Source organism: Dendrobates tinctorius, unplaced genomic scaffold (assembly GCF_039654945.1).
Source record: "Dendrobates tinctorius isolate UK_male_01 unplaced genomic scaffold, ASM3965494v1 ptg000265l, whole genome shotgun sequence".
Classification (NCBI taxonomy): Eukaryota; Metazoa; Chordata; class Amphibia; order Anura; family Dendrobatidae; genus Dendrobates; species Dendrobates tinctorius.
In genome coordinates, this window is record NW_027361932.1 from 1 (window position 1) to 144,179 (window position 144,179).

Below are 144,179 nucleotides of genomic sequence, written 5' to 3' on the forward strand. Positions count from 1 at the left end.
TCTTCCTTCTTCCTCCTTCTTCTTCCTCCTTCTTCCTTCTTCCTTCTTCTTCTTCTTCCTTCTTCCTCCTTCTTCTTCTTCCTTCTTCTTCTTCTTCTTCTTCCTCCTTCTTCTTCTTCTTCTTCCTCCTTCTTCTTCTTCTTCTTCCTCCTTCTTCTTCCTCCTTCTTCTTCTTCTTCTTCCTCCTTCTTCTTCCTCCTTCTTCTTCTTCTTCTTCCTCCTTCTTCTTCTTCCTCCTTCTTCTTCTTCTTCCTCCTTCTTCTTCTTCTTCCTCCTTCTTCTTCTTCCTCCTTCTCCTTCTTCCTCCTTCTTCTTCTTCCTCCTTCTCCTTCCTCCTTCTCCTTCTTCTTCTTCTTCCTCTTCTTCTTCTTCTTCCTCCTTCTTCCTTCTTCCTTCTTCTTCCTTCTTCCTCCTTCTTCTTCTTCCTCCTTCTTCTTCTTCTTCCTCCTTCTTCTTCTTCTTCCTCCTTCTTCTTCTTCTTCCTTCTTCTCCTTCTTCTTCTTCCTCCTTCTTCTTCTTCTTCCTCCTTCTTCTTCTTCTTCCTCCTTCTTCTTCTTCTTCCTCCTTCTTCTTCTTCTTCCTCCTTCTTCTTCTTCTTCCTCCTTCTTCTTCTTCTTCCTCCTTCTTCTTCTTCTTCCTCCTTCTTCTTCTTCTTCCTCCTTCTTCTTCTTCTTCCTCCTTCTTCTTCTTCTTCCTCCTTCTTCTTCTTCCTCTTTTTCTTTCTTCTACTTCTTCCTCAAATCTCATTCTTGGTTTACTAACATTGATTTCTATTTGTGACAATCATAACTAGATATTTTCTCTTCCAGCAAACTATTCATGAGCTATTTGAGCTTTATTCACCCCTGGAGGACTCAGGATTTGGAGTAAAGGCTGAGGAATTTGTAATGCTTTCCCAGGAGCCACCTCCAGCAGAGACAATAGCCACAAAATTTGCCAAACCATTTATAGAGGTTAGGAGAAATTGCATCGCTGTTCACAATACCCATGAGATATTTTTGGACCAATATAACATATTTCCTGTACTTGTTAAATTCTAAGGCTTTGAAGAGCATTGAACATGGACCTGAGATAGATATGGAGCTATCTGTGCCTGAGACAAGAAGCGAGCAAGACAATAAGGTGAAAGAAACAGGAAACTGTTCTGAAGACACCTCCGAATTGAAGGAGCTGGCTGCTGTGGTGGAGCAGGTAAAATACATCATATATTATTATAAATAATTGATTTTTGTAACTAACATAATACAGCAATAAAATTAGCAGCTATTTGGGAATACAGGTCCTTCACATTTTCCTCCAGCCTTGGTTCATCTTTTACATTAACCGAAGCCATGAGATAGTAGTTGGCTGCAACCATATCATACTGTAGGCATGCATGCTCAGATAGGCTGCGAGTGTGTATATATATATATATATATATATATATATATATATATATATATATATATATATATATATATATATATATATATATATATACACTGTGTATGTATATGTGTGTGCATATATATATATATATATAATCTGAGTGTATGTATGGGTATGTGTGTATCGACGATCAAGCCCCACCCCTCATTATGATGTCATAATGGTTGCTATGGTGACGCTGCTCTCATAATGGGTTGCCATGGTGACTGTTATGTCATAATGGTTACCATGATGATGATGTCATAATTAGAGATGAGCGACTTTGCCTTTTTTAGGGTCGAGTCGTGTTTCATGAAACTCGACTTTCGCAAAAGTCGGGTCGAACGAAATCGGCCGACTATAGCGAACAGTCGGAGGCCACTGACTGAAACACGAAACCCAATGCAAGTCAATGGGGAAGCAAAGTCGGCAGGTAGTGGAGGACAGTAAACACACCTACAGTGCCCATTTCAATGCCAAAAACATCAATTCTTATTACTGAAGCTTGTCAACCTTAATTTACTTCATAATAATAGTTACGCATTGAAAACTGGGGGTTATTTGGCTAAAGTTGTGGGGGGGGTAGGGCTGGCTCCAGGTTTTCGTGTGCCCTGGGCCAAAGAGTGTCAGTGCGCCCCTTTAACACATACCACAACTCATGATGCTCCGATACAGCACAGAAATATAGGTATAGTACAATGACAAATACTTCACTGCTTGCATAACATGACTGATCTATTTTAAATTGTACAATAGCTCAAAAAAAGGACAGTATATTACTCCATACAGTATTATGGCCACCACATTGTGCGCCATACAGAATAATGAGCCCCATATATTTCTCCATACAGACGAATTGGCCACATATAATGTTCCATACAGTATATGATGAGCTTCACATAATGCTACAGTATATGATGGTCCCCATGGACGATGCTCCAGTGTGTTATGGGCCCAAATAATGCTCCATATATAATGGGCCCAATTTGTAATGCTCCAGTGTATAATGTGCCCCATAGATGCTGCTCCAGCGTCTGATCTGCCCCATTTGGAATGCTCCAGTATATGAAGAGCCCCATGGATGATGCCCCAGTGTCTTATGGGCCCAAATAATGCTCCATATATAATCGGCCCCATTTGTAATGCTCCAGTGTATAATGTGCCCCATAGATGCTGCTCCACTGTCTGATCTGCCCCATTTAGAATGCTCCTGTATATGATGGGCCCCATAGATTATGCTCCAGTGTCTTATGGGCCCAAATAATGCTCCATATATAATGGGCCCCATTTGTAATGCTCCAGTGTATAATGAGCCCCGTAAATGCTGCTCCAGTGTCTGATGTCCCCCATTTGGAATGCTCCAGTATATGATGGGCCCCATTTTTAATTAACCCAGGCATGGTATGTGAAAAGAGTTCCATGGAGTAATCTGAAGTGTGTGCTGCCGCATCCTTCACTTTTGGTGTGGGTGAAGGACACAAGGAAAGGGGTTGCTCCTGACCAGAAGCCTGCACTGACGACTCACTGCTTGCATTTTTTTAAACTTCAGAAGAGGAGGCGATAGAGCTGGAGGCTGTTTCAGCAATGTATGCCAAAAACAGTTCCTGATGCTCCGGCTTTAAAAGCAGTCTACCTACTCCCAGAAAAGGGAGCCTTACAGGCCTTCCATAGCTACACCATGACGCAGGCTCAACGCCTCCTGCCTTAGCTGCTATTGTGTTTTTGGCACTACCAGCAGATGCACCACCACCACCATCAGTACCAGATGGCCCCCCACGCCCATGTCCGCGTCCTCTTCCACCATACTTCCTCATGTTTTGGAAAATGGACCCAAAATACCAGCATATATATGGTACTGTATCAGAAGCGTGCAGCTCTATACAGTCTAGGGATAACAGTAAATCTCCGTATATATTTCATGAGTCATACGCAGACGCTCACAGGCTCAGTATGGAGTACACAATAAAATAAAAAGTTGAAAAAGGGTACACTATCACCAGATACAAGGTATATATAGTATAGTGTAAACATTAGGAATCTCCGTATATATTTCAGGAGGCAGACACAAACGCTCTCAGGCCCAGTATGGATTACACAAGAATATGAAAAGCTGTAAATGGGTAATGTAACATAAGCGTTCAGCTGTATACAGTGTTGGGGTAATCTTAAATCTCCAAATATATTTCTGGAGTAACAGACAGACGTTCACAGGCTCATTATGGATTACACCAGAATCTAAATAGCAAAAAAGGTTACTGTATCAGAAGCGTACAGCTGTATACAGTGTTGGCCAAATTTGAAATCTCGGTATATATTTCCGGAGTCACCCTCAGACGCTCACTCAGTCTGGGTTTGACCAAAATAAAAAATGTTGTAAAAAAGGTACTGGATAATAAGATAGCAAGTATATATATTATAGGGTACAATTGAAATCTCCATATACATAGTCCCGTAGTCACTCTAAGACGCTTACTCAGTTTGGATTTAACCTAATACTAAATGTCGAACAAAGGTACTGTATAACAAGATACAAGCTGTATCGAGTATAGGGTAAAAATTGGTACTGTATCTCCGATTTACCGTATATATAGAAGGCGTAAACCACACCCGCTCATTCCCAATGGATGATACCGTAATAACAAATTTTTAACAAAGGTACTGTATCAGCACATACCAGGTGTATCCAGTCTAGGGGTAATTGTAAATTTCCGTCTATATTTCCGGAGTCAGACACAGACACTCACAGGCTCACTATGTATTACACCAGAATTTAAAAAGTAGAAAAAGGGAAAGGTATTCGAAGCGTACAACAGTATACGGTATTGTGGTACTTTTAAGGCTGAGTGCAGACGTACTTTTTGGTCCTGCGGATTCTTCCGCGCAGAATGGAAGAAATCCGCAGGTCAAATGACCTGCATTTTTCCTGTGGATTTCTTCCATTTTTCCTGCAGTTTTCATGCGTTTTTTGTGCGGTTTTCCATCGCGGTTTTCCCCCTGCGGATTTGGTGACAGGGGAGATGGAAAACCGCACAAAAGAAGTAACATGCTGCGGATTTTGTACCGTGGGAAAACCGCACGGAAATATCCGCAGCGTCTGCACAGCGGTTTTTTTTTTTTACATTGATTTTAAGGCTACTGTACATCACAATGCAGAAATGCAACGTTTCTGCACGGTAAAATCCGCTGCGGATCTGCTGCAAATCTGCATCGTGTGCACACAGCCTTAATCTTCGTTTATATTTCAATCTCAGTAAGCCAGTCCAGACTCTCCGCTACTGGAAACTACATGGATACAAGTACAGACGGAAAGTCGAGTGTTAGCAGAAATTTGGGAATTACTAATCGCGGGAAAACCTTCCCGGTAGATGTTGCAGAGGCGATGCAGACCCTCAATTACTGTGTCTGTGGAGACAGCGAAAACGGTTTTGTGAAGAAAGGATTGCTTTATCGCAGTAGCGTGGATCACATCACCGTTACTCATCTCCATCAAATTGTGATCACAGAAAATATGGGAAGCAAGGTGTGCCACAGTCCGCGCTGCTGAGTCCACAAAATCACCTGGGATGCAAGATGTTGTAACAAAGTACTTCTTTATTTGTTACAACATCTTGCATCCCAGGTGATTTTGTGGACTCAGCAGCGCGGACTGTGGCACACCTTGCTTCCCATATTTTCTGGCAGTTTTTCCACGTTGGAGTGGTCGGTGGAGGTCCTGCAGCAGCTGATACTGTGTTATGTCTTCAAGCCAGTTGTGGGTCACACAACTGGAATAGGTGAGTGGAACTGCATTACACCACTCACATTGTAGTGTCACTAGTGATAGGGCACTATTGCGCCTCTTGTTCCCCCACCCTTTTTGTATTAAATTGTGATCACAGGGAGAGATGTAGACATGGTCCTCACTGCCTATCATGATGTGTCTGGTCATTTTGGAGTGCAAAAGACAGAAGCCACAGGCCGTAGGCGATTCTATTGGATTGGCATGACAGGAGAAATTGACAAATGGTGGCTGGAATGTCACACGTCTGTGACTATCACAACTGTGAAAGGTGATAATAAAGTACCACTGCATCCGCTTGTAAGTTGACGTCCATTACAAATGGTAGCCATTGATCATCTGAAGGTAGAGGCCAGCAGGACAGACCATAGCTACATCTTAACCATCATCAATCAATACACCAAATTTCTAGTGGCCGTCCCTGTGAAGGATTTAACTGCCCAGACTACGCAGCGGTGGAGCAGGGAGAGTTAAGTATTGCAACTTGCTAGTGCTGTGGCCATGACCAAGCAGGGGGGCCACATTCGTGGTCGACGGTACTGGCACAGGGCCCCTCATAATACACTGGTGTGTCTGACGGCGAGTGGGCCCCCCCACCATCAGAGACACTGTATTGTAATATGAGGGGCCCTGTGCCAGTGCCGTCGGCCATCAGTGGGCCCATCCACCTGTTCAGAGCAACGACACTTGCCCGGGTGTGCCAGGTGTTGACCCCAGCCCTTTGGGGGGGGGGGGCAGCCCAGTTAGGGAGGTTTAAAAAATGGCATATGTTGATGTGTAGGCTGGACATTCAGCTGCTGCAAATGGTGGAATTGGGCAAGTCCGAGGAAGAGGAGGACAAAAGCGAGGCAGTTTTCTGGCAACCTGTGTGTCATCAGGGGAAGGTGGGACAAAATCCTTTGAAACCCATGCATGGTTCATTTTAATGAAGGTAAGATCATCAACATTTTGGGTCGACAGACGGGTCTTTTTTTCTGTCAGGATTGATCCAGCAGCACTGAAGACTCTTTCAGATAACACACTAGCAGCAGGGCAAGCGAGCTCCTGTAAGACATAGTGTGCCAATTCAGGCCAGGTGTCCAGTTTAGAGGCCCAATAGTCAAAGGGGAATGACCTGTGAGGGAGAACATCGATATGGGAGGAAAAGTAGTTTGTAACCATAGTTGACAACTGCTGTCTTCTGTCACTTTTAGTCGATGCAGTATTAGCAGTCGTGTGAGCGGTACTTGAGAAATCATTCCACAACATGGTCATTAAACCCCTGTCTCCAACGCCACTTCGGCTGTGTGCACCACGAACACCTCTTCCATTGTGCCCACTACGGAGAACCAGCACCGCTGCTGTGTGCTGGGAAAGCCTCAAACAAACGGTTTACCAGAGTTGCTTGTTTGTTAGCCACTATTATCTCTAGGTTCTCCTGTGGCATGATGTTGTGTAATTTGCCTTTTTAGCGTGGATCGAGGTTGCTGGCCAGCCAGTAGTCGTCATCCTTCATCATTTTGGCAATGCGGGGGTCCCTTTTTAGGATCCTCAAGGCATAATTGCACATGTGGGCCAATGTTCCAGGTGTCAATAATGCACTGCCACTGCTGGGTGGAGGAGCACTTTCTGGCAAATCCACATCCCTACAGTCATGCACAAACACTGTACCTGACCTTGGAACACCAACATTTTCTCTTTCCCCCCTGAGAAGCATCCTCCTGCCCAAAATAATCATCCCCCTCATCCTCCTCTTCCTCTTCTTCCTCCACCTCGTCCAGGACAGTTCCCTGACCAGACAATGGCTGACTGTCAGCAAGGCTTCCCCCCTCCTCCTCCTGTTCCTCCTCTGCTGCAGACGCCAGATCCTTAATGTGCGTCAAACTTTGCATGACAAGAAGCATAAGTGGGATGCTCATGCTTTGATGGCGTCATCTGCGCTTACCAGCCGTGTGCATTCCTCAAAACACTGAAGGACTTTATAGAGGTCTTTCAGCTTTGACCACTGCACACCCGACAATTCCATGTCTTCCCTCAAACTGCCTGCCCGTGTATCCTCCCACAAATGCATTACAGCCTGCCTCTGTTTGCACAGCCTCTCAACCATGTGCAGGGTGGAGTTCCACCTTGTTGCAACATCCTATGACTAGGCAGTGCTTGGGGAGGTGGATCAATCGCTGCAGCTTCTGCATACGACTGGAGTGTACGGCCGAGCGACGGATGTGCGAGCACAGTCTTCGCACCTTATGGAGCAGTGATGTTAACTCCGGATAATTAAGGAAGCACTGCACCAACAGGTTCAAAGTGTGAACCAGGCAAGGTATGTGTGTGAGTTTTGCACGGGCTATGGCTGCCACAAAATTACGGCCGTTATCACTGACTCCCTTGCCTGCCTCAAGATGTGGACTGCCCAGCCATGACTCAGTTTGTCGCTGCAAGTAGTCGGCCAGTACCTCAGCGGTGTGTCTGTTGGCGCCCAAAGACATCATCTTTAACACAGCCTACTGACGCTTACTTTTAGCTGTTCGATAGTGGGACACCTTGTGTGCAACACTGCCAGCTGCTGATGGAGTGCTCGTGCGACTGCACTCTGTGGACAAGCTTTCGCTTATGGAGGAGGAGGGTCGAAAGCCTACAGCCAACTGTTTCCTATCCCGTGGGCTAGGCAGCACTGTTCGGCCGCCGCTGTCCCCTTTGGAGCCTGCATCCACCACATTAACCCAGTGCGCAGTGATGGACACGTAACGGCCCTGGCCATGCCTACTGGTCCATGCATCTGTTGTGAGGTGCGCCTTTCCACTCACTGATTGAGTGCATGGACAATGTGGCCTTTCACATAGAGGGCAGGGATGGCTTTTCGAGAAAAGAAGTGCCGACTGGGTAGGTCATAGCGTGGGACAGCGTAGGCCATGAGCTCACGGAAAGCTTCACTTTCAACCAAACGGTAGGGCATCATCTCTAATGAGATTAGTTTGGCAATGTAGGTGTTCAAACACAGTGTACGCCAATGAGAGGATGAGTACTTTCTTGTCCTCCTCAGAGTGTCTGGTAGGGTGAGCTGGACTGGAGAGCTACATATGGGGGAAGTAGTGGTGTACCGGACGGAGTGAGAGGGGGTTGGTGATGGTATTGGTGGTGATTGCCTAGATTCAGTGTTGTGTTGCAAAACCATTGTGATTCCCTGAGTGCTTTGGCCTTGCGACGACACCTCCACATTTAGTGCTGGTGGTGTGCTTAACGGTGGCGGTGGTCTTACAGTGGGGGAAACGATGGAGCATTGCTGGCTACCTTCAGTCGCAGCAGGTGCACGTGTGGTACCTGAGGTTTTGTGGTCCGTACACGCTTGCAAGTGCATGTTGATTAAATGTCTAAGCAGGCAACTGGTATTCAAATTTCTGAGTTGTTTACCTTGGCTAAAGGTCCTTCCGCACTTCTTACAGGTAACCTTTGCCTCATCAGTAGGATTTTGGACAAAGAAGTGCCAAACTGCACTCTTCCTACTATGGTATACATTTTCTGGCCTTGCACGCTGTGCTAAGTTGACTGTCTGGCCAAGCTGTCCTGCAACTCTTTTAGTTTATAGTCCTCGTTTTTGGGCAGCTACGGGCCTGCCAGATAACCGCTGCTGCGATGTCAATGCCTGCTGCGGATCCTTCTCCTTATCTGAACTATTGCCAGCGCCACCCTCCTCCCCCAATGGATGCCAATCCGGGTCAAGAACTGGGTCATCCATAACCTCTTCTTCAAAGTCATCTGCACTTTCCTCTTTACCTTCCACTGTGTCACCGTGTAAGGTGGTATTGTATGCGGGAGGGGGCACCTGAGTTTCCTCATTGTCAGATTTTGGCTCAGTAGACTGCGAGGGCAATGTAGTGCTTTGGGTCAGTGTACCAGCAGAATCATCTAGCGGTGGCTGTGCATCAGTGCACTCCATGTCAGATTTATCTTGGACTGGGGAATTCAGGATTTGACTATATAACCCAGGCATGGTATGTGAAAAGAGCTCCATAGAGTAATCTCAAGTGTGGGCTGCCGCATCCTTAACTTTTGGGGGGGTGAAGGACACAAGGAAATATATTTTTCCTGACCAGAACCCTGCACTGACGACTCCATGCTTGCAGGTTTCGAACGTTCAGAAGAGGAGGCAATAGAGCTGGTGGCTGTTTCGGCAATGTATGCCAAAACCTGTTCCTGATGCTCCGGCTTTAAAAGCGGTTTTCCTACTCCTAGAAAAGGAAAACTTACAGGCCTTCTTGGGCCAGACGATGACACAGGCTCAACACCTCCTGCCTTAGCTGCTATTGTGCTTTTTCCAGAACCAGCCGATGCACCACCACCATCAGTACCAGCTGCGCCCCCTGCCCACGTCCGCGGACTCTTCCACCATACTTCCTCATGTTTGGGAAAATGTGCCAAAAATACCAGTAGAGAGATGGTACTGTATGCGGAGCGTCCAGCTATGTAAGGTGTATTAAAAAAATTAAATCTACGTATATATTTTGTTAGTCACAGACGCTCTCCCAGTATGTATTTGACCGTAATCCAACAAGCAGATATACGGAACTGTATCAGAAGTGTACAGCTGTGTGTGTTTTTTGTGTAACTAACAATCTCCGTATATGCATTTACGGAGTGTCTCACACACGCTGACGCTGTATAGATGTGACTGTAATGCGAACGGCAGATATACAATACTGTTTGAGAATCGGACAGCTCTATACGGTGTCTATATGGAAAATTGTCAATCTCTGTCTTTGTATACGGAGTGACACACGCTGTCTCTGTCTATTATTGACCGTACAAAACACAAGCCGCGGAGACATGGTATCTATCCACAGACAGCTGTTTCTCTGGGTATTGCCCCTCATCAGTGTGGAGTAGGAAACTGGCTGTAGGAGCAATGCCTAGTAAAAGACTGTGAAATATGAGGATGAATGAACTCATGGAGATCAACATCCAACACTGCGGAGACACCATCACATGTTTCTCAACGCAGTGATTCTAGAGCAATGCCCCCATCCCTTATGGGAAATATGTAAAAACATGCAAAACACAAGCCGCGGAGACACCATCACATGTTTCTCAACGCAAGCAATGACTAGCCAGGTCTTTCCCCGGGAAGGAACAACCACGGGAAATGCAGTCTCCAATGAAGGAAACCACCTATGCCAAAACACAGTCTTTTACTAGGCATTGCTCCTAGTAGCCAGTTTCCTACTCCACACTGATGAGGGGCAATACCCCGAAACAGCTGTCTGTGGATGGATACCATGTTTTGGCATAGGTGGTTTCCTTCATTGGAGACTGCCCTTCCCGTGGTTGTTCCTTCCCGGGGAAAGACCTGGCTAGTCATTGCATGCGTTGAGAAACATGTGATGGTGTCTCCGCAGTGTTGGATGTTGATCTCCGTGAGTTCATTCATCCTCATTTTTCACATATTTTTGACCGTCATCAAACAGCAGATATACGAAACTGTTTGAAAAGCGGACAGCTCTCTAAGGTGTAGGTCTGGAAAAATGGAAAATCTCCTCGGCTTGTTTTTCCAGAGTCGCACCCAGATAGCTTCTATTTGTCCGTGATACCAGCCGGTACACGGTAGTGTGTGAGGAGCGTACACTGCTATACGGTGTCTGTATGGAAATTTGTCAATCTCCGTCTATTTGTATACAGACTGACATACGCTGTCTCTGTCTAGTTTTGACCGTCATCAAACAGCAGATATACAAAACTGTTTGAAAAGCGGACAGCTCTATAAGGTGTAGGTCTGGAAAAATGGAAAATCTCCTCGGCTTGTTTTTCCAGAGTCACACCCAGATAGCTTCTTTTTGTCCGTGATACCAGCCGGTACATGGTAGTGTGTGAGGAGCATACACCGCTATACGGTGTGTGAAAAAATGAACGCTCGGTAACTCGCCAGAACAAAATAATAAAAGTTGGAGTGCTTTGAAAAAAGCAGTTTCAACAGCAGTGTGCACACAGCAATGCAGCTAGAAGGTAGCCTTAAAAGGCAGCCTAATCACCATCAGCGCTGCTGCACACAACAAAAATCCTCCCCTTTCACTGCACACTAACTGTACAGTGAAAAGCGCTATCAGCAGAAGCAATTTTTTTTTCTTCTTCCCTGTCTAACGCTCTCCCTATTCAGAATCAGCAGCAGCACCTCTCCCTATTCTAAGATCGGCAGAAGTAAGATGGCGGTCGCAGCCTTTTATACCCACTGTGACACCACACAAAGCCAGCCAATCACTTCAGTGCCCTTCTCTAAGATGGTGGTGGCTGCTGCCCATGTCATCGCGTTGCCCACAGTGTGTGTCCACCTTCATTGGCTGAGAAAAGGCGCTGGAAGCATTATTTGAAACGCGACATTGGCGCTCGGCGACCTCATGGCCGACCTCACGCTATAGTCGGGTTTCAATTGGCGGAACCCAAATTTGGCTAAAGTCGGCGGTTTTTGAATTTGACCAACCCGTTTCGCTCTACTCTAGTCATAATGAGTATATGGGCACAGGATTATTAGATGGAGGATGTGTGATGGGTATATGGGCACAGGATTATGAAATGGAGGATGTGTGATGGGTATATGGGCACTGGACTATGGGATTGAGGATATTCATGATGGGTAAATGGACACGGGACTATGGGATGGCGGATATGTATGATGGGTATATGGGCACGGGACTATGGGATGGCAGATATGTATGATGAGTATATGGGCACGGGACTATGGGATGGCGGATATGTATGATGGATATATGGTAACGGGACTATGAGATGGAGGATATGTATAATGGGTATATGGGCACGGGAATATGGGATGGAGGATATGTATGATGGGTATATGGGCACGGGACTATGGGATGGTGGATATGTATGATGGGTATATGGGCACGGGGATCTGCGATGGAGGATAATCATTATAATTTGTTATAACTAACCAACAGTTACTATGCCGTGGCAATGCCGGGCTCTTCAGCTAGAATATAGAGGGATGTAAATAAACGTATCCCACATAAGTCAAAGATGCCGACCTTTGTCCCCCCCCCCCCCAAGCTGCAGACATTTTGGGACAATGGGGCTGCCTCCACACTTGCTTCAGTCCAAAGCTATTCTGCCAATAAGGGGTATGTAGCCCACATGGAAGACATTATCTTACTTCATAACCCATAGTGGTAAAGCCCAAAAAATGAAATATCAACCATATTTAAAAAAAAAAAAGAAAAGTTTTTTCATTGAAATGTACTAGATTTTCTGCAGCTGTAATCTCTTACTGATAAACGTATGCATACTCTACATATACGTATGCATTTACACATACATACACCTGGATATGCTTTTAGGTAATTGATGTATGAGGCAAAATTAGGACATTTTCTTTTAGAATAATGTGAAAATCTGAAACCCTTTGCTAGTAGATCACAGTATTGTGAAACAACAAAGCGCTGTAAAAGCAGAGTTAAAAGAAAAAAAATGAAAACCTTTCCTGTGATAAGGAATGATCCCTGGCTAATGTAATGTAAGAGAAAACATGCGGGCTTAAATATACAGTACATATATCGGATAAACATCAGATGATACCCAAAAAAAAATGATAGTAAAAGAGCCCAATAGCCTGTAGCGTAAGGAAAAAATAATATACCTCAAAAATTTACAATTTTTGAAGAATGCAAAAATAAAAGTAGCCAAGCATGTGTACACAACAGGGAGGAGGAATAGGAGGAACAGGATGCATCTGACAGCGGTTCATTACTACAGGAACAAAGGACAAAATGAAATCCAGCATACCCAAATGTGACTTCTGCTGATACCTGCTGTTCGAGTCGGATTGAGTCGATAATTTAATATGTATGGGCACCTTAAAGCTGGCGTCACACATAGCGACTTACCAGCGATCCCGACAACGATATCAACGTGTCAGGATCGCTGGTAAGTCGCTATGTGATTGCTGGTGAGCTGTCAAACAGACAGCTTCACCAGCGATCAGCACAGCGATGCCAAGCGCCCGGCATTGCTGTGTTCGTTAGCGCTGATGCCATATCCCTGTAAAAAAAATAGAATTAAAATAAAAAATATTGTTATTTGCACCTTCCGACGTCCCGTTCAGCCATCCTGCCTCTCTCCAGGCTCCGGTCCCAGTAATCCTTTGCGAGAATGACCGCGAGAATGTCATTCATACAAAGGATCACTGGGACCGGGAGCGTGGAGAGAGACGGGATGGCTGCGCGGGACGTCGGAAGGTGAGAATAAAAATATATTTTTTTTTTTTTAATTATTTTTTACAGCTGATCGCTGGTCTCCCGCCTGTCACACGCGGCGATGCGTGCTGGCCAGCGGGAGACCAGCGACGAAAAATATGTTGTGACTCAGCAGCGATCTCGCTAGCGAGATTGCTATGTGTGACTCCCGCTTAAGACTAGCTCACGGCATATTCTAGTCAGTCCATATGCAAATCAATGCTTACAGCAGCTTTCTCGGGGTTTTTTTTTTTTTTTTTTACAAATGTGTTCATAAAATGCCATAGTGTTTAAAAGAATGGCTACTTTTTTTTAAGAAATTCAGATATCATTTAACCATGACTCCTGCTGTGTCTTTCAGCTAACCCCCATTGAGAAATACGCCTTGAACTACCTGGAGGAATTCTATACATCAAGTGCACCTGAAAAGACAGAGAAAACAGAGGTTACCCTTTTGCTTGTTGTAATAAAAATAGTTGCAAGTTAGCGTCTTCTGTATCTTGATGTTTGCTAAACTAAGATTTGTAGTTCTCTTCCCCTCAAGAGTACGGTGTACTGCTATAGCCCTGTATGTAATTCACCTGTCTAAACCAAAGAGGCGCCCCCCAGTCATCAGCATTCAGTGCACATGACCTAGTTCCCTGCTACAAAACTTTTTTCATAGACTGTACAATATCTTCAGAAATTAATGGAAATGTACCAAAGTTATGTCCTCAGGATTTTTTAATTAGTTGTCCAGAGTAATACAACTTGCATGTTGCAATTTCAAAGAAGAAACAGAATGAACAGTATGTGCAGCAACAAAGGCACCCCTATTTAATACTTAGTTGCACACCCTTTGGCATTGATGACAGCCTCCAAACGTTTCTTATAGGCATCCTTAAGCTGCTTGCACTTCTTAGCTGGAATTTCTCTCTCGCTTCATTGGGGGGACACAGGAAACCATGGGTGTATGCTGCTGCCACTAGGAGGTTGACACTATGCAAAAAAAGAGTTATTTCTTCCCCAGCAGTATATACCCACCAATTGGCTGAAGGCTACTCAGTTTTGGCTTAGTGTCAGTACGATGTGGACACGGGCTCCTCTCAGCCCTGTTTCTACCTTTTAGGTTTAGTTGTGTTTTATTAATGATCTCTCTTTTTCAGATTCAGCTTGTGATTTGGGCGATGGAGTGTAACTGGTCACTCTGCTCTCCCCCCTAGAGACCGAGAGCACAGTGTGGGAATGTGTCACTACTGTACCCTCTTGTGTCTACCAGGCAAGACCCCATGCCTCCTAACACTTTAAGCGTGTTTGGGGCATCCACAAGAGAGAAGATGCGGACTGGTCCTTGCCACTACCCCCCCTGCGTCGCCCGCCCTCCAGAGCCGGTCGTTCAGGGGAGGAAGACGGAATCGTTACCCGACGGCCACTGGAGACGCCCAGTAGTGGCCCAGAGGTCTGCATGCAAATTCGTCTTCCAGCGCCACTTCTGCGAAGAGGGATGCGGGATCTTCAGGACAGATATCATGCGGCAGTGCAAGGGGCTCCAGAAAAAAAAATAGTATGATTTCCCTTAAAGGTCTCTAGACCAGGGGGTAAAATAGGGAAATAGCGGCAGCACCCTCCCAGTACTGTCTTGGCTCTCTCGGCAGTCCATGGCGCCTACCGCACCATCCCCCTCCCTCCTGTGGCTTCCTGGCCCAAATTTAGCCCCGACTTCTGCTACGACCTACTACAGGGCTAGGCCACACCCCTGCAGGCCACCCAATCACACGCGTTGCAGCTCCGTTTTAGCTCCGCCCACTCCTGCCGACCAATTTATACGGCCCTTTCTCCTGGACTCGGCTTCACCTCCCTCGGCCTCCTTCCCTCCATGCCTCACAGAGCGGGAAATTTACGCGTGCCACAGGCTCCATCCACTAACCGACGCCATCTTCACGTCTGTAGCCTCACACCCGCAGCTTCTGCGGCTCTGCCTAACTGTTTTCCAGTCAGTGTTCAGGTCTGTAAGCGAACGGTCACAGGGGGGTCAGCTCTCATCTCCAGCAGCGCTGCCCTGGCTCAGTCTCTTCCTATAGCTCATCTGTGTCTAACCCTAGGGAGTCTCCCCATCCTCCCGTAACAAGAAGTTACCCTCTGGTCAGACGACATCTCCCTGCCATAATTACAGGCCATCTAATATGTCTTCCCCGGAGCACCCCACTGCTCGCAACGAGAGTGCGCCCCCTCCTGAGCGGGTGACATCCCTATCTCAGTCGGTAGCTGACCTAACCAAAGTATCTCACACATTGGTCTCGATTTTGGAATGACTTCCCAATCCTACCCCTGCCAGTGGGTCACAATTTCCCCCCTCGGATGTGTCGGCTGTTAACCCCTCGCATACCCAAAGGGATTCCCCTCACAGGAAGTCCAGAAGTTCCAAACGGCGAGCCCGCATTAGTTCACCGGCATCATCTCCGTCAGACGCTCCTGAGGCGCTAGAGTCAGACCCATGTTCTGAGTTACATTCAGATCTCAACTCAGCACAGGTCTCCAAACTGCGTGACACGGTGGATAGTTTAATCGTCACCGTTAATGAGACTCTTAACATAAAATACTCAGAGATCTCTAACTCTGAGCAAACTGTGTTTTCAGGGAAATGAAGCACCCTTCCCGTGCCTTTGCCAACCACGACGAGTTCAACAGGAGTTTCACGGTGGAATGGCAGCACTCAGACAAGCGGTCTCAGAGGAAAAAACGCATGAGCGTTCTGTTTCCTTTTGAACCTGACCTGCTTAACAAGTGGGTGGGCAGCGTCTTCCTCTGTGGACCCCCGGTCTCCCGGCTGGCTACAAATACTATATCCCTCTGTCTGATGGTTCCTCCTTAAAGGAACCCTCCGACAGACACATTGAATCTCTGGCCAAGTCCGCCTTTGAGGCCGCGGGTTCTATCCTCTGCCCGTCCCTCAAGGCTTCTTGGGTAGCCAAGGCTGTCTCCGCCTAGAGAAACATCTCCGCTAGGGTATAGTCTCTGGTGCCCCCTGCAGATGAGCTGGCAGACCTAGCGGACGAGATCGGCCACGAAGGAAGATACCTCTTGTCTGCATGCCTCGATGCAGTCGCCTGTTCGGCCATAGCAGCCGGCAACATCAGCCGTTAGGGTCCTTTGGCTAACGGCCAGGAATGCGTACTCCGCTTCAAGAGGTCCCTTACAGGTCTTCCTTTCCACTGCTCTCGACTACTTGGAGTGTGGATACTATGGGTAAGACCTCCTGGATATAATTGGACTGTTATTTCTAAATGTGATTACTGGTGCCTGTTGTAATTATGTGACTCTCCTCTGTAAATTGATCACTATTATTGTTGGATGTATTATGAATCAGGTGGAAATGGACAGTAAAGTTAATACAGGATACGGGCACTTGATTTTTGGTCCGGATTTCTAGCACTAGCACTTTATATGGTATATCTTATCATCTTAGGAGGTCCCCCATCCACTTAATTATTCATAGTGGGTTTGGTGACACCTTTTTTGCATCTTGTTTCCACATTATTCATTTTTTGTTTAGATTTTCCTGATATGTGTATCCATAAATTAGAGTTTTTCTAATAAAGGGAATTATATTTTATTGGACTGTTTTGGTCTCTCAATTTTTTTTCTTCTTTAATTGTCAGGTAGAGAGCATCCTGCAGACCTGACCCAGAGTACCACTTGGTGCTGGGTTCATTATGCATAGAATGGGTTTTGTTCTTTGGATTGTGTTTTCTTTCTTTTATTCAAACCTGTTTGTGGTCCCCAAGAAAGACCGTTCAGTTCGCCCATTCGGGACCTCAAATTAACCAAATATGTGCACCTGCATCACTTCAAGATGGAGTCCCTTCAATCTGTGATATCCTCCATGGAGACAGACGGAAGAATTCTGCTCGATGGACATTCAACAAGGACTTCACTTCCGATTCACAGCGCTGCCCTTCGGCCTAGCCACCGCCTCCAGAGTGTTTACGAAAATAGTGGCGACAGCGATGGCCATTCTACGCAGCAGGGGCATCCTCGTGATTCCTTATCTAGACTACATACTCATCAAGGCCGCAACACCCTTTGCGTGCCAGAAAAGTGTACTGATCACCCAACACACTCTTTCCCATCTGGGCTGGATCTTCTATACCGCAAGGTCGTCTCTGATCCCGGTACAACGTCTTGTTTTATACTGGAAGGCCTTCTTTCGGTGGAGCGAGGTCAACGATTTGGCCTTATGTCTTTTTCCCTTCCTTCCATCCTGGGTTTTCTACAAACGGGTCTTGACTCTGGTCTGTCACTCAGTACTCTTAAGGGCCAAGTTTCCTCTCTGTCAATTCTTTTCCAACGAAATCTGGCTTCTCATCCCCAGGTAAAGACCTTTCATCAAGGAGTCGCCCACCTGGCACCTCCTTATCATCCTCCGATAGATCCATGGGGTCTTAACCTTGTACTTGGCGCACTCCAGCATGCTCCGTTTGAGCCTATTCAAGACATTCCATCCTCTCTCCGGTCATGGAAAGTTGCCTTTTTAGTTGCCATTACGGCCATGAGAAGAGTCTCTGAGTTGGCGGCATTATCCTGCTGTTCTCCGTTCCTGATTTTTCATTAGGACAAAGTAGTTCTCAGACCCGTTCCTTCCTTCTTGCCCAATGTGGTTTCTGCATTTCACATTAATGAAGAAATTGTCCTTCCCTATCTATGTCCCTCTCCGGTTCATCCCCTTGAGAAGTCCCTCCACAAGATGGATCTGGTCAGAGCTCTGATTTTACTTTTCAAGGACTGCTTCCTTTTGTCAATCCGGTGCCCTGTTTGTCTATTCGTCATATCTGAAGGTCGTCGTAAGAAGCTCCCAGCTTCTAAATCCACCATTGCCCATTGGATTTGTTCGACAATATTGGAGGCATACCGCGTTCAGGACAAACAGCCTCCTCAGGGGGTGAAGGCTCACTCCACTCGGGCGGTGGGGGCTTCCTGGGCAGTTCATCACCAGGCCTTGGCTCTGCAGACAGATTTGTGAGGCCGCAAGCTGGTCATCTTTGCACACCTTTGCGAGGTTTTACAGGGTTCATACTCATGCCTACGTCTGATGCAGACCTGGAAAGGAAGGTGCTGCAGGTGGCGATTACGCAACGGCCTACCGAAGTCTGTTTTTTCTTTGCATTGTTTCTGTTCCCACCCTAGCGATTGCTTTGGGACGTCCCATGGTTACCTGTGTCCCCCAATGAAGCGATAAAGAAAGAGTGATTTTTGGTACTCACCGTAAAATCTTTCTTGGAGCCTTCATTGGGGGACACAGCACCTCCCTAACTGTTGGTACTATTGGGCCTATGCGCCTTTGTTGTTAGTTTGGTACATATGTTGAGTTTGGTAGCTTTTTCTACTGCTTTAACACTAACTGAGGTACTTTGTGCCTGTCAGTGGATGTATACTGCTGAGGAGGAGCTGTTTTCCTTTTTTTGCCTTGTGATAACCTCCTAGCAACAGCAGTATGCACCCATGGTTACCTGTGTCCCACAATGAAGGCTCCAAGAAAGAGATTTTACGGTGAGCACCAAAAATCCCTCTTTATACTGTGTTGCTGCCTTCTCATGATTGGACAGCATCATACTGGGAGAAGTACCCGACCCTAGTGAGAACTGTCTGATAACTTTTGATTAGTCTATGTGGGTGTTAGCTCAGTAGGTGCCAAATGGTTGATTGCATATATGTCCGCCATAGGTGAAATCTAAAGCAAAAAAACAACAACTTTTTATTCTGCTCTGCAGCCACTATAACATTGTGTGTGAATAGAAGTTGGAACTCAAATATAAAATATCAATGTGTAGTCATGTCCAAAAGTGTGGGCACCCTTGAAATTGTTCCAGAAAATGAAGTATTTTTCCGAGAAAATTATTGCAAATACACATGTTTTGTTATGCACATGTTTTTTCTTTTGTGTGCATTGGAACAACACAAAAAAAAGACCCAAATTGGACATCATTTCACACAAAACTTCCAAAATGGGCTGGACAAAATTGTTAGCACCTTTCCAAAGTTGTGGGTAAACAACTTTGAAACAAGCATTTGATGGTCATTCAAGTTCACCTGTTGCAAGTAACAGGTGAGGGCAATATGAAAATCACACCTGAAACCAGATAAAAAGGGGAAAAGTTGACTCAATCTTTGCATTGTGCGTCTGGGTGCCGCACTAAGCATGAAGACCAGAACGGAGAGGCCATGTTGTTTTGCAACAGGGATAGAATCTCCATCTGGCATAAAAGCTCCCTGTTCTGCCGATTAGTAGGTGTCTCAGCAGTGAGACATTGACAGATCAGCAAGTTCTCACCTATGCTGTAGAGAGGTGATAACTTGTTTTCACAAGATAACACCTTTAACTCACAAGTAGTGATGGGTGAATCCCTGGATGTGTAGGTTAGGCAGAACAGTTAAAAAAAAAAAAAAAAAAAGTTTTGTTTGGGCTCCAAAACAGAACCTGGACCTCATTCACTTGAATAGGGGGCCCAAACATATCCAATGTTTACGACGCTGTCATGTGCATGCCTCTGATCAGCGGTAAAATTATAATTGCTGGTCATAAAACACGGTTCCCACACTGTTAGATGACAGCGTGAGCCCGCAGCTGTAATCGGAGGTAAAAAGTTTACCGCCGGTCACTGGCGATAGCTGATGGGACTTCTACTCCCATCAGCCTACACCTGCTGCCACTTATAACAGTGAGAGCAGGCGGTGGTTGGGTAGGCTGGGTGACTGCCCATTGCTATTTTTAGGCTGAGGGGGGCCAATATCCTTGGCCCCTTTCCAGCCTGAGAATACCAACCCCCAGCTGCCTTTACCTTAGATAGTTGTCAAAAATAGGGGAAACCCACTCCGATTTTTTTTAAATTATTTAAATAACGCCGTGGGAACCTTTCTATTCTTCATAATCAACCTTGCTAAAGCTAACAGCTGAAGGTTGCAGACCACAACTGTCAGTTTTGCCTAGCTGGTTATCAAAAATTCAGGGGGACACACACCACTTTTTTTTTTTTTTTATTATTTAGTTCCATCAGCCGTCGCCTGTGACCGGAGGTAAACTTTGTACCTCTGGTCACAGCTGCGGGCTCAACGCGGTCATTTGACAGCGTAAGAGCCTCAGCGTTCTAACCAGTGGTATTATTATTACGCCGATCAGAGCCAGGGGGTGACAGCATGAGAAGCACTCAGTGTTTGGGGTGCCGAACCCGAACATTGTTTCGGTACGGACCCTGAACTTTACTGTTTGGGTTCACCCATCTCTACTCCCAAGCAAAAAGGTAATATGATTCATGACAATTCTCTTTAATGTTATTTCTTCCTTTTTGACTAGGGTCTAAGGGGTAGCTTTTCTCCTTATAGAGAGTGACATGCCACCCTGAAACACTTGTCTGTAAATTGAGATTCTAGTTTGGCTTTTATCCTAAGTCATATGGCTAGGCTCGTTAGAGGGTCAATATTAACTTTTAGGATTCCTACTTCCAATAATATATAGAAAATAGTACATAGCAATCAGCTCACCTAGTAAGCGGATTTCTCCATGTCCACAATTGCACGGAAATAGGCGGAGCAGCCGGTTGACTAATACGGCTAGTTTCACACTAGCGTTCTCAGGCGCAGGGCCGCCGCTAAGCCCCGCCCCCGGCCACGCCCCCTCCGGTCAGTTCCTCCTCTGATCGCATGATGCTGCATGCGATCAGTTTACCCTATATTTAGCGTTGGGTACGCTGGTCGTTCGCTGGTATGATTTTGATGGCGCTGCACTCTTGGCGCTGCGCCCACCGCACAAAAACGCGCTGTGTTGCATTTTTGTGCGCTGGTCGCAGCGCCAGCAAAATCATACCAGCGCACGATCAGCGTACCCAACGCTAAATATAGGGTACACTGATCGCATGCAGCATCATGCGATCAGAGGAGGAACTGACCGGAGGGGGCGCGGCCAGGGGCGGGGCTTAGCTGCGGCCCCGCACTGCGCCCCAGAACGCTAGTGTGAAACTAGCCTAAGAAGCAGGTGTAATCCAGCGAGAAATTGTATCTTTTAAAATAAATTATAGCTTTTAATGAGCCATTAAAATAGAAAAATAATATCTCTGATTGTGTACCACAAAAATATACAATTTCTCGCTGGATTACACCGGCTTCTTGTTATCCTACTTCCAATAGGTGGAACTAGAGTTCAAGTCTTCCTCTCTGAAGGAGCAATTCACATAGTCTCTTTTTGACATAATATCTCTGTTTTCTAAAAGGACCTAAACATGGCAAAGAAAAAATGGGAGGTGCAGAAGTTAAAAGAAGACAAGGAACGGGAAGACAAAATGGACTTGGAAGAAGCAAATGAAGAGCTACTGACCTACACCAGGGAAGATGCATATAATAAGGTACGTAATAATGTTTTTTTCTGTTCCTTAATGTTTATGCACTGGCATATTAATCAGGATTGTCAGTTAGTTATGGCTTATGATGGCTGGCGGTATAATCAGAAATATTAGTCCATCCATCAAAAAATTAATAAGCTTTCTGTTTCCACCAGGAATTTATCTATGACAATCCGGAGGGGCAGACGGAGGTGATGCCAGTAAGTGTCATAGACTATAGGGTCGCATCTCACTAGGATATTGTAATACTATGAAGATGTGCATTTAACACATTGTTTGCCATATACTGCTTAGATCTGGACACCACCTACTCCGCCACAAGATGAGAATGACATTTATATTGACTCTGTGATGTGCCTGATGTATGATACCAACCCTATCCCAGAATCAAAACTGCCCCCGGTCTATGTGAGGAAGGAGCACAAGAGACATAAGACAGATCCTGCAGGTTGGTTTGTGATAATTATATACAACTAATATAGTACTAACCATTACTCTGACATTATTTTTGTAGACCAGTGTCTAAAGGGATATGCCACCTTTATTTCATTAGCATTCACAGTATATAATCCATGGCCTTGCTCAGGAGAACTAAATCAGAATTACCTAGTAGAGTTGTATGTATAGCACAGGCTTAACACTCCTCAAGGATGATGAGGAAAGGAACCTAGTAAGATCCCTCTGTAAACGTGGACCAATGGAAGTTATTGTCAAAATCTTATTCCAAAGAGGAAGGTAAGGAAACCAGAGAATCATACTTCCCACATGCCCTATATTAACCCCTTCCCGAAAAGCTGTGCCAATACGACCCATGACGCCTACGTAAGCGTCATGATATAAATCACCCTCCTGCGGGTCGGGTGACCGGGGTCACTGAAAGGTCACCCGACCCGCACACACAGGAGGCTTTACGCTTCACCACAGGGGGTGGCTTAGCCCCCACGTGGCTACGATCGCTCTGATTGGCTGTTAAAAGTGAAACAGCCAATCAGAGCGATAGTAATATTTCATCAATGAAATCTGATGAAATATTACAATCCAGCCATGGCTGATGCTGCAGTAGCATCGGACATGGCTGGAGACACAAACCTAACCCCCCCACACCGGCTGGCGGGGGCGATCGGCCCCCGCCACTGACTGACGGCTGCGATTGGCCGCTGCCGTCACGATCTGCTCCCCCTCTCCTTCCCTCCTCTCCCCCCCAGCAGTCCGATCCCCCACCCCCACCCCGGTACCTAGTATGTCCCGCTCTGACTCCCGGTGTCCTGTCGTCCCGGATCATGAGTGCCGCCATCTTGGAAAATGGCGGGCACATGCGCAGTGCGCCCACCGGAATCTGCAGCGCTGCAGATTCATTCATTTATTTTGATCACTGTGGTAAACCCCCTTTATCACCCCCATAGGTAGGGACAAATAATAAAATAAAGAAAATATTTTTATTTTTCCGTTAGGGTTGGAATTAGGGTTAGGGTTAGAAATAGGGTTAGGGTTGGAATTAGGGTTAATATTAGGGTTAGGGGTGTGTTGGGGTTGGGATTAGGGTTAGGCTTGTGGTTAGGGTTAGAATTGGGATTAGGGTTATGGGTGTGTTGGGGCTAGGGTTATGATTAGGGTTGGGGTTAGGGGTGTGTTGGGGTTAGGATTGGAGTTTTTATTGAGGGGTTTTCACTGTTTAGGCACATCACGGGGTCTCCAAACGCGACATGGCGCCACCATTTATTCCAGCCAATTTTGTGTTCAAAAGTCAAACAGTGCTCCCTCCATTCCGAGCCCCAATGTGTGCCCAAACAGTGGTTTACCCCCACATATGGAGTATCAGCATACTCCGGAAGAATTGCACAACAACTTTGGGGGTCTAATTTCTTCTGTAACCCTTGGGAAAATAAAAAATTGGGGGCTAAAAAATTATTCTTGTGGAAAAAAAATGATTTCTTATTTTCACGGCTCTGCGTTATAAAGTTCTGTGAAGCACTTGGGGGTTCAAAGTGCTCACCAGACATCTATATAAGTTCCTTGGGAGGTCTAGTTTCCAAAATGGGGTCACTTGTGGGGGGTTTCAACTGTTTAGGCACCTCAGGGGCTCTGCAAACGTAACATGACGCCCGCAGACCATTCCATCAAGTCGGCATTTCAAAACGTCACTACTTCCCTTCCAAGCCCCGACGTGTGCCCAAACAGTGGTCCCCCCCACATATGGGGTACCAGCGTACTCAAGACAAACTGGACAACAACTTTTGGGGTCCAATTTATCCTGATATCCTTGTGAAAATAAAAAATAGCGGGCTAAAAAACCATTTTTTGAGGAAAATTTTTTTTTTTTATTTTCACGGCTCTATAAACTTCTGTGAAGCACCTGGGGGTAGAAAAGGGCTCACCACACATCTAGACTAGATAAGTTCCATAGGGGGTCTAGTTTCCAAAATGGGGTCATTTGTGGGGGAGCTCCAAAGTTTAGGCACACAGGGGCTCTCCAAACACGACATGGTGTCCGCTAACGATTGGAGCTAATTTTCCATTCAAAAAATCAAATGACGCTCCTTCCCTTCTGAGCCCTGCCGTGCGCCCAAACAGTGGTTTCCCCACACATATGGGGTACCAGCGTACTCGCGACAAACTGGACAACAACTTTTGGGGTCCAATTTATCATGTTACCCTTGGGAAAATAAAAAATAACGGGCTAAAAAATCATTTTTGAGGAAAAAAAAATGATTTTTTATTTTCATGGCTCTTCGGGGGGTTTAAAGTGCTCACTACACACCTAGATAAGCTCCCTGAGGGTTATAGTTTCCAAAATGGGGTCACTTGTGGGGGATTTCCACTGTTTAGTCACATCAGGGGCTCTGCAAACACAACACGACGCCCGCAGAACATTCCATCAATGTCTGCATTCCAAAATGGCGCTCCTTCCCTTCTGAGCTCTCCCATGCTCCCAAACAGTGGTCCCCCCCCCCACATATGGGGTATCGGTGTACTCAGGACAAATTGCACAACAACTTTTGTGGTTCTTCAATTTTTCCTGTTAGCCTTGTGAAAATAAAAATAAAAAATAGCGGGCTAAAAAAATCATTTTTGAGGAAAAAAAATGATTTTTTTTATTTTCACTGCTCTGTTATAAACTTCTGTGAAGCACTTGGGGGTTCAAAGTGCTCCCCACACATCTAGATATGTTCCTTCAGGGGTCTACTTTCCAAAATGGGGGTCACTTGTGGGGGGAGCTCCAATGTTTAGGCACACAGTACCTCTCCAAACGCGACATGGTGTCAGCTAAGGATTGGAGCTAATTTTCCATTCAAAAAGTCAAATGGCGCTCCTTCCCTTCCAGGCCCTGCCATACGCCCAAACAGTGGTTTATGACCACATATGATGTATCGGTGTACTCAGGAGAAATTGCCCAACAAATTTTAGGATCCATTTTATCCTGTTACCCATGTGAAAATGAAAAATTGATGCTAAAAGAAAATTTTTGTTGGAAAAATTAACATGTCCATTTTTTCCCTTCACCCATGACAGCACACCTGAGAGAGGGATCCGCCCTGCCAGGACAGAACCCTACTGAAATATAAGGGGCGGCACCTCTCCCCCCGCTTCAGTTGGGTTCCTGTCCTAGGAAGAAAAATATTTAGAATTGAGAGTCCTCAGTGGTTGATATCTTTTAATGGCTAACTGAAAAGATGGTAACACATTGCAAGCTTTCGAGACTACTCAGGTCTCTTCATCAGGCATAGACTAATACAAAATCTGAAGAGTCACATATTTATGCACAATACAGCACAGAAAAAATGCAATAGATGAGACAAGTGACGTGAAGCAGAATTATGATTAAGGGAGAGGGAAAAACATAAATATTGGACCAGTTCATAGATAAGGAGTCCGGATGTTTTATTGTCCTCTGATTGGGGTCTCCTAATGTGTTGTGATGCCCCCACAAGGTCTTAGGAGCAAATTCCTTAATTGATGTAAAAAGACATAAATCCATGGGACACATTCATTCCAGCATTGAGAGTGTCAAAGGTCGTCATAAATTTATACTCACAGACTCTTCTCTCTCTCTGATATTTGAAGTTACTTTTCAATACCAGTAATTTCATATCCCTGGTGTTGTGGTCTATCACACAAAAATGTTTTGCCACAGGTAGATCCATTCTTTTTTCTCTTATTGTGTGACGATGAGCATTCATCCTTGTTCTAAGCTTTTGCCCTGTCTCCCCCACATACAGACCCCCAGTTGGACATTTAGTACAAATAATTAAGTACACCACATTAGATGTAATGCAGCTGAAAGTACCTGGGATCTTGTAGTCCTGATGTGAATTGGGGATCTTTACCTTGTCCGTGGTCATTATAGATGGACAGGTTTTACATTTTTTCTGGTTGCAAGGAAAGGTTCCTCCAGCTGTTGGAGAGGACAGGGAGCGTCTGACAATAATGCTTCTTAGATTTTGGGGCTGCCTAAAGCACAGTAGTGGGGGGTCTGGAAAAATGTATTGTAATCGGGCATCTTTTTGTAGTAAAGGTTGTAATTTCCGTGCAGCTCCCCTTAGCACTTCCAGATTTGGGTTGTAGGTGATTACTAGAGGCACCCGGTTATTTTCTTCTTTAGCTTTGTAATGTAGCAGGTGATTCCTTGACATTCTGGTGGCTCTTGTAATTTGGTTTTCAATTGTTTTTGGATGGTAGGCCCTGATTCAAAAAGGTCTTTTTGAGGCGACCAAGGTGTTTGTCTCTATCCATGGGGTTGGAACATATACGATTGTATCTGATGGCTTGGCTATAGATAATAGAGTTCTTTATGTGTTTTGGATGGAAACTGTCCCATTTAAGGTATGTTGGACGGTCGATTAGCTTCTGATACAGGGATGTCTCTATTTCATTGTTTTTTAGCTTAATGATGGTGTCCAAAAAGTTAATCTCAGTGCTGGAGTAGTTGAGTGTTAAATTGATGGTGGGATGAAATTGATTAAACTGTTCGTGGAACGTCTTTAGCTGTTGCTCAGACTCTGTCCAGATGATTAAAATATCATCAATGAAGCGGTAGTAGGCCAGGGGCCTGATGGGACATGTGGACAAAAAGTCGCTTTCAAGCTTGGCCATGAAAATATTTGCATACTATGTCTCCGAGTCCAGTACCCTACTAGAAATTCTGTCAGCACAAAAATCGCTGAGAGGGCGTTTAGAAGGAAGGCTGGAGCTTTCCTTCGAGGTCAAAAACTCTCTCAGATGGTGGTCAGACTGGACAAACCTGACGTCAGGGATACTATGGGACAGACCAGTGACCGACATAATTCTGACAGATGCGAATTCCGCAGGCTTGGGAGCGCACCTAAGGGGTCAGGCGGCCCAGGAACCCTGGGGGCCTCAAGAGCAAAACGCATCCTCCAACTTGAGAGAACTATGGGCAGTAAAGATGGATTTTTGGTTCTTACCGTAAAATCTCTTTCTTGGAGCCTTCATTGGGGGACACAGAATACCATGGGTGTATGCTGCTGCTGCTCGGAGGCTGACACTATGCAAAACAGGAAAATTAGCTCCTCCCCGGCAGTATACACCCACCGACAGGCACTAGGCACCTCAGTTGGTGAAAAAGCAGTAGGAGAAGCAACGGAACACTCTAAACATATGTACCAACCCAACAGGGGACTCAAAGACCCAACACGTTACAATTTAAAACAGGGAGGGTGCTGTGTCCCCCAATGAAGGCTCCAAGAAAGAGATTTTACGGTAAGAACCAAAAATCCATCTTTCTTAATCGCCTTATTGGGGGACAAAGAATACCATGGGACGTTCCAAAGCAGTCCCAAGGGTGGGAACAGCAATAAGGAACGAAAGAACAGGAAGGGCTTAGGTCGGCCGATGCACCACCGCCGCCTGCAGAACCTTCCTACCAACAACTGCATCAGACGAGGCCTGGGTATGAACCCTGTAGAACCTCGCAAAAGTGTGCAAAGACGACCAGGTCGCGGCCCTGCAAAGTTGCAGAGCCGAAGCCTGGTGTCGAACGGCCCACGAAGCTGCCACAGCCCGGGTGGAGTGAGCTCTCACTCCCGGAGGAGGCCGTTTGTCCTGAAGTCGGTATGCTTCCTGAATGGTAGAACGAATCCAGCGAGCGATCGTGGATTTGGATGCCGGAAGCCCTTTCCTCCGACCTTCAGAAATGACAAGCAATGAATCGGATTGACGAAGTGAAGCGGTCCTAGCGAGGTAGACACGCAAGGATCTAACAACATCCAGCTTGTGGAGTGACTTCTCAAGAGGGTGAGAAGGAGCCGGACAAAACGATGGAAGAACGATATCCTCGTTGATGTGAAAGGAGGAAACCACCTTTGGCAGGAAGGAAGGAACGGGCCTGAGGACGACTTTATCCTGATGGAGCACCAGATAAGGAGAACGGCATGATAAGGCCGCTAACTCAGAAACTCTTCTGATGGATTTAATGGCAATCAAAAAGGTTACCTTCCATGAAAGACGTGACAAAGGAATGTCCTGGATGGGCTCAAACGGCGCCTTTTGGAGAGCGCCAAGAACGAGATTGAGATCCCACGGTTCTATTGGTGAATGATGAGGAGGAGCCACATGAGCGACTCCTTGGAGGAACGTCTTAACCTGCGGTAAGGAAGCGAGCTCTCTGAAAGAGGATAGACAAGGCAGAAACCTGGCCCTTCAGGGTACTGAGAGACAGATCCGAATCTAAGCCAGACTGGAGAAAACCCAGTATGGACGGAATGGAAAAGGCCATTGGAAAAACTTCTTTATCGTCGCACCAACGGAAAAAAGCCTTCCAACACCTGTGGTAAATGCGGGAAGAGGCTGGCTTCCTGGCTTTGATCATCGTCTGAATCACTTGGCTGGACAAACCTGATTCTCTTAGGATTGCGGCCTCAACGGCCATGCCGTTAAATTCAGAGACCGAGAATTCTCGTGGTAAAGGGGGCCTTGGGAGAGAAGATCCGGACGGTCCGGAAGTCTCCAGGGAACGTCCGCGAGCATGTTCACCAGTTCCGCATACCAAGGCCGTCTCGGCCAGTCTGGAGCCACAAGAATTACCGGAACGCCTTCCGATTTTATCTTCTTGACCACTCTTGGGATCAAGGCAAGAGGTGGAAAAAGATAAGGGAGTTGGAACTGGGACCACGGGATTACTAGGGCGTCGCAAGCGATGGCTAGAGGATCTCTGGACCTGGCTACGAAGCGCGGAACTTTGTGGTTCATCCGAGATGCCATGAGGTCGACGTCCGGAGAACCCCAGCGCTTGCATATCTGATCGAAGACTGAGGGATGGAGAGACCATTCGCCTGATGCTAGGCCTTGACGACTCAGAAAGTCGGCTGCCCAGTTTTCCACCCCTGGAATGTGAACGGCGGAGATTGCTGGGACGTAACGTTCCGCCCAGCGCAGAATCCTGGCCACTTTTGACATGACTTGATGGCTGCGCGTGCCGCCCTGATGGTTTATGTACGCCACAGCCGTGGCGTTGTCCGACTGAATGCGGATCGGCTTGCCGACGAGAAGGGATTGCCAGCGAAGAAGGGCCAGAAAGATCGCTCTGATCTCGAGCAGATTGATAGGAAGAAGAGCTTCCTGTGGGTTCCAGTGTCCTTGAGCCGTCTTCTGATGAAAAACCGCTCCCCAACCCAGGAGGCTGGCATCGGTGGTGATGACTTGCCACCGAAGCGGGAGGAAGGACCTCCCTTGGAGGAGTGATGTAGACATCGTCCACCAAGTGAGGGATTGCCTCACTTTGAGAGGTAGGAGAATGGGCCGGTCTAAGGACCTCGTCGTCTTGTCCCAGACTGATAAGGAGGGACAGCTGAAGAGGACGAAGGTGAAACTGTGCAAAGGGCACTGCTTCCAAGGAAGCTACCATCATTCCCCATAACTTTCATGCAGAATCGAAGGGGAATGGGCGTAGGCCGTTTGAGGGTTCGAATCCCTTTGAACAGAGCCGCAAATTTTTCCCTCGGAAGAAACACCCGGCCCAGGTTCGTGTCGAACTCCATGCCTAAAAAGGTCAGACGCTGAGTGGGGCTGAGCACGGACTTTTCTCTGTTGACTAACCATCCGAGACGGACGAGAGTATCCAGGGTTATCTGAAGACTTAGGAGACAGTCTTGACGGGACGAGCCCTTGATTAAGAGGTCGTCCAGATAAGGAATGATGAGAATCCCTCTGGATCGAAGGATGGCCATGACCGTCGCCATCACTTTCGTGAAAACACGGGGGGCAGAGGCTAGGCCAAAGGGAAGAGCCGTGAACTGGTAATGATTTTCCTGAATCGCAAACCTGAGATATTTCTGATGCTGCAAGCAAACAGGGATGTGAAGGTAGGCATCCCGTATGTCCACAGAACAGAGAAATTCTCCGGGCTCCATTGAGGCTATCACCGATCGAAGAGACTCCATTTTGAAGTGAAGAATCTTCACGTGGCGATTGAGCAATTTGAGGTCCAGGATTGGCCGCAGGGAGCCGTCTTTCTTCGGGACTACGAAGAGATTTGAGTAGAACCCTGAAAACCGTTCGTCTGAGGGAACGGGAACAATTACTCCGGCGGAAAGAAGGGATGAGACGGCCTGAAAGAATCCTGGAATGTGGGACCGTTGTCTTGGAGGTCGCGACAGGAAAAAACGCCTGCCTGGCGGGCAAGAAAATTCGATCTTGTAACCGGAAGCGATGATTTCCCTGACCCAAGCGTCGTCGCCAAGCGTCCACGAAAAAGGAAAGTCTGCCTCCCACCCTGGAAACACTTCCAGGTGGGGGTGCCCCGTCACTTGGAAGCAAACCTACCGGAACGGGCACCTGACGACCTGGAGTATTGTCCTCTAGATCTCCATCGGGGAGCGGGTTGTAAGAAGGTTTCTTCTGCTCACGCTCCCTGGAAGCGGACGGACGCTCTTGCTTGGCCGATCTCTCTGTGGACGAGAACGGACGAAAGGGCCTAAAGGGCCGAAAACCCTTTCTATTAAAAAAACGTCGTGGTCGAGACTGGGGGAGTGAAGTACTTTTTCCCCCCTTGGCATCCGAAATTATTTGATCCAGCTTGGCCCCAAAGAGCCGAGAACCATGGAAGGGCAGATTGGTGAGCGACTTCTTAGAGGTGGTATCCGCATTCCAAGATTTTAACCAAAGAACTCGGCGTACAGCCACTATATTGCTGTTAGCCCTTGCTACGCACCCGGCCGCATCTAAGGAGGCGGCTAAGAGGTATTTACCTGCATGATTAATCTGATCTGCTAGGTCTGCCAGCTCATCCTTGGGAGCTGCTGCTAAGATGCCCCTGCGAAGAATTTTTGCCCAAGCCGAAATGACTGTAGCCACCCAGGAGGAGGCGAAAATAGGGCAGAGGGAAGCGCCGGAGGCCTCAAAAATAGACTTCGCCAAAGATTCTAGCTGCCTGTCTGTTGGGTCCTTAAGCGATGCCCCGTCTGGAAGGGACAGAACCGTCTTAGAGGCTATGCGAGAAACGGGAGGGTCCACCTCAGGGGCTTTGGTCCATTTTGAAAGCAAATCAGCCTCAAATGGGTACAGGACATCCAAATACCTGCGGCCCGAAAAGCGTTGCTCGGGGTGCTCCCAATGTTTGGCTAGAGTCGTATCAAACTCCTGGTGGTTTGGGAAAGTCTTGGGTGGCGGCCTAGATCGTTTAAATGGTATAGAACATTCCTGAGTAATGGGCCTGTCCTGCTTAATCTCCAGGGTTTGGAAGATAGCTGAAAGAACACTATCGACCATATTTCGAGTCTTAGACATGTCGTCTGCTTCTGAGCTAGACCCTGATTGTCGATCGTCGTCTGACCTAAGGTCATCCTCAGAAAGAGAAGGACGCCTGGGTGAAGCAGATGGGCCTAACGAACTGGAGGACGAGCCCGATAGAAGACGCTTCCTAGAAATCCTACTCGGCCTGTCCCTCTGAAGGTCGCGGTCACCTTGAGAGGTGGTCGGCGCAGCGGTGGCTGTAGAAAGCTGAGGCAAACGTTCTAGGACCTGGACCAGGGACTGAGAGACTTTGGTCAGATCGGAAACCGACTGGGACATAGCCACGGCCCAGTCTGGGAGAGAGGACGTACCCTCATCACGGGAATCTGTGTGCTCCTGAGAGGCCGACATAGCCGAAGGACTGCAGGACGGGCAGAAAGGAGATGGCTGACCCGAAGCCCACTTCTTTTTACAGCGCGCACAGGCGTAATGAATAGCGGTGGGCCTGAACAAGAGTACCCCTGCAGGGTTGGGCATAAGGAAAAGACTGCGCTGAATGGCCTGCGAAAATTGGGGAATAACTGTGGAGGAGGGCTAATATTTTTGCACGGAGCAGAGCCTACCTAGTTCCGGCGAGCAGCAGAAATGCTGAAGTGTCCCCCAAGCTGCGCAGAAAACCTGGACCGAACAACCAGGAAATGTCCGATGAGGTGGGCGGGGGGCGGAGCTTAGCGGCTGAGCCGCAATTGGATCTAACCCCAGCAGCAGTGAAGAGGAGCCCTGTGATGGGCTAAAAACGGCGCGAGAACAGCGCGCTCAGAGAGAGAGGAGGCGCTCTGAAAGCGGGGCCGAAAGTGAAAGCACAAAAAAACGGCACCGCAGCCCCGTGAAGAATAGACCTGAATGTAGGTACTGTGCGCAGACGTTGTGGAACAAAAACCTGCCCAGCTGTGAGGACAGGGATAGAAAACCCTGTCCTAAGCACTTGGGATCTATGGAGAGCCGCGCGGCTGATGAGAGCGGCGCCCGTCAGGCAGGGGGGAAGGGCGGGAAATTTAAAAATGAGATCTGCTGTTCCTCCATCGATGAGCCTCAGGAGATGCTGCGGGCTGAAGGGGTCATACAGGGACTTACCTGCTGTCCCTGAAGAGGGTGATCACAGGGGCCCCACAAGGGTAGTGGCAAGCCGCTGTCCTCTGTACCCGCATCCTGCAGAAGACGGCGTGAACCTCTTGATGACGAGGGGAATCCTGCGATCGCCGTCTTCCTCTCAGCCCTGTCCCGAGAAAGGGGTGAGGAGGAGGATTTTTGGCAAGGACCAGCCACCTGTCCACATCCCATAGCACCAAGAGGTGATATGGGAAACAGTCCTGCCAGCGTACTGAGAGTTGCGATGTGGGATCAGCCACACTGCTCGCTCAGCCGCCTGATATGGGAAAGCAGGGTGAACTTCCACCCTGTTTCCCGACTTGAATCTGCAAAAGAAAAGACAAAAAAATTAAAAAGTTCCACTAGAACACCTAAAGGAAAGAAAGGTTAATTGCGGATCTGGGAAGATCCCGGTCCGCCTCCTACAGACACTAAGCACAAACTGAGGTGCCTAGTGCCTGTCGGTGGGTGTATACTGCCGGGGAGGAGCTAATTTTCTTGTTTTGCATAGTGTCAGCCTCCTAGCAGCAGCAGCATACACCCATGGTATTCTGTGTCCCCCAATAAGGCGATAAAGAAACAAAGCCTTAAAAAAACTTTATCCCCATTCTAAATGGCCGCAATGTCCTGATCATGTCGGATAACGGAGTAACAGTGGCGTACATCAATCACCAGGGGGGAACAAGGTCACATTCCCTAATTAAGGCGGCCAGCGACATTTTTCACAGAGCAGAGCGACACCTACTCTCCCTGACGGCACTACATATAAGAGGGATAGAAAACGTAGAAGCCGACTTCCTGAGCCGCAATATACTAAAGCAAGGGGAATGGACCCTAAATCAGTTAGTTTTTCAGAAGATAGTACAACTTTGGGGAGAACCGGTAGTAGACCTCTTTGCCAACAAAAGCAACAGGCAAGTAGAGAGGTTTTGTTCATTAAACCCAAAAGAAAAACCATGGGCGGTGGACTCATTGCAAATCCCGTGGAATTTAAAACTAGCTTATGCGTTTCCTCCAGTGGCTCTGATCCCAATAGTTGTGAGGAAAATCAGAAAAGATCAAGCCAGAGTGATCTTAATAGCCCCATTCTGGCCAAAAAGGCCCTGGTTTTCGCTGCTGCAGATGATGTCCCTCTTGGATCCATGGGTACTACCAGAGATCCCAGACCTGCTAACTCAGGGTCCAATATTCCATGCGCAGGTCAAGGGATTCCATCTGACGGAGTGGAATTCGAAAGGTCACTTTTAATGCATAGAGGGTTCTCTCCGGGGTTGGTGGCTACACTGTTGAAAAGTAGAAAGCCAGTAACGACTAACATATATGGCAGAACATGGAATAAGTTCCTACAGTTCCTGGGGAAGCCGTTAGACCAAAAGCCCCCGATTAAGGCCATCTTGGAATTCTTACAAGCAGGATTACAGTAAATACTCTTAAAGTTCAGGTGTCCGCATTGGGCGCACTATACAACTGCAACTTTGCAGCAAACAGATGGGTAGCAAGATTCATTAAATCCTGCCATAGGTCCAGACCTATCCCATTACCAAGAATAGCCCCGTGGGATTTAAACCTGGTGTTGGAAGCCCTTACAAAAGCCATTTGAACCAATTCAACAACTGCCTATAAAATATCTTGCCCTAAAGACCATTATATTAGTGGCCTTTACATTGGCCCGTAGAGTAAGTGACTTGCAGGCCCTCTCAGTGAATCCACCTTATACCCAGGTGTACCAGGACAGGGTTGTGTTAAAAACAGACCCCACATATCTACCTAAAGTAGTAGCAGATTTCCATCGGAGCCAGGAAATTGTCCTCCCCTCCTTTTGTGAGAATCCAAATAACCCAGGGGAGGAGAAATTCCACAAATTGGATGTTAAAAGGGACCTGCTAAAATATATGTCAGTGACTAGCCAGTGGAGGAGGTCCCAGTCCCTATTTGTAGCCTTCCAGGGTGCCAGAAAAGGTTACGGAGTGTCAAAGGGGACCATTGCCAGATGGATTAGGGAGGCCATTAGTGTAGCCTACTCAGCTAGTGGCATTCCGATTCCTGAAGGCATCAAGGCTCATTCCACTAGAGCCGTGGCGACCTCCTGGGCCGAAAAGGCAGAGGGATCAATAGACCAAATTTGTAAGGCCGCTACCTGGGCCTCATCATCAACCTTCTTTAGACAATGCAGATTAAATTTATCCTCCTCTGCTGACTTAACGTTTGGTAGAAGGGTGCTGCAAGCGGTGGTCCCTCACTAAGGTGTTGTGAAGTCTCCAAAAATCTCTCAGGTGTGCTGTCATGGGTGAAGAGAAAACCACCATGGTTACTTACCGGTAGCCGTTTTTTCCGGAAATCATGACACCCCCCCTTTTTCACCGTATGGGTATGCTCGTTAGTAGGGTGTATTTGTGTGATGTGGTGTTGGATAAACATGTAACTAACCGGGAAGTCCTCTCATGCTCTGTAACCAACTGAAGCGGGGAAGAAGTGCCGCCCCTTATATTTCAGTAGGTTCCTGTCCTGGCGGAGCGAATCCCTCTCTCGGGTGTGCTGTCATGGGTTCTGGAAAAACCGGCTCCCGGTACGTAACCATGGTGGTTTTCCTTCCACGTTGCTTTAGTTCCTGTGAAGCACCTGAAGGGTTAATAATCTTCTTGAATGTAGTTTTGAGTAGCTTGAGGGGTGCAGTTTTTAGAATGGTGTCACTTTTGGGTATTTTCTGCCATATAGACCCCTCAAAGTGACTTAAAATGTGAGGTGGTCCCTAAAAAAATGGTTTTGTAAATTTTGTTGTAAAAATGAGAAATCGCTGGTCAACTTTTAACCCTTATAACTTCCTAACAAAAAAAAAAATGTTGTTTCCAAAAATGTGCTGATGTAAAGTAGACATGTGGGAAATGTTATTTATTAACTATTTTGTGTCACATAACTCTCTGGTTTCAATCTCCGAATCTCTAGGATGCGTTGAAGCATTCCTGAGTTATTACCTCATAAAGGGACACTGGTCAGAATTGCAAAAAATGGCTAGGTCATTAAGGTCAAAATAGGCTGGGTCATGAAGGGCTTAAGATGAAGAGGTATGTGTCACTAGTCAAAGTGTTGCTGTTTACTAATTGTGAAGGCTTTATCACTAAGAGATTAGTGTAATCCAGCAACACTCCCTCCCCCTGTGATAAGCAGCCCACTGTCTATGGACATTGTATATACAGAGCGTGGTGTGGGTGGAGTTAGCTTCCTCAGCTCTGCTCTATTGCTAAATCTAAAAGCTTTGATTGTATCAGAATGGCTGCACCCAAGTAATCCAAGTGATACACATTTCGATTCAGCTTCTCTTTGACTACATTACGCTGCTCTCAGATGAGATGGAAAAAAAACGGTGACAGATTCTCTTTAACCCCTTCACAACCAATGACATATATTTACGTCTTCGGCAGTGTCCCTTCCTTTGATGTGGGCTCACGCTGAGCCCGCATTATTCCCCACAGTTGATGACTGATTTATCAGCTATCAAATGCCTCCAACAGCTGCATCTGGATCCGAGATTTAACATGTGCAGACAAGAAGTGTCATTGAGCCCAACCATCACTTGATCGTGGGGTCCCAGTGGGTTATCAGGACAACTGGGGGTCTGCAGAAGACCACTGTGCCTGTCATCACAATCCTCCATGGGCCGACGTTCATAGGAGATCGTGATTTTTGGTATACATATGTATAGCACAGGTGATCGGACAATTGTAGCTTCAAGTTTCTTAAGGGGACTTTTAATGAAAGTAAAAAGTGTTAAAAAAAAAAAAAATAAAAAATAACGGAAAAAAATAAAAAAAAAACACCAGTTCAAATCACCCCCCTTTTGCTCCATTAAAATGAAACAATAAAAAAAAAATACACATATTTGGTATCGGTGTGTTCAGAAATGTCCAACCTATCGAAATCTGAAATAAATTAATGTGATTGGTAAATGGTGTAATTAGGAAAAAAAAAATCAAGCCTCCAGAATTACAGTTTTTGGTCGTCACAACATTGCAATAATATGAAATAAAAGGCGATCAAAACATGGTATCTACCCCAAAGTGGTATCAGTAATAATGTCAGCTCAAGGTACAAACCATAAGTCCTCACACATTATTATTATTATTATTATTTATATAGCGCCATTAATTCCATGGTGCTATACATGAGAAGGGGTTACATACAAAGTTATAGAAATCGTTAACAGTAAACAAATTTACAATGACAGACTGGTACAGAGGGGAGAGGACCCTGTCCTTGCGGACTTACATTCTATGGGAGCGAAAGTAGACGACTGCCTACTTTGTCGGTGTCCGCCGGACATGTCAATAGCCCGAAAAAATTAGCCGTTAGGGTCTTGGAAAATGGTGACCTAAGCAAAATTGTTTTTTTGACAAATTTCTCAATTTATTTTTCACAACTTAAGAAAAACAAAACAAAAAAAAACTATACAAGTTCGGTATCTGCATACTCATACTGACCTGAGGAATTATATTACCAGCTAAGTGTTACTATATTGAACTTGGTTAATAAAATAAGCCAAAAAAATTTGGATTTTTTCTGTGTTCTAGTACACTCTGTGGCAGAATGGGTTGTGTCATTCAAAAGTACAACTCGACACGCAAAAAGCAAGTCCTCATACGGTTATATGGCTGGAAAACTAAAAAAAAAAAAAAAGTTATTTCTCTTCGAAGAAAGGGAGAAAAAAATGAAAGGTGGAAAATCGCCAGGGAGTGAAGGGGTTAAGGCCAGAACATTACTAGTTAACACCGTAAGCAGCCCTGGTGCTAAGCCTTCAGCTATTGCTTTAAAAGAGAAATTACTTCAAAAAACAAAACCAAAAAATCCTGAGAAGCTTGAATCAATGTATGGCGGTACTCTGAGGACATAAGTTGGGGGACACCGGTGACACTTGGATGCCATATTGTGGATGTGGTGGTGATTCCATCTCTTAATCCAGGAAATAAGGAACAAGTAGACCCAGTTCGGTGCAGAAGGTAGCGAGGTCGGACAAAGATATCCGCGTATAAGTACAACCTTCCGTTCTACTACATATCGTGCCCTAGCTGCGGAGGGCTCCGTTAGAAGTCCTAATGTAGAATCTACAGCCCCATTACTTGGAAAGAATCGTATCATATGCTTCGTATGTGTTTAGCTGCAGGTCGAAAGAAGAAGCAGAGGCATGGAGAATCAGTGGTTCCCCCTCGTTCCCTGTTTGATAGAGCGACCCCTGGTATGCTGAAAGTGAAGAGGGAAGGCAAAGAGCAAAAGAAGAACATCCTTCTCAAACAGCAAACACAGTTTGCCAAACCACTGCCAACCCTGGCGAAACCAGCAAATGAATCCGGACCCGACAATCCAGAGTGGCTGATCAGTGAGGACTGGGCCTTGCTGCAGGTGCATGATTGATGGCTCATAGTGACTGTAATATTGCTTATGCCCTTATGCTAAACATTAGATGTCAACACCACTATAATGTAATCTACTATATTATAATTCACAGAAAATGTGGCCTAGCTGGATATGCACAAAGGAGATTAGGCTGTACTCTTGCCTTAATTGCAGATACCTGTGTTACCTAGCCATTCAGATAGTTTTATCTACAAAATGATAAAAGGGAATCTGTCACTAGCTGTTTGCCACCTAATCTGAGAGCAGCATAATATAAAGACAGAGACCCTGATTCCAATGATGTGTCAGTTACTGAGCTGTTTAGTGTAGTTTTGATAAAATAACTGATTTACTAGCAGGAGGACTGGTAAACCTGCTGCCAGGTAGTCAAGCATATTCATGAGCTCTGTACGAATCCGCCCCCTCCACTGATTGGCATCATTCTGTGTACAGTTCACACTACATGGGCAGAAAGCTGCCAACCAGGGTTATGGGCGAGGTTATAGAGCTCCACATTCAGAGAACTGCTAGATCTGCAGCAGAGAAAACAGTGATCTTATCAAAATGACAGCAAGCAGCCCAGTAAGTGACACATCGTAGGAATCAGGGCCTCTGTCACTACATCTTGCTGCTCTTAGATTACATGGTAAAGACCTTGTGACAGATTCCATTGATTCATAAGCCTAATATATTTCATATATTGGTGGGATTTCAGCTGATGACTATGCCTATCTAAAGCATCATTCTGTCGTCCATTTTTTATGTACGTGTTTTATCCGACCATTGTAGTCTATGGGGATGTCCACATGTCTGTGGTTTTTAGCGGACCATTTGTCCACAAAAATTCACAGAGGCATGTGCATTTTTTTGCCAGCATCACAGATGAAAATCACCCATACAAGTCTGTGCATGAAAATGACGTACAACAGATGTATAGCATCAGTGCACAATTCTTCCTTGTGACAGAACTCATTGCCATCTTTTGTAGATGGTACCAACATACCCTTCTTTCTGGGATATGGCACAGAGAGATTTTAATAGCCCTTTCTATCTGCATAAAAATGTATATTGTCAAAAATGGTATTATTAGACATTGCTGTTTTGTCACTTGTCATTTTAGGCTGTTAAACATCTCCTGGAGCTACCACTAAATCTAACGGTGGTGTCACCAGCTCACACCTCAAACTGGGATCTGGTCAGCGATGTGGTGAACTCCTGCAGCAGAATCTATCGATCCTCTAAACAGTGCCGCACTCGGTATGAAAATGTCATCATCCCAAGAGAAGAAGGGAAGGTAAGCCACAGTTACCAGATAAAAAAAATCTAATCTTTCTTTGGTGGATAGAGTTGTGCTCAAAAGTTTACATACCTCGGCAGAATTTTTACTTTCTTGGCCTTTTTTCAGAGAAGATGAATGATAACCCCAAAACTTTTTCTCCACTCATGGTTAGTGGTTGGGTGAAGCCATTTATTGTCAAACTACTGTGTTTTCTCTCTTAATCATAATGACAACTCAAAATATCCAAATGTCCCTGATCAAAAGTTCACATACCCAATTTCTTAATACCATGTATTGCTCCCTCTAACATCAATGACCGCTTGAAATCTTTTGCGGTAGTTGTGAATGAGGTTCTTTATTTTTTCAGATGGTAACGCTACCCATTCTTCTTGGCAAAAAGCCTCCAGTTCCTGTAAATTCCTGGGATGTCTAGTATGAACTGCGCGCTTGAGATCTCCCCAGAGTGGCTCAATGATATTCAGGTCAGGAGACTGAGATGACCACGCCAGAACCTTCACTTTGTTCTGCTGAAGCCAATGACAGGTCGACTTGGACTTGTGTTTTGGATTGTTGTCATGTTGGAACGTCCAAGTATGTCCCATACGCAGTTTCCGGGCTGATGATTGCAATTTTGCCTCCAGTATTTGCTGATAACATGCTGCATTCATCTTTCCTTCAACTTTACCCAAGTTTACTGTGCCTTGGTAGCTCACACATCCCCAAAACATCAGCAATCCATCTCCATGCTTTACAGTAGGAATGGTGTTACTTTCATCATAGGCCTTGTTGACCTTTCGCCAAATGTAACGTTTATTGTTGTGGCCAGAAAGTTCAATTTTGGTCTCATCACTCCAAATTACCTTGTTCCAGAAGTTTTGAAGCTTGTCTCTGTGCTGTTTTCCGTATTGTAGGCGAGATACTTTGTGGTATTTGCATAGCAATGGCTTTCTTCTGGTGATTTGACCATGCAGCCCATTTTTCAAGTGCCTCCTTATTATACATCTTGAAACAGCCACACCGCTAGTTTTCAGAGAGTCCAGTATTTCAGCTGATGTTATTTGTTTGTTTTTCTTTGCATCCTGAACAATTTTCCTGGCAGTTGTGGACTAAATTCTTGTTGGTCTACCTGACCGTGGTTTTGTTTTTACAGAGCCCCTGATTTTGAATTTGTTAATCACAATTTGAACGCTGCTGACTGGCATTATCAATTCCTTGGATATCTTTTGATATCCCTTTCCTTTTCTGTAGATCCGTTGACAATTCTTTTGTTTTCCTCATTAGTCACAATTCAGAAACGTCAGTGGCTAATAATTAGATTAGGGTTTGTGTGTAAAATTTGGGACGTCTAGGTGTTTTAAGGGGTTAATTCATTGGGAAAAAAATCCGTGGGCCCCCATGTCAAAATCGCAACCAGAGAGGTAAAGCAGGTGAGTGAGGGCAGATTTTAATAGCCTCGAGAGACACCATTGTTTTTGCCCCCCCCCCCCCGGCTACAAAAATCTGCCGCCAGACACCCCAGAAAAGGTGCATCTTATCTTTTCCGGCACTTATCCTCTCTATTCCCATTGCCCTGTAGCGGTGGCTAATCGGTTAATATGAATGGATTAATGTCACCTTGCAATTGGAAAGTGACATTAAGCCGACTAATAATGGAGACGCGTGTGTGTGTGTAACCTGTCATAGGGATCCATTATATGTCCATTTTGCAAGCCTGCGAGAAAATCTCGGCATACGGATGCCATACGGATTACATACGGATGCTTACATGCGCAAAATACGCGGCCACATTTTGACAACGGATGACATACTGATCACTATTTAGGGAACATTTCTCCGTATTACGCATGTAAAATACAGACTGTATTTATCGTCGGTTAGTGTGACCCCAGCCTAAATGGCTTCACCCAACCACTAACCATGAGTGGAGAAAAAGATTTGGTGTTATCATTCATATAAAAGGCCAAGAAAGCAAAAATTCTGCTGGGGTATGTAAACTTTTGACACAACTGTATGTACTAAGCATATTACTCTAAACTAGTCATCTTCAGCTCAGCCATAACCATACCTGTTTCAATAGGGGTGATAAGATGAGCAGCAGGCAGACATGGGGTGCTGCTGATTTCCCAGAGATTGCTTGCTTCTTGATGACGGGGAACAGTAAATCTGACCTTATACACATTAGCTTGTATACAGGCAGTATCAGCCAGCAGCTGTCTAATGTGCGCCACTGTCTCTGGGTTGAGTACGTCTGTCATTGTGTGTACAGTGTGGTCTTAGATCCACCTGTCAGCCCCCTGATAGTGCAGGGACTAACGTGGGAATGGAAAAGTGTTAGGCTATGTACCCACGTTGCAGAAATGCTGCAAAAAGATCCGCAACATTTTTGCACTCTTCGCATGCGTTTTTCCCGTGGAAAACAAGTGTTTTGCAAGTGTTTTTCACTTGCGAAATGCTTGCGCATAGCGATTAGCATGGCTTGGAATGTGATAGGTAAAATGTTACAATAATAAAAAAAATTAAAATTATTGTTATTCTCACCTTCTGACAGCCCCCGATCTGCTCTGCGGTGCTCCTGGCATCTTCCGGTCCCAGTAATGCTTTGCACGAAGGACCTGAGATGACGTCACTCTCGCGCAAAGCATTACTGGGACCGGAAGATGCCGGAAGCGTGGTGAATGGCAGGAAGGACTCCGGGGGCCGCCGGAGGGTGAGTATATGACTATTTTTTATTTTTATTCTATTTTTTACAGGATTATGGTACCCAGGGACTGGAGGACAGTCTCCTCTCCTCCAGGCCCTGGGTACTCTCCGCACATGATCGCTTACTTTGCGCACGGTGGGCACAGCCACATGCGGAAAGTAGGCGGATCAATGCATTCCTATATGGGTGCGGAATCGCCGCGATTCCGCAAAAAGAATGGGCATGCTGCAGGTTTTTCCGTTATGCAATTCCGCAGCGGAAAAATCCGCAGCATCAGCACAACATTGCGGAATCCCATAAGCGATTCCGCAGCAGAAGAACGCCGTGAAAATGCATAAAAAAAAAAAAACACAGCCTTATAGTGTAGTAAGTACAGCGGAATACCCCAATAAAATAGATTTAATATATGGAGCTGAAAACTTGTGGGAAAATGTTATGTTCTTTAAAGGGATATTCCAGACTAAGACATGTATCATCTATCCACTAGATAAGTGTTAACTGTCAGATCGCTATGGGTCCCGTGGCTAGAACCCCAATATTTGCAAAAACAGGGTAATTGTATCCCCTATGTACCTCTGGGTCTCCTCTTGCCTCGAGCATGCTGCCAGGAGTTGGCTATGGCACAGAAGAGATGAAGATAGCCCAGCGCTGGACTCGTCTACCGTAGTCAATGCCAGACCCTTGAATTTAGCCATGGGGTGGGTGTTTGACCTGACGCGCCCTGTATCTCCTCCTGGTAGAAGTTTTCTGTCCCATGCAGTGGTTATAACCGGGTGATGACATGCTCGATATCGGTAGCTGTGAATTAAAGATAACCAGTGTCCCTTTTTGTTTAATAGCTTATGTTTGAGGCTAACCCTAAGAAGAAAACGAAGAGTATATACAAGGTTTGTATGCATTTTCCTTCTATGCAATGTAACTATTTTACCATAGCGCTATCTAATGATTGGAACACTTGGGTTGTCAGATACACTTCACTTCAGCCATGATCCCACATAGCACAGCAATTCTGCTGGAAGCAAATCCACAACGTTCCCCTCATCGTGGAGTACTGATGAATTCCAATCATTTCCCAATTATGGCTTAGCCACTGTTGTCAAGGATTAAATTAGAAATATCGCTCACTTCTACGTAAATTTAATTTATGGAGAGAAATAATATTGGCTGTTATACATATTTCAGGGAGAATGAATTTTGCTCAATTATATCAGTATGATATGATTTATTAATAGAAGCCTTGCACTCAGTTTGTTGAGCTTTAATACCGTGCCTCAGAATAATATTGTACCGTATTACTTAAATGCGTTAATGTAACAACTGCTTCAAATGTGGATATTTGGAGGAAAGGAGCCATTATCTGCAGCAAGCGTGCAATACTATGGATTCTCTCCATAACCGGTAGCTGCATTATGACTGTGTATGAAAGGAGTGGAAAAAAGAATTGGGTTTGTAGGGGTAAACTTCTCTATTATAGAAGCTCTCTCATTAACATTGTTTTTGTTTAAATGTGTGTATGTGCATGTAGTGTAGTGTGAGTATGTCAATATACTCGCCTACCGCTGCTCTGTCCGGTGTCCAGCACCTTTCTTCTGAATGACGTCAGCAGTTTGCAGAGTCTCCAGGTCACGCCGCGTGGTTCAGAAGCGTCTTTTACCTTGTAAGTCTATGGAGCATCAGAAAGATACTCCATAGACTTTCACTCTAACAGCGACTTCTGGCTCATGAATAGAGTATAGAGTGAGATGTGAAAATCGGATTGTCGTCAGATGTCATCCGAGTGCAGTCCATTTCCACTAACTCACTTACTTACATGGTTGAGTGCGATCCAAATATCAGATCTTGGGCATGCAGCGATTCTTATTTTATTTTTTTTCCCCTTGGACCTGGCAGATACTGTGTTACACAGCAAGCATCTGCCTGTAACAGCAGCGACCAGAGCTTGCAGATTCAAGGTCTCAAATGGGACTAAAAAGTTAAGTAAAAAATAAAAATTGAAAAATTTGACACAACTCACTTTTCCCCCTGTAAAAAAAAATAAGTAAAAAAAAATATGTACGGTATCGCTCAATTTATGAGTCCAAACTATCAAAATATTAAATTAATCAACCTATATGGTATAAATGCCATAAAGAGAAAGAAAATCGAAACATGCACCCATTCAAGACTGTGGGTACGTGTTAAATATGGTTTCCGCGGACACTGATAATGGAGAAGATGCGAGTGAATCGGATCACAGTAAGCTGATACTCGGATTAAACTCTGATCAGAGTTTGAGCCGAGTGTCATTACCATAATTAATCCGATTCTCTCAGAAGAAAGAATCATTGCTCATGTGAGTGAACCCTTAAACTCAGTTTCCGCCTTCCTGCCCTGATTGACAGTTCTTCAGTGTTCTCCTGCTGCTGAGATCTCACACTGCTCAGTACAAGCTGCATGTGTCAATCAGTACAACCTACGTCTTTCAATCAAACTGGGTGGGCAGAAATCAGATAAAGTTGGACTCATGAGCTGTTTCAGGCTTTAGCTAAACTCATAAACCGATCATTTTTTTATCAGGATAAGTAAGTACACCAGGTCAAGTTCATCAAAGATCTGTTTACTAACTGGTGACATTTTCCCCTTTAAAGATTTTTTAAATACTATATAGATATACTTTTATACTTTTTCAGTGGCACAATTTGATACATAAAAATGAAGAGCTGTGCGTGTTCAATCACATTATGCAAAACATTGCGATAATGTAAGACAAGCAAAGTTAACTGCCAATTCTCAATTACCAGCTCATAGAAAATTCTATTATAACAGATGTGCAATTATCTGCGGGTGCGATGGGAACGTTCTCTCGCTTCCAGCATCCCTTGTATTTTACAGCAGTCGGGTATATTATTTCCCGATTATAATATAACAGTTACTGTATCTTATTTATGACAAGACGGCATTGGGAAACAAACACCGGATGTGATTAAAACCTATAAAAGATATTTACACTCTTTTTGTATGAAAAGAATTATGTGTTTCTCATTAAAAGAGTTCTCTGGAGAAAACTTTTATTGCCTAACCCATTCTAAATATGTGTGTAGTGTAGTGTAGTGTAGTGTAGTGTTGTACTAAAATACTTAGTGATCACCGTCTTGCCGGGTTCCGGCTCCGCTCCGTTTCTCTACTGACTCATGTGACTTCAATTCCGACTGGCAGCCTCTCAAAGGGGATTATGTGGGGACTGGATGTCTTCTTTACAATGTAAATCTATGGAGAGTCAGAATGAGAAACTATAGTTAAAACCTAGAGACGAAACTAGTCTAATGCGTTGGCCTCTTACCTTCAGACTAAGAACAGTCGCCCTCTCCGGACGAGTCAGATCTACGCCCAGGATGAAGGCGTAGCGCACACACAACTATTCACCAACCGCTTTGACCTGATGAAAATGACGGCGGGGAAGAGGAGCCCACCCATTAAACCTCTGTAAGTTTGGAAGTATTTCTTAATGATCTTCAAGATCACAGTATTCATGCAGTACTGGTATTTATGGCAGGTGGTCTTCAAACTATTTGACCACTCGTCTTAAAGTGGACCTCCTACCTTAAACTTAAGTGATTTTTTTAAAGTTCAGAATAATTGTAAATGTTGTTTTTCTGATACAGTGTGCCATGTTCTATGTAGAGCCATGAAATTAAATATTAAACCCACTTGGCGCAGCTGTCAGGATCACCGCACTGCACTTGCTCAAAAGCCAATGCGCGTGTCCTGAGTAAAACAAACTGTGCCCAAAGATACCTGTGGAGTAGGGCAGCAGGGGTGAAGATGCGTGCTTCAGACAAACAGGACCTGAAGCACGTGACTGCTGGGGGTGTGGCCTAAGCTCCGGAGAGCTAGGAGCTGAAGGAATACTCCTAGAAAGGTAACTATGGGACAAAGTTACCAAGGGGCATAGACAGGGACATAAACCAGAACAGGCCGGGGTCAAAGCACGAGATAGCACGACAGTACCAAAGGATTAGACAGAGCGGACAGTCAGGACATAGCCAAGGGGTCATACACAGGGCAGGGCAGTACAAGAGTAGCAGGCAGAGGGTAGTCAGGACGTAGCCAAGGAGTCATACACAGAGAGGGCAGCAAAGTACATACGGGGCAGGCAAAACTAGTAACAGGGACACAGCCAAATCAGAACCAGACAGACGAAACGTAGCTCAGGCACAAAGCACTGGCACAGGCACAACAGGGTCAAACACACTCGGCCAAAGGTCAGAGTATAAGCGACAGGGAATGGCCCCACAATGAGGCTATAAGAAGCCTGCCAGAATCCTAGAGTGAGGCAGTCTAGGTTAACCCTAAAACCACCTAATCCCAGAAACTCAGCAGACCATGACAGCATCCTTCTGCATACAGATTTTTACAACTTTTATTAAATTCAATAGGTAATTCATCTTCGATAAGTTTCTAAAATCGTGCTCCACAGTGGTGACTCTAGACAGAGGTAATTATATAATTTTAAGGGTATATGCCCATGGAGTTTGTTGAGGAGTTTTTTGGAGCAGTTTTAAAGATGCCTGAAAAATTGCTGAAAAAAATGCTTGAAAAACGCAAAATACATCTCCTACAGCGCCCCAAGGAAGAAGCGTTTTCTGAAGCGTTTTTCAGTAGAAAACGTGCCATTTTTAACCACCTCCAAAAAGCCTCTGTGTGCACAGAACCAAACTGCCTTTCTCCTAATGTACTATTAGCTGAATTCTTGATAGTATAAATTCCTGGAAGGTGTCAAAATCACAGCATGTGGTGTAATATTAATATCTAATATATTCAGTTTAATATTTTTTTCATATTTTACGTTTTCAGATTGGGAATGAACCCATTTCAGAAAAATCCAAAGCATGCCTCTGTACTTGCTGAAAGGTAATTATCTGAAGGGAACCCTCTACGCACCATAGAAAGCGTACAGATGCTAGTGTACCATTATTCCATTTGTAACTTGGCTATATCTGATATTGCTCACCTAAGCCCTTGGGTGCGAGGGGGATGCTAGGAGAACATGATCTGTGTCCGCCCAGCCTTCCTCTGTGTACAGATCCCAGCTAATAGCAATCTATTACCTGGCAGCCATTAAACCATTATTGTGCGTCATTTGCATATAAAGAATCTGAAGTCCAAAGAAAATGTAAGAGGAAAAAAAACTATAAAGCAAAAAAAAAAAAATGTTTGAAAAAATGTGTGAAAGTGAAAAAAAAATTCTAAATCAATAAGCGAAAAACAGCTATGGAATGAAAACCTGTAATAACTCTTTATAAATGCATAAATACCATATATTAATGCATCCATATTACATAAATGTTACCCCAAATGTAGAAATGTTGCATGTTTCACTATTTTATAGCTATGATAACATTATTGTGTGCCGGTGCCCTTTCACAGATCCAACATACCACATAGAATTAGTATTTATAGTAACCATGCCTGTTGGGCAGAGCACGAATATCTGGGATCCTTGTACATGGGAGAGGATTATACTGTTGTAGAAAGTAATTATTTTTAATTATAAATGGAACACTCATATTCTTGCCGATTTTCCCCATTTATACTAGTTGGGTTTTGTTACTGAATGTTAAAGTCCCATCTGTAAAAAATAAAAAAAAATGCGTTTGACTAATGCACAGACACATGGTGCACACTTTGGCTAAGGGTCTCCGATCCCGAACTTGAGAGCCTCATAGACACATTCACATGGGTGTGTAAATGCGGCATAAAACATTTAGAAAACATCCTCCTTACGATATATTGTTCTATATGGGGCAATTTTGCTGTAGACATTTAGGCTTCGGAAAGGCCATGGTCCTGGAAGTTTTTTCTTTTTGTTTTAAAGAAATTGTTCTCTTCCTTTTTCTTAGTAATGTGTGCAGTTTTTAATACTTTGGTCATAACAGAATTAATTTAGGGCACTTCTTTTATTTCCAGTGGAATAAATTATGATAAACCTCTACCACCTATTCAAGTGGCCTCTCTAAAAGCTGAGCGCATTGCCAAGGAAAAAAAGGTATGTATACCCTAGTGGTTTTGGAGAATAAACCTTTACGCAGAAAATTATCATATAGCTCACAGTTTCCCAAGTTCCAGTCCTCAAGGCCCCCACTGATCACATTTTCTTTAGTGTTGCACAGGTGACAGAATTCCTGATGCCTTGATGATACTTCCACCACCTGTGCAATACTAAGGAAATCCTGATGATATGCTGGGGGCTGTGAGGACTGGAGTTTGGGAAACACTAATATAGCCAGATAACAACTAGTGATAATTTGTGCCTATAAAGCCTTCTTTCATAACTTGCATCATATTTGTGTTTTAGACGCTTTCTGCTCCTTCTCCGACTATGGCTTAGTAAAAGTGGAAGTGGCATCATTGAAAGGAGTGTTGTCTGCAAATCACATACAGTCATGGCTGAAAGTGTTGGCACCCTTGAAAATGTTCCATAAAGCAGAGTATTTCTCCCAGAAAAATATTGCCATTACTCATGTTTAGATATAAACGTGTTTTTGGAACAACACAAATAAACAGAGAAAAAAAGGCAAATTGGAGATATTTTCACAAAAATCACAGGACAAAATTGTTGGCACCTTTCTAAAATTTGTTTAACTTTTCCTTATGGCTTTATAACAAGTAACTATCGTTGTATCCTGCTGTCGCTAGGAGACTGACACTAGCCAAAAAAAAGAGTTAGCTCCTCCTCAGCAGGGTACACCCACTGACTGGCACAAAGCTTGTCTGTTTTAGCTTAGTGTCAGTAGGAGGCAGACTTGGATCTGATCCCAGATCCGTTTTCATCCTTGGGTCACCTTGTTATGTGTAATTAATCTTTTCCCTTTGTTTTTCACATTCTTCTCTTCAGGGTAACAGGGTGCAACTTCTCACCCTGATTTGGCAAGTAAAGTGACCGAGAGACTCTTCAATCGTCTCAGGGCGGTTTGTGACGGAAGTTCCTTGTCTGTTCCCCAGCCCACTCCTTGGAGCGGTGCAGGGAGAAACTCGGTTGTCACTCCTCAGTGATCCCTCTCCCCACTGGGGTCGACAGCATCTTCTGCACCGTCTGGGACCACGACAGGCTACAGGAAGGAGGACTCCTTTTCCAGTGACCCCCTCCTCACCTGGGGTCTCCTGATGCCGTCCTCTGGTTTGAGAAGAGGGAGTGTAGGGACCTTGGACAGATAGGTACTGTGGCTGGGGATGAGATCACACCCTTTCCACCCCTAGTGGGCTGTTGCCACTTCTCAGTCTGTATCTGACCTAACCAAGGTATCCCAGTCCCTGGTACAGGTCCCAGAGTGTTTATTTAACCTTCCAACACTGCTCCGACCGTTTCTCAGGACGAATCGATCACAGACTTCCACCTGCCACCCTCAGCATGGCAGATCAAAGATAAGGTCCAAGAAGCAACCTCATTCTAGCTCCTCGTTTGGTACTCATTCCACATCCTCCAGGATACCCTTGGTATCCCACTCCTCCTCTTCTGAGCTGGCCCTAGGGTCCGAACTTGCTTCCGATTTAGGCTACTTTCACACATCAGGTTTTCGGCGTCAGGCGCGATCCGGCGTCGTGCCGGAGCGCCGGATCCGGCAAATATTTCGTAAAACCGGATGTGACGGATCCGTCTTGTTCTTGACAGACAAAACCGGATCCGTCTCATCCGGTTAATCCGGTTTTTGTTCTGTTTTTTGACGGATTACGCCGGATCCGGTTTTTAAAATTGACCCTTGTGGCCTTCCGAACGGGATTGGCTACTGAAAAACTATATTATAGCGTGTTCCTACAGCCCTTCTTTGACAGGTTGTAGAGGAGAAAGTGCAGGTTGGAGAGAAGAGCAAGTTACTGGCGAAGATGGATGTTGTGATTGGAAATATTTTGAAGAATTTGGCGGATTTTACAGCGGAGGCGAATCGTTTGAGGGTGATTGTTCTGGAGAAGGAGAGAGCGAGACAGCAGCGCATCAGGCATCGTAGACGACGTTTGTGGATCCACCCCATCACAGCCAAGAGAATGACGCGTGGGGTCTATTCTACACTCTGCATGGACCTTAGACGAAACCCGGATAAATTTTTTGGATATGTTCGGATGAATGTGGAGAATTTTGATTACGTGGTGGAGCGCATTGCACACCTCATAAGAAAAGCGGACACCTATTGCCGCTTCTCCGTTTCACCCACAGAGCGTCTGATGGTGACTTTAAGGTAAAGCCACATTTATTGGATGTGCTCGCATCAGAGCACACTTTCACTGCAATCTTGTTGGTGGTAGTTTGTATCTCCAAGTGTTATAGCTGAGTTTTGGTATGTAATGCTGTGATTTTAAACTAATTGATTGTTTTTTAATTCCCCACAGATTTCTTGCAACTGGAGAATCCCTTTCGTCACTGCATTTCCAGTACAGACTCGGGATTTCCACCATATCTGGAATAGTGAAGTACACATGCCGTGCACTGTGGGACTCCTTAGCTGAAGAGTTTTTACCAGAGCCCACAACAGAGAGGTGGATTGAAATTTCTGAAAAGTTTCTACAGATATGTCAGTTTCCGAACTGCTTGGGCGCTGTTGACGGGAAACATATCCGCATTGTAAAGCCAGCCGGATCGGGATCGGAATATTTCAATTACAAGAAATATTTTTCCATTGTCCTCATGGCCATCGCTGACGCGGAATACAAATTTATTGCTGTTGATATTGGGGCCTATGGTCGGTCCAATGACTCTCAAGTTTTCAAACTGTCTGCCATGGGGCGTAAACTGTATGGAAACACCTTCCAGTTCCCACCCCCTAGACCGCTGCCGCAAACATCTGGTCCACCTATGCCATTTGTCTGTGTAGGGGATGAAGCCTTCCAGCTGTCAGAACACCTTTTGAAACCGTACTCTAGCAGAGGATTGACAAGAACAAAACGCATTTTTAATTACCGCCTCACAAGAGCAAGAAGAATGGTTGAATGTACCTTTGGTATTCTGACAGCCAAATGGCGGGTCCTATTGACTGCGATCAACCTCAAGACAGAAACTGTGGACGAGGTGATCAAAGCTTGCGTGGTACTCCACAATTTTGTTATCTGCAAGGAACCCATTTCCATTGAGGACACCTCTGAAGAAACCACCTTGCAAGATTACCATGACATTACCACTAGAAGTTCTGTGACGGTTTCAGTAATGAGGGACAATTTTGCACTATACTTTGTCACCTCAAGGCAGAGTACACTGGCAGGATGACAGAGTGTGAAAGATTTGTGCCCTTAACCAAACTTGTGTACCTTCTGTACCAACAGTATATACCTTTGCCAACCAAAGTTGGCTATCTTGTCATGGTCTTACTATTTTTACCTTTAGGCCACAGGTGTGTACCTGGTTGTGTTTTATGCAAAGTATTTCACCTTGTAACAAAAGTTGTGTACATTGTTAGGAAATCACCAACAATAAACACAACTTTTTAGGTGAAATACTTTGCTTTAAACACAACCAGGAACACAACTGTGGCAAAAAGGTAAAATGTACCCACAGTTATATACCTGGTTTTGAATACCTTTTTACCTTTGAAATACCCTGTATTTAACCTTTTTTTTAAACATAGTTTGCCGCAGAAAGAAATGACAGACAACCATTGTGAAACGATAATTTAACTTTTATTTAAAATATTTTTTTTTTGTAAAATGTTTTTAATGTGCAAAAAACTTTTTTAATAAAGGTTTTAAAAACAATAGGCATTTTTATTAAAAAACACATTACAAATCTGTGTAGTGTGGGGTGGAAATACTGCTGGAGGGGCTGCGGGACACTTCGACACTGGGAGTGTGGAGAGATGACTGGGATCATGGTGGGGAAGGAACAGTTAGAGGTGAAGGTGTGGAAAAAGCTACAGAATGGGTGGACATGTGGGAGGCAGAAGAGGTGGTGGGCGGTGCAGTGGAGGGTTGGGCAGGGACTGTACGAGCAGATGATGTTGATGGCAAGTTGTATGGGGAAGGAGTTTGGTAGGGGGAAGGAGTTTGGTACTGGGGAGGTTGCTGGTACTGGGGAGGTTGCTGGTACTGGGGAGGTTGCTGGTACTGGGGAGGTTGCTGGTACTGGGGAGGTTGCTGGTACTGGGGAGGTTGCTGGTACTGGGGAGGTGGCTGGTGCTGGGGAGGTGGATGGTATGTAATAGGAGGGGGAGGATGGAAAGTGGCTGGAGGGGGTGCAGGTGGAGGAACTACTGTGGTGGGAGGAGGAGGTTGGGAGGTAACGTGCTGGAGAGCACCGTGGCATGAATGCATTACATGCATCTGCTGGGTAGGAGAGAGCGTTTCCATGCGCTCCACAACAGACCTGAAAAAGGTGTGGTTTGGCGAAGATCTTGCTTCTGAATGCATGGTTTGCAGAAGTGTCTTCACCTCCAGAATGCTGGAGTTAATCTGCTGAAAGCCTGCGGAGATTTGCTCGGACAAGACTTTTAGACAGTTCTGGAAAGATGCATTCAGATGCAAGAACTCTGGCGCATAAGTCTTTTCCTGACCCCTCTGCCGCTGCCGCCCAGTACCCGCAGGTGTACTAGAGGTGGCAGGGGCAGAAGGGTGGGGTAAAGGGAAAGCGATCTCCTCACCAGCAGCTTCATGTAATGTAGGCGGCCACGATGCTCCTGTGCTGGTGGATGGGACAGATGGGTCGAATGTGTGGGAAGGCTGGGAAGGTGCAGATGTACCGGGGCGGTCGAAGTGTCCCTCGGTGCCGGTCTCCTCAGGGATCGCCTCAGAAGGGTCCAATCGTGCAGGCTCCCGAGTGCTGCTCACCGTGCTGTGGAATAAAGAGAAAAAAAAACAATTAAAATAGTGACATGGTATGGCCCTGGCTGAAAAAAAAAAGTTACATAGAAACATTTTTTTTCACATGTGCTGTGTAATATTTACCTTCTGGTGACCATTGTTTCCCGGAGGAACGACAGGGCTTGTGCGTACTTGTACTTGCTCCTGCGTCCTCCAGATCCACTCGGGGCCCGCATCTCTTTATTGAACTCCTTCTTGAAACGATCCCTCACAGACCGCCACCGCTTCACAATTCTGTCCCCTGAAACGAGAAAGGAGTGGTTAGTATACAACATCAGTGTTTCCCAAACTCCAGTCCTCATGGTCCCCAGGGGTCATGTTTTCAGGATTTCCATAGTAAATGGAAATCCTGAACACATGATCCGTGGGGACCACGAGGACTGGAGTTCGGGAAACACTGGTTTACATCAAGCAACCGGTACTGTATATACTGTACTTACGCTCTTTAATCTGGGCCCGAGCATCGAGGTCCTCCCAGCGGTCCACAAGGAGCGAACAGATTTCCTCCCAGAGTCGTCGGGTAACGATCAGGTCAGCATGGCGGCGGTCAGCCATATTCCATAGCGGCTCCCTTTCTCTGACGAGATCGATGAGGTGGTCCACATCAATCCCTCCATCCTCACCGTCAGAGTCGGGAGCACGCTGTGAAGGCTGTTAAAGAAAAAGACAAAAATAACATAATTAGCCTCCACAAAAAAAATGAAATAAAAAGTGCAAAAAAACAAAGCAAAAATATTTATACTTACACGCTGGTGACCGCCGCGTTGCTGTCGCCGACGACCCTGGGAGGCACTGCGAGGACCTCTTGGCCGAGCACCAGATTGGGAAGGCTAGAGAAGAAAACAAAAAATGTTATGTCTTTGGATGTAGGCATTTGTTTGCTGTGTGTGATCTGCAGAACATTGTTTTCTATGTGTTGTGTGTAGTGTGATGTTGTGTTTCTGCGTTTGATGCAAAAAACTTACCAATTGTGAGCCCACTCCAGGTGTCTGTCCACCCCTTCCTTCTTCTTCTGGGAGCTCCTCTTCATCTTGTGATTCCTGTTTTGAAATAAAAGGCAATGAATAGACATATATTACAGAGATGATGGATTTTGGAAATAAAAACTTACCGTCAAACGCTGACGATGCGAGGGAGGGCTCCCAGAAGATGATGTGCTGTCTTCCTGCTGGCCACACTCCATGCCTGTGGGTGGTGTTACTGCTGCTGCCAGTGCTGCCACTGTTGCTGCTGCTGCATCTCTTGGGCGGCTGTTGAATAAAGAGAAACAAAGGGCCAATGAATATCTTGATATTCCATGGCCCTAGTTTGTAGGAATGGGGGATTTGATAATTACCATCTCTCATCTGCTGCTGGACTCCCCTCCTGTTGTTCAGCATGCTGCTCCATTTGGGGTGGTGGTGGTGGTGCTGATGGTGCTGCTGCAGTGGTCTCCTGCCTTCTCCTGCGCCTGGTTCCTGTCTTGGGTGGCATGTTAGAATCATAGAATCGTAGAGTTGGAAGGGACCTCCTGGGCCATCTGGTCCAACCCCCTGCTCAAAGCAGGATTCGCTAAATCATCCCAGTCAGATGTCTGTCCAGCCTCTGTTTGAAGACTTCCATTGAAGGAGAACTCACCACTTCTCGTGGCAGCCTGTTCCACTCATTGATCACTCTAACTGTCAAAAAGTTTTTTCTAATATCTAATCTGTGTCTCCTCCCATTCAGTTTCATCCCATTGCTTCTAGTCTTTCCTTTTGCAAATGAGAATAAAGTTGATCCTTCTACAATGTGACAGCCCTTGAGATATTTGTATACAGCTATTAAGTCTCCTCTCAGTCGTCTCTTTTGCAAACTAAACATTCCCAAATCCTGCAACCTTTCCTCATAAGACAGGGTTTGCAGACCGGTCACCATTCTGGTCGCTCTTTTCTGAACTTGCTCCAGTTTGTTGATGTCTTTTTTTAAAATGTGGTGCCCAAAACTGGACACAATATTCCAGATGAGGTCTGACCAAAGAGGAGTAGAGGGAAATAATGACTTCACGTGATCTAGACTGTATGCTTCTGTTAATACATCCTAGAATTGCATTTGCCTTTTTTGCTGCTGCATCACACTGTTGACTCATATTCAGTCTGTGATCTATTAGTATACCCAAGTCTTTTTCACATGTGCTGTCACTTAGCCCTATTCCTCCCATTCTATATATGCTTTTTTCATTTTTATTGCCCAGATGTAGTACTTTGCATTTCTCCCTGTTAAAAACCATTCTGTTAGTTGCTGCTCTCTTCTCTAGTATTAGCTATCCCTCCTAGCTTTGTGTCATCAGCAAATTTAATCAGTTTACCCTCAATTCCTTCATCTAAATCGTTGATAAAGATGATGAACAATACAGGGCCCAGGACAGAGCCCTGTGGTACCCCACTTGAGACATTCTTCCAACTGGATGTGCAGCCATTTACGACTCCTCTTTGGGTCCGATCACTAAGCCAGTTATGAATCCACCTAACAGTTGCCTTGTCCATTCCATACTTAGTCATTTTTTCAATAAGGATTGTATGAGAGACTTTGTCAAATGCTTTGCTGAAGTCAAGATATACTATATCTACAGCATTACCTTCATCCACCCAATCAGTGATACCATCATAGAAGGAAATTAAGTTAGTCTGACATGACTTATTAGTTACAAACCCATGCTGACTCTGTTTAATCACTTCATTCTTATCCAGGTATTGACATACATGTTGCTTAATAATTTGTTCAAAGATCTTTCCTGGTATAGAAGTCAGACTCACCGGCCTATAGTTGCCTGGGTCCACCTTCTTCCCCTTTTTGAAGATAGGAACAACATTTGCTCTTCTCCAGTCTTCTGGCACTTCTCCTGTTCTCCAAGAATTTTCAAAGATTATGGAGAGGGGTTCAAAAATTTCTTCTGCTATCTCCTTCAGTACTCTGGGGTGTAATTCATCTGGACCTGGAGACTTGAATTCATTTAGGTTAGCTAAGTGTTTCCTCACTATCTTTCTGTTTATAGATATCCTGGATTCTTCTATTCCCTTAATAGGACAGTGAATAACAGTTGATGTTACATTTCCTTTCTGAGAGAAAACAGATGCAAAATAGGAATTTAAAAGTTCAGCCTTCTCAACATCCTGTCTTACCATTTCATCATTTTCATCCTGTAAAAATCCTATAGCATCTTTGACTTTTCTTTTACTTTTAACATATCCCCAAAATCCTTTATTATTGCTTTTGACATCTCTTGCAAGCCTCAATTCATTTTCAGCTTTAGCTAATCTGATTTGTGCCCTGCAGGTTCTGCAGACCGCATTATATTCTTCTTTAGATATGCCTCCCTCTTTCCATTTTATAAACATTTTTTTCTTCGTTTTTAGCATGTGCTTAAGTTCTGTGTTCATCTATCTTGGTTTCCTTAAATGCTTCCTATTCTTCCCTCTTTTCGGAATTGTTAACAACTGTGCTTTGAGAATTTCATTTTTCAAGATTTCCCATCCTTCCTGGACATTTTTGTCTTTAAGGACATCCAGCCATTGGATCCCTCCAATTCTCTTTCTGAATCCCTTAAAATCTGCCTTTCTGAAATCTAACCTTGATGTCTGAGTCTTCACAGGTCTTCCGCCTCTAGTTATCCAAAATTCTAAAATAGCATGGTCGCTACCTCCTAGGGTCCCAGCCACTTTTACCACCTCAACCATTTCCTCCCTGTTTATAAGGATTAGATCCAAGGTAGCAGTTCCCCTTGTTTTCTCCCCTACCTTTTGGAAGATAAAGTTGTCAGCAAGAGAGGATAAGAATTTCCTTGACCTGTTCGTTTTGCCTGAGAGAGATTCCCAACAAATGTCTGGATAGTTGAAATCTCCCATGACAACTATGTCAAATTTTTTGGAGAACTTGGCCATTTGATGCATAAAGAGTATATCCATATCTTCAGCTTGCACAGGCGGCCTGTAGTAAATGCCTACAATGGTGTCCTTTCCATTGTTCTGTCCTTGTATTCTTACCCAAACAGTTTCCACAGAACTCCCAGTCTCTGAAGCTTCAATCTCTGTGCAGATATACGCGGTTCTAACATACAATGCGACACCCCCTCCTCGTTTATCAAGTCTGTTTCTTGCAAATAAGTTGTATCCTTCTAGTCTTGTATTCCAATCATGTGTATTGTCCCACCAAGTTTGTGATTCCAATGACATCATATTTCTTTTCCTGTGTTAGTAGTTCCAATTCTCCTTGTTTGTTGCCCATGCTTTGTGCATTAGTATAGAAACATTTTAGTTTGTGATTGGTTTCTCTTTCTCCAATATTTTTATTAATTAGATTCTTTCGTCTTTGTTCTTCCTTTCCACTTCTAATAGCAGAGTTCTCAATAGCATTTGTCAGGTGTATGGCTTTTTCTGGTCTTTTGCTTCCCTTCCCATGTTGTTCTAGTTTAAAGCTCTCCTTACAAGTGTAGCAAGGCGACTTCCAAATACATGCTTTCCAGTCTTCGTAAGGTGCACCCCATCTCTAGCAAGTAGTCCATCGTAAAAGTAATTCACTCCATGATCCAGAAATCCAAATCGTTGCTGACGGCACCATCGACGCAGCCAGTTGTTCACCTGCAGAATCTTATTCCACCTCCTTGTTCCATGGCCATCCACTGGGAGGATGGAAGAGAAGACCACCTGCGCTCCCAGTTCTTTCACTTTCTTGCCTAAGTCTTCAAAGTCTCTGCAGATGTTTTCCAGGTCGTTTCTTGCTGTGTCATTTGTCCCCACATGTAGTAGCAGGAATGGGTAGTCATCTGTAGGTCTGAAGAGTCCTGATATCCTGTCAGACACATCTTTAATTTTTGCACCGGGAAGACAGCACATTTCGCTTGAAGTTATAGCCGGTCTGCAGATAGCAGCCTCTGTTCCTCTCAACAGGGAATCCCCCATGACCACCACTCTCCGTTTCTTCTTCACAACATTTTTCTTTCTCCATCCAGGAGGACTCTGAAGGTGTACAAGGTTGCTGTTTGTGGGCAAAGTCTTATCCTGATGTATTTCTTCATCGTTTTCCTGCGTGAGAGCCTGGTACTGGTTTCTGAGCAGTATGGGTGCTGACTGCCTCCTGATCCTCCTGCTTCTCTGGGTCACATGTCTCCATTCCTCTGTTTCTTCAGGTGCACTTCGAATTTCTTCTCTTTCTGTAACATGAAGAGATAATTCTGCTCTGTCCAAGAACTCTTCACCTTCCTTAATGATCTTCAACGTAGGTAACCTCTCTTCGAGATTTTGCAACTTTTCCTCCAACAGGGAACAAGCTTGCATTTGTGGCATGTGAAGTTTGGCTTTTCCACTGGTAAATCTGTGAACATGTAGCAAGAAATGCAGCTCACCAAATGGCTCCTGGCCTCTTCCATCTTGAGATTTCTTAAAAACGATGAAAGATGAGCCAAAATTCGGCGCGCGGTTTTTCCGATTTCCTCTTTTCAGCTGCAACGGTCAAAACCCAGTGATCGTTGAGCTCGCGGAGACTCTTCACTTATCCCAGAAGGCACAGGGAATATGCAAATGATCTCCTCAAGACTCTTCCCCTAGTTTTCAGGAAGGGGTGTGGCTGAGGGTCCCACTGTCATGCTTTTATATATGTGTCTTGTGGGCAGAGCTACTGAGCATGCTCAGACCAAAAAACCGGATCCAGCGCATTGCGGCGCTCATAGGCTTTGATTGTGTGAAAAAGCCGGACGCGCCGGATCCGGCGTGTCCAGCTTTTTCGCCGGAGACAAAAAACGTTACAGTAGCCGTTTTTTCCAGACGCCGGATTGCGACACATTGCCGGATCCGGCGAAAAGCGGATGAAACGCATGGCCATCCGGCGCGATCTGGCGCAAATGCAAGTCAATGGGGGGGAAACCGGATCCGACATTGCATTTCGCCGGATCCGGTTTTTGTCAAAAGCGCCGGATCGCGCCTGACAGCGAAAACCTGATGTGAGAGAGAGGCCTTAGACTCCCAACCTGACACGGACTAAGCTTCCAAGCTTCAGGACATGGTCGACAGCCTCATGTCCACCATCAATCAGACGCTCAATATTAAGGAGGAAGAGTGTTCTCTCCGGATCACTAAGTCTCATTCAAAAAGGCAAAACGCCATCCCCAGGAGTTTTCCAACCACAAGCAATACGAGGGAATCTTTACCAAAACAGTGTGAGCACCTGGAAAAGCACTTAGCTTAGATGTCTTACATTTTTTTGGGTCTGATCTATTCACTAAATGGGCAGATTCCCCGGCCGTGATCGAAGCCCTAGCCAAGTCTGCCTTGAGGCTGTGGGCGCCTCTCTGTCTGTCTTCACTTCCACATTGGTAGCGAAGTCGATCTCTGCCTGGGATAAACTCCTTTGTCAGTGCATCTTATCAGCAGCCTTGTGGGGCGAACTGGCTGATCTTACTGACCAGATTGTGCACGCTGGAAAATATTTGCTTGTTGCGCCTCTTGACGCTTCCAAATTTCCGCCCGCATCATTAGAAATATTGTAGCTATGCGCAGAATACTCTGGCTCAAGGCCTGTAGTGCGGTCCTGTTATTTACAAAGACTACATTCCCTTCCAGAGATCATGACCCTTTGAATCTAAGCTGGATCAGATCATCTTGGTTGCCACCGAGGGTAATAGTACCGCTCTTCCCCAGCCTAGGACTAAATGTCCACCTCTCAGGAGACGTCCTCTTCAATTTGGCTCCTTTCGGCGGTTTTCCTCCCCTAAGACCGATCTCCTGCCCAGAGAGAGTAGGAAGCCATCCTTCAAACCCACCCCAGCTTGGCGCCCAAAAGTTTGCTCTGCTAAGCCGTCAGGATCCCGATCTAATACATTCTTTTCTGTATGACGGGTCACCCCCCCACCTTGGAATCCTCTCGGTGAGTTGGCCGTCTTCTCTTCCGGGATGTTTGGCTCTCTGTAGTCGACGATGCCTGGGTCAGGGAGATCATTGCCACTGGCTACAAGATGGAATCTTTTTCTCTCCCATGCAGACTTTTCTTCATATCCCTCTCTCCAAGGGTCCCAGCCCAAGTCCCTGGATTCTTTCAGGCTATCTCCTATATCCTCCGGGCAGGGGTCCTCGTACCCATTCCCTCTCAAGGATGCTTCTCCGATTTCCAACCTGATTCCAAAGAAGGATGGCTCACTCCTCCTGATCCTGGATCTCAAATTATTAAACCAGCGGATGCGCCTCACTTGTTTCAGAATGGACTTTCTACGCTTGGTGATTGCTTCCATGGAACCCAAAGAATTCCTCTGCTCTGTGGACAGCCAGGATGCCCATCTCCATATTCCGATTTGAATGGCGCATCAGAGGTTTCTCCTCTTTGTGGTCCAGGGAGCCCACTACCAGTTCACAGCACTCCTCTTCAGACTGGCCTCTGCTCCCAGAGTGTTTCCGAAGGTCGTGGCGGCTGCCATGGCCATTCTTCGTTCTAGAGGGATAGTAGTCATCCCCTACCTCGACAACCTCCTGATCAGGGGCCGTCTTTCTGAGATTGTTGCGAAACTCTTCAGATCACCCTAGACACTCTGATCCCGGCCCAAGGCCTTGTTTTCCTTGACATACTGTTCGATAACGCCCATGCCAGAGAGAAAAATTGGGGGACACAGAACCCTCCCTTGTTTTTGCCTCCGTTGGGCCTGTGTGTAGTTATTTGTTGTTTCTTCTTCTACTGCTTTTTCACTAACTGACGAGTTTTATGCCAGTTGGTGGGTGTACCCTGCTGAGGAGCAGCTAACTCTTTTTTTTGCGTAGTGTCCGCCTCCTAGAGACAGCAGCATACACCCATGGTTACCTGTGTTCCCCAATGAAGGTGCCAAGAAAGAGGTTTTACGGTAAGTACCAAAAATCCTTCTTTTTTTCAATAATGTGATGCTCGTTCAAGTTCACCTGTTGCAAGTAATAGGTGTGGACAATATGAAAATCACACCTGAAACCAGATAAAAAGGGGAGAAGTTGACTCAGTCTTTGCATTGTGTGTCTGTGTGTACCACACCAAGCATGAAGAACTGAACGAGGAGAAGAGAACTGAGAACTTGAAAACCAAAACTGTTCAAAAATATCAGCAATCTCAAAGTTACACGTCCATCTCCAGAGATCTTGATGTTCCTTTATCCACGGTGCACAACATAATAAAGAAGATGACAACCCATGGCACTGTAGCGAATCTTCTTGGACATGGATGGCAGAGAAATATTGATAAAAGGTTGGAACGTAGGATAGTCCAGATGATGGATAAGCAGCCCCAATCAAGTTCCAGAGAAATTCAAGCTTTCCTCCAGACTCGGGGTGCATTAGTGTCAGCGCAAACGATCTGTTTCCATTTGAATGAAATGAAACGCTATGACAGGAGACTGAGGAGGACCACATTGTTGACACAGAGACATAGAAAAACTGGACTCCAGGTTGCCAAAATGTACGGGAGTAAGCCAAAATCCTTCTGGGAAAGCTTCTTGTGGACAGATGAGACCAAGATAGAGCTGTTTGTAAAGCATATAGTTCTATTGTTTACCAAAAATGGAATGAGGCCTACAAAGAAAAGAACACAGTACCTACAGCAAATGTGGCGAGTTAAAGATGTCCTGGGGTTGGGTGCCTTGACTGTGTGCAAGGCATCTTGAAATCTGAAGATTAACAAAGGATTTTGGGTCACAGTGTAGTGCTTAGTGTCAGAAATCTGGGTTTGTGTCCTAGCTCATAGGTATTCCAGCAGGACAATGACCCAAAATATACTTCAGAACTATCCAGTGCTTTCTTTCCATCCATGTCTGGGTGTTTCCTGAAGTGGTCTGCAAGGAGTCTGGAGTCAAGTTCCATTGAACACCTGTGAAGAGACATTAAAATTGCTGTTGGGGGAAGGCACTCTTCATATATGAGAGACCCGGAGCAGATTACAAAAGAAGAGTGGTCAAAAATTCCAGTTGAGAACTGTAAGAAGCTTGTTGTTGGTTATAGGAAGTGATTGATTGCAGTTATTTTATTTCAAAGGGTGAGCAACCAAATATTAAGTTGAGGGTTCCAACAATTTTGTCCAGCCCATTTTTGGGGTTTTGTGCAAAATTATGTCCAATTTGCCTTTTTTTGTGTAATTGCAATAAATTTCGGGGAGGAGTAATTCATTTTCTGAAACCCTTTCAAGGGTGCCAACAATTTTGGCCATGACTGTACTTGTGGTCACGAACCCGCTGTTCCCAGCACTGGCAACAAATCTTACAATGCACACGATGTGAGTCTTCATAAGTCTGTAGTCACAGGATGCACACTTGTAGCCTAAGGCCAGACAATCCCTTTAAGGTGTATTTTGCTGTATACATACAGTCATATGTTAAAGTTTGGGCACCCCTATTAATGTTAACCTTTTTTCTTTATAACAATTTTGGTTTTTGCAACAGCTATTTCAGTTTCATATATCTAATAACTGATGGACTCAGTTATATTTATGGATTCAAACGAGGTTTATTGTACTAACAGAAAATATGCAGTCTGCATTTAAACAAAATTTGACCAGTGCAAAAGTATGGGCACCCTTATAATTTTCTTGATTTGAACACTCCTAACTAATTTTTACTGACTTCCTGAAGCACTAAATTGGTTTTGTAACCTCACTGAGCTTTGAACTTCATAGCCAGGTGTATCAAATCATGAGAAAAGGTATTTAAGGTGGCCACTTGCAAGTAGTTCTCCTATTTGATTCTCCTATGAAGAGTGGCATCATGGGCTCCTCAAAACAACTCTCAAATGATCTGAAAACAAAAAAAATTCAACATAGCTTTTCAGGGGAAGGATACAAAAAGTTGTCTCAGAGATTTAACCTGTCAGTTTCCACTGTGAGGAACATAGTAAGGAAATGGAAGAACACAGGTACAGTTCTTGTTAAGCCCAGAAGTGGCAGGCCAAGAAAAATATCAGAAAGGCAGAGAAGAATGGTGAGAACAGTCAAGGACAATCTACAGACCACCTCCAAAGACCTGCAGCATCATCTTGCTGCAGATGGTGTCACTGTGCATCGGTCAACAATACAGCGCACTTTGCACAAGGAGAAGCTGTATGGGAGAGTGATGCGAAAGAAGCCGTTTCTGCAAGCACGCCACAAACAGAGTCGCCTGAGGTAAGCAAAAGCACATTTGGACAAGCCAGTTACATTTTGGAAGAAGGTCCTGTGGACTGATGAAACAAAGATTGAGTTGTTTGGTCATACAAAAAGGCGTTATGCATGGAGGCTAAAAGACACAGCATTCCAAGAAAAACACTTGCTATCCACAGTAAAATTTGGTGGAGGTTCCATCATGCTTTGGGGCTGTGTGGCCAATGCCGGCACTCGGAATCTTGTTAAAGTTGAGGGTCGCATGGATTCAACTCAGTATCAGCAGATTCTTGACAATAATGTGCAAGAATCAGTGACAAAGTTGAAGTTACGCAGGGGATGGATATTTCAGCAAGACAATGATCCAAAACACCGCTCCAAATCTACTCAGGCATTCATGCAGAGGAACAATTACAATGTTCTGGAATGGCCATCCCAGTCCCCAGACCTGAATATCATTGAACATCTGTGGGATGATTTGAAGCGGGCTGTCCATGCTCGGCGACCATCAAACTTAACTGAACTGGAATTGTTTTGTAAACAGGAATGGTCACAAATACCTTCATCCAGGAACTCATTAATAGCTACAGGAAGCGACTAGAGGCTGTTATTTTTGCAAAAGGAGGATCTACGAAATATTAATGTCACTTTTATGTTGAGGTGCCCATACTTTTGCACCGGTCAAATTTTGTTTAAATGCAGATTGCACATTTTCTGTTAGTACAATAAACCTCATTTGAATCCAGAAATATAACCGAGTCCATCAGTTATTAGATATATGAAACTGAAATAGCTGTTGCAAAAACCAAAATTGTTATAAATAAAAAAGGTTAACATTAATAGGGGTGCCCAAACTTTAACATATGACTGTACATATACTGATGTTCCCCCAATAAACCAGCGTGCGAAATATGCTACGTTAGTCATTGTACATAGGGATTACATGGACATAAAACAAGTGAAAAAGTTCCCATAATCCTAGTACAGTAAATGAGATATTATAAATGTTAATGATTTCTCAGTATATGCCATTATAACTTTTAGATCAATACCACTTAAAGAGAATTTGTCACTATAGATCATTATACAAAATGTATACTTAGAGGATAAAAGTAAAAAGCACAAAAATAAAAATTGGTTGCATCCTTAAAGGGTTAAAGCAACTGTTTCAAAGAGCAATTTATCATGGTCTCTATAGAAGTGTTTGTTCCTGTGTCGCCTCGTTTTCTTATTAATTTTTATGTATGTCCAGGCATTAGTGGAGCAGCACCACAGGGCCCAACAGCAAGCCGGTCCTCAGGCCCCACAACAGCCATTACAGAATGGGCAACAGGCGTCCACCCCAGCCGTACAACCTGTCCAGGCCCAGCCTCAACAAGTGGTTCAGCAACAGGTCGTACAACAGCCTCAAGCAGTAGTTGCCAGTCCTACTGTTCCAAATGTACCCACCACTGCAGTCCTGGTAAGCTGTAACCATACCCATAGTTCTGTAGCTTTCCTTACTTACAATGGTTTATGTTCTACCATAGAAATTGTGCTCTCTATAAGATATACCTTAATTTGATGTTGGATATAAAATCTGCGCTCGACACAGGCTGGAGAGAATAGTGGAGTAATGTCACTGACGATAACCAGGTAGTGCCCAACAGCTTCTTCTTCAGCTAGATCCTACTGTATATCTACAAGATCTAGTGCATAGAGAAGTACTGAAGCTCCTGATGTAATGTCCAGAAATTACCACCTCGGCTTTATCCTTTTCTCTCTTTTCAATGTTAAAGGGACTATGTCAGCACAGAATGACTATTCAAGTACAGGCGATCAGTGCACCCTTGGTGTTGCCAAAGTTTTAAGTGCACTCGATTATTTAATTTTTCACTCCATCCCTCCCCCTTATTTGATTGATAGCTTTGGCCAAAGAAAGTTAGAAATAGAGGGAAAACAAGCAGGTGAGAAGATACACCTAAATGTTTGGCCCCGCCATGATGCACCAAGCGCCTGTACTTGCTTTAACAGTCGTTCTGTGCTGACAGGGTCCATTTAAGCTCCGTTTAGTACAGTACTATTATTTTTTTCAAACTTTATTTTATAACCTGTAAATATGCATATCTGTTTAAGTAATAAACTGTTCTATTTTTGTAGTATTTGATAGAAACAGGAAATGCCTTTGCAATTATTCTGTATATTCCATATCTCTGTTTGGGTTTGTACAGGCTGGAACAATTAAGACGGCAGTGACAGGAGCAAGTATACAAGCGGGTAAGATACTCAATTATTTAACAAAATGCTACAGAAAACTTAAAAGGGTCCAACTCTCTTACAAAGCTTTGCCCCATAGACAGCCATCAATATGTGCCCTCCTAGTATTTCTACTGTTGTCCCCTGCAAGCTCAGCCATGATCCTACAACTCAGCCTCTGTTCTCTACTATCAGTGATTAGTATAGGAAGGCAGTGTACTGGACTAGATCGATGTGTTGTGCAGCATAAGTATCATATACGCCTAATTATAAAAAGGCTATAATTCACAAATTTACTTTTTGAGGAGTTTTCCATATTTATTGACCCTACCAGAGTTAAGGGGCACCATGTTATAGAGCAGGGGGAGCTGAGCAGATTGATATATATTTTTGTGAGAAAAGATTCAGTATAATCTGTGATTTAATCGTTTGCTCTTTGTAGGGTTTTCAGTCCAGTGGCCGGTCCTATAAGTGACTGACAGCTCACTCTACCCATTTGCACAAAGAAAGCTGTCAGTCACTGAAAGGGACTGCCCACTGGACAGAAAATGCCAGAAATAGCAGGGGTTAAAATGATGAAAACACGGGTTATACTGAATCTTTTCTCTCATCTATCAATCTGCTCCGCTCCCCCTTCTGTATAACATGGTGCCCGCAGATTGGACTACATTTTCATGACGACAGGTTCTCTTTAATAAAGGGGGCTCCTGTGTTCATGATCCTCATGCACTATGGAAGCCAGATATGTTTCTTTGGAAAATACACTTTGAATTTCTGGCCAGTTCGTCCCAGCACTTAAGCAGCTGATTGACAAGTCTCTTCCTATGTGCATGCAAGGGACAGAACTGTCAATCCCCTACAGTGGTGCTGGGAAGAGTCAGCCGGTGTTGGAGTCAGAATAGTCTTGAACCAATTATAGTCCCCAGTGGGATCTGCAAAGTATATCATGATTGAAATCCTGAAGCTCATCAGAGAATAATATACTGGGTTGCAGTCATGTGGTTGGGCAGCATGAATCACCTGAAAGGTTGCTTTTCATTTCCTGTAATGGCGCTGAAGTAAAATTGACCAGTTATTACTTATGTTATCTTCAGCCTGCAGTGATCAAATGCAATGGATGCTTATAACAAGTATAGATCATCCGCGCACAGGAGCGTTGGCCATGCCGAGCTTTCCTGTCTGTGGGGACTCGGGAGAGGTAGCTGGTGGCTGAACGCTGTCTATTCTGTATGGGGGCTTTACACATTTCCCGTTAGGCCTCAGCTCCAATGTTGTCTTACACTACAAAAGTAGCACATCATATCTCCATTACTGGGCTTTTCCCACCATAACGAGTCATTGGTTATCACTAGGTATTGTTATTATTATTGTGGCACTAGGTCCTATACAGCTGTGCCAATAGTTTCAGTAGTAAAATTGCTGATGGGTTCTCTTTAAAAAAAAAAAAAAAAAAAGAAAAGCCTTCTTCCTTAAGATTTATATTTGTGTCTGGTCTTATTTTTTTTGTACAGCTGCTGTTAGTGGAAATGTCATCGTAAATACTGTTGCGGGTGTCCCTTCTGCCACCTTCCAGCCTATCAATAAGAGGCTGGCATCTCCCGTTATACCAGGAACATTAGCCGTGAGTAAAAAGTTATACTTTGTAAAATAGACATTGGGGAAACATAAGCAGTTTAGGTTTGGTTGATTTGTAACAAAAGTCTGAAATCTAAAATTAAACTGCATTTCTCTTAGGCTCCTGGTGGCGCAGCACAGGTTGTCCATGCCCAGCAAAGAGCAGTAGCCACTTCTGGGACGCCAGCAGAGATGGTCACCATAGCAACAAACCAGGGAGTGCGAGCAGTAACTCCAGTGACTGGTGGTACTGTGGTGTGCAGCAGTATCGCTCCTGCCCAGACACCGGCCCGCTCAATTGTCACTCAGGTGACAGCAGGTAGTGAATTATTTTCTTCTACGTCTATAATATTTCTCTGTTTTACTTGTTATTTTATTGCTTGAGGCGTTTTCTGTTTTTCTTGTCTTATTTCTTGTGTCCATTTCCTCTCCAGCCACAACTGCTGGGGTTCAGCTTGCCAGTAAAACCATTACACCAGCCCAGTTCCAGCTTCTTCGACAACAGCAGGCTGCCCAAGTACAGGTTCCGCAGATCCAGGCTCAGGCACAGTCGCCAGGACAAATAAAAGCTGTTGGGAAATTGTCACAGGTAAGGTGGCTACAGATTTTTACTAGTCCCAGTAAGTTACCAGTGTTATTTAAATTGATTTTATATATTATTTTATTGGAACAAGGAACAACTACTCAAATTGCAAAAGCAGAAAATGCAACTTCCACAACAAACATCCCAGACAGTAGCTCAACAGCAGCAACAGCCTCCGCCAGGAGCCCCCCAGGCAGCGCAAGCACAGGGGCAACAGCAGCCAGCACAGCAGCAGGCTCAGCAGCTCACTGCTGTTCCTGCACCGAGAGCCGGAGCCGTGCTCACAGGAGCTGTTACTAATCTGCACGTGGCTCGCTTGGTAAGATTTCATTTTCAAGGGTTGTCCACTTTACGACTTCTAGAAAATATTTTAATAAACTGTTTTTGGCTGGACTTTAACCTTTATATGTGCTGATACATTACCCTCACTGCTCAGTAGAAGGCTGCCAGTAAATGAGCTGTGTAAACATTATAAAGCTGTCTTCTCCTCAGCCATAGGAAGCAGGACGGCGTTGGTCATGTGATTTACCCATGTGTGAGTGAAATCCACTCTCTTCTATTGCCTTCTGAACTCCGAATAGTAAGGTATGGTAGAGAGCTGCTTGGGAAATAGGACAGCACATCAGGATTGTGTTAAAAGAATGATTCTCTTTATTGATGCACATGCAAGGGTTTTATACTGTCACAAAGCAAGAAACTTTCAGCTGAAACATGTGCCCCCCCCCCCCCGCCCTAACCTCAATTACCATGGTCATCTTGTGTACTATACCCGCCCTAACCTCAATTGCCATGGTCACCTTGTGTACTATACATGCTGGGACAGCTGCTCTGCAGTCTTCACAAAGCTCAAATATGAAGAGCCGCGGGCCTTCTACAAAGCAGCTGGAGTAAAGTACAAATTGTGTCACATCACAAACACTTTGGGGTCCTTCAGAAAATATTTTTATAATGTGGCCTACCCCTTTAATAAACTTGTGCTGTCAGTATACCTGTATCTATAGCCTGTTCATAAGCTATGCCATAAATGTTTGATCGCTGTGGGTTCCACTGCTGGTGATGTATCAGTGGGGTGAATAGGGGGAGTCCTGAGAATGTCTTCTGTTTCCTCCTCCTCTTCTTCACCATGATTCTGGGACTTGTGCATGGAATTCTCTGTTGAAATCTATGAGAAGCCGCTGTTACCATATCCCACGTACGGTATACTTGGACTGGAGATTCAGAAGCAGCCCTTTAATCTGGAAGTTTGAATTTCTATATGTATTGTATATTTTTGTATAATATTTTTTCTACTCTTACTAACTTTTCTATGTTATATACTTTTTAACAACTTCAAGTTTTTAAAGACCGTTTTTTTTAATTGAAAACACTTATTTAAGCTTCAGGCCCAGGGACAAATTCAGGCCCAGCCAGGACAGACTGCACAAGTTGCCCTAGCAAAGCCTCCCGTTGTGTCCGCTGTTGTGTCATCCACCGGTGTAACCACACTACCTGTCACCGTGGCAGGAATTAGTGTTGCTATTGGCCAGCCCCAGAAAGCCGCAGGTATGCTATGAACACTTATGTTTCTTAGACCTGAATTAAGAATACAAATTCATTTATGTATTTATTTGTTCCTGTTTGTGTGAATGCCCTTCAATATTCCTTTATCACGGATCTAATGAGATATAGATAATGGGAATGAAACGGAGTACGGTTCTGTTAACACAAGCATCATGGTGTATGCTTTACATGCATCCATGATTGGTATGAAAAATTAGTTGTCAGGCAGATCCCAAAAAATTATTTTACAAAAACTGCTGTATCAGCAGGAGATTATCTTTGGAGGACTAGTAAACCTGCTGCCATGTAGTGTAACCCCACCTTCACCACTCACAGTGTACACAGAAAGCTGCCAATCAGGGATGTGGGTGGGGTTATATAGGGCTCAGCATTCTGAGAACTGCTAGATCTGCAGCAGAGAAAACCGTTTTAAATCAAAACTGCAACAACCAGTAAAGTAAGAGACTGATTGTTGAAATCAGGGTCTCTGTGCCTACATCATGCTGCTTTCAGATGGGGTAGCAAAAACTTAGTGACAAATTTCCTTTAATAATAGCGTATTTAAAAGAAATAAAAATAAATGTAAGGTCCTGACTTTTCTACTTTGCCCTCCAGGTGGGCAGACTGTGGTTGCTCAGCCCTTGAATGTACAGCAGCTTCTGAAATTAAAGCAGCAACAGCAACAACAAAAAGCCTTGCAGTCTGGTGCATCTGCAGGACAGGCCTCTGTGCAACAGCAGAAGGTAAAAACGTTCCTATTTTATCTGTGTAAAGAATACCATTATCGTGGAGAATATTAATACAGTATGACAAGAATACTTAACAACAATAACATCAAGAAGCATTATTATTAACAATACCAAATGATAAGAATACAGCACAATAACAGTATCCCTATGTAGATTCTAGGTGACAGCAAAGAAAACACTCAAACAAAAGTGTATAGAGAAGAAATTATTTTATACCCAGAATCAAATGAACAATGTAAAATTGCTAAAACAAAACACAATACCCTAAAACCCAACGATTACAATATTGCTTACAAACATTAAAAAGACATTAATTAAAGCCACCATATACCTAAAGAAGCCTAATTTGTATAATAGATAACATAACATTAACAAAAGAATGAAATACCGCAATCTAAAGTAAACTCATAACTGTCAACTATGACCCTAACAATGTGAATCAATGTAGAACCGTTGACACAGTTACCAAGCTTGTACCAAGTTTCTTCAATTGTTTTCCCACGCTCCAGTATGACTTCCTCCAGCTATGATTTCTCCCTCCTCTTCTTTTCCCTTGCTTAATCCCTCCTATGGTACACTTGGGTCTTTTATACCTCTTTTTTGGGACTTAAGCTATGCACTTCCTCTCCCGACCTGGAGACACAATGATCAAGGCACATTGCATTCAAATCACAGAAGTAAGGCTTGTTTCACACTAGCGTTTTTTTGCGCTGCATTTTTGCGCAATGCAAACGCATGCAAAAAGCGCATCATGTGTTTTGTATGCATTTGCTGCTTTTTTGCGCATGTGTTTTAACCATTTTTTAGCCATTTTTACTCTTAAAATGCATGCGTTTTTAAACGCAGACGTGTGCATGTCCATGCGCACATCTGCGTTCCCATAGACTGTAATGTGTTTTTTTGCGCATTCTGTGTGCATGCGTTTTTTTGAGAGAGGTCGAATGGACCAAAAATGCAACAGGTAGCGTCCGGCGCTTGGGCGCACACTACAAAAAAACTGCATGCGCACGTAAAACACATACGAATGCGTGCAAACGCTAGACCATGCGCACCCATGTTAAAGATAGGGGAAAAGGATGCATGCGCAAAAACGCAGCGCAAAAAAACGCTAGTGTGAAACCAGTCTTAGACATCTTGCAAGGTGAAATCAACCCTTATGTCTGTCCTACAGTTAGAAGATACTTGTGTTCTTGGGAGCTTTTGTCTCGCATCTGCATCCTGATCAACATTTCTGAAGGCTTTTGTCATCATAAATTGACCCTGACCATACAGATTACAAAATGGTATACAAATATTTCATATATTTTATATTTGTACGTCTGCTAATCTCCCACTTGTGTGTGAATGAACTTCTGATAGAATGTTCTTGCAATCATTAATAAATGTTCCTATTTGTGTGTTAACCCTGAGAATTTGACTGACCACTTTTCGGTCTAAAGTGATAGGATTACTGAGACAATCTAGACCTGACAACCATCGATATAAATGTTGTGTTTGCATCTATTATTATGATATTCTCAGACACTTCTAAATATCCGATTTATGACAACAACCCCTTTATAGATCTTACACCACGACACAAACAAGTTTTATATATTCAATACAACAAAGTCCACCTTCGCTGCTCTTAATTCACTTGTGACCAGTCCACCATATGTTGTCATTCTTGGTTCTCAGACATCAGTGGCTTTCATACCAGTTTCGAGAATCTCCTTGTCATCTGCTTGGACATTACCTGGTTGTCCTTATCCACAGATGAGTTGTGACGCTAGTCATTATTTACGGACAGACCATGAGGCAGAAGATTCAGACATTTCAGGGTCAGTACCAAGAGAGTACGTAGATAGCCAAGGGAAAAGATGAAGGCGTAAGTCAGGTTACAGTCCAGAGTCAATAACAAGAGATAACCGATCAAATGACAAGACAAAGGGATAGTCAGAACGTGTTCCAAAGCGTCAGACAGCAGAAGGTCAGAGCTCAGAGCAACAGAATCGGGCTAAAACTCATCAAGAAGCACAAACTACATCTGGCAGGGATCAGGGGCAGACAGCTCAGTTAAGTAGCTCGGCAATCACCAGAACACCGAACACCTGGAGAAAGTCCCGCACCTCCCAGTCACAGATTGGACAGCTGAGCTGTCAATTCAGGCACTGACAGCACAGCAATCCCATCACAGGATTGGACAGCCATGCTGTCAATCAAGACACAGACAACTCAGCAAGACAGTTTCCATAGAACAGCATAGCAATCACTCACTGAGATGAGGAATGGTGAATTTAATAGTCCATGTTTAGTCCATAATGGAAAACACACATTATTGGACAGTTGGCACCTTGCTTATGATCCTTGCAGTCCTTATATTCCGCTTACATCAAAAACTTAATCATATTTACTTTCAATACAAAGTGAGATGTCACTTGGTATGAGTTAGGGTAACTTGCATTTTTTTGTATGATGTTAAAGGATCATTTCTGAACTTGGAATACACGCAGTCCCTGGTTTACGAACTAGATGATTCTCTAGATTTGTTAGTAACCAAAATTTGTAGGTTGGAACAGTGTTGGCAAAAAACAAAGAAACTAATACTCACCTCATCACTATCCTTTATGGCCAACCTAATGCCCACTTTACGGTCCTCTTCTATCCGCCATTACCTGTCGCTTCTCTGGCCTCTGCATTATATGCCAGAATTTCCGGCTGAATCCACTCCTCGGAGATAACTGCGCATCATAAGGTTGCAGCTCACGTCTTTACGTCACAACAAGCAGTGACCTCTGGGTCCGGAACAAAGTTAGAAATTCAGGCACATAATGAAGGAAAGAAGAGGACAAGAAGGCAGACAGTGTGCAGCAAAGAGGCCAAAGAGGTGAGTAACAGGTGTTATTTTTTTTGTTTATAACCAATACTCCCCTTATCCCTCACCTCTGCAGTTGCCTTGCTGCCCACCATACAGTCTTATTTTTTCTGCAGTTGCTTGCTGCATTTCTGGCCTTTTCACTATAGGCTAGAATTCCGTCTGCATCAATAGAATCATTTATGACCACAACTCACACATAGAGACATGGATAATCAAACATTTGTATACATTAATTGTGTCAGACAATATACAACACAATAGATAAAAAAAGATGTAAACCAAAAAAATCAAGATTGACTGTTGCTTACTATATCATTATTTAATTTTGCTGGCATTAAAGGAGGATCCTACCTGTTATGAAAATGTGTTCTTTTAAGCAACACAAAAAAAAAGTTTCAAAAATAGTCAGACACATGCATAAAATTCAGCGTAAATGAGACTGAGCCTTCTTTGCAGTCTACTACATTTGCAGAGTGGTGTTACTGCATACAGTACAATGGGCCTCGTAGTGTCAGCCATGTCATTCAGCTGGTAATTTTGCTCACTGGAGCCAATGGTACAGTTGTTTCAGGCCAATCTTTCGACTCACAGCCATCTCAGTCGTTCGCGCTCATATGTTCTTTACGAGAAAGTTGCCGACTGACACATTTGGCTGGCAGCTTATCTCAAGGTGAACAATACGATCACCAGTCTTAACCCCTTATTGACGGAGCCAAATTTTAAAAATCTGACCAGTGTCCCTTTATGTGGTAATACAGTAACTCTGGAATACTTTGACAAATTCCAGTGATTTTGAGATTGTTTTTTTCGTGACACATTATACTTTATGATAATGGTGAATTTAAGTCGATATGTTTTGTGTATATTTATAAAGAATATCAGAAATTTGACAAAAATGTAAAAAAAATAGCAATTTTCAAACTTTGAATGATTATCCCTTTAATCCAAATGGTCATATCATAGTAAAACAATAATAAATAACATTTCCCACATGTCTGCTTTACATCAGCGCCATTTGTAAAATGCTATTTTATTTTGTTAGCATTTTAGGAGGTTTAAAAATGTAGCAGCAATTTTTTAACTTTTTCAAAGAAATTTACAAAATTATTTTTTTAGGGACCTATCCAGGTTTGAAGTGACTTTAGGGGTCCTATGTATTGGAAAACCCCCAAAAGTGGTACTATTTTAAAAACTGCTCTCCCTGACATACTGAAAACTGCTGTCAGGTAGTTTATTAACCCTTCAGGTGCTTTTCAGGAATTAAGACAAAGTGGCATGATAGGAATGAAATAATTGATTTTTACCATCTAAACCTCACTGACTTTTGAACAGGCTGCTATAGCCGGAAGACTCTAAAGCCACTATTTGCTCATGAATTGCCATGTCAAACATCAGAACCACACAATCATGATCTCAGGGTGCCGATGGGGATAAGGAGGGAGAACCAACATTGTTTTAAACATTTATATGCTATAGTCACTATTGACATCAGAATCTAAGGGGTTAAACAGATATGGACGGTGACAACACTGATCATGGCTGATGCAGCAAGTTGTCAGCTATAGTGTACAGCCGACAGCTGCTGGATTGTCACCTGTATGGGGATGCTATTCTCTTATATCTCAGGTCAGGTAATTAAGACGTATTGATGGTCATTAAGGGGTTAAATCGTACATGTGTGATCCACATCTCTCCCAACCTTTGTCGTTCAAAGCCATAGATATCCGCATGTTCAGTTGACATTTGACATTTGTGCATGGGGGCTTTAAAAATCAAAAATATTCTAAAGTCCTCTAATATCTGGTTATTGCCTGAAAATTAAATTAAAGTTAGGCTGGGATCACACAGCCATAGAAAAACTTGGGCCGGTCACGTCTGCAAAGGTACACTTTGAGCAAATATTCATGCACTTTGTCTGTTACATCTCAGTAACATTGTTCTTGTACTCTTTAGCAGATTACACAGCAAGTCACGGTCCAGGCTCAGCAACAGCAACAGGCTCAACAGCAGAAGCTGACCTACGCCACTCAGCCAGCTATTAAAACACAATTTCTCACCACTCCTATTTCTCAGACACAGAAGTCACCTGGTGCCCAACAAGTACAGGCACAGATTCAGGTACAAGTAACTCCTGCTTAGGTAAAAGCCGGCACGATTGGCAATATACCAATTCATATCACTGTTTTCCCATTTCATAACTAGATAACAGCATAAAAACATAGCACAGTAGTGTTGTATACATTATAAAGCAGTAATAAAGGTGTTTTCCACTACTGAACAACCACCTCTTAAATGCTGTAGTGTCACAAATAAAAACAACACATACGCACCTCTTAGACTGTCACTGTTTAATATTGACACAATGTCTCCCAGTGTTCACCTGACATTTTTATGTTACATGAGCATTGCAGCCTGTCAGCAGCTGCTGATTGGCTGCAGCCTTCTGTCAGATTGAGTTCCATCAACAGAAGTGTGAAGGATGCAGGCAATCAGCAGCCGATGATAAGCTGCAAAGGGCATTTCATATAAAAATGTCATGTGAACACGGCGCCAACATTGCTAGATCGGTGCCAATGTGGAAGGTGAGTATGTGTTGTTTTTATTTTAGTTGAGGTGGCACTACAGCATCTAAGAATGGAAAAACCAAAAATCTGAACTGGAGTAGACTTGAATGACATGCATGATGTAAAAGCATCTTCACACTGGCCATAAAAGCAAGCAAAACCAAAGGAAAAAACAAAGTGTGTATATACCCTAGTGAAAATAAATAAGTAAAAAAGCAAGTGCATTAAATAACATAGGGTACTTGGTAAACACTATTTTGATCAAAAAAGTATAAAACTGTCCCACCACGTCAAGGTGTACCCATTTGAGACAGTAACTACACTAATGATTAAAACCTGCCTAGTGTGAATAGTGGCAGAGTCTCTGGATCCCAAACGGACACCAAGCTTCAGAGGGACGATAATTGAACTACACAGCTCTGTAGAAAGGAGGCCACACCCTATTTGTACTGAATACAAAAAGGCTGAAGAAAAACCCAAAAAACTGAACTGGAGTAGAAATGAATGACATGCATGATGTAAAAGCATGTTCACACTGGCCATAAAAGCAAGCAAAACCAACGGAAAAAACAACCCTTGCTTTTTTACTTATTTATTTTCATTAGGGTATATACACACATTGTTTTTTCCTTTGGTTTTGCTAGCATCTAAGAATGGGTTGTCCAATAGCTGTCAGCCCTTTTAACATTGTTGTTTGCTATTTGTTTTACAATCTGAAGGAAATAGCTAATAAAAATGAAAGTAAAGTAAAGCATCATAAAAAGGAATCCTTTACAAAGACAAAAATTAAAGAATAAAGGATAAAAAGCAGTGCTGGAAAGACATGGAGTAAAGGGATGGATATAGATTCTATGCAAAGTCATTTGAAAAAAATGATCCCGAAAGGACAGGTGGATGTCCTCATAATACTCACAGCCTGTGATAATTGGGAGTTTCCTTATACCATATTATGGCAGATGAAAGTCATTTGATGCAGCTTTCATGTGAGTAACTGGCTCAGTGGGCAGAATCTTAGTGCTGCACTGGCCAGCCTAGCCCATCCATGCAGTACATGGATAATCGCGGTAGGGAAATTGTCTAGCCAGACGTGATCGCCAGGATTTAGAGAAGCCAGACTTTGGCTCCCTGCTTCCATATAAAATGGGGTTGTCTCCACGTGGCAACTCCTAACTGGAGTTCCTCATTCTTAATTGCTATTTATGTTTCTAGAGGTTCGATTAGGATTATGTTAATTTACTAAAGACTCAAACCAAAGTAATTATGAAATATTCTGTTCAGTAAGCGGTCAGATTGTACAATTTTCAGTATGGCTCTTGAATCATCTGGGGGAGTGAGCAATACTTATGAAAACCATAAACCAGCAAAATTAGATTTCATTACAGCAAGCTCTGTGGCCTTGCCACATTACCGTATTTTTTCAGACTACAAGATGTAACGCAGGTTTAGATTGCTGAAAGTAGGAAAAACACATTTTGTATAAATTAAAACTTCCTTTGTGGGGTAAATTAGTGGTGGAATCAATATCACTAATTTTAATGCACTACTAGAATAGAGAGGTAATTGATCCATTGTTAGTGTTTCTCTGCAGCAGTGTTTTATACTGTGTTTCCCCAAAAATAAGACCTACCCTGAAGATAAGCATGATGTTTCAGCGTCTTTGGAGTATGCATAAAATATAAGCCCTACTCCAAAAAAGGAGATTTTTGTGTGCTCACCATAAAATCTCTTTCTCTTAGCCTCTAATTGGGGGACACAGAACCGTGGGTGTATGCTGCTGTCCACTAGGAGGCGACATTATGCATAATCTGAAAAAGATTAACTTTGGCTCCTCCTCTGCAGTATACACCCCTGGACGGCGTCAGCCTTCATCAGTTTTGTGCAAAAGCATTAGGAGGAACGTAGCACAAATAACATAACCATGCCTGTAATAAGGCCATTATGTACGAGCTCAAAGAACAATATGAGAACTCATCTTAACAATGGCCCGTAAGAAGGGCAACAGGGTGGGAGCTGTGTCCCCCAATTAGAGGCTAAGAAAAAGAGATTTTACGGTGAGTACACAAAAATCTCCTTTACTCTGTCACCTCATTGGGGGACACAGAACCGTGGGACGTCCCAAAGCAGTCCCTGGGTGGGAAGCAATGGACGAATATTGTGCTGACAGGCCCCTATACTACGGGTATTGCCGCCTGCAGAACCCGTCTACCCAGGCCCGCATCCGCTGAGGACTGGGTATGCACTCTGTAGTGTTTTGTAAATGTGTGCAGGCTAGTCCAAGTGGCCGCCCTACACACTTGTTGAGCCGAGGCTTGGTGCCGAATGGCCCAGGAGGCTCCTACCGCCCGCGTAGAGTGTGCCGTGATACCGGCCGGAAGAGGAGAATTGTTAAGGCGGTAAGCCTCTTGTATGGTGGACTTAATCCACCTGGCAAGGGTGGCTTTGAAAGCCGGTAGACCTTTGCGAACGCCTTCCGGAAGAAGGAAAAGTGAATCAGACTTCCGGAAGGGAGCAGTCCTAGATACGTATATACGCGATGCCCTTACAAGGTCAAGCGTATGCAGAGCCTTCTCCACTCTATGAACCGGAACCGGGCAAAGAGATGGCAGTGAGATTTCCTCATTGAGGTGGAAGCTGGACACAACCTTCGGAAGGAAGGATGGGACTGTACGGAGAACCACCTTGTCCTGGTGGAAAGCCAGGAAGGGTCGTCTGCAGGAAAGTGCTGAAGTTCGGACACCCTGCTTAGCGAGGTGATTGCCACCAAAAGGACAACTTTCTGTGATAGAAGGCGAAGTGAGACCTCCTTAAGGGGTTCGAAAGGAGGTGCCTGCAGTGCTGTCAGGACCAGGTTGAGGTCCCACGTCTCCAATGGACGTTTGTAGGGGGGAACCAATCGGGAAACCCCTTGGAGAAAAGTCCTCACTTGCGGCTTGTTAGCAATGCGCCTCTGAAAGAGCACTGAGAGCGCTGACACCTGGCTCTTAAGCGAGCCGAGGGATAGCCTGGCGTCTAGGCCCGATTGAAGGAAACCAAGAACTTTTGGGAGAGAGTAGGGGAGTGGAATCTGTCCACGCGATTCGCTCCAGGTAAAGAAAGCTCTCCAGGTACGGTAGTAAATCTTGGCGGAAGCTGGCTTCCGTGCCCTGATCATGGTTTTAATAACGTCCGGTGAAAAACCTGCCTGGGTTAGAACCCAGGTCTCAATGGCCACGCCATCAAATTGAGAGCACCTGAGTTCTGATGGTAGAACGGGCCTTGTGACAGAAGGTCGGAACGGATGGGGAGACGCCAGTGGGCGTCTGCTGTGAGTTGTACGACGTCGGCGTACCATGTACGCCTGGGCCAGTCTGGCGCGATCAGGATGGTTGGGACTCCCTCTTGTTTGATCTTCCTCAGGACTCTGGAGATCAGGGAGAGGGGTGGAAAGATGTACAGAAGCTGGAACTGGGTCCACTCCTGAACCAGGGCATCTGTACCGAGCGACCTTGGATCGCGCGTCCTGGCCATGAAATTGGGGACCTTGGCATTGAGATGGGATGCCATTAGGTCCATGGAGAGACCACTCCCCCGAGTCCATTCGTTGTCTGCTGAGGTAGTCGGCTTTCCAGTTGTCCACACCCGGAATGTGGACCGCAGAGAGTACCGACCTCGCCTCCTCCGCCCAGTAGAGGATATGTGTCACTTCTTTCATCTCCTGGATGCTGCGGGTCCCGCCTTGATGGTTCACGTAAGCCACCGCCGTGGCATTGTCCGACTGTAATCTGATATGAGAGTCTACCAGCAAGTGATGAAAAGCTCTCAATGCCAGGAAGATGGCCTGAATCTCCAGGATGTTGATGGGCATGGTCGCTTCCATTGGTGACCACTTGCCTTGCGTCCTGTGATGCAGGTGCACCGTGCCCCAACCCGTCAGGCTTGCGTCGGTGGTCAAAACCTTCCATTGACCTGAGAGAAAGGATTTTCCCCTTGGAAGCGAGGTTGGCTTGAGCCACCAGTGCAGGGACCTCCTGGTTTTCAATGTTAACCGGAACTCCCTGTCGAGGGAGAACGGATTCCTGTCCCAGGATTTGAGGATGGCCAGTTGAAGAGGCCTGAGGTGAAACTGGGCAAATGGTACCGCCTCCATTGCTGCTGCCATCCTGCCGAGCACTCTCATGGTAAACCGGAGAGATCGGGGGGAATTGCGGAGGAGTATGGGAACTCCTAGACAGAGAGCCAGTGTCTTGTCCCCAGGAAGGTCAGAGACTGACTCGGGGTAGTCGATAATTTTGTAAATTGACTAACCATCCCAGGCGACTCATAGTGTCTATTGTGATTGAGACGTTGACCACGCAGTCTTTGAAGGTGGGGGTCTTGATGAGAAGGTCGTCCAGGTATGGAACGACTACTATGCCTCTGGAATGTAGAACGTCCATGGTGGCTGCCATGACCTTGGTAAACTGTGGCGAGCTGTGGCGAGTCCGAACGGGAGGGCCACGAACTGGTAGGGGTCCTGGTGGATTGCGAATCTTGTTGAGTTGTTTTAGGTCTAGTATGGGTCGGACGCTGCCTCCTTTCTTGGGAACTACGAACGGATTGGAGTAGAAGCGCTCGTCTGCGGGAACCGGTACTATGACTCCTGCTTGGAGGAGGGAGGAGACCGCTTGATGGAAGGCTCGAGCCTTGTGTGGCGGTTTTGGGGGAACGGAGAGGAAGAACCAGTTTGGTGGGCTGGAAGTAAACTCGAACTTGTATCTGGAAGACCCTATTTCCTTGACCCACCTGTCTTCTGTAATAGGCAGCCAGACCTGCTGAAAGAGTAGCAGTCGTCCGCCTACGAGTGGGGTGTCTTCCGGAGGTCGTGAGTCATGATGAGGAGAAAGTCTGAGGTTTTTTTTTTTTCTTGGACTTTGCCTGGCCTGTTTTTGACTGCCAGGTCCTGTCCGGCCTCTGTGCCGCCCGTGTGTTGTCTCTGCGGGGGGAGCGGATACGATTTTTGAGCTGGGCGCGAGACGGACCAGCCTGAAGAATGCCGAAAGGATTGGAAACGGGATTGGTTACGTCTTTTAAACGTGCGTTTTGGTTTTAGTTGAGGGAGAGAGGTACTTTAACCCCCGGTGGAGTTGGATATCATTGTATCCAATTTTTCACCGAAAAGACGCCCACTGAAGTACGGGAGATTTGTGAGGGACTTTTTTGAGGCCGCATCCGCTTTCCATTCCCTCAGCCAGAGAATACGCCGGATCGTGATGGCGTTTGATGCTATTCCCGCTACGCCTCTTGCAGAATCCAGAGCTGTATGGATCATGTAATCTGCTACTACTACTATTTGAACCGCCAGGTCCGACAGCTGAGGATTTGAAGCTTGGAGGCCCTCTTGCAATTTTTGAGCCCAAGCCAGAATGGCCTTGGCCGCCCAGACTGAAGCAAACGCGGGAGCCATAGAGGCCCCTGCCGCTTCGAAGATTGAACAAGCCATGCGTTCTACCTGCCTGTCTGCTGCGTCCTTGAGGGTTGAGCTGTCTGGCAGTGAAAGAAGAGTCTGTGCTGCTAGCCTAGAGACTGGGGGGTCCACTTCGGGTGGATCTGTCCACTCCTTAGTGTCCTTGTGTGGGAAGGGGTACCTTGCTTCCAAGTATTTGCGATTGGCGAACTTTTTCTCAGGCTGCGAAAAATGTTTAGTAAGTATTTTCTGAAATTCCGGGTGATTAGGGAAGACCTTAGGTGGTTTCAGAACAGTTTCGAAGCAAATCTTGTGTTCTGGGGCTTCCAGGGTTGGATCAGAAATGTCCAGCACCCGACGGATGGATGAGATTATATCCTCAACTAGCGCTGTATTGCTAGGGGGACAAGGGACCAGAGAATTCTCTGTTTCGTTGTCTGAGTTAGAGTCACATATGCCTTCCGAGTCTGTGGTCGGGAATCGTTGCGGAGATCCGCATTGTCTGTCTCTGTCAGGGGACGGACTAGGTGACCTGGAGCCACTGTGTCTCTCCCTGGAGGGGGACGACCGAGTGCTATCTGAGGACGCAGATGAATGCGACCTGTGGGTCCGCTTACGTCTGAGACTGTCGGAAGTGGCATGTCCCTTTGATGGGCTGTCCCTTTGCTGGGTAACGTTCATAGCCGAGACATGACCCAGCAAAGCCTGCAGTAGTGTAGAGGTCAGGCTATGTATGGACTGTGTCATAGACTGCGACATCTGAGTAGCCCATTCCGGTATGGAAGAAGACGCAGAAGCGTTGGTAGGGACTTCTTGGGTTTCTGACCCAGTGTTTTGGACACAGTCCTGGCAGTGCGGGTACGTGCTGCCACTCTTGCAGGCTGTGCAGAATGCATAAAAGCAGTCTTGCCTGGTTCTCTTCCTTGAGCCTGGCATAATGCACAGAGGCTGGCTAGCAGGGGTCCTACAGGGGTGGCTATGCAGAGGGGAGAACTTATAGGTAATATGAATGCACAGCTGAGTAAAGAGAACCCAGCTGTGATCTTACCCCACCAGTGTGCCCCTAAGTCCAGCGCCGACAAATCACAGTCCTGTGCCCCCTGGAGACTGCTGTATGGCTGTCAGCTATGTTTCCTGCTGCAGCAAGATGGCCACCGGGATTCTGAGGTGGAGGGGGAAGGGGGCGGAGAGCTGAAAAGGGCGCGCTGAGCTATGTAAAAGCGTGCCCTTCCTGCCTCGATCCGCCCCTTCTATGACACTGCAGAGTGTCATTTTCGTCATCCGGGGGGCGGTAATAAGGCGGCGACTTCGGCTAGGCCGAAGCCGCGGCCTAAATTTGATACCTCATGCCCAGAAGGGCTCCAGGACGGCACGGTTGTCCGGGGGGGTCGGATTCAAACCAGACCCCCCCGGATTGAACGGTAGGCTAGCGGTGGGGTCATGAGCGCAAACTGGGCCCTGTGGGGGGGTCCCTTTGAGGCGCTTTAATCTTAGGTGGAGAAGGCTGACGCCGTCCAGGGGTGTATACTGCAGAGGAGGAGCAAAAGTTAATCTTTTTCAGATTATGCATAGTGTCGCCTCCTAGTGGACAGCAGCATACACCCACGGTTCTGTGTCCCCCAATGAGGCGACAGAGTAATGAGCCTTAGTTACAGTCATGCCCAGCGCTAGGATGGGAAAACTGGGCAATTACCCAGGGCCTCCACCTTCTTAAGGGACCCCTGAGGTTGAGACATCTTAAGGACCTTTGGTGATGACATCACCGTCATGTGACCATGATGTCACCTAAGGTCCTTTTAATTGCAAGAATCTAGAGGAACTAGGGTGGTATGTACCATATGTGCAGTGTGTATATACATGTTTATGGAAGTGCAGTGTGTGTATGAGGTGACATGATTATATTTGAATAAATGTTGATTTTTTTTTTTTTTCTGTTCAAAACTAAATATCATTTGTTGTTCATGGAAAAAATATAAAACGCCCCCTGAAGATAAGCCCTAACTCATCTTTCGGAGAAAAAAAAAATATATGACCCTGTCTTATTTTCAAAGAAACATGGTAGCATTATAGCATGTACATTATGTACACTCTCTCTGGTGCAGACATATACACAACATTGCTGCATTCACGTTACATACTGGCACAGCTCTGCAACACACTCAGCTCATAAGTTTCCTCAAAACACACACACACACTCTGCTCAGCTACAACACACTCCGCTTAAAGGGGTGTACTCGAGTTCGAGTTCCTAAATTGCTTTAATTAGTTAATCGTCATGAAAATAGGCAAGTTTGCTACTGACTTTTGTCTGTCTTCTGTTGTTCTCCTGCAAGGACAGCTTTTATCTTTTACAGTGTACAGTTAGTTTCCATGGAGCCCCCTTCACCCAGCCAAGAGTGCACAGTGGTTACAGTTCAGGAGAGAGTTTAACTCTTTACATACCAGTCAGCTTTCTCCAGCCTATTGGTTTCTATAGATGTGGTTTCTCTCCTCACATCTTCTGAAGATACAATTATAAATTACCATCCCAGCAGCTTTCAGAGCAGGTCTCCTAATTATTATTATTATTATTATACATTTATATAGCGCCATTTATTCCATGGCGCTTTTCATGTGAAAAGGGGAAATGTAGACAAGTACAAAAAACATGTGCAAGACAAGGGACACACAAATACAGAAGGAGAGAGGACCCTGCCCGCGATGGCTCACCGTCTACAGGGATGGGTGTGGATACACTAGGAGAGGGTAGAGCTGGTTGTGCGGTGTTTCAGTAGACTGAGGATCATTGCAGGCTGTAGGCTTGTCGGAAGAGGTGGGTCTTCAGGTTCTTCTTGAACAGGGGTGGGCAATTTATTTTGCCATGATTCCGCATTAGAAATTGGGATGGTGTCAGAGGGCCAGACGAATATAATTAACTCAGTTGTACCCAATACTATATATGTATATAATATATAGTATACATATACTATCTTTTCATAAACAAGGGGCTTTATTAGGCGCTGTCCACTCTACCCAGAGTCCCAGACCCTGGCCTGACGTAAACACCCAGTCCAGACCCAAACACCCAGTCCAGACCCAGTCTAAAGTAATTGATGCTAGCCTTACGTTGCACCACAGTGTCACTGGTCTGCTTGCAGCAGTATAGATCACACGCCTCCACGCCCACACGTTTTAGCACAGAGTTGGAGGCGTGGTGTGATGTATACTGCTGCAAGCAGACGCCACCAACGGCATCTACGCAGCCCTCTCTCAGACCACGCCCCCCTCCAGCCTCGACCAGTCAGCGCCGCAGGTCTGGTGTGTGGGCGGTGCGCTGGAGGCAATGTTTCTGTGCCGCTCTCAGGAGGTCGGGGTCCGCTCTGCTCACCGCCGCGTCTGCCGGGACTCCTCCGCTTCCTGCTTTCCTCATGAATGTTTCATGAGGAAAGCAGGAACCGGAGAAGTCCCGGACCCCTCCGCGGGCCGGTCAGAGGCAGTGGGCAGGCCGGATGCGGCCCGGGGGCCGCCCCTTGCCCAGGTCTGTTCTTGAAGGTTTCCGTTGTTGGTGAGAGTCTGATGTGTTGCGGCAGAGAGTTCCAGAGTATGGGGGAAGCACGGGAGAAGTCTTGTATGTGGTTGTGGGAAGAAGAGATAAGGGGAGTAGAGAAGGAGATCTTAGAGGATCGAAGGTTGCGTGCAGGTAGGTACCGGGAGACCATGTCACAGATGTATGGATGAGACAGGTTGTGGATGGCTTTGTATGTCATGGTTAGGGTTTTGAACTGGAGCCTCTGGGCAATAGGAAGCCAGTGAAGGACCTGGCATAGGGGGTAGCCTGTGGAATAGCGGGGAAGACTTTAGTTAGGGCAGTTTCAGTTGAGTGATGCGGTCGGAAGCCAGATTGTAACCGGTCAAAGATGGAACAGGAGGAGAGGTAGGACGACAGTTCAAGATATACATGCTGTTCCAGTAGTTTTGAGGCGTAAGGGAGAAGAGATATCGGGTGATTGTTTGACACAGAGGATAGGTCGAGGGAAGGCCTTTTGAGGATGGGTGTGATTAAGGCATGTTTGAAGGGTGAGGGAAAGACACCATTTGTAAGTGAAAGGTTGAAGAGGCGTGTTAGAGTTGAAATGAAGACTGTTAGGGAAAGTTAGGGATGAGGTGGGACTTGAGCGGGTCAAGTGCGCAAGTGGTGAGGTGTGATCTTGACAGGAGGGTGGAGAGCTGATCTTCTGTCATGGTGGAGAAGCTGGTTTTGGAAGAACAGGGCTGAGCGGCTAAGAGGGGCATTGGGGGCTGCGGGCCAAAGCTTTCTCTGATCGTATCGTCTTCTGCTTAAAGAAGGAGGCAAAGTCTTGAGCAAAAATGAGAGGAGAGGTAGGAGGTGCTGTGGGATGGAGTAGAGAATTGAAAGTGTTGAAGAGCTGTTTAGGGTTGTGAGACAGGGAGGATATGAGAAATGCGAAGTAAGTTTGTTTTGCGGCAGAGAGCGTGGACTTGAAGCTGGCAAGGGACTGCTTGTATGCTTTGAAGTGCTCGGTAGAATGGGTTCTCTTCCATCTCCGCTCAGCGGCCATGGAAACCCTCTAATCATAGTTCTCTATGTCCAGAGCTGTTTGCTTGTTCAGATGCCCTGTTATCTCTATGTGTAAATACAGGGATAACAGTGTACATTCAGAACAAACCACTCAGAGCTGAATGTGTTATAGCAGAACTTGTGATTGGCATCAGTTCTACTAATCACTAGAGCTGTCACTCAAAGAGCAAAGTCCACTCTGCTAGAAACCCGGAAGTAAGGAAACTCGAAGGAGAATGTACTGCTCTAAACTGCTCAATAGATCATTTGAAAATACCCCTTTAACTACATCATCAAAGCAACACACACCTCAACTACATAATCATAAGCACATGCACAGACTACACCATACAACTGTTTGAAGTTGTTTGCAGGCATGTGACTGATCACATGACCTGATAGGTTCTTCAGTTACTCGGGAGGTGCAGCGTAGCGTTCATGCAGCTTCGGTGATGTGCAGGTCCTGGTAGCTTCCTCTCCTGCCCTACACCGATCAAACTGATCAGTGTTGGGCTGGAGGAAAGAGAACTGTGCCACTGTGTATTTATCTCAGTGATCAGGAAGGACACTGTCAGCCTTAGAACACAGAAAGTGGTCACTGGACTATAAGACGCCCACATTTTTAGCAACACTTTTGATTGCTAAGAAGTTTGTCTTATAGTCCAAAAAATACGGTAAGTCCTTGAATTTCCGCTCTAAAATTCATAAACATGCCATTTCATCGCTTCATCATCTGCTCATTCCCTCAAGGTGGCAAAGCTTCCTCAGGTGGTCCAAAAGCAGGCAGCAGTGGCTAACATCCAGCAAATGGTACGAGCCACTCAGCAGGTCAGTGGTCATATCCATCATCTGTGCAATGCATATTTATGTCCTGCCAAACACAAGTCTGTTCTTTTAGATACAAACACTTTATTCAAAGAAAATGAACAGAACCTTTCTTAATTGTAGACTTCAAATCCCTATTTTAGGTCCAGTCGCAGACAGTTACTCTGACACAGGCAACGCCAGCAGGCCAGCAGCAGGTGCAAGTGTTACCAGCTGGTTCAGCAGCCCAGGTGGTGCACCAGAAGATGCTCCAGCAGCAACAGCAGGTGGTGGCAGCGGCATCACCACAGCTACAGACCCCACCCAACCAGAACCCAGCACCAACGTCGGCCACTGCTGAATCGCAAAGTCAGCAGACAAAGCTCCAAGTACGAGCATCCACTGTTCGCATCAAAGCTCCCAGTAAGCCTAGCTGAGAAACCGGGAGGAATGAAGAAAAATTCAAGCGTGTGCACTTTCAAATAATTTCTCATAGGAATTGTCATTCTGAGCACCTGTCAGTAGCTTCTAGTAATCTGTGTCTTTTTTTATGGTCGAGAAATATTTCATTCATCTGTTTATAATACTATTGAGTAATCTGTGTCTTTTTTTATGGTCGTGAAATATTTCATTCATCTGTTTATATTACTATTGGTTAGAAAATGTGAAGAAAAGGGATCTGAAGGAAAAGCTGAGCTGTGCCAACCCTGCTGCAACCACTGAAGACGTGACAAGCTAGAAGACCCGGCAGGGGATGCAAGATGGTTCTGAGACGAGAAGGATTATAATGGAACAGAGAGTATTTCTTCTTTTGCTGATAATCTACGTTCTTAGCTGTTCATTTGGCGGAAAGCCGTCTTTAATTTAGGAAGGGTCCGGGAAGTAGCCCAACTAGTTTGCAGTTTATTAATATTTTAAGTAGTGCAGTGCAGTATGTTGCTTTTTAGGTTTCAACATTTCAGTTTTTTTAAAAAAGGGAAGATACAAGAAATGGAACAAAGAATGAAGTGAAGACTCACCATTGCCATCACCGGCCCACAATGTACGGCTGTCGGGTGGCCGGTACAGCTTTAAGCGACAGATTATTTTTGCTGTCTTGTAGGGGGGAATATATTGCGTCCTTCAAGCTTTAGGTGGTAAAGAACTTTTGGTACGTGACTGATTCTTTGTGAAGCTTCACAGAAGACAGTTAAAAAGTGACCTGAATCCAGCTGCTTTTCCAGTGTCTCTGCCTGGTATAAGACATTGTAGTACAGCAGAGAATTAGCTGCTCCGGTGTGATAACGTGTGTGGACTCCCACTACTTACAGCAGAAACACTGATGTTACTTGTTGTTTTGCACTTTTTATTCTCCAGTTTTTTTTAGGTCTGTAGAATTCTGTTTTTTTCTTTTTATTTTATGTTGTATGTTTTTTTTTATTTGAAATAATTAACTGGTGCACTTTTTGGGAATATCTGTTCTTACCATTAGATTTTCATGGTTTACTGTAACTAACATAGACCATAGAGAACCTAAAATTTCAATCTGATCTTATCGCAAGAATGTTTAAAGGGGATGTGTCATCAGGAAATGACCTAATGCTTAATTTAGGTTTTTTTGCTACGTGGATTTTTTTTTTTTAATTTGGCAAAGGTTTATTTTTCATATCACAATCTGTATTTAACCACAAAATTAGAAATCTTGCAATTTTCACAGTGGCCACTGGAGCTTTTTTTTTAGACTCCTATTTCAGGAAGAGATTTTTGAGCAAGGCTCAGCATCATTAGAGGCAGGATTCCAATGAGAGTAAACACCTTAATACACCGCTGATAACACAGGAACCAGTATTGAGAATAGCGGATGTCACAGCTGACCTTGTTCCCCATTTGCACCCGCTCATTAGATGCCTCAATACAAAAGATGGTCTGCGACACTCACTCTGTTGCTGCTGATGTGCAAATACATTTCCTGGAACAGCAGAAAATATGAGTCTAAAAATGCCCCAGTGGTCAGAGTGAAAATGTAAAGATTCCTCATTTTTATTTTTAATAAGTACTGTGAAACAGAACAGAAAAACCTTGCTAAAAATCACGAAAAATGCCTCATTCAGATGTCCGTGATTTTCCACATATGTAAAGATATGGACTGTTTTTCATCAGTATGTGGTCAGTGTCAGTTTTTACCATCAGGGTTTGGTCAGTGATTTTCACTGATGAAAAAATAAATTATACTTCTTTTCCTTTAGCTATGAACAGCTTACGAACGTCCTACCGATATCATCCTTGTGCTGTCTGTGATGTTCACGGAACCAAAGAGTCGGATCAAAACGGCCTTTGTAATTTTTTGCTGATCACTCCACAGAGCAACACGGACATATGAAGAGTCCCATAAACCATAATGGTCTTGTGTTCCATCCGTGACAAAAACAGAGCATGTATGTCACTCACGGACATGACGATGAGGCCCAACACAAAAACCGGTTTTAAAAATAGATCATTTTCTTATGGCGCATTCCCTTTACGCTGTGTAGTGGGCACTAATGAGCAGCTGCGCCTCAGGGTGCTGAATCTATTCACATCTATGGTTGATGTTTTACAGACAGCAACTTTCAGTTCGGCTGAAGACACGTCCAGTAATTTTCCACGAGAAACCGATCCGTTTTACATGGAAGAAATACGGATGTGGAATTATCAGATCTGTTTCCATAGACTTAATTGTTAAGAAAAACTGATCCATTTGCAGTCTGTTTTTATAGCAAGTCAAAAAGTTGTTTCTGCACAATGCTAAGATAACGGATTGCTGCTGGATCCGTTTCAAAAAGATGATTACTGGACATGTGAACTCAGCCTAAGACACTTGGACACATATAGCTAGCTTTACAATCTGCTTTATTTTCCTTTACACTTTTAAAGTATATATAGAGCACTTTTAGTGTTTGTGTGGGGGAGCATGGACAATAATCATCATCTCTAATAGCAGATTGCATTTTTAAAAAAGAGCACAAGCCGTGGTCAGCGCCGTGGTCTTCACTGTTGGCTGGCGCTGCGGTCATCACTGTGGCTGGCGCTGCGGTCGTCACTGTGGCTGGCGCTGCGGTCGTCACTGTGGATGGCGCTGCGGTCGTCACTGTGGCTGGCGCTGCGGTCGTCACTGTGGCTGGCGCTGCGGTCGTCACTGTGGCTGGCGCTGCGGTCGTCACTGTTGGCTGGCGCTGCGGTCATCACTGTTGGCTGGGGCTGCGGTCGTCACTGTGGCTGGCGCTGCGGTCGTCACTGCGGCTGGCGCTGTGGTCGTCACTGCGGCTGGCGCTGTGGTCGTCACTCGGGTCATCACTGTGGTCGGCTCTGTGGCTGGCACTGTGGTTGTCATTGCGGCTGACGCTGTGGTCGGTGCTGCGGTCTGCCCATAGCTGTGCATTAGGAGACCTGTGCTCTCTCGTAGGCCCCATATCTGCTAATGGAGGCAGCAACTAACATTTATCAGTTCTAACTTCTGTATTGGGTACAGGAGCCCAATAGATAAAGCAGGACACTGTCTTGTCCTGCACTATAATCTTGTTTCTATATTGCTGTCGGTGCCTTTTAAAGGGAACCTGTAACATTGATTTGCCACATTAAATCCCCACCACCATGCTTATATATAAAGGCCCAGTGTAAAACTGAACATAGACACTCAGTGCAGTATGCCTGTTACCGGCGCATAGTAGTTATGCTGATTCTTTAAATAGTCATACTGTCCAGGCTGCGATCACACCTGTGGTGTGACTGACATGACAAATGGGGTCAAACGTAATCAGAGTAGCTCCTAAATGTTTGGTGAAACCGGTGTACTTGTCTCAGTCTGATCTACACACTGGGAATGCGCTGGAAATTGAGGCACCGAGTGTCGGAGCTTCAGCAGAGTTCAGTCTTTTCTCCTCCCGGCCCCTGGCACATATGGCTTCACCATGCATGCCCCAGGAGATGGGAATTCAGGAGCTATTCTGGCGTTATGTCGCTAACACAAAAGGCCTGATCCCAACCCGGACAATGTAACTATTCAAAATAGCTGACAAGTCACAAGCAATTATCATATTTTAATGTGACGGTGGCATTTTATTGTGGCAAATCCAAGTGACGCATTTGACAACTTTTCTTTTTTTGGTTCAGATTTCTGATTTGATTTAAAAGTATAACATTTCTTTCTTTTTTTCAAATTATTAAAATTATTTTGTTGGGGGCAGAGCCTTGTATTTTTGACATGAAGCTCTAAATGTGCCCTATAGAGTTAAAGAACAAAATTTTGGCTGCATATAATTACCACCAGGGCGAGCGCTACATTGAGATTTACTATCAAAGTCAATGGAAAGCTTTATGGTTGCCCTAATGGTGGACATTCACTGTAAAAATGACAAAACTAGACATTTTTGCCATAGTTTTAGAAAAATGTAAAGAACGTCTCATGTCCTTTGTCAGAAGCATATTCATACCGTGTTGCTGTGCATGTCACATCCATTGTCTTCCTGCTATTCAACAAAACCCATAAGGCCTTAAATGGTATATGTTTTCTGTCCCAAAAGCAGCTTTAGGCATTTTGCTGAATGTTTGGCTCCATGCGTTTCCAGACCCAGTGATATTCCTTGTTTGTGGTTTACATTAGAAGCCTGATGTCTTATGTTTGCACATGTTTACTGTGTCGTGTAGGAGGTAGCTGTCCGTACGTGTTAGATTTACCTATGTTGTGTAGTATACTTAGTTATAGATGCAGTTGCTTCTAGACACCATATTGTTGGTTCACTTTTGCAGAGGTTATGCTCGTTTTACCACATTGTAAGCCCCCCGCAGGTCCCAAGTTTACTGTGCCACTTTATAGCCAGATGATGGCCTCATGACATGAGAGATTAGTACAAGCGTGGTTCCTGCACGCGGAACTGATGAGAAACTTGAATGAAATACGTTACGTACGTGGAGGGGAGTTCTCCCTTTTTCGCCCTTTCATTTGTACGTGCATGTGTATGTCTGTGATCTGTTCATGCTCGTCTGTCGTTTTTTTTTAAATGTGTTTCTTTTGTTTTATATCTATATATATATATATAAATATATATGTGGATAAATTAAAATATGACCACCCTTTTACTGCTGGATATATCTGCATTAAATTATACGTCCCATGGCAGTAAAATGGTTAAGATCTTGTTTTCCTTGAACCATACTGCATTCAGAATGTACATATAATTTGTACGTGCTGTAGATCCATAGTGTGTGACGCATAGCACATGGCCAGGGTAATAAACTGTACATTTTTATAAACCTCTCCATTTGTCACAGCGTGTTTTATATGCTAACATAAGATTTATTGGCCAGTAAGTATCGCTCATGGGTCCCTTTAAATAGAATAGGACTACACTCGCTGACCATCGGATGATTGCCTCGACAACTGCTTTGCCCAGTTTGAAGCCTGATGTGAGATTAGAGAGGTGAATATGCCTGGACAACCCCTTTATCGGGTATTGTAAATGCTGGCCAGACTCATGGTGAATGCTGTCATTCCACCTTCCCAAACTCATGCATTCTGATTAAATAGGCCATATGATTGGGGACAGCCCTTTTACAAATTAGCCGTTAGGCCAATTCAGGCCGGTAAATGCCAACTGGTCAGATACAAATCAAGCCAAAGAAACCGTGATGTGGACAGAATGATCGCTAATGTGATCATTCTGTCCCCATACAGTGTTATGTAATTGATAGCGCACCTCCTGTCTTTACAGGACCCGACAAATTAGCGTTTTGCTCGCTTATTGGGCGATTATCCCACCTGCTTTAGATTGGTCGGTGAAAGTGAATGCGCATCTCTCTAATAATTTCTTCATTTAAAAGGGCCATTACAGGGTTATGGCATATTGATACATCCCATGGGACTGATGTTTATGCATCAAATGGCCAAGTTCTCCAAAAAATATGACATAGTTGTCATGGGAGATTTCAACTATCCAGACATTTGTTGGGAATCTCTCTCAGGCAAAACTAACAGGTCAAGGAAATTCTTATCCTCTCTTGCTGACAACTTTATCTTCCAAAAGGTAAGGGAGAAAACAAGGGGAACTGCTACCTTGGATCTAATCCTTATAAACAGGGAGGAAATGGTTGAGGAGGTAAAAGTGGCTAGGACCCTAGGAGGTAGCGACCATGCTATTTTAGAATTTTGGATAACTAGAGGCGGAAGACCTGTGAAGACTCAGACGTCAAGGTTAGATTTCAGAAAGGCAGATTTTAAGGGATTCAGAAAGAGAATTGGAGGGATCCAATGGCTGGATATCCTTAAAGACAAAAATGTCCAGGAAGGATGGGAAATCTTGAAAAATGAAATTCTCAAAGCACAGTTGTTAACAATTCCGAAAAGAGGGAAGAATAGGAAGCAGTTAAGGAAACCAGGATGGATGAACACAGAACTTAAGCACATGCTAAAAAGGAAGAAAAAAATGTTTATAAAATGGAAAGAGGGAGGCATATCTAAAGAAGAATATAATGCTGTCTGCAGAACCTGCAGGGCACAAATCAGATTAGCTAAAGCTGAAAATGAATTGAGGCTTGCAAAAGATGTCAAAAGCAATAATAAAGGATTTTGGGGATATGTCAAAAGTAAAAGAAAAGTCAAAGATGCTATAGGATTTTTACAGGATGAAAATGATGAAATGGTAAGACAGGATGTTGAGAAGGCTGAACTTTTAAATTCCTATTTTGCATCTGTTTTCTCTCAGAAAGGAAATGTAACATCAACTGTTATTCACTGTCCTATTAAGGGAATAGAAGAATCCAGGATATCTATAAACAGAAAGATAGTGAGGAAACACTTAGCTAGCCTAAATGAATTCAAGTCTCCAGGTCCAGATGAATTACACCCCAGAGTACTGAAGGAGATAGCAGAAGAAATTTTTGAACCCCTCTCTATAATCTTTGAAAATTCTTGGAGAACAGGAGAAGTGCCAGAAGACTGGAGAAGAGCAAATGTTGTTCCTATCTTCAAAAAGGGGAAGAAGGTGGACCCAGGTAACTATAGGCCAGTGAGTCTGACTTCTATACCAGGAAAGATCTTTGAACAAATTATTAAACAACATGTATGTCAATACCTGGATAAGAATGAAGTGATTAAACAGAGTCAGCATGGGTTTGTAACTAATAAGTCATGTCAGACTAACTTAATTTCCTTCTATGACGGTATCACTGATTGGGTGGATCAAGGAAATGCTGTAGATATAGTATATCTTGACTTCAGCAAAGCATTTGACAAAGTCTCTCATACAATCCTTATTGAAAAAATGATTAAGTATGGAATGGACAAGGCAACTGTTAGGTGGATTCATAACTGGCTTAGTGATCGGACCCAAAGAGTGGTCGTAAATGGCTGCACATCCAGTTGGAAGAATGTCTCAAGTGGGGTACCACAGGGCTCTGTCCTGGGCCCTGTATTGTTCAACATCTTTATCAACGATTTAGATGAAGGAATTGAGGGTAAACTGATTAAATTTGCTGATGACACAAAGCTAGGAGGGATAGCTAATACTAGAAAAGAGAGAGAGAGGATTCAAAAAGATTTAAATAAACTGGAGATGTGGGCAGCAACTAACAGAATGGTTTTTAACAGGGAGAAATGCAAAGTACTACATCTGGGCAATAAAAATGGAAAAAGCATATATAGAATGGGAGGAATAGGGCTAAGTGACAGCACATGTGAAAAAGACTTGGGTATACTAATAGATCACAGACTGAATATGAGTCAACAGTGTGATGCAGCAGCAAAAAAGGCAAATGCAATTCTAGGATGTATTAACAGAAGCATACAGTCTAGATCACGTGAAGTCATTATTTCCCTCTACTCCTCTTTGGTCAGACCTCATCTGGAATATTGTGTCCAGTTTTGGGCACCACATTTTAAAAAAGACATCAACAAACTGGAGCAAGTTCAGAAAAGAGCGACCAGAATGGTGACCGGTCTGCAAACCCTGTCTTATGAGGAAAGGTTGCAGGATTTGGGAATGTTTAGTTTGCAAAAGAGAAGACTGAGAGGAGACTTAATAGCTGTCTACAAATATCTAAAGGGCTGTCACATTGTAGAAGGATCAACTTTATTCTCATTTGCACAAGGAAAGACTAGAAGCAATGGGATGAAACTGAATGGGAGGAGACACAGATTAGATATTAGAAAAAACTTTTTGACAGTTAGAGTGATCAATGAGTGGAACAGGCTGCCACGAGAAGTGGTGAGTTCTCCTTCAATGGAAGTCTTCAAACAGAGGCTGGACAGACATCTGACTGGGATGATTTAGCGAATCCTGCTTTGAGCAGGGGGTTGGACCAGATGGCCCAGGAGGTCCCTTCCAACTCTACGATTCTATGATTCTATGATTCTTCAGCTTTTCAGTGAATACAGGTTGCTATTCCCTACATAGTAGGTGGCGAGGAGCATCACTGTGCAGTGAAAGTCTGAAGGAGCCATTTTTAGCCTCTATGTGAAGGATCAGTAGAAGTCCTGCCAGTTCTTTTGCAGATTTCACCTATTCTAGTCAAGAAAAATCCGTAAGAAAATTGCATGTAAAAAAAAAAAGCAGTAAAAGTGCATGTATTTTATGCTTCTTTACTGCCAACACATCAGGATTTGCAACAGAATTTTCTGCTGAACGTGTGCACATACCCTAATAGTATGAGGTTGTGATCTCACGGAAAAAACAGTTTGTTCTTTATTAGGATCAATGACATTTCTATACAGATACTGAAACAATCGCATATCTCCAGCAATCCATTGTACAGCAGGTCTATTAGAAAGTGTCAAACACACTAACCCAAATCCCTCCTGGATACTATCCTATTATAGAGGGTTCTTTCATGCTGCTTAGAAGAGTCCTGGTAGTGGCACAGTCTGGACTTCTAGCAAACACTTCTGGAGGGGTTTCTGTCTTCTTCCTAGAGAGGTCTGACACAGTATCTATTGCTTTCAATTAGGACAGCTCCATCAGACCTTTCTTGTTACAGAGACAGTTGAACAGTTCCCATAATAGTCTTCCAGGAAAAGTAACTACGGTGGACTTGATAAATGGTAGGAGCAGCAGGGGGTCTTGCAAAGAGACCTCTATGTGCAATAAATGAGAACAACTGGATAGCACGGTTATCTAAGCCTCCAAATCTTTTTCTTGTATACAGAAAAAAGGCATTCCCTGAAGTTGGTGTCCCATAAATGTCATATTATCTTTTATTCATAAACTTGCTTTTTAGCTGATGTTTTAACATAGCAACATAGTTAGCAAGGCTGAAAAAAAAGACATTTGTCCATCCAGTTCAACATGTATTCTGTCACAAAAAATCCCCAGATCTATGTCCTTCTAAAGAACCTAATCACTGTAAGATACAATAAAGATACAATATTGTTACGTTCCAGGAAGACATCCAGGCCTCTCTTGAACCCCTCGACTGAGTTCGCCATCACCACCTCCTCAGGCATGGAATTCCATATTCTCACTGACCTAACAGTAATGAATCCTCTTCTATGTTGGTGGAAAAACCTTCTCTCCTCCAGACGCAGAGAATGCCCCCTTGTGACCGTCACCTTTCTTGGTATAAACAGATCCTCGGAGAGATATTTGTATTGTCTTCTTATACACTTATACATGGTTATTAGATCGCCCCTCAGTCGTCTTTTTTTCTAGACTAAATAATCCTAATTTTGCTAATCTCTCTAGGTATTGTAGTTCCTCCATCCCCTTTATTAATTTTGTTGCCCTCCTTTGTACTCGCTCTAGTTGTAATTATTATTTATTATAGCGCCATTTATTCCATGGCGCTTTACTTGTGAGGAGATGGGTATACATAATAAAAACAAGTACAGTATTCTTAAACTATACAAGTCACGACTGGTACAGGAAGTGAGAGGACCCTGCCCGCGAGGATTCACAATCTACAAGGGATTCCGTAGGCGAGGGTAGAGCTGGTCGTGCAGTGGTTTGGTCGATCGGTGGTTACTTCAGGTTGTAAGTTTGTCAGAAAAGGTAGGTCTTCAGGTTCTTTTTGAAGGATTCCACAGTAGGTGGGAGTCTGATGTGTTGTAGTAGAGAGTTCCAGAGTAGGGGTGATGCGTGCGAGAAATCTTGTATGCGATTTTGCGAAGAGGAGATAAGAGGAGAGTTGAGAAGGAGATCTTGTGAGGATCGAAGGTTGCGTGCGGTAAGTACCGGGAGACGAGGTCACCGATGTATGGAAGACACAGGTTGTGGATAGCTTTGTATGCCATGGTTAGGGTTTTGAATTGAGTCTTTGTGTAATTGGGAGCCAGTGGAGGGATTGACAGGGGAGAGGCCAGGGAATAGCGAGGGGACAGGTGGATTAATCGGGCAGCAGTGTTTAGAATAGATTAGTGTGGTGTGAGTGTTAGAGGGGAGGCCACAGAGCAGGAGGTTGTAGTAGTCGAGGCAGGGGATGATGTGAGCATGGACTAGGGTTTTTGCAGATTCTTGGTTGAGGAATGTACGAATCCATGAAATGTTTTTGAGTTGAAGTCGGCAGGAAGTGGAAAGAGCTTGGATATGTGGCTTGAAGGAGAGATCAGTGACAAGGATTAACCTCGAGTCAGCAAGCTTGTGGGACTGGGAAGAGTGAGCAGCCATTTACTTTAATGGATAGGTTCGTTTGGGGGTTGAGTGAGATGGGGAAAGATGATGAATTCTGTTTTGTCCATATTACGTTATTAAGTTTTAGAGATCTAGCAGAGAAGAAGGAGACAGACATTATGGGATTCTGGTTAGTAGGGAAGTGATACCTGGTCCAGAGATGTAGATCTGTGTGTCATCAGCATAGAGATGATACTGAAAGCCGTGAGATTCTATGAGCTGTCCGAGACCAAAGGTGTAAATGGAGAAGAGCAGGAGCCCTAGGACTGAACCTTGTGGGAGTCCAACAGATTGGGGGCGAGGTGAGGAGTTTATGTGCGAGTGGGAGACGCTGAATGTCCAGTCTGTTATGTATGATGAGATCCAAGATAGGGCCAAGTCAGTGATGCCAAAAGATGAGAGGGTCTGTAGTAATAGGGAATGGTCCACTGTGTCAAAGGCAGAGGACAGGCCCAGGAAGAGGAAGACAGAGTAGTGTCTCTTGGCTTTGGCAGTTAATAGGTCATTGGTGATTTTAGTTAGGGCAGTTTCAGTGGAGTGATGCCGCCGGAAGCCAGATTGTAAGCGGTCGAAGAGGGAGCAAGAAGAGAGGTGGGAGGACTGTTTGAGATGGATCTGTTGTTCCAGTAGTTTTTAGGCATAGGTGAGAAGTGATATGGGGCAATAACTAGATAGAGAGGATGGGTCAAGAGAGGGCTTTTAGAGGATAGGTGTGATTGAGGTTTGTTTACAGCTTGAGGGGAAAACACCAGTTGTTAGTGATAAGTTGAAGAGATGAGTTAGGGTTGGGATGAAGAATATGGTGAGGTTTGGGATGAAGTGGGATGGGATCAGGTCAAGTGCACAGGTGGTAAGATGTGATCTTGAAAGTTGAGTGGAAAGTCGATCTGTAATGGTGGAGAAGTTGGTTTTGGAGGAGGAGGGCTGAGCAGTTAGGAGGAAGGGCTCTGGGGGTTGGCGACCAAAACTGTCTCTGATGATATCAATCTTCTGCTTGAAAAATAAGGCAAAGTCTTCGGCCGAGATGAGTGGAGCGGGATGGGGTGCTAGGGGATGCAGGAGAGAGTTGAAAGTGTTGAATAGTTGTTTAGGGTTGTGAGACAGGGAGAATATGAAAGAAGAGAAGTAGGTTTGTTTTGCTGTGGCGAGTGTGGCCTTGAAAGTAGTGAGGGACTGTTTGAATGCAATGAAGTACTCGTTGGAATGTGAGCAACTCTTGTAGCCTGTCTCAGTTCTTTGGACAGGCTGGTTTACCAGGGCTGTCTGTTTATTTTGTGAGTTTTGGTATGTGTGAGAGGGGCAGCCGATTCCAGAGCTACAGCTATCGTGGTGTTAAATAGAGCGGCAGCGGCATCCGCATTGTGTAGGGAACTTATGTCTGCAAGAGGGAGAAGGGATTTAGATAATGAGTGTAGATCAAGGTGTTTAAGATTTCTGTAAGAGTGTGCGAGTTTGTGAAGTGGGGATTGTGGACAAGGAGTGGAGAGGGAAGAGAATGTATGTAGGTTGTGGTCAGAAAGAGGAAGAAGCGAGTTAGAGAGGCTAGATAGGAAGCAGAGGCAAGTGAAGATGAGGTCTAGTCTGTGGCCATCTTTGTGAGTGGCTGCAGAAGACTATTGATTGAGGCTGAATGAGGAAGTAAGAGAAGTTTAGTGGCAGCTGAGAGGGAAGTTTCAATGGGGATGGTGAAGTCACCCATGATGATAGTGGGGATGTCTGCGGAAAAGAAATGAAGTAGCCAGGTAGTCAAGTGGTCGAAGAAAAACAGCCAGTTGGAGGGGGAGTAGATGCGCAGAGTGCACCTCAAAGAAAGGGAGGGTGGCAGTGGGATTGGGGTGAAGGAGCAGTTATCTGAGAAAACCAACTCCGCCATACTTGCTGCTGGGGCGGGGGGTGGGGGAAAAGTGGAATCCACAATACGAAAGTGCAGCTGGAGTGGCTGTGTCAGAACGGGTGAGCCAGGTTTCAGAGAAGGTGAGGAAGAAAATTTTGTTAGTAATCTAAAGATCATGGATGTAGGAAAGTTTGTTGCAGACAGAGCGAGCGTTCCATAGGGCTCATGTTAGTAGGAATGGGGAAGTGGGGGCTGGGCGAATGGGTATAAGGTTAGAGAAGTTACGGAAAGTTGTGATAGAATGTGGATGAGAGGTAGACTATGGGGATGTGGTGAGGAGGACCAGGATTTGGAGAAATATCACCGGCAGTGAGGAGGAGTAGAGAAAGTCATAACAGGTGGGAGCAGGAGAGAGCTGTCTCTGTTTGGAATTCCATTATATCCTTTCTCAGCATCGGTGCCCAAAACTGTACACAGTACTCCATGTGCGGTCTAACCAGGGATTTGTACAGAGGCAATATAATGCTCTTATCATGTGTATTCAGACCTCTTTTAAAGGGAATCTGTCACCCCATTTTAGCCCTATAAGATGCGGCCACCGCCATCAGGGGCTTATCTACAGCATTCTGTAATGCTGTAGATAAGCCCCCGATGAAACCTGAAAGATAAGATAAACATGTTAGATTATACCCACCGGGGAGCGGAATCGGGTGCGGTGGTTGTCGCCGTCCGGCGCCTTCCACATCATATGATGATGTCCTGCTCCTTGCTTCTCCCTCGACTCCTGCGCAGGCGTACTTTATCTGCCCTGTTGAGGGGAGAGTAAAGTACTGCAGTGCGCAGACCCCGGGAAAGGTCAGAGAGGTCATAGAATTGTAGAGCTGGAAGGGACCTCCTGGGCCATCTGGTCCAACCCCCTGCTCAAAGCAGGATTCGCTAAATCATCCCAGACAGATGTCTGTCCAGCCTCTGTTTGAAGACTTCCATTGAAGGAGAACTCACCACTTCTCGTGGCAGCCTGTTCCACTCATTGATCACTCTAACTATCAAAAAGTTTTTTCTAATATCTAATCTGTGTCTCCTCCCATTCAGTTTCATCCCATTGCTTCTAGTCTTTCCTTGTGCAAATGAGAATAAAGATGATCCTTCTACAATGTGACAGCCCTTGAGATATTTGTAGACAGCTATTAAGTCTCCTCTGTCTTCTCTTTTGCAAGCTAAACATTCCCAAATCATGCAACCTTTCCTCAACAGGGTTTGCAGACCGGTCACCATTCTCGTCGCTCTTTTCTGAACTTGCTCCAGTTTGTTGATGTCTTTTTTAAAATGTTGCGCCCAAAAGTGGACACTAGAGTTGAGCGAAACGGGTCGGTCAAATTCATAAGTCACCGACTTTTGCTGAAGTCTGGTTTCATGAAACGAAACCCGACCATAGCGTGAGGTCAGCCACGAGGTCGGCGACCAGAGCGCCAGTCGCGTTTCAAATGATGCTTCCAGCGCCCTTTTTCAGCCAATGATGGAGGACGCACACTGTGGGCAACGCGATGACATGGGCATCGGTCACCACCATCTTTGAGAAGGGCATGCAAGTGATTGGCTTGCTTTGTGTGGCGTCACAGGGGCTATAAAAGGGTGTGAACGCCGACCGCCATCTTCAGCCGATTTTAGCATTAGGGAGAGGTTGCAGCTGCATTAGGGAGAGTGATAGGCAGGGAAGAAGAACAAAAAAACTGTTTCTGCTGTTAGCGATTTCCACTGTACAACACAACAGTTTGTGTGCAGTGACAGGGTGTTAGGCGTTAGGTTTCTGCGTCTGCTCTGCAGGAATCCAGAGCCTCACATTCTGTGGTCTCCTGCTGTCTTTCTACTGCAGAGGAGATTGCTTTGCATCAGACCGCTCCAGAGACTAAGTCCCTCTGTACTCCTACTGGGCATGCTCACTAGACGATCTCCCATTGGAGATCGGGAGTCATGTGCCCAGGTCCTGTTCCAGATCTCATTGGTCCATCTTGGAGATCTTGAAGGTCCCGCACAGCTATAAAAAGCGCGCATGGCCGTTCCGCCATGCGCTAGTATAGACTATACTTGCTATGTGTGAATGGTGACGGTTGCATGATTCTGGTGACTGACTCATTTGAAACCCCTTCCCTCTGATAATACGCATGTGGATAGGAATTAGTTTTGCAGTCAGCGCCAGTCAGTGGCAAGCCCTCCGAGATTGCGCTTGCTTTCTGATTTGTCGTCGAGCGGCAGTGTCCTACGCCATGCTGCAGTTGCAGCCCTCCTTGGCGTCCGCAGAAGCGATGCCGCACACACGGTAGGTCTAGAGGGACGCAGCTCCTCTGTCTTGGGGTCCCGCTCCTGTGACTAGATAGCGTGTGTGCATCTACCTGAAGCCTGGGTCACTAACAGGTTCAGCGTTTTGTATGTTTTTTGTGAACAGAGGCCGCTCTGCGCACTCTGGGTGAAGTTTAACCCGTGTGCATGATGCCGCCATATTGCTTGTCTGCCACCACTTAGCCTCAGTTATACCACCTACTGCACGGTGGACCCCAAGCAGCGAACGCACTTTATTATTATTTTATTTAGTGCGTTCCGCCGTTCCTAACACAGGGGAGGCTATATTTTCTGTGCATCAGCTCTGTTGGTTATTAGGCTGCCTTATAAGGCTCCCTGATAGCTGCATTGCTGTTTGCACACTGCTGTGCAAACTGCTTTTTTAAAAGCAAACATACTTTTCTTCCTCTTTTCTGCACAGTTACCAAACGTTCATTTTTCCACACTTTTGTGTGCAGCAGTCCTGCTTATTAGGCTGCCTGCTGCCATACTTGGACTGAGAGCATCATTGTCAGCCTCCTAAAATCTCTAGGGAGCTTCCAATTCTCCCCAATACTATATACACACCTTGTACTTTGTCATACACCAGCCAATTTCAGCCTGTTAAATTGAGGTGTAATCTATAGTGGGCCTGAGATAATTGTTCAGCCTCCTAAAATCTCTAGGGAGATTCAAATTCTCCACAATACTATATACACCTTGTACCTTGTTTTACAGTACTATATAGCTGGTGGTTTTTTGGGTACATTGTTCCAAAAATGAGGAAGTATGGTGGAAGAGGCCGTGGAAGTGGGTGGGGGTTGCCAGCTGGTACTGATGATGGTGGTGCATCTGCTGGTAGTGGCAAAAGCACAATAGCACCTAAGGCAGGAGGTGTTGAGCCTGCGTCATCGTCGGGCTCCACAAGGCCTCGGAGGTTCCCTTTTCTGGGAGTAGGTAAACCGCTTTTAAAGCCGGAGCTTTAGGAACAGGTTTTGGCTGACATTGCTGACACAGCCTCCAGCTCTATCGCCTCCTCTTCTGAAGTTTCAAAAAATAAAAGCACTGAGTCGTCAGTGGAGGCTCCTGGTCAGGAACAACACCTTTCCTTGTGTCCTTCACCCTTACCAAAAGTGAAGGATGCGGCAGGCCACACTACAGATTACTCCATGGAGCTCTTTTCACATACCATGCCTGGGTTATCAAGTCAAATCGTGAATTCCCCAGTCCAAGATGAATCGGACATGGAGTACACTGATGCACAGCCACTGCTAGATTTATCTGCTGGTACATTCACTCAGAGCACTACATTGTCCTCGCAGTGTACTGAGCCAGAATCTGACCCTGATGAAACTCAGGTGCCCCTTCCCGCATACTATACCACCTTACACGGTTACACAGAGGAAGGTGCACATGAAATTGAAGAGGAGGTGATGGATGACCCAGTTGTTGTCCCAGATTGGCATCCATTGGGGGAAGAGGGTGCCGCTGCCAATAGCTCATAATAGGAGGAGGAGGATCCGCAGCAGGCATCGACATCGCAACAGCTGTTATCTGGCAGGCCCGTAGCAGTCCAAAAACGGTTTACAAAAACCAAAAGTGTTGCAGGACAGCTTGGCCAGATGGTCAAATTAGCACAGCGTGCAAGGCCTCAAAATATCTTCCACAGTAGGAAGAGTGCAGTATGGCACTTTTTTGAGCAAAATCCTAATGATCAGGCAAAGGTTATCTGTAAGAAGTGAGCAAAGACCTTTAGCTGAGGGAAAAATCTGAGAAATTTGAATACCAGTTGCATGCATAGACATTTAACCACCATGCACTTGCAAGCGTGGACAGACTACCAAACCTCACGTACCACATGTGCACCTGCTCCCAAAGAAGGTAGTCAGCAACGCTACATTGTTTCCCACACTGTAAGCCCACCGGTTAGCACACCACCAGCAGCAAATGTTGAGGTGTCGTCGCAAGGCCAAAGCAGTCAGGGAATCACAATGTTATTGCTACAAAAGACTGAATCTAGGCCATCAGCAAGGTCACCATCACCAACCCTCTCTCAGTCCGCCATGTCCACCCCTAGTTCTACCATATGCAGCTCTCAAGTCCTGCTCACCCTACCAGAGACTCTCAGTAGGACAAGAAAGTACTCATCCTCTTATCCACGTACACAGTGTTTGAACGCCCACATTGCCAAACTAATCTCGTTCGAGATGATGCCCTACCGGTTGGTTGAAAGCGAAGCTTTCCGCGAGCTCCTGGCCTACGCAGTACCACGCTATGACCTACCCAGTCGGCACTTCTTTTCTCGAAAAGCCATCTCAGCTCTCCACCTGCATGTGAAAGACCACATTGTCCATGCACTCAAGCACTGGGTTAATGTGGTGGATGCAGGGTCCACAGGGGACAGCGGCGGTGGGACAGTGCTGCCTAGCCCACGGTATAGGAAACAGTTGGCTGCAGGCGTTCCACCCTCCTCCTCCAGAAGCAAAAGCTCGTCCACAGAGCGCAGTTGCACGAGCACTCCATCCGCAGCTGCCAGTGTTGCACACGAGGTGTCCCACTATCGAACAGCTAGTGGTAAGCGTCAGCAGGCTGTGTTGAAGATGATGTGTTTGGGCGACAACAGACACACCGCAGACGTACTGGTTGACTACTTACAGCGACAAACTGAGTCATGGCTGGGCAGTCTACATCTTGAGGCAGGCAAGGTAGTTAGTGATAACGGCCGGAATTTTGTGGCAGCCATAGCTCTTTCAAAACTCAGACACATACCTTGCCTGGCTCACACCTTGACATCGAGTGTGGGTGGCCAGCCAGGGCAGTGGGGTTAATCAATACCGGGCCGGTGTTTCAGAGGGATGTGTCACGGTGGTGGTGACCCAGTCCGTGGGCATAGGCGTCCATGCAAAGGGGTGAATAACGTTTATAGGTGAATGATACGTGACGCCACCTTTGTTTTCTGATCAGATTGACCAGCGCTGCAGTGTTGCTTCTCTGGGACAGATGTTGTGGTGCAGCTATGTAGAAGCCCTGCACAGGTAGGGCCGTAGTCGCAGGGCAGATGAAAGAGTTGGTAGATGGTGTGCAATGCAGTATGTAGCAGAGCCGTGCGCCAGGCGCAGGAGAAAGGTGACAGACACAGTCGTGCAGTTCCTTTACCTGTACTTGGTAAGTGCCGTACAGGACCCAGAGTACAGATGGAGAAGGAGTTGGTCAGCCTGGAAGCAAATTAGGAATTCTGTCTCTGCAGATAGGTAGTGTGGCCTCCGTTCTAGCGCTTATCTGAGGTACTCGCAGTACTGAGTTCACTGAAGTTCCCCCTGTTGACTCTCTTTTGAAACTTTCTCGTATGGCAGGCAGTCGTAGCCTTTTCCTTCTGGCTCACACAAGTCACTGCTGGGGCCTCCGAGCCTTAGTTGGGAACAGAGCATTTACAGCTGCTACTTCCTCCGGTTTCTGCTGCAGGACCGTCAGTGTCCCTACAAACTCGGAGACCGGAATCCGGACCATGCGCTCCAGCTAGGAGTGAGTCTTAACTCTGCTCATCCTCCAGTTCCCCTTCTCACATCCACACACTTCCCCTTCCCTTCACAGACTGCCCTAACTTACCTCCTCCCGACCACAGAGAGCAGCTCCTCAGCAGTCAGGTTCAGAGCTCTCCCTGCTGGCCTGGAGTGGGAACTGTGTTGTGTGTTGGTTTAACTGCTAGAGAGATCCTTCGTTGCTCCCAAGCATGACATCACACTCCCTAGGAGGAAGGTAATGCTACTGTGGCAACCGTACTCCTGGGGGCGCCACAAGTGCACTGATGCCCAGCCACTGCTAGATGATTCTGCTGGTACATTGACCCAGACCACTACATTCCCCTCGCACTCTACACAGCCAGAATCTGACCCTGATGAAACTCAGGTTCCCCTTCCCGCATACTATACCACCTTACACGGTGACAAAGAGGAAGGTGCAGATGAAAGTGCAGGTTGCTTGAGCAGGTGGGGGGGGGCATACTCATGGGCGACGGCACTGGCACAGGGCCCCTCATAGTACACAAAAGTGTCTCTGCCGGTGGGAGTGCCCACCCTCCGTCTAACACACCGCCATACTATGAGGGGTCCTGTGCCAGTGCCGTCGCCAATGAGTGGGCCCCCCCTACTTGCTCAGGATCACAGCTCTTGCAAAGTTGAAATACTTACCTCTCCCTGCTCCACCGCTGTGACGTCTTCCGCGTTTCCCGACAGTGACATTCTGGTCAGAGAGTGTGATGACATCACGTCTGTACGCCCTCTGTCTAAACAGTCCAAGTGCAGGGAGATGGAAGATGGGGTCGATGAGGAGTCCAGACTAGTACAGGGATTCCCTAGCGAGGAGACTTATTTAATTGTTTTAAAGGTTGGGAGCAATTTTTGGGGAGCACTATACTCTTGAGAATGATATATGGGGCCCACCATACACTGGAGCATTCCAAAGGTGGACATCAGACACTGGAGCATTAGAAATGGGGACCATTATATATGGAGCATTATTTGGGCCCATAAGACAGTGGAGCTTCATCCATGGGGACCAACATATACTGTAGCATTATGTGGAGCTCATCATATACTGTATGGAACATTATATGGCACCAATGATTCTGTATGGAGAAATATATGGGCCTCATTACTCTGTATAGTGCACTATGCGGTGGCCATAATACTGTATGGAGTAATGTACTGTCCGTTTTTGGAGCTATTGGAGAATTTAAAATGGATATCAGTCATGTGATGTAAGAAGTGAAGTATTTTTCATTGTACTATTCCGCTATTTCTCTGCCGTATCAGAGGATCATAAATTGTGGCATGTGTTAAAGGAGCCCGTTGACACTCTTTGGCCCTGGGCCCACGAAAATCTGGAGCCAGACCTACCCCCCCCCCCCCACAATTTTAGCCAAATAACCCCCAGTTTTCAATGCCTAACTATTATTATAAAGTAAATTAAGGTTGACAAGCTTAAGTAATAAGAATTGATGTTTTTGACATTAAAATGGGCACTGAAGGTGTGTTTCCTGTCTTCCACTCACTGCCGACTTTTCTTCCCCATTGACTTGCATTGGGTTTCGTGTTTCAGTCGGCCTTCGACATTTCACGATAATCGGCCGATTTCGTTCGACCCGACTTTTGCGAAAGTCGGGTTTCATGAAACCCGACTCGACCCGAAAAAAGGCAAAGTTGCTCATCTCTAGTGGACACAGTATTCCAGATGAGGTCTGACCAAAGAGGAGTAGAGGGCAATAATGACTTCACGTGATCTAGACTGTATGCTTCTGTTAATATATCCTAAAATTGCATTTGCCTTTTTTGCTGCTGCATCACACTGTTGACTCATATTCAGTCTGTGATCTATTAGTATACCCAAGTCTTTTTCACATGTGCTGTTGCTTAGCCCTATTCCTCCCATTCTGTATATGCTTTTTCATTTTTATTGCCCAGATGTAGTACTTTGCATTTTTCCCTGTTAAAAACCATTCTGTTAGTTGCTGCCCACTGCTCCAGTTTATTTATATATTTTTGAATCCTCTCTCTCTCGTCTCTAGTATTAGCTATCCCTCCTAGCTTTGTGTCATCAGCAGATTTAATCAGTTTACCCTCAATTCCTTCATCTAAATCATTGATAAAGATGTTGAACAATACAGGGCCCAGGACAGAGCCCTGTGGTACCCCACTTGAGACATTCTTCCTACTGGATGAGCAGCCATTTACGACTACTCTTTGGGTCAGATCACTAAGCCAGTTATGAATCCACCTAACAGCTGCCTTGTCCATTCCATACCTAGTCATTTTTTCAATAAGGATTGTGTGACATACTTTGTCAAATGCTTTGCTGAAGTCAAGATATAGTATATCTACAGCATTTCCCTGATCCACCCAATCAGTGATTCCGTCATAGAAGGAAATTCTGACATGACTTATTAGTTACAAACCCATGCTGACTCTGTTTAATCACTTCATTCTTATCCAGGTACTGACATACATGTTGTTTTAATAATTTGTTCAAAGATCTTTCCTGGTATAGAAGTCAGACTCACCGGCCTATAGTTGCCTGGGTCCACCTTCTTCCCCTTTTTGAAGATAGGAACAATATTTGCTCTTCTCCAGTCTTCTGGGACTTCTCCTGTTTTCCAAGAATTTTCAAAGATTATGGAGAGGGGTTCAAAAATTTATTCTGCTATCTCCTTCATTACTCTGGGGTGTAATCAATCTGGACCTGGAGACTTGAATTCATTTAGGTTAGCTAAGTGTTTCCTCACTATCTTTCTGTTTATAGATATCCTGGATTCTTCTATTCCCTTAATAGGACAGTGATGAACAGTTGATGTTACATTTCCTTTTTGAGAGAAAACGGATGCAAAATAGGAATTTAAAAGTTAGGCCTTCTCAAGATCCTGTCATACCATTTCATAATTTTCATCCTGTAAAAATCCTATAGCATCTTTGACTTTTCTTTTACTTATGACATATCCCCAAAATCCTTTATTATTGCTTTTGATGTCTCTTGCAAGCCTCAGTTAATTGTCAGCTTTAGATAATCTGATTTGTGCCTTGCAGGTTCTGCAGACAGCATTATATTCTTCTTTAGATATGCCTCCCTCTTTCCATTTTATAAACATTTCTTTCTTCCTTTTTAGCATGTGCTTAACTTCTGTGTTCATCCATCCTGGTTTCCTTAAATGCTTCCTATTCTTCCCTCTTTTCGGAATTGTTAACAATTGTGCTTTGAGAATTTCATTTTTCAAGATTTCCCATCCTTCCTGGACATTTTTGTCTTTAAGAATATTCAGCAATTGGATCCCTCCAAGTCTCTTTCTGAATCCCTTAAAATCTGCCTTTCTGAAATCTAATCTTGACGTCTGAGTCTTCACAGGTCTTCCTCCTCTAGTTATCCAAAATTCTAAAATAGCATGGTCGCTTCCTCCTTGGGTCCCAGCCACTTTTACCTCCTCAACCATTTCCTCCCTGTTCATAAGGATTAGATCCAAGGTAGCAGATCCCCTTGTTTTCTCCCCTACCTTTTGGAAGATAAAGTTGTCAGCAAGAGAGGATAAGAATTTTCTTGACCTGTTAGTTTTGCCTGAGAGAGATTCCCAACAAATGTCTGGATAGTTGAAATCTCCCATGACCACTATGTCATATTTTTTGGAGAACTTGGCCATTTGATGCATAAAGAGTTCATCCATATCTTCAGCTTGCACAGTCGGCCTGTAGTAAATGCCTACAATGGTGTTCTTTCACCTGATGAAGACGGATCCTCCGTCGAAACCCGTTGTGGTTTAACCCCATCTCTTGTCTGAGTCTCTTGCTTGCGCTCCTAAGACCGTTTCCAATTTCTCATTGCTCCCATCCTCCATTGGAGGTTTTTAGCTGGAGCTGCGGTGGAGACCTGACATCCTTGTCTGCCCCTGGGTTGCTTCCTAAGCGCTCCTGTATGACCGCTTATCACTGACTCTCTTTCCATTCTTCTGTCCTTGTATTCTTACCCAAACAGTTTCCACAGAACTCCCGCTCTCTGAAGCTGCAATCGCTGTGCAGATATACGCATTTCTAACATACAATGCGACACCTCCTCCTCGTTTATCAAGTCTGTTTCTTGCAAATAAGTTGTATCCTTCTAGCCTTGTATTCCAATCATGTGTATTGTCCCACCAAGTTTCAGTGATTCCAATGACATCATATTTCTTTTCCTGTGTTAGGTCCGGCGCCTGCGCACTGCAGAATGCTGTAGATAAGCCCCTGATGGCAGTGGCCGCAGCTGATAGTCGAAAAATGGGGTGGCAGATCCCCTTTAATGCACCCCATGATCCTGTTTGTCTTGGCAGCCGCTGCCTGGCACTGGCTGGTCCATGTAAGTGTATCATTAACTAGGCTCCCCAAGTCCTTCTCCATGTTAGATTTACCCAATGATTTTCCGTTCAGTGTGTAATGGTGATATTGATTCCTTCTTCCCATGTGTATAACCTTACATTTATCATTGTTAAACTGCATCTGCCACCTTTCGGCCCAAGTTTCCAACTTATCCAGATCCATCTGTTGCAGAATTCTATCTTCTCTTGTATTGACTGCTTTACATAGTTTTGTATCATCTGCAAATATCGATATTTTACTGTGTAAACCTTCTACCAGATCATTAATAAATATGTTGATGAGAATAGGTCCCAAAACCGACCCCTGCGGTACCCCACTGGTCACAGCGATTCAGTTAAGGAATATACCATTTATAACCACCCTCTGCTTTCTATCATTAAGCCAGTTTCTTACTCAATTACACACATTTTCCCCCCAGACCCAGCATTCTCATTTTGTGTACCAACCTCTTGTGTGGCACGGTATCAAACGCTTTGGAAAAATCAAGATATACCACATCCAATGACTCACCTTGGTCCAGTCTATAGCTTACCTCTAATTAGATTGGTTTGACAGGAGCGATTCCTCATAAACCCATGCTGATATTGAGTTAAACAGTTAAGGCCCTTTTACATTTAGCGATGCACCAGCGATCCGACCAGCGATCCGACCCAGTCAGGATCGCTGGTGCATCGCTAAATGATCGCTAGTGAGCTTTCATACAGAAAGATCTCACAGCGATGCAGCAGCGACGCAGCGCACGATACTCACCTTTCACACACAGCAATCCTGACATCCGCCCGCCCGCGTCCACGCGTCGCTCGTCTCACACAGCAGGAAGCCCAGCAGGAAGCTGACGACGAGAAATGGAGCCGGACATTCTCGCGCGATCAGCGATGGACAGCGGGGGAGCCGGTCGGAGGTAAGTATCACACATAGCGATATCGCTAGTAATATCGCTATAATGTCACAAAACCAGTGACGTTTTAGCGATATTGCTAGCGATATCGCTTAGTGTAAAACCCCCTTTATTCTCATTGAGATAATCCAGAATAACATCACTCAGAAACCCTTCAAATATTTTACCAACAATAGAGGTTAGACTTACTGGCCTATAATTTCCAGGTTCACTTTTAGAGCCCTTTTTGAACATTGGTACCATATTTGCTATGCGTCAGTCCTGTGCAACAGACCCCGTCGCTATAGAGTCCCTAAATATAAGAAATAATGGTTTGTCTATTACATTAATTAGTCCTTTTAGTACTCGTGAGTGTATGCCATCCGAACCGGGAGATTTATCTATTTTAATCTTATTTAGCTAGTTTTGCACCTCTTCTTGGGTTAAGGTACTGTCACACTAAGCGATATTGCTAGCAATATCGCTATAACTTGTGACGTTATAGCGATATTGCTAGCGATATCGCTGTGTCTGATACTTACCTACAACCCGCTCCCCCGGTGCTTATCGCTGATCACGCGAGAACATCCAGGACTGTTTCCTGCGGCGCTTCCTGCTGTGACGACGAGCGACGCGTGGACACGGGCGGGAGGACGCAGGATCGGCTGGTGTGACAGGTAAGTAGCGACCCCCGTCCCCAGCGATGTCGCTGGTGAGATCTGCCTGTGTGGCAGCTCACTAGCGACCACTTAGCGATGTACCAGCGATCCTGACCGCATCATATCGCTGGTCGGGATCGCTGGTACATCGCTAAGTGTGACAGTACCTTTAGACTGGTGACCCTTAATATAGGGTTTTCTTTTTCTCTCGGCATTTCACCTAGCATTTTATTTTCCACCGTGTATACAGTGGAGAAGAAGGTGTTTAATGAATTAGCTTTTTCCTCATCATCTACAACCATTCTTTCCTCACACTTTTTTAAGGGGCCTACGTTTTCACTTTTGATTCTTTTACTATTGATATAGTTGAAGAACAGTTTGGGATTAGTTTTACTCTCCTTAGCAATTTGCTTCACTGTTTCCTTTTTGGCAGCTTTAATTAGTTTTTTAGATAAAGTATTTTTCTCCCTATAGTTTTTTAGCGCTTCAACGGTGTCATCCTGCTTTAGTAGTTTAAATGCTTTCTTTTTACTTTTAATTGCCCCTCTTACTTCTTTGTTTAGCCACATTGAGTTTTTGCTATTTCTTGTCCTATTATTCCCACAAGGTATAAACCGCTTACAGTGCATATTAAGGATGTTCTTAAGCGTTTCCCATTTATTATCTGTATACTTATTTCTGAGGACATTGTCCCAGTCAACAGACTAAGGGCATCTCTAAACTGGTCAAACTTTGCCTTCCTAAAGTTGTGTTTTTGTGACTTCCTGACAAGTCCCCCTAGCGAAAGACAAGTGAAACTGTACAATATTGTGGTCGCTTTTTCCTAGATGCCCGACGACCTGCAGATTTGTTATTCTGTCAGGTCTATTTGATAGTATTAAGTCTAAATGTACTACTCCTCTGGTTGGATTCTGCACTAATTCTGAAAGATAGTTTTTCTTGGCTATTAGCAGAAACATGTTGCCTTTATCGGTTTCGCAGGTCTCTGTTTCCCAGTTAATATCCGGGTAGTTAAAGTCTCCATAACAAGGACCTCATTATGGGTTGCAGCTTCATCTATCTGCCTTAGTAGTAGACTTTCCATGATTTCTGTTATATTTGGGGGTTTGTAACAGATCCCAATGAGAATTTTGTTACTATTTTTCCTTCATGTATTTCGACCCATATGGACTCGACATCCTCATTCCCTTCGCTAATATCCTCAATTAAAGTTGACTTTAGACAAGACTTTACATAAAGACAAACCCCTTCCTCTCTGATTTTTACGATCCTTTCTAAACCCTGTAAGTTAACTGCCCAGTCATAGCTTTCATCTAACCATGTCTCGGTTATTCCCACTATGTCATAGTTACCTGGAGATATTTCTGCTTCTAGTTCTTCCATCTTCTTTGTCAGGCTTCTGGCGTTTGCGAGCATGCAATTTAGAGGATTTTGTTTTGTTCCAATCTCCTACCTGTGGATTATTTTAGAAATTTTCTTACCTCCCTTCCAAGAATGTTGTCTTGGGTCTTCTTTTCCGCACCTCATGTCCTTCATCAGTATATTTTCTGTCTTCATGTTTGTGTCTAACTTTTTTATTCCCGTCTGTTCTTCTTCTAGTTTAACGCCCTGCTGATGAGTGTAGCGAGTCTTCTCACAAATGTATGTTTCCCAGGTTTGTTGAGGTGTAGTCCGTCTCTAGCGTGAAGTCCGTTGTACAGGTAATTCACACTGTGGTCCAGGAATCCGAATCCTTGTTGTCTGCACCATCGTCTTAGCCAGTTGTTCGCATCAAGGATCCTGTTCCATCTCCTGGTGCCATGCCTGTCTACTGAAAGGATAGAAGAATAAACTACCTGTGCATCCAGTTCCTTTACTTTTTTCCTCAACTCTTCAAAGTCTTTGCAGATTGTCGGGAGGTCCTTCCTTGGCGTGTCATTGTTGTCAACATGTATCAGAAGAAATGGGTGGACGTCCTTGGAACTGATGAGCTTTGGTATCCTATCGGTCACTTCCTTGATCTTTGCACCTGGGAGCCAGCTGTAATAATTATAGGGGATAACTCAGGAGACTCTGTGCGTGGAACAAGATGACTACAGGACACAGCTTTATAAGTGGTAAAGTCTATATTAACACACGGTGATACAACAGATGCAGAAAGAAACTCAAGTCCACAACACTTGGAGAAAATATAAGAAGCAGCTTAGCAGTCTATAGGAACTTCAGAGGAAAATGCAATCAAGCAAAAAGTCTATGAAGCACAGTAATTCTTTAGGATACTTGGCATGAATAAATTCTTGTCTTAGTCCAGACACAGATAGACAAGCTTAAAAGGCAGTTCAAATCATATCTTAGCTTGACCAGGGAGGCCTGGAAAATAGTCTCAGGCTCTTGCAGAGCAGGAACAGCTTACATGTCCAGCAAATGCAGATGGAAGGGAAACACGAGCAGCAGAGGAAGAAGGGTTCTGGAAACTGGAGTATGCAGCAGGAACTCAGAGCAGAGCAGCAGGATCACCACACAGGTTCACAGGAGACGGTAAATAGCCAGGGAGCAATCAGAGGTCAGGAGCTGGATGCAAGGCAGAATACTCAAGCACAGACTGAAGGCTGGGGTGGAGTTTTATAGCAGGAGGACACAATGCACACGAGACCAAGAACACCATCTTGGAAAAGGGCAGTAATGCAAAAAGGTAAAAATGTTCAGAGTCCTGACACCAGCATACTTCTCTTGCGGTTTTAAAGAACCTTTTAGATTTTTATCGCCAATGAAGACTTATGATGTCTGTAAAGTGCTGCAGAGTATGATGGCATAGTATGATCAAGTAAATAATTAGATACATCTGGTGCCGTGTGAAAAGCCCCTTAAATCCATAATGGATTACAGTTCAATGCAAGTGGATGAGATTACACAGATTGTAACTTACTCATTCTGCTGTGAATGCAGGTTTGAAGGTGGTAATGTGCAGTATTTGTGTTTTTTACTAGTGAAGGGCGAGCACTAAAATGTTCGGATGCTCGACCCGAGCAACGAGCCCAATGTAAATCTATGGGAAACTCGAGCATTTTTTCGGCAGTCTGCAGAGGGACTAGTAATTGCTGAAATCGATGGGAACAGACCCCTGGAAGCATTTATGACTCCCAGGTCACTGCTGTGAACAATGTTGCCAGAGTCTTACGCCTCTTTTACAGACTCACAATAAACATACAAAAACTAAACCAAAATGGATTTTCCTGGGAAATATGTTAAGGAACATCCTTTCCATGGTAATGACTTTTATATAGGGCAAAATAAATAACCAAAAACAAAAAATGCTCCTCCACACCTTGAGCTGTGTTCACACATAGCGTTTTTGATGCGTCTTTCAACCAAGACAAATGCATTCACTGGAAAATGTCATTTTAACATTTTACAACCTTATCTGGCCATGTGTGTGACACATCATCAGACACATCCTGTTTCATTTATGAAGGAGGGACTCTGAAAGCCACAAAGCCTATTTTTATATGGCCATCAGGCGGCCTTTACTATTCTTAAAGTGCGAGCAGTCGGCCCTCACTATTCTTAGAGAGCCATCAGCCTGCTATGCTTTATTGTTAACAGTGGGTCTTCTATACCGTTATTGCGTATGCAGTGAGTGGCAGGGTTGCCCAAAATTTGGATGCACCCCAATACCCCTTTGAAGAGACATACAGGAGGGCCTCCTGAAATCAATGTTCCCATTATAAGGAAGTGGGTCTCCCATTCTGTTTGCCTATGCAGTGAATGCAAAGGCTGCCAAAAATTTGGAGGCACTCCAATGCCCCTTTGAAGAGATGTAGAGGAGGGCCTCATGAAAAAATGTTCCCATTTTTAGGAAGTGGGTCTCCTATAGTGTTTGCCTATGCAGTGAATGCAAGGGCTGCCAAAAATTTAGAAGCACTCCAATGCCCCTTGGAAGAGATGTGGAGGAGAGCCTCATAATGAAAATGTTCCAATTAGAAAGAAGCGGGTCTCCTATACTTGTAATGCCCATGCACTAAGTGCATGAGCTGACAAACATTTACCCCTGGGGGGTATACATGAACATACTGTATAACAAATTTTTTTTAAGTGCATCATAAATACCCTTTAAAAAAATTGTGTAGGCGTTGCATCACGGACCATGGTCACCCTGATGATATGGTGGTGGAGGATGAGGAGAACAACAGCAAATAGCCAAAATCAGGAAGCGTATACCCATGTGTGGGTGTGAAGAGGTGCATGGGAATAGACTTCCCAAAAAAAGACACTGGATTTGAGTTTGTTACACTATCATTCGGTGGTCTTGAGAATTCTGGCCCATTCCAGCCCTTGTTCATTTTTATAAGAGTCAGCCTGTCAGCATTTTCAGTTGACAGGCGGATGCGCTTATCAGATAATTCCACCAGCGGCACTAAAAACCCGCTGTGACAAAATAGCGGCATAGCAGGCCAGGACCTCCAAGGCGTAGAGAGACAGTTCATGCCACATGTCCAGCTTGAATACCCAATAATTATAAGGCACAAAGGAATTCATGGAGGACGTTGGTACGGTCAGCAAGGTACTCCATCAGCCAGCGTCGGACTGGAGCACCTTGGGCCCACCAGAGAAAATCATTCTTGGGGCCCTCTATGTAGCTACATAGAAATAAATACAAGGCCACCAACTGTGCGATATAACACGCTAATATCAGGGTATAACATAAGGTAGTACACGTCTTAATGATATAGCAGGGGTTGGCGCCCACATTTTGGTTCAAACTCAATGATAAATGTTCCCTGGTGTTTATTAACCACTAGGCTAATGTGTTATAATAGCACCAGTGTAGTGGAGGGGATTTTATGACATGTCATCTAAACGCTGAGAAAATCCACGGTGGGAATTGACCGATGCCGTTTTAAAGGTGATCTGTCACCCCATTTTAGCCCCATCAGCTGCCGGCACTGTAACATGTAACATGAAAGATAAGAAAAAAGAGTTATACTCACCCCGGCGTTCCGTCTGATGGGTGTCGCGGTCTGGTCCGGCGCCTCCCCATCTTCATACGATGATGTCCTCCTCCTTGCTTCTCCCTCGGCTTACTTTCCTAGGTGTACTTTCTCTGCCCTTTTGAGGGCAGAGTAGAATTCTGCAGCGCGCAGGCGCCGGACCTCTCTGACCTTTCCTGGCGCCTGCGCACTGCAGTACTTTACTCTGCCCTCAATAGGGCAGATATAGTACGCCTGCGCAGGAGCCGAGGGAGAAGCAAGAAGGAGGACATCATCGTATGAAGATGTGAGGTGCCGGACCGCGACACCCACCGCACCCGACCTCACCCCCCGGTGAGTATAATCTAACGTGTTTTTCTTATCTTTCAGGTTACATCGGGGGCTTATCTACAGCATTACAGAGTGCATTACAGAATGCTGTAGATAAGTCCCTGATGGCGGTGACCGCAGCTTATAGCGCTAAAATGGGGTGACAGATTCCCTTTAACAAATTCACCACCGATTTCATCCTTTGCAATACAAAGAATCAGGTCAGTGGTAAAGGTGCGACATTACATAGTAGTAAATGCAGCAATATCTGCACAATGTCTGTGTGGATGTTTTTGCTGTTAATTTGCTGTTTGATTTCTGCAGCAAATACATTAGGTGAATGCCCCCTCTTCTAGTGGTGGGGGGTCCTAAATCACTTATATCTGACATTGGAGTAATATCAAAAGAGTTTTCCCTCATATCCCCCCATATACTTTTTACAGAAATCTCTCTGCCATCTATAAGACCATAGCGTTTTATGAAGAGCCTAATTTTGTTAGTAGTAGGGAAAGAAAAGTTTTAGTCAGGGGTGATAAAGGAGGAGAGGGGCTCAATCAGGGTAATACAGCGAGAGGTGGCGCAGTCAAGGGTGATAAAGGGGGAGAGGGGCTCAGTCAGGGTGATACAGAGGGAGGTGGTGCAGTCAGGGTGATACAGGGGGAGGTGGCGCAGTCAGGGTGATACAGGGGGAGGTGGCGCAGTCAGGGTGATACAGGGGGAGGTGGTGCAGTCAGGATGACAGGATGATATAGAAGGAGGTGGCGCAGTCAGGGTGATACAGGGGGAGGTGGCACAGTCGGTGATACAGAGGGAGGTGGCGCAATCAGGGTTATACAAGGGGAGGTGGCGCAGTCAGGGTGATACAGAAGGAGGTGGCGCAGTCAGGGTGATAAAGGGGGAGAAGGGCTCAATCAGGGTGATACAGAGGGATGTGGCGCAGTCAGGGTGATACAGAGGGAGGTGGCGCAGCCAGGGTGATACAGAGGGAGGTGGTGCAGTCAGGGTGATACAAGGGGAGGTGGTGCAGTCAGGGCGATACAGAGTGAGGTGGCGCAGTCAGGGTGATACAGAGGGAGGTGGCGCGGTCAGGGTGATACAAAGGGAGGTGGTGCAGTCAGGGTGATACAGAAGGAGGTGGTGCAGTCAGGGTGATAAGGGGGGAGAGGGGCTCAATCAGGGTGATACAGAGGGAGGTGGCCCAGTCAGGGTGATACAGAGGGAGGTGGCGCAGTCAGGGTGATACAGAGGGAGGTGGCGCAGTCAGGGTAATACAGCGGGAGGTGGCGCAGTCAAGGGTGATAAAGGGGGAGAGGGGCTCAATCAGGGTGATACAGGGGGAGGTGGTAGAGACAGTCAGTGGTAATACAGTGAGAGAGGGGCTCAGTCAGGGTGATACAGAGGGAGGAGGCGCAGTCAGGGTGATACAGGGGGAGGTGGCGCAGTCAGGGTGATATAGAAGGAGGTGGCGCAGTCAGGGTGATACAGGGGGAGGTGGCGCAGTCAGGGTTATACAAGGGGAGGTGGCGCAGTCAGGGTGATACAGAAGGAGGTGGCGCAGTCAGGTTTATAAAGGGGGAGAGGGGCTCAATCAGGGTGATACAGAGGGATGTGGCGCAGTCAGGGTGATACAGAGGGAGGTGGCGCAGCCAGGGTGATACAGAGGGAGGTGGTGCAGTCAGGGTGATACAAAGGGAGGTGGTGCAGTCAGGGTGATACAGAGTGAGGTGGCGCAGTCAGGGTGATACAGAGGGAGGTGGTGCAGTCAGGGTGATACAGAGGGAGATGGCGCAGTCAGGGTGATACAGATGGAGGTGGCGCAGTCGGTGATACAAGGAGAGGTGGAGCAGTCAGGGTGATACAGAGGGAGGTGGTGCTGTCGGGGTGATACAGAGGGAGATGGCGCTGTCGGGGTGATACAGAGGGAGGTGGCGCTGTCGGGGTGATACAGAGGGACGTGGTGCAGTCAGGGTGATACAGAAGGAGTTGGTGCAGTCAGGGTGATGGGGGGAGGGGCTCAATCAGGGTGATACAGAGGGAGGTGGCGCAGTCAGGGTGATACAGAGGGAGGTGGCGCAGTCAGGGTGATACAAGGAGAGGTGGCGCTGTCAGGGTGATACAAAGGGAGGTGGTGCAGTCAGGGTGATACAGAAGGAGGTGGTGCAGTCAGGGTGATACAGAAGGAGGTGGTGCAGTCAGGGTGATTAGGGGGGAGAGGGGCTCAATCAGGGTGATACAGAGGGAGGTGGCGCAGTCAGGGTGATACAGAGGGAGGTGGCGCAGTCAGGGTGATACAGAGGGAGGTGGCGCAGTCAGGGTGATACAGAGGGAGGTGGCGCAGTCAGGGTGATACAGAGGGAGGTGGCGCAGTCAGGGTGATACAGAGGGAGGTGGCGCAGTCAGGGTGATACAGAGGGAGGTGGCGCAGTCAGGGTGATACAGAGGGAGGTGGCGCAGTCAGGGTGATACAGAGGGAGGTGGCGCAGTCAGGGTGATTCCGGGGCGAGGGGGTGCAGTCAGGGGTGATTACGGGGTGAGCGGGTGCAGTCAGGGTGATGCAGGGGTGATTACGGGGTGAGGGGGTGCAGTCAGGGTGATTCAGGGGTGATTCTGGGGCGAGGGGGTGCAGTCAGGGGTGATTCTGGGGTGAGGGGGTGCAGTCGGGTGATTCCGGGGCGAGGGGGTGTAGTCAGGGGTGATTCCGGGGCGAGGGGGTGCAGTCAGGGGTGATTCTGGGGCGAGGGGGTTCAGTCAGGGGTGATTCTGGGGCGAAGGGGTTCAGTCAGGGGTGATTCCGGGGCGAGGGGGTGCTGTCAGGGGTGATATAGAGTGAGGGGTGCAGTCAGTCAGGAGTGAAAGGAGAGATGAGGTAATGGGGCCCTGATTTATCCCTAAGTAACTTATCCCCTCCCCCTCTCTCCCCCCAGACAAAAGGCCCCCCAATTACACTTACTTTTATGCTGGCAGGGGGCCCTCCTTCAACCATTGCAGGTGTAGTAGGGAGTCATCTATCGCCCTCTGCTGCTTTCACTGTGGGGGAGGGGCATTATAGATGACAGCAGCTCATTACCTGAGCTGTGCTGTACGGCTGGGGAGAAGAGGACACAAACTTAAGCTAACACTGATTAGCTGTGCTGCAGCCAATCAATGTTAGCCTTGCCAAGAGCTGCTCCACTCTCTCTGCTTGCTCATCGCAGGGAAGAGCAGTAACACAAAAAGTCATCGGGACACAAGAGCGCTTACTACTTATATAATAATAATAGTGCTCCCCAGTCTGCAGCAGTCGAACATGTGACGCCCGCTCGCACTCCTCTCTGAGGAGCTCTGAGCAGTGAGCACGGAGCTGGGAGTAGTGGTGGTGACGTTACGCTGGGAGGAGTCCTGCTCTGGGCTCCTCCCACAGAGCAGTGAATATTAATTTTTCTTTAGTAGCGGGGACAGCAGAAGCCGGCTTCTGCTTCCTGGCACCCCCTGCTGCTCCGCTGGCACCTTGAGGGCCCCCATAGCAGCTGCCCACTGGCTGGGGGCCCCTGGAGCAGTGGGGGCCCTAGACAACTGCTGGCCAGTATGCCAGCAGCTGCCTATGCTTGGGCCCACCGGAGAATCATCCGGTTCTCCGGTGGACCAGTCCGACCCTGCCATCAGCATCTTCCCAAACTTTGCATTCCTTGTGAGAGTACCCCTTGCCTCAGGGCCTGTACGAAGGGGATGGTCTGAGAAAACTCTCCCAGAACTTTGACATTGTTCCCCTGCCTCTGCTGGATTAGATTTGTGTCTCTCTCGCCTTTACTCATTGGTTGTCCTACGAACTGTGACCTCTGCCACCAGCGTTTTCAGATGTGAATTTTTTTTAATAATTTCGCAACAAGCACCTTCAGGTACTGCCCCATTTTAGTAGACCTGTCCACCTCGGAAATAAGAGAAAGTTCTCCTAGCGTTTGTCTAGAAGTGTCACCAACCACTAATGACTGTCACCCATAATTTTGAGAGCGCGAGGATCACGGGAAAGGCAGCGTAACAAAAACTCAGCCATGCATGCCAGACTGCTAACAGGCAAGATTTCCATGTCCTCACCAAGAGGACGACTGACCATGCTCTCCTCCTCCCTGTCCTCAGGCCATCCACACTGAACAAATGGTATGACAGTTGTGCAGGTAGTACCGCTATAGCGCATGAAACTAGCTCTTCAGCATTGTGCAGTTTGTCACCTAAGCATATTAGCTTCAGCACAGTCTGTTGCCACTTGGCTGAGGCAGTGCTGCAGTGCTTCCAGCTTGTGACTGATGTGCTCATTTTGGAGACAAAGGCTAAAGAGCAGGAGGAGGATGAGGTGCAGGAGCTGTAGACTGTGGGGGCAACTATGATTGGCCTGGGGCCTGCAATCCTCGGTGTTGAGAGGACGTGTTCCATGCCAAGATCCGACTGGGTTCCGGCTTCCACTGTGTTAACCCAGTGTGCCGTCAGCGAGATGTACCGTCCCTGCCCACAAGCACTTGTCCACGTTTCCATGGTTAGGTGGAATTTCCCAGTAACTGCATTGTTGAGGGCACGGCTAATGTTGTGGGACACGTGCTTGTGTAATGCGGGGACGGCACACCGGGAGAAATAGTGGCGGCTGAGGACCGAGTACCAAGGGATGGCCGCCACCATCAGGTTGCGGAAAGCTTCTGTCTCCACAAGCTTAAAAGGAAACATTTCGAGCGCAAGCAGTCGCAAAATGTGGGAATTTAGTAGTGTGGCCTGTGGGGCGTTGGCTGCTTATTTGCGCTTGCATTCCAAGGACTGGGGTATGGACAACTGAACGCTGTGCTAGGACAAGGATGTGGACGTGCTTGCTGATGGTGCAAGTTGAGTGTGTGCAACAACAGGTGCAGGGCAAGAGGCATCTTTGCATGCACCATGGACAGGGGATTTGCTTGCACGCACAATAGCGGAAGAAGCAGTGGTGTCACCCGCAGACACTGTTCCTGGACCCTGGGGTTCGGCCCACAAAGTCGTGTGCCTGATCATGCTGGTGGTGGTCGGGCTGGTAGTTTTGCTACCCCTGCTGATGCTGGCCTGGCAGGTTGTGCAAATGGCCTTTTTGGGGTTATCGGCAGAGTCTTTAAAAAACAACCAGACTCGGGAAGACCTAACAGTTGTACTGGCAACTTCCGTCATGTTAGTGTTACGGGGAACGGTTGCCCACCTTCTGTCTGCGGCCACCACTCTGCTTCCTGTCTGTGGGGTGCTACGCCTCCCTCCCCCTGTATGCTGCTTTCCTCGCTCTGCATGTCCTCCTGCCAGGTTGAGTCAGTTACTATATCATCCACCACCTCGTCTTCCACTTCTGCACCCTGGTCCTCCTCATGACTTTGTGGCAATTGCGTCTCGTCATCGTCCAACTCTTGTGACATGTTCCCACTGTCGCCTTTGTGTGACCGTGGCTGCTCAAATATTTGGGCATCGCTACATGCGATCTCCTCTTACCCCGTTTCAAGTGGACTGGGCGAGAGGCCTGACTATAAATGGAAAAGTGAACAGCTCTTTGGAGTGTCCAAGTGTGGGATCAGTTGTTTACGGGAGGAAGGAGGTTCAGGGTGAAGAATATGCAGTCCAGACTCACGGCTACTGAGACTTGACCTTGTGGAAGACAGGGTGGAGGAGGTGGTGGCGGCAAAGTGACTGGAAGTATTATCCGCTATCCAACCAACAACCTTTTGACACTGCTCTGGGTTCAATAGTGGTGTGCTGCTGCGGTCCCATAGTAATTGGGACAGGAAGGTCGGGCGAGAAGATGTGGGAGTTTGTTGTGGCACAATTTCAGCTTGCCCACGGCCTCGGCCTCTGCATGCACCATCACGTCCACTTCCCCGTCCCTTGCCACGCGCCTTGCCCATTTTAAATGGAGGACAATATTTCCCACGTTCACTACAAATGGCTGAATTTGGAGCGAACTTATATGTGATCCGTGTGACAGAAAACCACAGTTTTACAGTGGGTACGGAAAGTATTCAGACCCCTTTAAATTTTTCACTCTTCCTGGCCAGTTCCTTTGACCTCATGATTCTCATTTGGTCTGACATGCTCTGTGAGGTCTTATATAGACAGGTGTGTGCTTTTACAAATCAAGTCCTATTAGTTTAATTAAACACGGCTGGACTCAAATGAAGGAGTATAACCATCTCAAGGAGGATCATAAGGAAATAGATAGCATGTGACTTAAATATGAGTGTCTGAGCAAAGGGTCTGAATACTTATGACCATGTGATATTTCAGTTTTTCTTTTTTAATAAATTTGCAAAAATTTCTACATTTATGTTTTTTTTCAGTGAAGATGGGGTACATTAATGAGAAAAAAATGAACTTTTTTCAATTTCCCAAATGGCTGCAATGAAACAAAGTGAAAAATGTAAAGGGGTCTGAATACTTTCCGTGTATATAGTGCAAGTAGTGCATTCAATAGTGCTTACAATGTGCACACAATTGTAGGAACATTTGATTGCATATAGATACATCTATGCATTCTATTAATCCTAATGACTCACCCCATCTCAAAAGCTACTAAGATGCTGAACTTGGCGTTATCCAACACCTATTGCGCATGACATTCCTTCCAGAGGCAGAAAAAACTGCACAGACACATTGCAGCACAGAGCAAGCAAAATATCCGGAATCGCATATATCAAAATACATTCAAAGTCATACATTTGCATAATTTGTCCTCTCTAAAACCTTTAGTACAAACATTATATACGATATAGATAAAATATAAGAGAATGTCAATCGACCTCTTCAATTTAAGCATAGAGATACTGTATATAGAGGAATAAATAGAGAAGAAATGTAAAAAAGTTGGAAAGGAGGTCTCAGTGGCAGTAGGTGTCGGTGAAAAAACTTTCCCATATATTATTATTCTTATATTTTAACTTTTGCAGTGTATTCAATCAAAAAAACGGATGGGATGAGTCATGATTTCATTTTTCCAATTTTTCATTGTTCCTAAACTTAAAGAAAAACAAAAAATAAGGAATAAATTCTCATAAATGTATATACATATTACACCAAAGTAGGATAATGAGTCGATAGAGAGCGGAAAATGGCAAGCCACCTTTACAGTGTACAATTTAATTTATATTCTATATTCAAGCCGTTAGGTTTTAGCGTTTTAAGTCTGAAAATCCATTCTAGTTCTTTAGTTTTTAGCATCTGAGTCCTATGTAATATACAGCTATGGCAAAAAATAAAGAGACTACGGCACAGTTTTATAAAAATCAGCTTCTCTACATGTCTGACATCCATTCCATTCCAGTGTCAGTTGAATTCCAGCCAGAGTACACCTCATTCTACTTAATGTGCTTCTGATTAGGTGATCACCTGAACCAAATCTTATTTAACGAAGGAAAGTATAGAAAACCCTGCTGTGGTGTTCACAATCCTCTTGCAATAGGACAAGTTAGATGGCAAAACAAGTGCTAGTAATATCCCAAAAGTAATAGGAATGAAAAAATAACTTTTAACCATGCCAAAGGAGTTGAAAAGAAAAGTCTTGAGTGAGGAAAAGAAGTGCTCAGTTCTGGCTTTACTAGCAGAGGTATACAGTGAGCATCATGTTGCCTCCATCCTTAAAATTTCTAACGGTTTACATTATACCATGGTTAATCAGCTGACATTGGAGACAACAAAGCTACAGAAGGGCAGAGAGCGAAAATGACTCTCCACTCACTGGGATGACCATCATCTTATTTGAATGCCACTCAGCAACCACAGGATGACATCAAGTGACCCTACAAAAGGAATTGCAAATGGCATCTGAGGTGGGTGAAGTGTACGGCAAGAACAGTTCATAACAGGCTCCTAGAGGCAGGGCTCAAGTCATGTAAAGTTAGAAAAAAGCCTTTCATCAATGAGAAGCAAAGGAGAGCCAGGCTGAAGTTTGCCAAAGACCATAAGGATTGGACCATAGAGGACTGGAGTAAAGTAATCTTCTCAGATGAGTCTAATTTTCAGTTTTGCCCAACATCTGGTCATCTAATGGTTGATGATCTGGGGATGCTTCAGCAAGGCTGGAATTGGGCAGGTTGTTCTTTGCGAAGGACGTATGAATCAAGCCGCATACAGGGTTATCCTGGAAAAACAGTTGATTCCTTCTGCTCAGGCAATGTTCCCCAATTCTGAGGACTGGTTTTTCCAGCAGGACAATGCGCCATGCCACACAGCTAGGTCAATCAATGTGTGGATGAAGGACCACCACATCAAATCCCTGTCCTGGCCAGACCAATCTCCAGACCTGAACCCCATTGAAAACCTCTGGAATGTAATCAAGAGGAAGATGGATAGTACCAAGCAATCAAACAAAGAAGAACTGCTTACATTTTTGTACCAGGAGTGGCATAAGGTCACCCAAAAGCAGTGTGACAGACTGGTGGAAAGCATGCCAAGACGCATGAAAGCTGTGATTAAAAATCATGGTTATTCCACAAAATATTTATTTCTGAACTCTTCCTGAGTTAAAACATTACTTTAGTATTGTTGTTTCTAAATGATTATGAACTTGTTTTCTTAGCATTATTTGAGGTCTGCAAGCACTGCATTTTTTTGTTATTTTGACCATTTCTCATTTTCAGAAAATAAATACAAAATGTATTGCTTGGAACTTCGGAGACATGTTGTCAGTAGTTTATAAAATAAAAGAGCAATTTAAATTTTGCTCAAAAATATACCTATAATGAGAAAAATCAAACTGAAAATTTTGCAGTGGTCTCATAATTTTTGCCAATGCTGTATATGTCCCCCATCCTGGTATACATGTTCCTGATCCTGGTATATCCCTTATCCTGGGCCCCCCATGCTGTTATATACAGGTGCTTCTCATAAAATTAGAATATCATCAAAAAGTTAATTTAGTTCAGTTCTTCAATACAAAAAATGAAACTCCTATATTATATAGAGTCGTTACAAACAGAGTGATCTATTTCAAGTGTTTATTTCTGTTAATGTTGAGGATTATGGCTTACAGCCTATGAAAACCCAAAAGTCATTATCTCAGTAAATTAGAATACTTTATAACTCCAGCTTGAAAAATGATTTTAAAATCCAAAATGTTGGCCTACTGAAATGTGTGTTCACTACATGCACTCAATACTTGCTTGGGGCTCCTTTTGCTTCAATTACTGCATCAATGCTCCATGGCCTGTGGCACTGCTGAGGTGTTATGAAAGCCCAGGTTGCTTTGATAGCAGCCTTCAGCTCATTGTTGGGTCTGAGGTCTCTCCTCTTCCTCTTGACAATACTCCATAGATTCTCTATGGGGTTAAGGCCAGGCTAGTTTGCTGGCCAATCAAGCACAGTGATACTGTTGTTTTTAAACCAGATATTGGTACTTTTGTCAGTGTTGACTAGTGCCAAGTCCTGTTGGAGAAGGAAACTTCCATCTCAAAAAAGCTTGTTGGCAGAGGGAAGCATGAAGTGCTCTAAAATTTCCTGGTAGGAATTTGGAAATCAAGGTCCCAAAGTCTGGAGGAAGAGTGGAGAAGCACAACAACCATAACAAGACGGCTGCGCTGACTTTGGTCTTGAAAATACACAGTGGCCCTACACCAGCAGATGACATGGCTCCCCAAACCATCATTGATTATGGAAACTTCTTCACCCTAGACCTTAAGCAGCTTGGATTGTGTGCCTCTCCACTCTTCCTCCAGACTCTGGGACCTTGATTTCCAAATTAAATGCAAAATTTTGTTTCATCTGAAAACAACGCCTTGGAACACTGAGCAACAGTCCAGTTCTTTTTCTCCTTGGCCCCAGACGTTTCTGGCATTGTCTATTGTCTATTGGTCATGAGTAGCTTGACACAAGGAATGCGACATTTGTAGCCAATGTCATGGATATGTCTGTGTGTGTTGGCTCTTGAAGCAATGACTCCAGCAGCAGTCCACTCCTTGTGAATCTTCCTCAAATTTTTGAATGGCTTTTTCTTAATAATCCTTTCAAGGCTGCAGTTATCCCGGTTGCTTGTGCACCTTCTTCTACCACACTTTTTCCTTCCACTCAACTTTCCATTAATATGCTTAGATACAGCGCTCTGTGAACAGCCAGCTTCTTTAGCAATGACCTTGTGGAGTATGTCAATGACTGCCTTCTGGACATCTGTCAAGTCAGCAGTCTTTCCCATGAATGTGGGACCTACTGAAACAGACTAAAAGCTTAGGAAGCCTTTGCAGGTATTTTTTGCTAATTACCATATTTTTCAGACTATAAAACACATTGGACCATAAGACGCACCTAGGTTTTAGAGGAGAAAAAAAAATTGAATAAAAAAATGTGATCAATTCTGTACTTAATATCTTTATCCTGGTATATATGGTCCCCTCAATCCCATCCTGATACACATGGCCTCCTCATCCCTATCCTGGTATGCATGGCCCCCTTATCCCCATCCTGGTGTGCATGGCTCCTCATCCCCATCCTGGTATACTTGGCCCTCATCCCCATCCTGGTATGCATGACTACCTCATCCCTAGCCTGGTATACATGTCCCCCTTATCTCTAGCCTGGTAGTGATGAGGGATCCCTATCCAGGTAGGAATGGTCCCCCTCATCCTCATTCTGGTATGCATGCCTCAACATCCCTATCCTGGTATGCAGTGCCCCCATCCTGTCCTAGAATACAGTACATGGCCCCATCCCAGTCCTAGTATGCATGGCCCCATTGTTATCCTGGTATGATTGGCCCCATGCATACTAGGATGGGGGTGGTGGCCAATCATACCAGGATAAGCCTGGGGTCATGCATACCAGGACTGGGATGGAGGCCAATTATACCAGGATGCGAAAAAGATATGAATATTCATTGCTCTGCACACCCATGGGTGTGGAATGCAGTGAATATTCATTTCTCTTTTAACAGGAGTTAGTTGCAGTAACCGGCTCCAGCCTCCTGGGATCCTCTGCTCTGCCGATGCGGCTCCCCCACCTCCCCACCACAGCCGGTACATCTGGACTATAAGACGTACCCCCCATTTTCCTCCACATTTTTGGAAGAAAAAAGTGTCTTATAGTGTGAAAAATACGATATTCTAATTTACTGAGATAATAACTTCGGTTTTCATTGTCTGTAAGCCATTATCAGCAACATTAGCAGAAATAAACCCATGAAATAGATCACTCTATTTGTAATGACTATATAATATGCGAGTTTCACTTTTTGTATTGACGAACTGAAATAAATTAACTTTTTGATATTATTCTAATTTTGTGAGAAGCACGTTTATGTCCCCTATCCTGCTCTATGGCCCCCATTCTGCCACTGTTCTTTAATGAACACCACACATAAAGGAAAACAGGGGCAAACCAGCAGCAGCAATCACACAGTGATATATGCAGACCAAGTCGTATCTACAGCTGATAACCCCACAGACTAAATAATTATAATTGTTAGGACAGTCAAATCACTGAACACAGCACACAAGAACACATTGACCATAAGTCCTGAGTGTAAAAATATATATACTTTATTATTTTGTAAATAAAGGTACTTGAGGTATTGTAAAAGTAGCAAAGCATCAGTGTTTTATAATATAAAAATATACATAAGAGGGGCAGTACTATCCATTTCATAAGGGCATATTATTGCAGTAAATGATGCTAACAAATATATATATCTCAGCAGTGAAAAAAAAAAATTTTAAGAACCAAAATAATAATATATATTCATAAGTAAGGTGCATACAAATTAGTAAAAATTGTATATCAGTTCCCTATAGGTGTACATCATAATTATACAACTAAGAAAACGTATATAAAGTGCAAAAGATATATAGGTATTAAAGTGCAATATTAGTGCAAAAATAGTGAACACCATATGTGTCACTGCATAGATATACCACATGAATAATGGGAATAATACCCAATCGCACCAATAGGTGTCAGTATATGCATAGTTTATGTCATGTCCTGAAAACAGCGTTAGACATCAAAGAGTATGGTAAGTAGGTAAGTATAAGGCATAACTTACAAGCTACACTGCACCTGGTCTGGACAGCCGCCCTCCCCAACACGTGTTTCGGCCCTTAGCCTTCGTCAAGTACCTTTATTTATAAAATAATAAAGTATATATACTTTTACATTCAGGACTTATGGTCAAAGTGTTCTTGTGTGTTGCACTGTTCTTTAATGTATAGAAATAAATAAACCCCTCTTCCCATCTCCCATCCGCTCTCCCGCCATGCGGCATCCTTTTCTGAAACCGGCAGCTGACTTCAGCGTGCAAGCTTCGGGAATCCATGTCGTCATTGTCATGCGCACGCTGACGTCATGCTGGCGTTTGATTGGGTCTCTGCCCTGCCCTCCGAGGCTACACATCCAGCTGATGTCATCGGGCCCCTCACCGTGGGTCCAGTCGCAATGACGACCTCTGCGACAGCAGTCATTACGCCCCTGTGTGTGTCATGTGTGCAGTGTAAGTATGGATGCACATATCCTGTGTATATACACTGCTCAGCATAAATGAGTACACCCCTTTTGAGTGTTATAGAGCATTTTTTAACCCATAACATGAACATTAGGTTAATAATGTAACTTTCCTTACAGAGTCTTCAGTTTTACTCCAGTTCCTCAATGTTTGGCCCCGCAGGCGCAGCAGAGACCCCTGTACTTGGTATTAACAGTCCAGAAAGGTATGGACCAAGCATAATAAGGAGATGAAGGGTGATGTTGTCACTGAGCCCAGTGTTCTCGTGTCCCCAGCATTTACTGGGCGCAGGGAAGTAATGACATAATCTGCACAGTTACCAGCTGCTTAAAAAACATCACAGACGTCTCTTTATTTTTTCATGGACTTTGGAAAAAAAATGTCCAATTTTTCCTGACGGTCCAGGAATTTGTGCCGTGTTGTCAGCCCTGATGGTGACCCCGCTCCCAAGGTGTGCCATGTGAGTGCCCACAGGGCAGCGTAGACCCTCCGCACAGAAATCAGGTGTTAGGCTATGTGCACACGTATGCAGAAAATTTCTGCATCAAAACCGGACTCCTTCACAGAAAACGCGCCTTTTTGATGCGTTTTTATTTTACGCGCGTCCCCAGACACAGAAAATAGTTAAAAACGCGGACTTTTCCGCAATATTAATGAGCATGCTGTGGTTTTTTTTTTTTGCAGAAAAAGACGCATCAATATGCACAAAAAGTGCAAAATGCATTAAAATGAATGGGATGCTTCTTTTAAGCGATTTCTAAGCGTTTTTGCCAGTAAAAACGCTTAAAAAAAGTGAAAAAAAACGCTTACGTGGGCACACAGCCTCAGGCTGTGTTCCCACATTGTGTTTTTTATTTCGGATTTACCAAAAAATCTGCTTAAACGCTTAAAAGAAGCTCTCCATTCATTTTAATGCATTTTGCACTTTTTGTGCACATTGATGTAAAAACCACAGCATGCTCATTAATTTCACAGAAAATTCCGCATTTTTTTATATTTTCTTTGAGTCTGGGGACGCGCAGAAAGAAAACGCATAAGAAACGCGTGTTTTCTGGGAAGGAGTCCGGTTATTACGCAGAAATTTTCTGCATAGGTGTGCACATAGCCTTAGGGTGTGTGCACACGCTGCGGATTTTGCAAAATCCGCAAGCTAAATCCGCAGGTCAAAAGACGTGGTTTATCTGCGGATTGGCCTGCGGCTTATCACCTCTACAATGGAGGAGATGGTATACCGCAGCGGAATCCGCAAAAAGAATTGACATGTCAATTCTTTCTGTGGATTAGAAACCGCAGGGAAAAATCTGCACTGCAGTTTTCATTTCCCTTAGGATATTATGGTACTGTACACCGCGGCAGAAACTGCTACGGATCCGCAGCGTGTGCACACCCCCTTAATGTTGCCCTCACCCCATTTGAACCTGACAACCTTACAGATGACCTTTATTAAAGGGGTCGGTCTGGAGACAAGCTATTGCTCTCTGCTATCAGCCTATACTGGCATTATTGATGACGTGTCCATCACCTCTGCTTTATCCGACACCGCTCCAATGAGCACCGTGACAGGAGCCGGTCTGCCTGGCAGAGTCCTCCCAGACAATGAGTCAAAGAGCAGCAGCTGCCGCCACCTACTGGAGGAGGAGAGGCCCAGCAGCCAGCACCGGTGCCCGCAGTACAGTCACCGCACACCGGGGAGTATACACTGTATATAGTCACTGTCATGACTTGTAGTTTTGCCCTGTCCTGTATTTTGTATAATATGTCATTTAACTTTTCTCTGGTTCATTTGCTGTAAATTAACCATGTCTCCTTCCCCCAATACTTTGCAATGTCTTGTGATGTACCTGGACCATAATCTAATTTAGGCTTATGTCAACAGCTAGTGGAACTTTGGCTATTGATTTCCTAAGCAGAAGATAACCTAGCCGGAAACTGCTGGACCGAGAAGTGGCCTATGCAACTGTTGAAAAAGAATGTCTGACTGTAGTGTGGGCCCTTAGGAAACTAAGGCCGTATCTGTATGGACGAGAATTCACTGTGGTTACTGATCACAATCCCCTCACCTGGCTGAACAGAGTCTCTGGGGACAATGGACGCTTACTACGATGGAGCCTGGCACTGCAGCCCTATAACTTTACCATACAGTATAGAAGAGGCAGCCAACACCAAAATGCAGATGGACTGTCCAGGCAAGAGGAGCCCTGAGTCCTGTCAGCCATGCCTGTGTGTACTTAACCAGTGACCTGTAGAGGTCCCTAGTACGTACACAAATTGGGAGGGGAAGGGATTGTCATGATTTGTAGTTTTGCCCTGTCCCGTATTTTGTATAATATGTCATTTAACTTTTCTCTGGTTCATTTGATGTAAATTAACCATGTCTCCTTCCCCCAATACTTTGCAATGTCTTGTGATGTACCTGGACCATAATCTAATTTAGGCTTGTGTCAACAGCTAGTGGAACTGTGGCTATTGTTTTCCTAAGCAGAAGATAACCTACAATACACATCCTGTAGACTAAGTGGAGCCCTTACATTTCTAGAATCTTCTGATGGACCAAACCATTGAATAGTATGTGTGACCCCTACCCCCCTTCAGATGGACTGATCCCAGGAGCCCTGACAATACATTCTTGCTTTAAGATCAGATGTGAGTTGGATGCTAAAAGAGAAGGACGAGGCTGTCTGAGGAAGCTTCGGCCTCTGTGTGATCGTGGTGGATTTCTGGAACTCTTAAAGGACTATGGTTTTGTGATCTGGCACAAGGATTGTCGGGAGGTGCCCCCGAATCAGTTTCCTGTGGACTTATTTTGGGACTCTGCAAATTACCTTTGTGTTGTTCCTGTTTTCTGGTCAATAAATCTGTTGGATCGTTCCCAGGCCTGTTGTCCCTCCTTGCTCTGGAGAATACTCCCGTCACAAACTGGTTGGCAGCGGTGGGATCGGAGCAGAAGGAATGGAGGAGAACGGCCCATCAACATCGGGAACCAGCACCGCAGAGTACAAGAACTGGACTGCGGTGAACCTACAAACAAAGGCCCGTGAACTGGGAGTCAGCTACAAGGGACTCTCCAAGGAGCAGCTGATTGAGACTTTGGAAGCAGTTCGCCTGCAAGATGATGCTGAGGAAGGATCCTCACAGCAAAGAGAGGAAAGACGGCAGCCGGAGGTAAATACCCAAAAAAGTCAGTGGGTTGTGTGGTACGAGGAGGAGATGGCCTTGCTGGGAGAAGAGGTCTCCATAGAATATAAGATGGAGGTCATGCGCAGAGCCGAGGAGAGGCAGCGCAGGATGGAGGAGAGGGCATTGCTGGAGGGGCAGAGGGCAATGCTGGAGAGGGAGATCGCTTTGGAGACAGCGAGAAGCTCCAGACACACTGTACCCACAGCATCCCCCATGAGGGAACTCCCCAGAGTGTCCCGCAAAGACTTCAAGCCGTTTAATGAGGCTTCCGGTGACATTGAGGGCTTCGAGCATCAGTGTCGATTAATGGAAGTCCTGGAAAGGGAGCGCGTCCGACATCTTGTGGGGCTCTTAGAGGGGGGAGCTGCCGCAGCCTATAGAGCTATGGACCCTCGGTTGAACTGTGAGTATGCGGAGATTAAACAGACTATTCTAGAACATTATGCTGTGACCCCAGACACTTACAGGACTCAGTTCCGTACTTTAGCCTGTGATGAGGAAGTGTCCTTCAAGATGTATGCTCACAAACTCAAACATATATGTCATCGCTGGCTGGAGGCAGAGGAGGCCATAACCTGGGAAACGTTCCTGCAGGTCATCCTAAAAGAGCAGTTTTATTTTAAGTGCCCCGCTGAGATACGGGAATGGGTGCGTGAAAGGAGACCAGTAACAGCGGAGGAAGCTGCAGCTCTAGCTGATGAGGCTCTCACCATCAAGCCTCAGTGGAAAAAATTACTACTCAGGGAGAAAAACACTACCAGCTCCCCAACGCTGGCGGCCCCTGGTCCTTCTGCCTCCAATATTCACCATCCCACTAGACCATCAACTCATGGTGACCTTCGTGTGACTGTGCCTCGCATTACTCCTGCTCCACCTTTGGGACTACGACGTGGAGGAAGAATCCCAGAGCGCAGATGCTATGGATGTGGGCAGCCCGGGCATATGCAATTCCAATGTCCAGGTGTACGGAGGCAGAACACCTACAGACCGCCTTTGCCTGTTCATTATCTACAGACCCCCTCACCTGGAGAAGAGATGGATTCAGTGCCTGATGACTTGCCAAGTGACTCTGATATCCTGGCTTCCCTACCAGGAGTCTATGGGGTGCGAGCCCCAGCCACCTGTTCTTCTGATCTTCAGCACAAACATCTACAGGAGGTCGTGCTGGATGGTCAAAAAGTTGTTGGCTTCCGTGACACTGGGGCTTTTCTCACCATAGCCGATCCCCGAGTAATTCAACCAGAAGCAATTCAAAAGGGACCAGGAATTGCCATTGAATTGGCTGGAGGTACCCAGAGATATATTCCAAGAGCGAGTGTGACCCTGGATTATGGCTTTGGGGCCAAACAATGCATGGTCGGTGTGATGAGCGGCCTCCCTGCTGACGTTCTTCTAGGAAATGATGTGGGGAATCTTCATTGCCACTTTGTCGGTGCGGTAACCCGAAGTCAAGCCAAGAGAGCAGCAAATGTGGACGTGTACAACCCATCCATGGAAATGAGGCCACCAGAACCGCCGTCACAGCCGGTGAGTGATTCTTCTTGTGGGGATAATATGAATGTTACCTGGGATAAAGTTCAGTTTAGACAAGAAGTGGAGACTGACCCCACCCTAGCTAGTTTTATAGCTCGAGCTGAAATAGGGCAGCTAGGGGAGAATGGAGAAAGAATTATCAGAGAAAATGGACTTCTGTATCGGGTTACCAATGCCGACTCCCTAGATAAGCCCTGGACTTATAGCAAACAGCTGATTGTTCCTCAAAAATACAGAATTCCCCTATTACACCTTGCTCATGATATTCCTACTGCTGGCCATCAAGGCAAAACCCGCACCGAGAGGCGATTGACTCAATCTTTCTATTGGCCTGGGATTTCCCAAGCAGTGGCGCATTTCTGCCGAACTTGCGACATATGCCAGCGTAGAGGGCGACCCGGAGATCACCCAAAGGCACCCCTGCAACCGCTCCCTATAATAGAAGAACCCTTTCAAAGAGTAGCTGTTGATATCAACAAGCATCTCTATTCTTCCGACAGGTATGTCCATCCACCCAGCTCTCCTGCTCTCCTGCTGTCTGTCTATGAAGGACACACAGTGCGTCACCCAGCTTTGCACATAGACTTGCCTCTGCACCTAGCATTCACATGGTATGTCCATCCACCCAGCTCTCCTGCTCTCCTGCTGTCTGTCTATGAAGGACACACAGTGCGTCACCCAGCTTTGCACATAGACTTGCCTCTGCACCTAGCATTCACATGGTATGTCCATCCACCCAGCTCTCCTGCTCTCCTGCTGTCTGTCTATGAAGGACACACAGTGCGTCACCCAGCTTTGCACATAGACTTGCCTCTGCACCTAGCATTCACATGATATGTCCATCCACCCAGCTCTCCTGCTCTCCTGCTGTCTGTCTATGAAGGACACACAGTGCGTCACCCAGCTTTGCACATAGACTTGCCTCTGCACCTAGCATTCACATGGTATGTCCATCCACCCAGCTCTCCTGCTCTCCTGCTGTCTGTCTATGAAGGACACACAGTGCGTCACCCAGCTTTGCACATAGACTTGCCTCTGCACCTAGCATTCACATGGTATGTCCATCCACCCAGCTCTCCTGCTCTCCTGTGTCTGTCTATGAAGGACACACAGTGCGTCACCCAGCTTTGCACATAGACTTGCCTCTGCACCTAGCATTCACATGGTATGTCCATCCACCCAGCTCTCCTGCTCTCCTGCTGTCTGTCTATGAAGGACACACAGTGCGTCACCCAGCTTTGCACATAGACTTGCCTCTGCACCTAGCATTCACATGGTATGTCCATCCACCCAGCTCTCCTGCTCTCCTGCTGTCTGTCTATGAAGGACACACAGTGCGTCACCCAGCTTTGCACATAGACTTGCCTCTGCACCTAGCATTCACATGGTATGCCTTTCAGCTAACCCCAGCTTACCCCAGTGTTATTTATGACCTTGTTTACTCTGGCTTGATCATATACATCTGGTCCACTCTTAATTGTCTGGCCAAGATGAGCAGAGACCACTCCTCTCTGCTTCACACCTGACTGCACTTAGTTGTACATATATTGCAGAGTACAAGTCTGCATAGACTTCAGTCTGCATTGTGATTGCTATAAGTGTGTGCTAGAAGTGTGAAGATTAATTTAAGAATTAAAACCAGAAGTGAACCAGAAGGGAACTGAAGGTAACTGGACACAGTCACTGCAAACAATGTTTCTGTTTGTTTTCACTTTCACCCCAATAATCCTTCACTTTCTGCTAATTCCCCTAATCCCTACTCCTAGTAAGGAACTGTTCATCTCTTCTTCAATCCTCCCCATCCACCTCACCTCCGCCTCAAAACTGTTCCTTAACATACAATCCTCTGTCTCCAAACACAGACAGCCCCCTCATGCCCTCTCCTGCTCCCACCTGGTAACACTTTCTCTGCTCCTTCTCACTGCTGGTGATATCTCTCCAAATCCTGGTCCTCCTCACCACATTCCCACAGTCATTTCTACCTCCCATCCACGCTCTATCACAACCTTCCGTAACCTCTCCAACCTTATACCCATTCACCCAGCCCCCGCTTCCCCAGTCCCACTAACAGGAGCTCTGTGGAACGCTCGCTCTGTCTGCAACAAGCTTTCCTACATCCATGATCTTTTTGTTACTACCAAACTCTCCTTCCTCGCCATCACCGAAACCTGGCTCACCCCTTCTGACACAGCCTCTCCTGCTGCACTTTCGTATGGCGGCTTCCACCTTTCTCACACCCCCCGCCCCAGCAGCAAACATGGTGGAGGAGTTGGTTTTCTCCTGTCAGATACCTGCTCCTTCACCCCAATCCCACTGCCACCCTCTGTTACCCTCCCTTCCTTTGAGGTGCACTCTGTGCGCATCTACTCCCCCTCCAACCTCCAACTGGCTGTCATCTACCGCCCCCCAGGGCCAGCCACCACCTTCTTTGACCACTTCACCACCTGGTTACTTCATTTCCTTTCCGCGGACATCCCTACTATCATCATGGGCGACTTCAACATCCCCATTGACACTTCCCTCTCAGCTTCCACTAAACTTCTATCTCTCACTTCCTCCTTCGGCCTCACTCAATGGTCTTCTACAGCCACCCACAAAGATGGCCACACACTGGACCTCATCTTCACCCGCCTCTGCTCCCTATCTAACCTCTCTAACTCACCTCTTCCTCTCTCTGACCACAACCTGCTCACATTCTCTTCCCTCTTCACTCCATGTCTACAATCCCCACCCCACAAACTTTCACACCCTCGCAGGAATCTTAAACACCTTGACCTACACTCATTCTCCGAATCCCTCCTCCCTCTTACAGATATAAGTTCCTTACACAATGCGGATGACGCTGCCGCTCTATATAACACCACAATAGCTGTAGCTTTGGAATCCGCTGCCCCACTTACACATACCAAAACTCGCAAAATCAACAGACAGCCCTGGCACACCAGCCTGACCAAAGAGCTGAGGCGAGCTTCCAGGGCTGCTGAGCGCAGATGGAAAAGATCCCACTCCAACGAGCATTTCATCGCATTCAAACAGTCCCTCACTACTTTCAAGACCACACTCGCCACAGCTAAACAAACCTACTTCTCATCTCTCATATCCTCCCTGTCTCACAACCCTAAACAGTTATTCAACACCTTCAATTCTCTCCTCCGCCCCCCAGCACCTCCTCCCTCCCCACTCATCTCAGCTGAAGACTTTGCCTCATTTTTCAAGCAGAAAATTGATAACATCAGGGACAGTTTTGGTCAACAACCCCCAGAGCCCTTCCTCCCGACTTCCCAGCCCTCCACCTTCAAAACCAACTTCTCCACCATTACAGAAGATCGACTCTCCACTCTACTCTCAAGATCACATCTCACCACCTGTGCACTCGACCCGATCCCATCCCACTTCATCCCAAACCTCACCACAGTCTTCATCCCAACCCTAACCCATCTCTTCAACCTATCACTAACAACTGGTGTTTTCCCCTCAAGCTTTAAACATGCCTCCATCACACCTATCCTCAAAAAGCCCTCTCTTGACCCATCCTCTGTATCTAGCTATCGCCCTATATCACTTCTCCCATACGCCTCCAAGCTACTGGAACAACACGTCTACCTTGAACTGTCCTCCCATCTCTCTTCTTGCTCCCTCTTCGACCGCTTACAATCTGGCTTCCGGTCACACCACTCCACTGAAACTGCCCTTACTAAGGTCACCAATGACCTCTTAACTGCCAAGAGCAAGCGACACTACTCTGTCCTCCTCCTCCTGGACCTGTCGGCTGCCTTTGACACAGTGGACCATTCCCTATTATTACAGACCCTCTCATCCCTCGGCATCACAGACTTGGCCCTCTCCTGGATCTCATCATACCTAACAGACCGGACATTCAGCGTCTCCCACTCACACACCACCTCCTCACCTCGCCCCCTATCTGTCGGAGTCCCACAAGGTTCAGTCCTAGGGCCCCTGCTGTTCTCTATTTACACCTTTGGCCTGGGACAGCTCATAGAATCTCATGGCTTTCAGTATCATCTTTATGCTGATGACACACAGATCTACATCTCTGGACCAGATATCACCTCCCTACTAACCAGAATCCCTCAATGTCTGTCCACTATTTCATCCTTCTTCTCCACTAGATATCTGAAACTCAACATGGACAAAACAGAATTCATCATCTTTCCCCCATCTCACGTGACCCCCCCTACGAACCTATCAATTACAGTAAATGACTGCCCACTCTCCCCAGTCCCACAAGCTCGCTGCCTCGGAGTAATCCTTGATGCTGATCTCTCCTTCAAACCACATATCCAAACCCTTTCCACTTCCTGCCGACTTCAACTCAAAAATATTTCACGCATCCGTTCATTCCTCACCCAAGAATCTGCAAAAACCCTAGTCCATGCCCTCATCATCTCTCGCCTTGACTACTGCAACCTCATGCTCTGCGGCCTCCCCTCAAACACTCTCGCACCCCTCCAATCTATTCTAAACTCTGCTGCCCGACTAATCCACCTGTCCCCCCGCTATTCCCCAGCTTCTCCCCTCTGTCAATCCCTTCACTGGCTCCCAATTGCCCAGAGACTCCATTACAAAACCCTAACCATGACATACAAAGCCATCCACAACTTGTCTCCTCCATACATCTGTGACCTCGTCTCCCGGTACTTTCCTGCACGCAACCTCCGATCCTCACAAGATCTCCTTCTCTACTCCCCTCTTATCTCCTCTTCCCACAATCGCATACAAGATTTCTCTCGCGCATCACCCCTACTCTGGAACGCTCTACCACAACATATCAGACTCTCACCTACCATCGAAACCTTCAAAAAGAGCCTGAAGACCCACCTCTTCCGACAAGCCTATAACCTGCAGTAACCACCGATCGACCAAACCGCTGCACGACCAGCTCTACCCTCGCCTACTGTATTATCACCCATCCCTTGAAGATTGTGAGCCCTCGCGGGCAGGGTCCTCTCTCCTCCTGTACCAGTTATGACTTGTATTGTTTAAGATTATTGTACTTGTTTTTATGTATACCCCCCTCACATGTAAAGCGCCATGGAATAAATGGCGCTATAACAATTAATAATAATAATAATAATAATAATATCATTGGACCTCTGGCTAAACCAAGTAAATCTGGAAAGCAGTACATTCTCACTGTTGTGGACTATGCCACCCGATATCCAGAAGCGGTGGCCTTGTCAAGTATTTCTGCAGCCAAGGTGGCCGAGGCCCTGGTTACCATTTTCACCAGAGTAGGATTTCCCAGTGAGATCTTGTCGGACCAAGGCTCCCAGTTCATGTCAGAGCTGGTCCAGTGTCTGTGGCGCACCTGTGGAGTACGAGCGATCCGCACGACCCCGTATCATCCCCAAACAAATGGACTTTGTGAACGATTCAATGGCACTCTGAAGAATATGCTGAGGGCCTTCACTGACAGAGATTCAAACTGGGAGAAGTACCTACCCCATCTCTTGTTTGCCTATCGGGAAGTTCCCCAGGAGTCCACTGGGTTCTCCCCCTTTGAACTACTCTATGGAAGAAAGGTCCGAGGACCCTTAACCCTGCTCAAGGAATACTGGGAGGGGCAAGTTGAAGATACAGGGGCCCCTGTTGTCCCTTATGTCCTAAAGCTGCGAGAAACCCTGGCCCAACTTGCTAGTTTTGCCCAGAGTCATGTGCGGATGGCTCAAACCAGACAGAAGACATGGTATGACCGTAAAGCACGCTACCGGGAGTTTGTAGAAGGACAACAGGTCTTAATGATTGTTCCCCATCGGCAGAATAAACTGCAGACAACATGGGAGGGTCCCTTCCGGGTTCTCAGAAAACTGAATGACACCAATTACCTTCTTGCTTTAGATGATCAGGGGCTAAGACAAAAGACTGTCCATGTGAATATGATTAAGGAGTACCATGACCGGACCCTTCCAATGATAGCAAGCTGTCGGCTAGCTTCAGAGGACGGTCAAGAGGATGAGGACTCCCTACCTGATCTCGTGGAAGCAGCGAGAGCACCATCCACTGTGGAACAGGTTTCTCTGGGAGATCACCTGGATTCCTTACAGAAAAACCAGATGCTGGGAGTGCTTCAACAGAGACGTGCTGCTTTCTCATCCCAACCAGGTCGAACCACCGTCACCCAACATCATGTGGACACTCAGGGCATCCGTCCCATACAACAGGCTCCTTACCGGGTACCTGAATCAGTTCGAAACACCATGCAGCACGAACTGGAGGAGATGTTACAGCTTGGGGTAATCCAGGCCTCCCATAGCCCTTGGGCCTCTCCTGTGGTGTTAGTACCCAAGAAGGATGGGAGTACTCGATTTTGTGTAGACTATCGACGACTAAACGACCATACCGTCAGTGATCCTTACCCAATGCCTCGTATTGACGAACTTCTAGACCGACTGGCTGGATCCCGATATGTCACTATCTTTGATCTCAGTAAGGGATACTGGCAAATCCCTCTGACGGAGGAGGGGAGAGAACGGTCCGCTTTTATAACCCCCTTTGGTCTCTATGAATTCCTAAATATGCTCTTTGGAATGAAGAATGCCCCGGCCACCTTCCAGAGAATGGTGGACCAGATCCTCCGGGGATGTGGTGACTTTGCTTGTGCCTACTTGGATGATATCGCCATCTTCAGCCAGACGTGGGAGGAACATCTGAACCAAGTAGCCGTTATTCTTGACCTGCTTCTTGCAGCAGGCCTAACCATTCGACCAGATAAATGCCAATTGGGGATGGGTGAAGTCCAGTACCTAGGGCATAGAGTAGGAGGAGGGAAGCTCCGTCCCGAACCTGCCAAAATCCAGGCTATTAGAGACTGGCCTGTACCCCAAACTAAGAAACAAGTTATGGCTTTTTTGGGCACTGCCAGTTATTACCAAAAATTTGTTTCTCATTTCAGCACTGTGGCCAAGCCTCTTACCGACCTGACCAAGAAAACGATGCCCCGGCTGGTGATCTGGACTCCAGCCTGTGATGAGGCTTTTAACCAGCTGAATGACGCTCTGGTCTGTGACCCTGTTCTGGCTGCTCCAGACTACAAGAGGAGATTCATTGTGCAGACGGACGCCTCTGCTTATGGACTGGGAGCTGTACTCAGCCAGGTGAATGCAGCTGGGGACGAGCACCCCATTGCCTACCTCAGCCGGAAACTGCTGGACCGAGAAGTGGCCTATGCAACTATTGAAAAAGAATGTCTGGCTGTAGTGTGGGCCCTTAGGAAACTAAGGCCGTATTTGTATGGAAGAGAATTCACTGTGGTCACTGATCACAATCCCCTCACCTGGCTGAACAGAGTCTCTGGGGACAATGGACGCTTACTACGATGGAGCCTGGCACTGCAGCCCTATAACTTTACCATACAGTATAGAAGAGGCAGCCAACACCAAAATGCACATGGACTGTCCAGGCAAGAGGAGCCCTGAGTCCTGTCAGCCATGCCTGTGTGTACTTAACCAGTGACCTGTAGAGGTCCCTAGTACGTACACAAATTGAGAGAGGAAGGGATTGTCATGATTTGTAGTTTTGCCCTGTCCTGTATTTTGTATAATATGTCATTTAACTTTTCTCTCGTTCAGTTGCTGTAAATTAACCATGTCTCCTTCCCCCAATACTTTGCAATGTCTTGTGATGTACCTGGACCATAATCTAATTTAGGCTTATGTCAACAGCTAGTGGAACTTTGGCTATTGATTTCCTAAGCAGAAGATAACCTACAATACACACCCTGTAGACTCAGTGGAGCCCTTACATTTCTAGAATCTTCTGATGGACCAAACCATTGAATAGTAGGTGTGACCCCTACCCCCCTTCAGATGGGCTGATCCCAGGAGCCCTGACAATACATTCTTGTTTTAAGATCAGATGTGAGTTGGATGCTAAAAGAGAAGGACGAGGCTGTCTGAGGAAGCCTCGGCCTCTGTGTGATCGTGGTGGATTTCTGGGACTCTTAAAGGACTATGGTTTTGTGATCTGGCACAAGGATTGTCGGGAGGTGCCCCCGAATCAGTTTCCTGTGGACTTATTTTGGGACTCTGCAAATTACCTTCGTGTTGTTCCTGTTTTCTGGTCAATAAATCTGTTGGATCGTTCCCAGGCCTGTTGTCCCTCCTTGCTCTGGATCCTGTGGACTTATTTTGGGAATCTGCAAATTACCTTCGTGTTGTTCCTGTTTTCTGGTCAATAAATCTGTTGGATCGTTCCCAGGCCTGTTGTCCCTCCTTGCTCTGGAGAATACTCCCGTCACAGTCACTGCACACCGGGGAGTATACCCTGTATACAGTCACTGCACACCGGGGAGTATACACTGTATACAGTCACCGCACACCGGGGAGTATACACTGTATACAGTCACTGCACACCGGGGAGAATACCCTGTATACAGTCACTGCACACCGGGCAGTACAGCCTGTATACAGTCACCGCACACCGGGGAGTATACACTGTATACAGTCACCGCACACCGGGGAGTATACACTGTATACAGTCACTGCACACTGGGGAGAATACCCTGTATACAGTCACTGCACACCGGGCAGTACAGCCTGTATACAGTCACCGCACACCGGGGAGCATACCCTGTATACAGTCACTGCACACCGGGGAGTATGCACTGTATACAGTCACCGCACACCGGGGAGTATACACTGTATACAGTCACCGCACACCGGGGAGTATAAACTGTATACAGTCACCGCACACCGGGGAGTATACCCTGCATACAGTCACCGCACACCGGGGAGTATACTCTGTATACAGTCACTGCACAACGGTGAGTATACCCTGTATACAGTCACTGCACACTGGGGAGTATGCACTGGATACAGTCACTGCACACTGGGGAGTATACCCTGTATACAGTCACCCCACACCAGGGAGTATACACTCTATACAGTCACCGCACACCGGGGAGTATACCCTGTATACAGTCACCGCACACCGGGGAGTATACACTGTATACAGTCACTGCACAGTATGCACTGGATACAGTCACCGTACACCGGGGAGTATACACTGGATACAGTCACCGCACACCGGGGAGTATACAGTCACCGCACACCGGGGAGTATACCCTGTATACAGTCACCGCACACCGGGGAGTATAGCCTGTATACAGTCACCGCACATCGGGGAGTATACCCTGTATACAGTCACCGCACACTGGGAGTATACCCTATATACAGTCACCGCACACCGGGGAGTATACCCTGTATAGTGTCACCGCACACCAGGGAGTATACCCTGTATACAGTCACTGCACAACGGGGAGTATACCCTGTATACAGTCACTGCACACCGGAGAGTATACCCTGTATACAGTTACTGCACACCGGGGAATATGCACTGGATACAGTCACGGCACACCGGGGAATATACACTGGATACAGTCACCGCACACCGGGGAGTATACACTGTATACAGTCACCGCACACCGGGGAGTATACCCTGTATACAGTCACTGCACATCAGGGAGTGTGCACTGGATACAGTCACCGCACACCGGGGAGTATACACTGTATACAGTCACTGCACACTGAGGAGTATGCACTGGATACAGTCACCGCACACTGGGGAGTATACACTGTATACAGTCGCTGCACACCGGGGAGTATACACTGTTTACAGTCACTGCACACCGAGGAGTAAACACTGTATACAGTCGCCGCACACCAGGGAGTATACCTTGTATACAGTCACTGCACACCGAGGAGTATACACTGTACACAGTCACTGCACACCGGGGAGTATACCCTGTATACAGTCACTGCACACTGGGGAGTATGCACTGGATACAGTCACCGCACACCAGGGAGTATACACTGTATACAGTCACTGCACACCGGGGAGAATACCCTGTATACAGTCACCGCACACCGGGGAGCATACCCTGTATACAGTCACTGCACACCGGGGAGTATGCACTGGATACAGTCACCGCACACCGGGGAGTATACACTGTATACAGTCACCGCACACCGAGGAGTATACACTGGATACAGTCACCGCACACCGGGGAGTATACACTGTATACAGTCACCGCACACCGGGGAGTATACTCTGTATACAGTCACTGCACAACGGTGAGTATACCCTGTATACAGTCACTGCACACCGGGGAGTAAGCACTGGATACAGTCACTGCACACTGGGGAGTATACCCTGTATACAGTCACCCCACACCAGGGAGTATACACTCTATACAGTCACCGCACACCGGGGAGTATACCCTGTATACAGTCACCGCACACCGGGGAGTATACACTGTATACAGTTACTGCACAGTATGCACTGGATACAGTCACCGTACACCGGGGAGTATACACTGGATACAGTCACCGCACACCGGGGTGTATACAGTCACCGCACACCGAGGAGTATACCCTGTATACAGTCACCGCACACCGGGGAGTATAGCCTGTAAACAGTTACCGCACATCGGGGAGTATACCCTGTATACAGTCACCGCACACTGGGAGTATACCCTATATACAGTCACCGCACACCGGGGAGTATACCCTGTATACAGTCACTGCACAACGGGGAGTATACCCTGTATACAGTCTCTGCACACCGGGAAGTATACCCTGTATACAGTCACTGCACACCGGGGAATATGCACTGGATACAGTTACGGCACACCGGGGAATATACACTGGATACAGTCACCGCACACCGGGGAGTATACACTGTATACAGTCACCGCACACCGGGGAGTATACCCTGTATACAGTCACTGCACATCGGGGAGTATGCACTGGATACAGTCACCGCACACCGGGGAGTATACACTGTATACAGTCACTGCACACCGAGGAGTATGCACTGGAAACAGTCACCGCACACCGGGGAGTAGACACTGTATACAGTGTCTGCACACCGGGGAGTATACACTGTTTACAGTCACTGCACACCGGGGAGTAAACACTGTATACAGTCACCGCACACTGGGGAGTATACCCTGTATACAGTCACTGCACACCGAGGAGTATACACTGTACACAGTCACTGCACACCGGGGAGTATACCCTGTATACAGTCACTGCACACTGGGGAGTATGCACTGGATACAGTCACCGCACACCAGGGAGTATACACTGTATACAGTCACTGCACACCGGGGAGAATACCCTGTATACAGTCACCGCACACCGGGGAGCATACCCTGTATACAGTCACTGCACACCGGGGAGTATGCACTAGACACAGTCACTGCACACCGGGGAGTATACACTGTATACAGTCACCGCACACCGAGGAGTATACACTGGATACAGTCACCGCACACCGGGGAGTATACACTGTATACAGTCACCGCACACCGGGGAGTATACTCTGTATACAGTCACTGCACAACGGTGAGTATACCCTGTATACAGTCACTGCACACCGGGGAGTATGCACTGGATACAGTCACTGCACACTGGGGAGTATACCCTGTATACAGTCACCCCACACCAGGGAGTATACACTGTATACAGTCACTGCACAGTATGCACTGGATACAGTCACCGTACACCGGGGAGTATACACTGGATACAGTCTCCGCACACCGGGGAGTATACAGTCACCGCACACCGGGGAGTATACCCTGTATACAGTCACCGCACACCGGGGAGTATAGCCTGTATACAATCAACGCACATCGGGGAGTATACCCTGTATACAGTCACCGCACACTGGGAGTATACCCTACATAAAGTCACCGCACACCAGGGAGTATACCCTGTATAGTGTCACCGCACACCAGGGAGT

General features: G+C 45.6%; 1 protein-coding gene across 3 annotated transcripts; it reads left to right on the forward strand.

Moving 5' to 3' along the window:
* The first annotated feature begins 710 nt into the window (after nucleotides 1-710).
* On the forward strand, nucleotides 711-91,066 carry LOC141069457 (E1A-binding protein p400-like). 3 transcript variants are annotated; one of them, XM_073559005.1, is made up of 24 exons: nucleotides 711-953; nucleotides 1,042-1,191; nucleotides 13,757-13,840; nucleotides 21,636-21,767; nucleotides 21,920-21,964; nucleotides 22,059-22,212; nucleotides 37,750-37,991; nucleotides 39,106-39,279; nucleotides 42,805-42,852; nucleotides 45,291-45,427; nucleotides 46,799-46,855; nucleotides 47,912-47,990; nucleotides 64,122-64,331; nucleotides 65,080-65,125; nucleotides 66,616-66,725; nucleotides 66,839-67,037; nucleotides 67,153-67,307; nucleotides 67,393-67,620; nucleotides 68,678-68,843; nucleotides 69,456-69,583; nucleotides 74,400-74,564; nucleotides 85,741-85,818; nucleotides 85,959-86,217; nucleotides 86,454-91,066. In XM_073559005.1, the coding sequence occupies exons 1-24, from the start codon at nucleotides 888-890 to the stop codon at nucleotides 86,531-86,533; spliced, it is 3,192 nt and encodes a 1,063-aa protein (XP_073415106.1). In that variant the 5' UTR covers nucleotides 711-887; the 3' UTR covers nucleotides 86,534-91,066. The 3 variants fall into 3 exon arrangements, with proteins under 3 accessions (XP_073415106.1, XP_073415107.1, XP_073415108.1); XM_073559006.1 differs by having other exon boundaries at nucleotides 74,403-74,564; XM_073559007.1 differs by lacking the exon at nucleotides 85,741-85,818 and having other exon boundaries at nucleotides 712-953.
* The last annotated feature ends 53,113 nt before the right edge of the window (nucleotides 91,067-144,179 follow it).

Coding starts and splice junctions, on each gene's coding strand:
- LOC141069457 (XM_073559005.1), top strand. CDS start 888: ATGCTTTCCCAGGAGCCACCTCCAGCAGAGACAATAGCCACAAAATTT. Junction 45,428..46,798: donor AGCCCACCCATTAAACCTCT/GTAAGTTTGGAA, acceptor TTACGTTTTCAG/ATTGGGAATGAACCCATTTC. Junction 67,621..68,677: donor ATCTGCACGTGGCTCGCTTG/GTAAGATTTCAT, acceptor CACTTATTTAAG/CTTCAGGCCCAGGGACAAAT.